The 137,337-nt window shown below is 42.7% G+C and overlaps 11 protein-coding genes and 2 pseudogenes across 17 annotated transcripts; 6 read left to right on the top strand and 7 right to left on the bottom strand.

Moving 5' to 3' along the window:
- LOC8063208 (uridine 5'-monophosphate synthase) lies at positions 3,822-5,601 on the bottom strand. Its single transcript, XM_002465032.2, has 3 exons — positions 4,852-5,601; positions 4,071-4,259; positions 3,822-3,977 (listed from the first exon to the last, which is right to left on the bottom strand). Exons 1-3 carry the CDS (start codon positions 5,599-5,601, stop codon positions 3,822-3,824), a joined length of 1,095 nt encoding a protein of 364 aa, XP_002465077.2.
- Positions 29,563-44,557, top strand: LOC8063206 (annotated as a pseudogene).
- LOC8063205 (F-box protein At5g07610) lies at positions 50,510-52,206 on the top strand. Of its 3 annotated transcripts, none has more exons than XM_021461390.1 (2): positions 50,510-50,646; positions 50,767-52,206. In XM_021461390.1, exons 1-2 carry the CDS (start codon positions 50,623-50,625, stop codon positions 51,931-51,933), a joined length of 1,191 nt encoding a protein of 396 aa, XP_021317065.1. In that variant the 5' UTR covers positions 50,510-50,622; the 3' UTR covers positions 51,934-52,206. The 3 variants fall into 3 exon arrangements, with proteins under 3 accessions (XP_021317065.1, XP_021317062.1, XP_021317070.1); XM_021461387.1 differs by having other exon boundaries at positions 50,760-52,206; XM_021461395.1 differs by having other exon boundaries at positions 50,537-50,643.
- On the top strand, positions 54,564-56,008 carry LOC8066245 (annotated as a pseudogene).
- LOC8063204 (pyruvate, phosphate dikinase 2) lies at positions 57,324-65,724 on the bottom strand. 3 transcript variants are annotated; one of them, XM_002465031.2, is made up of 18 exons: positions 65,499-65,724; positions 64,993-65,391; positions 63,488-63,650; positions 63,123-63,358; positions 62,873-63,001; positions 62,249-62,428; positions 61,388-61,525; positions 61,089-61,253; positions 60,760-60,921; positions 60,537-60,626; positions 60,316-60,454; positions 59,777-59,954; positions 59,469-59,598; positions 58,905-59,033; positions 58,610-58,747; positions 58,408-58,485; positions 58,203-58,294; positions 57,324-57,729 (listed from the first exon to the last, which is right to left on the bottom strand). In XM_002465031.2, the coding sequence occupies exons 1-18, from the start codon at positions 65,619-65,621 to the stop codon at positions 57,684-57,686; spliced, it is 2,715 nt and encodes a 904-aa protein (XP_002465076.2). In that variant the 5' UTR covers positions 65,622-65,724; the 3' UTR covers positions 57,324-57,683. The 3 variants fall into 3 exon arrangements, with proteins under 3 accessions (XP_002465076.2, XP_021306989.1, XP_021306988.1); XM_021451314.1 differs by lacking the exons at positions 64,993-65,391; positions 65,499-65,724 and adding an exon at positions 64,512-64,796; XM_021451313.1 differs by lacking the exons at positions 64,993-65,391; positions 65,499-65,724 and adding an exon at positions 64,560-64,796.
- Positions 72,242-73,505, top strand: LOC8066244 (F-box protein At5g07610). Its single transcript, XM_002467605.1, has 2 exons — positions 72,242-72,870; positions 72,995-73,505. The coding sequence occupies exons 1-2, from the start codon at positions 72,242-72,244 to the stop codon at positions 73,503-73,505; spliced, it is 1,140 nt and encodes a 379-aa protein (XP_002467650.1).
- LOC8066243 (F-box protein At5g07610) lies at positions 76,033-77,277 on the bottom strand. Its single transcript, XM_021452528.1, has one exon. The coding sequence runs from the start codon at positions 77,275-77,277 to the stop codon at positions 76,033-76,035; it is 1,245 nt and encodes a 414-aa protein (XP_021308203.1).
- Positions 79,209-80,441, bottom strand: LOC8063203. Its single transcript, XM_002465029.1, has one exon. The coding sequence runs from the start codon at positions 80,439-80,441 to the stop codon at positions 79,209-79,211; it is 1,233 nt and encodes a 410-aa protein (XP_002465074.1).
- LOC8066242 (F-box protein At5g07610) lies at positions 80,572-81,582 on the top strand. The gene has a single exon (XM_021459753.1). It carries the CDS (start codon positions 80,626-80,628, stop codon positions 81,253-81,255), a length of 630 nt encoding a protein of 209 aa, XP_021315428.1. The 5' UTR covers positions 80,572-80,625; the 3' UTR covers positions 81,256-81,582.
- LOC8063202 (premnaspirodiene oxygenase) lies at positions 83,279-85,368 on the bottom strand. The gene is made up of 2 exons (XM_002465028.2): positions 84,691-85,368; positions 83,279-84,586 (listed from the first exon to the last, which is right to left on the bottom strand). The coding sequence occupies exons 1-2, from the start codon at positions 85,147-85,149 to the stop codon at positions 83,444-83,446; spliced, it is 1,602 nt and encodes a 533-aa protein (XP_002465073.1). The 5' UTR covers positions 85,150-85,368; the 3' UTR covers positions 83,279-83,443.
- LOC8066241 (pentatricopeptide repeat-containing protein At5g67570, chloroplastic) lies at positions 92,916-99,578 on the top strand. The gene is made up of 9 exons (XM_002467603.2): positions 92,916-93,590; positions 93,740-93,931; positions 94,052-94,133; positions 94,241-94,432; positions 94,539-94,652; positions 94,955-95,048; positions 95,158-95,315; positions 96,600-97,034; positions 97,490-99,578. Exons 1-9 carry the CDS (start codon positions 92,920-92,922, stop codon positions 98,252-98,254), a joined length of 2,703 nt encoding a protein of 900 aa, XP_002467648.2. The 5' UTR covers positions 92,916-92,919; the 3' UTR covers positions 98,255-99,578.
- LOC8066240 lies at positions 101,458-102,742 on the bottom strand. Its single transcript, XM_002465027.2, has 2 exons — positions 101,733-102,742; positions 101,458-101,574 (listed from the first exon to the last, which is right to left on the bottom strand). Exon 1 carries the CDS (start codon positions 102,602-102,604, stop codon positions 101,807-101,809), a length of 798 nt encoding a protein of 265 aa, XP_002465072.1. The 5' UTR covers positions 102,605-102,742; the 3' UTR covers positions 101,458-101,574; positions 101,733-101,806.
- On the bottom strand, positions 104,988-126,035 carry LOC8066239 (myosin heavy chain, muscle). 3 transcript variants are annotated; one of them, XM_021448437.1, is made up of 20 exons: positions 125,876-126,035; positions 125,575-125,646; positions 124,418-124,480; positions 123,687-123,749; positions 122,935-123,028; positions 122,751-122,859; positions 122,628-122,666; positions 121,656-121,739; positions 121,478-121,539; positions 120,622-120,724; positions 119,818-119,967; positions 118,992-119,060; positions 118,849-118,905; positions 118,521-118,781; positions 110,487-110,561; positions 110,018-110,119; positions 109,432-109,502; positions 108,795-108,998; positions 108,062-108,155; positions 104,988-105,905 (listed from the first exon to the last, which is right to left on the bottom strand). In XM_021448437.1, the coding sequence occupies exons 2-20, from the start codon at positions 125,630-125,632 to the stop codon at positions 105,615-105,617; spliced, it is 2,049 nt and encodes a 682-aa protein (XP_021304112.1). In that variant the 5' UTR covers positions 125,633-125,646; positions 125,876-126,035; the 3' UTR covers positions 104,988-105,614. The 3 variants fall into 3 exon arrangements, with proteins under 3 accessions (XP_021304112.1, XP_021304115.1, XP_021304120.1); XM_021448440.1 differs by having other exon boundaries at positions 108,795-108,995; XM_021448445.1 differs by lacking the exon at positions 121,656-121,739.

Raw genomic sequence — 137,337 nt, 5'->3', positions numbered from 1 at the left:
CTGTGACCAAACAGCTCACAAAAATTGTGGCATAACCAATCTTTGGCATAGCAAGCTTTAGTCTCCAACTAAATACACCAATATTCTATAACCCGGAGTCTCGAAGCTTTTACCGGGATCAGAGGAATGGAATAGACTTGTTGCGTGAAAACAAAGTAATGAAAAATGTGAAAAGACTGTATCATTGATGCTGGTTGCCTGAATCGAGACTAAACGGTCTGCGAGGCCTTAAAAAAAATGGCACGAGCTTCTCACCCCTCATGAATCGTGGTACTCAAATCCAGGACCTTCCATCGCGCATATGTGACTTTAGATTCTTTTAAACTAACTCGGGGATAATTCTTTAATCACAGTTGGTGTTCCCAACCAAAATTAATGCCTCGAGACTTAGGATGTCCTAGAATTGACAAAGTCATCTATAACTCAGCAAATTTCATTGAGAGAAGTGCTGCACACCAAGGGGTTGGAAGAGCTTGGAGTAGAAGATAAAAAGTAATTGATGTGATTTTAATAGTTAGATGAATCTCTAAATTGGTGGTGATCCTCTCGTATAAATAGATAGGGGTAATCTTATCTTAGTAAAAAACTTAATTCACATGTAATTTATAAGTTTTCCATGAGATTAAATGAGTTTCCAAAAGAAAAACATGATTTTGGACTACCAAAACCGATTTCTAAAACCAGCCAAAGCTAGTTTCAATAGTGCCACACGGATTTAAAGCACCTCCGGTGTAATGTCGAACATTGTCCGAATTAAAAAACGAACACAAGAAAAGTTCAACTCCTGTAATGTCAACATGGCTTACGAACCCATGTATACAGTTCTATTTCTCTCACATGCATGAGCAGTTGGCTAGAGACAATAGCCATACGTATGAAATAGTATTATTCAATTGCCTTGGTTTGATGTTTCTGTAGGGTTCGATTTCTCTTTTCACAGCCATGGTTCGATGCTCCTAGTGTTTATGGTTCGACTCAATCTTCCTATAGTTCATTTTTTCCGTAACACTAGAGTTACTCTTAGGACAAAGTAGAGATGTCGCAGATATTGTCCAAATTCACTGAATTTTCATCCCACGTGTTTTTCTATTTATCCTCAACTCTCTGATCACATTTGGTCATCAATAATGCACACGGAGCTGGAGAGCCTATGCTTCGTGGTGCCGACGTCGGGCGACAAACATGGCATACGCCGGGTGTGTTTTACAATAAGGAAATCAAACCTTAGAACGTACCCTTTCTATCCTAAAATAATTATTGTTCTTATTTTTTAAGAAATAATTTTTATTAAATATATATTAAAAAATATTAATACTTATAATACATACTTAGTACTAGTATAGTGCCCGTGCTAACGCTACGGCAAATTTTAGAAATGGACATAAAATCAACCAAACTATTTTTCAATGGCCATATATGTTTTGTTCCCTACTTTCATAACCAATGCCGTACATGTTTTGTTTGGGGTTGCTGCTGGCAACAAAGTCCATCCACGAATGAAAGCCAGACATCAGATTATTTTGGTCAGTCACTATAAATAATTGAAGACATCCAAATGGCAGATGGTTCAGCTACAAGTCAATGAAAGCTGAAATATAGATGAGCACATGTGTATAAGACATGGTGCTTCCACATAATACATGCAACTCACGGCAGCAGTCTAACCCAGTATAGCTAGAAGCATATTTATATATTATAATTAGTAGAAGGAAGATGGTTCGATGCAAAAGACTTCATCCACTCCAATGCCCCAAATCAGGATGGGGACCTAATCCTGCAACTGAATGGATTTAGTTATTAGAACATTGAAACCACCATTGCAAAAAAAATGCATACTTATTGGTTTTCATAGTCGCAGTGCTAAGGCATAATTCATGGTCGTCGCCATGAATTGGGCAACCATTTCTTGAAGCAATAAAAAAGCTCACCTATGGACATGCTTTGTCCACGACCTTGATCCCACTGCTGGAGGAGTTCACTCTTGAGGTTTTTTTACCACTGTATTTTTAGGAGATATAATGGTATGTCCTATAAATGAGACAAGTTCAATTATATGGCCATGGTTCTGAAATTTCATGCAATTGCAAAATATAGCAAAAACAGGCATACTTTATGGAAATATGAGGATTGAGACTAACCACAGAGATTGAAGGACTTTCAGGATAGCCTATGGGCAGTATGATCTCCAGTAAATGAATCCATCCTAGTTCATCCATGGCAGATAGTTAGCCATAATTTCAAACAACATAATAGAATTGAAGAGAAGCCCAAACAAATTCAGCGAGATTTGAAAAACTCATAAGAAACTCATATCACCGAAATCATTATTTTCAGATATTTCTAGTTCTGAAATGATCCCAAGCATCTACAAGTGTTTAACGTGGTAGGAATGCTTTGCTGCAATCAAAACAAGTTGATCCTTTCTATCTATCGATCAAGTATACATCATCGTATACTAATTGCAGTGTGGGTACAAGTGTTCGATGTATACTAAGACTAATAAGGCAAAATAAAATATACATAATTTTTTTATTACGTGTAACTTGAAAATGTTTCATATTCTGAAATAAACACGAGAAGTTTAATCAAATTTGAGTTGTATGTATTTGGTGGCATAAATGCTCACTTGTTTCTCACTGTAGGTCGTCTTGTCTCATATATGACATGTACAGATTAGCATGAAAACTGCTAATTCAATTTTCAATTGGAAATATTTGTTGGCATCAATACTCATTTGTTTATTACTGCAGATCAGCTTGTCTTGTCCATTAACATATAGAGCAGGCAGTGGCCACATGGTTGTTCAAAATGATTCATATCTGAACTTGAGATTAAAGATCCATGATAACAACATGATGCGAAAAGTGTGACAGTACAGAATATCTTAGGACAGTCTTGTGGAGGCTTCGAACCTGGAATAAATTAAAACAACACAGGACCTGCCTGGTTCCTCCAATGTAGGAAAAACTAACTTTCTAAAATCTCAGCCAATCACCAATGTAGAATCAGTTCCTACAATCTGTGCACAAATTAGGCAGATAGTGTCAAAGTCAATACCTATATTCTAGATTTCTAGCTAGGAATATGCAGTGGGCTGTGAGCTAGTGGCCATAGAGCGTCAACAGGATCTTCGCATGGAGCTCTTACATTGTGAAGTCATAGCCGATGAGGAACAGATTGCAGGACTCCTTGAGATCAGACGTGATGACATCCCTGCATCCTTGAGTGGGCTGATATCGATGAGCTGCACATTAAGAACTTGCAAGGATGCAGCTAGCGGAGTAATAAAAATTAAATATGTCTTTAAGAACTTGCAAGGATGCAAACAAGTGACTAAAAACAATACCACCATTAGAACCAAAATTGGTGCTATATGAATGTCACAGAAGCTTGACGTGTGGAGTACTTCAATACTTGCAATCTCAATGGGAAGAGCAGCTAGCATCAGTTGGTAGCAGCAGTGAATTGCTTCATCAGAACACAGAAGAAGCATTAGCCATAACTATCTTGAAAAATATGTTTGCCGGTTAAAGACTTCGTCATATAAGCATCAGTCTTTGATAGAGGGATTTATTAGTAGATCATATAGGGATTAAAGATGGTTCTGTATTGCATGGACCGGAGAGAAAAAGCAAAAGAAAAAACTGGGCTCACAATTGGTAAAAGCTGCTCATAACTGACAGTCAATTGTCTGTTTCCAGAGTTTAAATATAATAAGTAAGCAACACATATATCCTCAAACCCACAATCAAATTATTGCAATGTTGAGAAACCAAACACACTACCAGCTACCTACCTCGGCACGCCCAGCCGGCCAGCTCTCAGCTGATCACGTTCGTACGCGTCATGGCAATGGCATCGTCTCTGCCGCCATTCACGGTGCGGCGCGGGGAGCCCGTGCTGGTGGCGCCGTCATCGCCGACGCCGCAGGAGACGAAGCCGCTGTCGGACATCGACGACTCCGAGGGCATGCGCTTCTACAGCTCCGGGAATCATCACAAAAATTACTGTGCTAGACATAAAAGAACCTACATCTGTTTTTAAATTAAAAAAAAAGGAAAAAAATGAACCCAACTTAAGATATGGATCGGAGCTATCATGTAGCATATGGTTGTAGAAGTAAAACACAAAAGCGACATGAGCAAAAACCAGTATAGTATCATGAGAGCACATACCGAGCGGAGCTTAGAGCCAAAATCTGGTGTAAAATCAGACAATATATCCACATGGGTTTTCAACATACAAATTTGAGGGCCGACCTGCAAAACAGTTTGATAATAGTGTAAGTAAATATACATATCAAATCCGGGGATTCATTCTTCCAAAAGACGTGAGAAATGAGAACAAGAACAAAACTCTTTTACTATTAAGTACTACTTTTACTATTTTTAGCAAATTTAAAATGCATGTAAGCAGACAGAACGGTATGCTGTGATATAATGACTGAATCTGGACACACTACTCACTGTGCCAAATGTTGAAGACATATGGCAGCACATCCACTTCTCAATATTTTCACATACCTAAACTTAACAACTTAAGTTAACAGATCAAGAGCTTATGCGAGTGCCTATTGCACAGTACTACACAAGGCCACACTGCCAAATTTGTGTTGCAGCTATAAATTGCATTCCTACTTAGTGCAGAGGACAGAAATTACCTCCATTATCCAAAAATTCTTGATTAACATATTGACAAGTTAGCTAATTATATGCATCCAAAAATTATATGCATCCAAGAGTATAAATCAAGTCATGATCTAATCGATCAAGTCCTTAACAAGTCTTGAGCCCTCTACCAACCAACATCAGAAGTCCAAAACTACTACTAAATAAAGCAATACGCTCCTACCTTGTCAGCCAGCTCAAGGAGTTCCTTTGCTGTCCCAACATCAGCAGCGACACACAGGTTGGTCTGCTTGGCCTCCATCAGCTCGAAGAGCTTCTTCCCCATAGGGTTGGCGGCCAGTTTCGCCCTCTCCGAAAATGTCTTCCTGAGCACCTTGGGTTTAACAGGCGCCGCCCCCGGCACTGCCACCTTCCTGTTGGCGTCGAGGAACTGCCTCACCTCCTGCGCCTTCTCCTCGGTCACCTTGCCGTGCTTGAGCAGCACGGCGAGCACCTCGGTGAGGGTCATGAGCGAGTGGAGCGTGATCCCGTTAGCGGCGAGGTTCTCCCTCCCGCCCTGCTCGCGGTCGACGACGACGACGGCGTCGGCGACGACGAGCCCCTCGGCGCGGAGCGGGGCGGCGGTCTCGAGCACGGAGGCGCCTCTGGTGACGAGGTCCTCGATGATGAGGACGGTGTCCCCGGGGCGGAAGGAGCCCTCGATGGACTTGGCGGTGCCGTGGGCCTTGACCTCCTTGCGGCGCATGAGCATGGGGATGGAGCGGTCGACGGAGAGAACGGCAGCGATGGGGAGCGCGGTGTAGGGGACGCCGCAGACGAGGCCGTAGGGGCGCGCTAGGGTTTCAAGCCTGGGAAGGCGCGCTGGGGAAGGGAGGGGAGAGGAGGAGATGAAGTTGCACCTGGGGGAGAAAGGTCGAGCTTGGACTACCAGCGGCCTGGCCTGGCCTGGTGGCCAGCGGCGGCGCCCTGCCATGGTCGTCCGTGGGGGAGAGGAGAGGAAGAGTCGCGCGAGTCCGATCTACGGGAGAGGCGTCGAGCATGCGTGGGGTGAGTTGCAGCAGCCGCGGGCGAGGGTGGGAGCGACGAGAGTTGGAAGCGGCTTCTCACCTTTTAATCTCAGACGTTGGACTCTTAGTTGGTATGTTGTGAGCCGTTGATTTTGAAGGAGGGAGGGGACTTCAACAAGATTTCAATTATAGTAGAGATAATTAGAAAGATCACTTAATTTAGTTTTTAATAAATTTATTTACAAATGTTACATGTATTTTCTATAAATCTAATTAAACTTATAATACGGAAGTTCAAAACAACAGTTATTTGGGACAGAGTGAATACAGTTTTAAACGCTAGATCACTATAGGCAAAATTTTAATTTAGGGTAGCCGGAGCGATTCATGTCGACTCTTTGGCTGAACTCAGGAACTCACAGAATGGTTTGGATTCGATGAGTGCCCTGCCTCAATCCGTTGCAAGAAAATTTATGGCTGCGATTTGGTGGAAGCACAATAGACATGTAGTCTGTTCGACACTTCAACTGCTTGACGGGCATGCAAGCCGTGAGAGGGGAATTGAAGATTTTGCTGATGGAGTCACAGAGATTACAGTAGATGTGCCTATGACATGGCCTATATCTATCTATTAAATGATCTATATCTATCTATTTATCTATATGTTTATATCTCTTATAAACCAAAACCCCATTAATAATATTTCTCTGCTTCCACGTTGTTCCATGTCATCAACATTGGTCCCGTCAGATCTTAAGTGACTGTTGATTGTTTGAGCCACCCCTTTAGCTTCGAAGCCATTGGTAAAAGGTAACTGATCATTGTTGCTGCAAATCTTATCCTATATGTTTATAAAATAAAACCTCAGCAAATTTTTCTTGACATACAAGGTGTCCACCTCAGTAGTCTACTATCACTTATAATTAAATTTTACTAGTACAAGCAATTATGATATCAACGTCAGTAAGACACATCATCCACTAACATACATTTAATTGTCCAATCAGCGTGCCATGCTATCCACTAATATTAGTTTATAATAGTTAATCTCTTCCTAAGAATCGTATGAATAGTTAAATTTCATTCCAAATCAGTAGTTATCCCGCAACAACGTGTGGGGGGTGTTCTTCTAGTATCTCTTATAAACTAAAAGTCTAAAACCACACTATTTCTCTGTTTTCACGTTGTGCCACGTCATCTGGCCTGCAGCCGGTCGTTCTCCTTATCGCTATCGCTTCCCACACGAGCTAATCCTTTGACATTTTTTATATTATCTATAGTGAAATTTTACAATGCTTGAGAATAATGACAGCCCTTCATTTTGTTAGATCTAATGGTTTAAAAATAAGAAGAACCAAATATAAAGAACTTAAGTTGTGAAAAGGAACTAAAGATATGTGGACCCGGAACTAGATTCTAATTAAATTTCGGAGAACATAACAGTATTTTTACATCCGCTTCTCATCTCAAAAGCGGAAGAAGCTACTTCTCATCTTTTATCTGTTGTTCTACCCCAGCTCCCTTCGGTCCTCCCTCTCTTCTCGATCAAAGGGGCATGGAGCTCCATGGCTGTCAGCTTATTCACACCGTGTGTACGCCGGTATGCAGCCGCACTCCTGGCCTGGGCATAATGAACCTGATCGTGGGGTGGATGTGTGTCATGACTTGGGATGGAGATTGGAGACTTGGAGTCACACATCGGCCATGAAACGGCAGCACAAACTGGTTCAACATGGATGAGGAAAAGAATAAAGTCCGGGAGAGGCCTGCATCAGGCCCTCGTGGGCAACGCTTCATGGTTGCCGGCAACGAACGGGAGCCTCCGCATTGGATCCCGCGCCCATCGAGCCGCACCTGCCGGGGCTGCCGCGACACCCGCGCTTGGAGAGGGAGGAAGAAGCTGCGGGAGACATGAGAGAAGGAGAGCAACTTCTGAAATATGAAAGTGTTAGTTTACTCTTTAAAATTAATCTAAAATTAGTTTCTGGCCCACATAATTTTAGTTCTGATTTACAACTTAAGTTTTTTCTACATTGATTTTGTTTTATAACCATTAGATCAACTCAACTCAAATGAATGGCTCTGGTTTTTTTCAAGCACGGTAAAGTTTCTCGTCTAGTTTACAACATTTTCGGACCACGATCGGCTCACAACATTTTTAGGCTAGTTGTTGTTTGGTTGAGCCGAATTGCAATAGTTCACAGTGCTATCAGTTATGAATCACTAGAACTTTATTAATGCTACTTAGAGCAACTCCAACAAAGACTACTTAAACCACAATATCTAAATATGTTTGCACGCGTAAAAAATCCAACTCCAGCAGGGAGTCCATTCTAGTTGGCTCAACATCCTGCCCCCAATTCTGCTATTGGCTCACATGGTCTGCCTGACTCCGTATCCCTCAACGCGGCTCCTCCGGTTCGCCGGCGAATCTTCCTTGGATTCTCTGGCACTCCTCCTTGTTGTGCCGGGAGTTGCCGTTATTAGGTGTCATCGGATGCCCGTAGCCAGTAATTCTCCTTATCACTATCACCTCCCATTGGAACATGGGATACGAAACATATAGGGATAGGAAAAATGTAGGAATTGAGTTGTCATGTTTTCATGATCCCGTGGGAATTGAACATATAGGAAATATAGATGAGAGAACCTTTGGTTGCAGCACAGGTAAAATAAAGGAACTAGATGCTTCTATTGAACAACTACCTGAGGACTTGTGGAGCATTCAAAGCAAAGGCTGCAGTTTACTGCCGAACAGAGTCAGCACAGAGAGAAGCGAGCGCGCAAACGATCTCATTTGGTGCCAGGAATCTTTCCAAGAAGTTTGAGCTCATATTTAGTTTCCTATGGAACTGAGCTATAAGAATGTATTCCTATGGAATATTTCCTTTGCAATTCCTGTGAACCAAAAGGAAAGATAGGAAAAAAAATCCTCTGGAAGTTGAATCCTATGAAATTCCTTGGACAATCCTCCAATCCAAAGGGGCCATAATAGTTCCATAACCTTCCCACTCAGGTACCTATACTATGCTTGGCCTTTTAGTTCCAGGATGTAAAATTTTGGGATGTTCATTACGTGTCACATAGGGGTGTTATATGAGATGTTCGGGTATTAATAAAAAAATAAATTATAGAATCTATCAGTAAACCGTAAGATGAATTTATTAAGCATAATTAATCCGTCATGAGCACATGTATTATTGTAACACTTTATTGTCAAATCATGGACTAATTAGGCTTAAAAGATTTGTCTTGCAAAGTAGTCACAATCTGTACAATAAGTTATTTTTTAGTCTATATTTAATACTTTAAACATTCAATAAGAGATAGGGTGTAAGACCTTGTTTGGTTTCCACCTAAAAACTTTTTATCTTATTCCTTTGAATTTTTAGACACATGTATAAAACATTAAATATAGATGAACAACATCTAAGACGTGTGGAGTAGTCGAATCAAGTTGCGTGCATATTTTTATATCTAGACTTCATGTAGACAGCGGAAGGATAAGAACCGGAGACTCCCAAAGCCTAAGGGCTTGTTTAGTTTCCACCAAAACCAAAAACTTTTCAAGATTTCTCATCACATCAAATCTTATGACACATGCATAGAGTATTAAATATAGATGAAAATAAAAATTAATTATACAGTTTGCCTGTAAATCGCGAGAGCAATCTTTTAAGTCTAGTTACTCCATGATTGGATAATGTTTGTTAAATAAAAACGAAAATACTACAGTGCAAAATCCAAAATATTTTCACAACTAAACAATATTTTCCTACCAGGCAAACCCAAAGATTGACACGTTATTTTCCTTTATGCACCATAATGGTTGTCGACATCACAGTTGACCTGCCATGATCTGGACATCACAGTTAAATTGTTAACCTGCCATGATCCGTCGAGCAATGGGACGACAGGACGAAGCTGCTGGCCTGCTGCCAACAGTACTCCGTTGGTCTCTTTTTATGATAATAATGAAAAATTATTCCCGCTTTAATTAGTTCTCTTCAAAAAGAAACATCAGTCCAAAGTTAAACAAATCACTCATTTCAAAGGCTTATAGCAGTTCCACGATATATTACTGTAAACAGAAAATAAAGGGCTATCCCATTAGATGCGAAGAACTTGATGACACAGGATTCTAAGACTGGACACGCCTCAAGCATCCTATGTTTTACAGCCTTCTTACAGTCCACTCATATAATGGTTAGCTCATCACTATTAATACATGGTCCATATGTCTGTCTCACAGACTTTTTTGTTTTTTGTGCCTGAGCTGGCTGTAAGATTATAGCCCGCTTTTACTCTCTCTCCTCTTCTCTCTCCTCCACCTCAGCATTTAGCTGGCTTACAGCCTGCTATAATACTTGCTCTAAGCTGCAATAGAGCCCAGAACAAATAGAACCTACAAAAACGTTTTCAGATAACATTCATTAAACATTGTATCCAACAATAAGACTACATTATGACTTTTGTTCCCGAGCTAACAGCCGAATAGAATTTAATTCCTAAAATTATCTTAAATCAAGCTTTTGAAATTATCTTATGTCATACTTTTAAGACATGTTTGGTTTCAAAAAAGGGATGATATGTCTCTTTTCACTTCTTAATTACTTTTCTATTTGGTTTGTAAAATGAAATGAGTTAATCTCATCACCTCATTTTTCACACACTAATAATTAGTATATGTACGAAGAGTGGATCGATTTCACCAAAATTTATGGAATGAACTAATGATGCACCACCTCATGAAGTATGAGATAATTTCATAAACGAAACACCATATTAAAGTTTTACCAAATTTATAGAAAAGTGTGTTAAGACTTATGATACTAAATTAGTATCATTAGATACATCATAAAATATGTTTTTATAATATACTTATTTAGTGTCATAAGTATTTATACTTTTTCATAAATTCATTAAATGTTTAAAAACTTTACTTAAACAACTCTATGGTGAGCCGACACATACTCCTTTTTATGTGAGTTAGCGTAGTCATATAGTCATAGCTCGCCTTGTCTTGTTGTGTAGCCAAATGATTGTTGCGAGCCTCTTTTTATAAGATAAGATGAAAAAACAAGTTCAGCGATCTTTATCAGGTGATGCTTGTGGTATGGTATGCAACCAATGTGTCAATGGTTGATAACGACCCCGGTTGACAAGAGGTGCCTACTGCTGGTGAACCCTAATAAAAATAGGATTACCACCGTACCTGAAACATGAAAAAGAACAAAAGCCACAAGTTCACGGGGGATGGGATGGGACATGGTGGTACAAGAACCCGAACAGGCAGGTACAAGCGAAGATGACCCAAAGTATGTCCTTTCAATTATTTCATGGGCGACGGTAGAGTTTGGCCGTGGCAAAGATAGCTTGTGTCAGAAACTATTGACCACAACCAAGGGATATGCAAGTGTAGTGTATCATATCAGTTCGCGGTCAAAGTTGGCACATATTGACAACGGGAAAAAAACGGGTTGTTCAATTTACCAAAATTGGGTTTTAAGATGACCTCCAAATAAGTGAGATGGTCAAATTGTTGCATATTAATTGGTTTGTATACCATTTAAAGTTTGGATAAGATAATTAAAACCTGCTTTAGAAATTTCCCCTTTCTTTCAAGGAATTCCTAAATCCTCGAAATCGATGAAGTCAATATATACGTCTTGATATCGCTGGCAATGTCGACTATCACAGAAAGCACAACGCCATTAAATTCTGAAAACACTCCCACAAAGAGTCAAACCCAAGACTTGAGGTGCTACTAAGCCTCTTGTAACCACTAGGCTACATGCCCTTTCACGGTGGTCCAACTATTGAGTAGAAAGATCATGATGGAGTCATTTTTAAACTATAAATCTCTTGAGGTATTCAGACACTACATGAGGAACAATCTCCCACTAAATCTGTATCATATATATCTTATATTTTCAATTCCTACTATTATTCTATCTCATCATGCAAGCACGACACATCATCCGTTAACATGTTTTTAGTTATTATGTATCAAGCAAATATTAGTAGTATAGTTTTATTCAAATATTAGTAGCATTTTCCGTACTCCCAGGAGTAATTACTCTCATCTTCAATAAACCACATTACGTATGTATTCATACTTGTTTATCGGTTTGAGTATGTTCATATACTTATATTAAGATACTCTAGATCTTACCATGCGAAAAATTTTCAAAGGAATTCATATTTTTTAATATATTACTAAAATGCCACTATTGTAGTATATATAATAAGTATAACCACATACTCTATGTATGCATGCATACTTAACATATAGAATACCTTAGATGGTTTAGTATGATCATATACTTCGTCTACATATATTTCATTGGGCCATATATACTCTAAATCTAGAGATACACACATAGGAGTAACTACTACCAGGAGTAAAAAGGAATTATCTTATATATATATATATATATATATCGCGTAGCAAAGCTCGGGTATCCTTCTAGTATAAACATAAAGTTATCATCGATGGATAAAATACTTATCTTTTTTACTTTTTACTTTTATGTCTTTGCCCTAGACTTTTCCATCCCTTATGTTTTCTTCTTGCATTTCCATGTCACTCTCACTGGCATTCTATTTTTTCATGTTGTCTACTTCAGCATCCACTAGCATATATTTGTATAAGTAAGCATATATTCTCTTCGTCCCTAAATAATTATAGTTCTCACTTCCCAAACTTTGACTAGTTCTATATAAAAATATTAATATTTATAGTGTGACTGCAGCGGCATTGTAAGTACATTCGCCCCCGATGTGGGTTTTGGATAATTAATGACAATCAAATTAGAGACTAACATGTTTATCAAGTGGAATCTACAGGTGTTAGTACATTGATGGAATTGAATAAACACATTTGGTGAATTATAGCACCCTAAATTTTGATGGACAAAAGGCGCTTCGACTCAAGGGCTTCAACACCTCTTACTTTTATTTGGGTCGTAGGAAACACCACACTATCAAGAGGGACACAAAACAAGTCAGCAAATTGGGGATAAAAAGTGCTCTTGTCGACCTAGTTTTTAGCTAAGAGAAGAGCACCGAAAGTTCCGGTGGGCAAGACCGGAAGTTCTCGCTACACAGTGCCACGAGCATGCATGCTTCAGAGAGTTGTTCCAGCCTTCATCCAGAAGTTCCGGTCCCGGACCAGAAGTTCCGGTTGGCTGAGTTTGCGCGAGCATGTGCGTTGCAGAGATTTGTTCCGGGCTCCGTCCGGAGGTTCTGGTACAGACCAAAAGTTCTGGTCATCCGACCAGAAGTTCCGATGGGCCCAAGTTGACCTATTAGCCCAATGATCAGATCTTGGTGGACCGGAAGTTCCGATTGATTCCATTGGAACTTTCGCTGCCACCCTATAAATACTTCTTACCTTCATTTCTAACAGTTGCCCGAGCTATTGACATTCATTCTCTGACTCCCAACTCTCTCCAAGCTATGACTCGCCCACTCTCTCTCTCTCTCTCTCTCCTTGTTTGCCTCCAAGCTTCAATCTTTGATTGTTTGAGCTAGGGACGTGAGATTTGAGAGTTGGAGCATCAATTTTTGACTTGAGCACTTGGGTTCCCCTATCTTGCTGACTTGGTTTGTGTTTGTTACTCTTGGGTTCTTGGAACCCTAGCCAGCTAGGCGTTCTTCGTGGTTGCCCGTGTTGATTCATTTGTGAGGGAACCCCGAAGTGTTTGTATCACCTCTTTGATCCTTAGTGGAAATCTCAAGCTAGCCTTCGTGGTTGCTTGAGGGAGGAGACCTTCATGGTCGGACCTTCGTGGTCACCTCAACAACAAGAATGTAGGAACTCCTTTGTGGGGATTGCTGAACCTCGGTAAAAATAGCTTATCTTGCTGTGGCGGTAGCTTCAACTACCCTTTTGTTCTTTGTGTTCTTGTTGTTTTTCCTCTCTACCCCTACCATAGGTGGGTGGTGTCGATCTATGACTTGGTGTGGTGCCAAGCCTTGAGGAGCTCGACATCTTCATCAACAACCTCTAGGAGGGTGTGGTAACACTTAGATCTGAAATCCCTACTTGATTCACTTTGATTTCGTAGCTCGTTTAGGGCACCAGAAGTGTTGTTGGTCTGCACCAGAAGTTCTGTATACCTGATCAGGACTTCTGATCTAGACCACTTGAACTTCCAGTATGGTATTTAACTTCTGCAAACTCGAATTTGTGAGTTTCAGATTTTGTAAAAAGGCCTATTTACCCTCCTCTAGGCTAATTAGGACCTTTTAGGCATCTAGGGTAGCATCTCTTGCGTGGAATTGAGCAAGATACGTCCTCCACTTCATTGATCTTGGCCTCTTGGGTAGTCCAGCACGACTCCACTCATCAATCTCATCAAGGGCTTCCTCATAGTGTTGCCTTACTTTTGCCAACTCCATTTGACTGTCTTCTAACTTTTGATGCATGACTTGGATGGTCAAGGCCATCTCCTTTATTTGTTCATTTGGCTCTAAGCGAGGGTAAGCTATCACACATTGCAAATTCTTCGATGGAGAACGAGGAAGATACTTTTGCTTGTCATCCTTCATCTCTTCATAGTGTTTTCCATGATATACCAAAATAGCTTGATGAGCAGCGTCAGATATGCTAGCATGCATGCTAAAGTGGTCAGTGAGAGATGGGTGAATGGATTCCACCATACACTGTCGACGAAAGCTGGTCGGCAGTCTACCTTGGGGTATACCCACGGTAGTAGTTTATCGGTAGACGGTGCGCAAACTACGAACTCGATGGTGACGCAAGACACGGACAAGCTTTTTATCCAGGTTCGGCCGCCGAGTTGGCGTAATACCTACGTCCTGCGTCTGGTTGTATTGATTTGTGTTGAGAGATAATCTGTCCTAGGGGGGTCCCTTGCCCCTCCTTATATAGTCTGGAGGGCAGGGTTACAGATCTGGAAACTAATCCTAGTCGGTTACAATTGCCATGGATAATTCGATATCAATTCCTATTCTAACCGACTAGAATCCTGCTTGATCTCCACATCTTGTTTCCTTGCGCGAAACTCCAGGTTGTCGGATCAAGCCTTGAACTCGTCTCGTAATGGGCCAAGCCTCCTGGCCGAAGTCTAGCCGTAAGGGTATAGGGGTTTATACCCCCACAGCTAGTCCCCGAGCACCATGTATTGTGATGTAACACGCCGTCTTGAGCTTCTTCGATCAGTGAGACTTGACGTCTTCAATAAGTGGGAAAGTCGCCCAAACAGTTGCAACGGTTCTTTGACCAACTCAAAAGACAGTTGATCAACATTGACATCGAAGAAGCGAGTTGTTCGAAGAATGCGTGGTGCTCTAAATTAAAAAAGATTTCTTTCCTGGTGAAGTGTGCCCACTTTACTTTTTTGAAAAGTATAAACATCAAAAAAGCAAGCATATTCACCGCAAGGTGAAGTGTGCCCACTTAGTCCCCGAGCCTGGTAGTATCTGACGTAGGCACGTGGTGCCAGGGTCAAAATAAAAGTCCTCAAAGAAATTCTGTAACTGAGATGCATCGCCAGATGCATCGTACCGATGTAGTCCCCGAGCTTGCTGGAAGGCGAAGTATGAGCCTTGTAGCAAGGTCAAAAGTGAATTTACCAGTCCCCGAGCATGTCATGCTCGTCTGCAAATAAAAAGACCAATCGACCAGTCCCCAAGCACTAAGTGTGCTCCTTGGAATTATATGTTGCTATACCGTACGACCAGTCCCCGAGCGTCGAGTGCTCGGTGGTCGGTGCATGCTTTAAAGCTTTGAGCTGATAGACTGGGCGACCAGTCCCCAAGCGTCGAGTGCTCGGTGGTCGGTGCAGTCCTTGAAGTTCCGAGCTAATAGACTGGGCGACCAGTCCCCGAGCGTCGAGTGCTCGGTGGTCGGTGCAGTCCTTGAAGTTCCGAGCTAATAGACTGGGCGACCAGTCCCCGAGCGTCGAGTGCTCGGTGGTCGGTGCAGTCCCCGGATTGTTGACTCACTGGCGTATGTGTCTTCTTATTTTTGAAAAGATCTTTCCAGTTAAAGTTGACGTGACGAGGCCTCCCGACGGGGTGTCAGACGGATGCATGAAAAGTTGCGCCTAACAACTGTACACCCGCCCTTTGCATGGTTTGAGAAAAGGAAACCATCAATTGGTACGAAAACTCCGCCGCATTAATTGTCTATAATCATTGTAAACCGAAACACCGCGTCCGCCGCATGGCCTGCCCACTTCCCGAGAATACAGGAAGTGGGAGAGGTGGAGTTGCGGGTTTATAAGAGCCTAATAGGTCCGCCTGTACCGCTTTTCCTGCCATTGCCTTCAAACCTTCCGCTCTCATCTTCTCCAATCTCCTGCATCTTCCTAACTCAAGCCCACATTCGCACCTCTAATGGCGAAGAGCGACTCCAGGAAGAGGGCCGAACTGATGGCGAAGGAGTGGAAGAAGTCTCGCAGCACCACAAAATCTCTTGGTGACCTCGTCGATATGGGGCTTCTGCACGGCCCGGAGCTCGGCGGCTGGAGGGCACCGGAGGGGGAGAGCTACCCCGACCCTCGCGCCGGTGAGATCGTCGTATTTGAAGATTTCATTAAGAGGGGTTTTGGTGTTCCTGTTCATCCTTTTCTTCAAGGTCTTCTTTTGTATTATGAGATCGGGATTTGCAATCTGCACCCGAACTCAATTCTCCTCATTTCCACCTTTATCCACCTGTGCGAGGCCTATGTTGGCATAGAGCCGCACTTCGATCTTTTTCGGTATCTTTTCTGCTTGAGGAAGAAGGGAGCAGTTGGAGGCTCCAAGGTTGCAGGTGGAGTATACCTCAACCTTCGTGATGGAATGAAGAATCGCTACCTGCACTGCCCATGGAACACTTCCTTGACCGAATGGTACAGGAAGTGGTTCTACATCAGGGAGGAACCGGGCAGCTCCACGTTCTGCGACGTGGGATACATTCCTGAGAAGAGGACGAGCTGGACCGACCGCCCGGAGTTCGACGGTCCAGTGGCGGATCTCATGAAGCTGATCGACTGGTCGCGCCTGGACGGGCTTGGCGTGGTCGGCAACTTCATTTGCCGCCGGGTGATGCCCTGCCAGAAGAGGGTGCACTCGGCGTACGAGTATGCCGGAAGCGCAGACCCGACCAGGATGCGGTCGGAGATCTTGGAGAAAGCGGAGGTACAACAGCTGTTGAACGAGCTGTTTAACTTCGCGGATGGGGGCTTCATCCGTGGCAGTGATCGGGTGCAAGCCTTCAAGTTAGGACGACCAGCACCAAAGGTATGTAGCAGATTCTGTTCTAGCATTCGTATATCGTCTGCAGTTAACTCATCTCTGTTGCTTTTGCAGATCGGCAATGTCGACCGGTGCACAGTGTATGTATCACTGGCACCGGGGATGGAAAATCCTGCGGGAGAAGACCCGCCAGAGGAGGACGCTGCTCGGTGTACTCATTACACCAGTAGTGAGGAAGACCAAGCCCGCCCCATCCCGACCTCCGAGGAGAGGGTAGCGGGGAAAAGGCCATTGCCGGCAGATCCCTTGCCGACACCGGGGCTGCCGGCAGATCTACCGGCGGAGAGCAGCCAAGCACCGAAGCGTCGTCGGCTCGTGCGGATCGTCGACGACGACGACGACGAGGAGGCTGCGCCGTCATTGGTCCGACGGCCTCGGAGCCGTCCAGACAATGCGCCGATCGCCACTGATCGAGCGGCCAGCGGCGCCGCTGCCACTCAAGCTGTCGAGATGGGGGCACAGGTGCCGACCGGCCGGGCGAGGAGGAGGTTCACCGCGACCCACCGTCAGTCAGACCTGTAAGTGTTCGACTTACGTATTTTGGACTCCTCTTTGACTTTTTTTTTGAAATTTAACTTTTGTTGCTGTAGTGCGGCATCGGATGTCGACCCCGGCCAAACTGCCAGTCAGGGAACGGGCGAGCCTGCCCGCGGTTCTGGGGATGCGGCCCCCCAGACCACAGAGCAGCCAACAGCTGCAGTCGCGCCTGGGAGCACCGAGGGGCTCCCGAGCGCGGCACCGACTACGACAAGCAGCCCGACCAGGGCTGGAGAGGCTCCCCCAACTGACTCCTCAGAGAAGGGAAGATCTCCGACCGCTCCTCCTGCCGGGGGGAGTGAAGTCCCCACGCCGCCCCGAGCAGGAGCCTCTTCGGCTGCGGGCTCCCCAGGTCTGGTCCAAGGGCCAGTAATACCTGGGACCACCACCGGGGATGACGCAGCACAGGAGGAGGAAACCCGGGCGGCCTCCGATGATGAGGTGGAAGAGATCGAGGGTCGTCGATGCCGAACCAGTTTTTCTGCGTCGCCGACCGCGGTTGGCCAATAAAAACCTGCTCGGAAAGCCTTTCCGACCAGCGTTCTAGATGCGGCGTGATTGCCGCAGGATCCAGCGTGTATGTCCTCCAAGAGCTTGATACCATCATCTTGGGGTATGCACTTGAGCAGTACTTCGGAGCTTGCGTTTTTCCGCATGAGTTTTCCGTCGACCAGGATGTAGTTCTTTGATCGTCGGATGAGGCGCTCGTTCTCTGTTTTGTCCTGAAAGCCTGTCCCGTCTGATATGTATTTGATGAACGGGGTACGCCAGTCACGCCCACCGGTTGTCGGAGTGGCGTCATCTATGAGCATTGCCTCGGTGGGTTGCTTGTCGACCAGGGGGGAGCTTACGCTCGGCTCATGGATGTCCTGGACGAAAATACCCCGCGGAATTTGGGCCCGAGATGAGCCTAACTTTGACAACGCATCTGCTGCTTGGTTCTTATCCCGGACCACGTGGATGTACTCTATGCCATAGAAGTTAGTTTCCCATTTGCGAATTTCTTTGCAGTAGAGATCCATCTTCTCGTGGGTTGCGTCCCACTCCTTGTTGAGCTGGTTGATGACCAAAGTGGAGTCGCCGTAGACATAGAGGCGCTTGACCCCCAGTTCGACGGCTAGTCGTATGCCATGTAAGCATGCTTCGTATTCGGCGACGTTGTTTGACGCCGGAAAAAGGATCCGAAGGACGTAACGGAGTTTGTCCTTGTTGGGTGATACGAACAATATCCCAGCGCCTGCACCGTTGATGTTCAAGGACCCATCAAAGAACATTGACCAGTGGTCTGAGACATCGGGAACGGAAGGCTCGTTGAGATCCGTCCATTCGGCAATGAAATCGACCAGGGCTTGAGACTTGACAGTGGTGTGACTCTGGAACTCCAGGGAAAATGGACATAATTCCATTGCCCATTTCACGATTCTGCCATTGGCGTCTTTATTGCGCAGGATGTCCCCGAGAGGAAAGCAGGTTGTCACCAGGACTCGATGGCCGTCGAAGTAGTGCTTCAGCTTTCTTGACGTTATCAGGATGGCGTATATAAGCTTCTGTATTTGTGGGTACCTGGCCTTGGACTCGTTTAAAACTTCGCTTATGAAGTAAACGGGTCTCTGGACCTTGAAGACGTGACCTGGTTCATCTCGCTCGACCACTATTGCCGTGGAAACAACCCTGTCGGTTGCAGCAATGTAAAGGAGTAGGTCTTCATTGGGCTGAGGCGCTGTGAGGACAGGTGGTGAAGTGAGGAAGGTCTTAAGCTGAGTGAACGCAGCGTCGGCTTCCTCTGTCCAAGAGAATTTTTCTGACGCTTTCAATAGTTTGAAGAAAGGGAGGCCTTTTTCTCCCAGCCTTGAGATGAAACGACTGAGGGCGGCCATGCATCCGGTTAGCTTCTGAATATCCTTGACGTTCTTCGGTGGTCGCATGTCGAGTACGGCTTTGACTTTTGAAGGGTTTGGTCGTATGCCGTCGCGACTGACGACGTTGCCGAGCAGTAGACCGGAAGGAACGCCGAAAATGCATTTCTTGGGGTTGAGCTTCCACTTGTACCTATTGAGTGCCTTGAAGGTTCGGTCTAAGTTGTCGATTAGGGTGCTCGCGTCCCTTGTTTTTACGACCACGTCGTCCACATAGGCCTCGACGAGGTCATCGCGAATCTCGTCGTGGAGGCATTGCTGGATGGCCCTTTGATAAGTGGCCCCGGCGTTTTTAAGTCCGAAAGACATGGTAGTGTAGCAGTATGCGCCGAAGGGTGTGATGAAGGATGTTTTGATCTGATCTTCTTCCTTTAACGAGATCTGGTGATAACCAGAGTAGCAATCTAGAAAGGAGAGGAGTTCGCATCCGGCCGTTGAGTCGACCACCTCGTCGATGCGAGGAAGACCAAAAGGATCTTTAGGACAGTGTTTGTTGAGATCGGTGTAATCAACGCACATTCTCCATTCATTATTCTTTTTGCGTACAAGAACCGGATTGGCGAGCCAATCGGGGTGATACACTTCTTTTATGAATCCGGCTGCTAGAAGCCATGTTATTTCTGTCCTAATAGCCTCCTTTTTGTCACGAGCGAACCGTCGCAGTTTTTGCTTGATTGGTCTTGCGGTCTTCGAGACGTTTAAGGAGTGCTCGATCAGGTTTCGTGGGACACCGGGCATGTCTGCGGGTTTCCATGCGAAAACGCTCACGTTGTCCCTTAGAAACCTGACGAGTGCGTCTTCCTATTTTGGATCCAGGTTAGCCCCGATGAGGGCTGTCTTCTCGGGGTTACCTTCGACCAGCTGCACGTCTTTGTACTCCTTGGATTTCGAGTTCTTTCTGGCTGTCTCCTGCTCAGGTAATCGGAGCTGGTCGGGAGGCAGCTGTGCGGCTTGGTTTGCTGTTTCCGCCATGCGGATTGAGAGGTCGATTGCCTCGGTGATCTTGAAGCTTTCTTCTTCGCAGGTGTACGCGGTGTAGACGTTGCCTCTGACGGTTAGGACACCCTTCTCCGTGGGCATCTTAAGGACTAGGTATGAGTAGTGCGGGACTGCCATGAACTTTGTCAGCGATGGGCGGCCCAGTATGGCGTGATAGGTCCCATCGAAATCCGCGACTACGAAGTTGATGAACTCCGTCCGGAAGTGATCGGGTGTGCCGAATTGGACAGGCAATGTTATCTGTCCGAGGGGCACCGAACTTTGACCTGGCAAAACCCCCCAGAATTGGGCGTCGTAAGGTTTTAGTTGTGCCGGTGATATCTTGAGGGCGGGCAGGCTGTTGCGGAAGAGGATGTCGATGGAGCTTCCCCCGTCCACGAGCACGCGCTCGAATCTGATGCTATTGATGCAGGGATCAAGAATCAGTGGGAAACGACCCGGCTCTGGGATAGCGGCCCACTGGTCCTTCCTGCTGAACGAGATCTCCCTGTGGGACCACGCGGGAAATTTCGGATCTGCGATCAGCCCGTCCGTGCTGTCTATGTTGAGGCAGGCTCTCTTTAACAGCTTTCTTTCTCGCTTGGACTCAGTGGAGACCTTGCCCCCGAAAATGGAGTGGACCACGTCGGTGGGGCTAACGTATTGGTGTCGGGGGTCCCTGTCTTGGTCCTCATCCTCATCTTCGTGGTCGTGCCCATCGCGCTTGTTATTTTTCTTGGCGGAGTCCTCTTGGGCGGCCCGCCGTGTATAGATACTCTTGAGGACGCGGCACTCTTCCATGGTATGGTTAGACTTTGGGTGTAGCTGGCACGGTCCCTTCAACGTTTTGTTGTAGTCGTCTTGGTAGTCCCGTCGTCCATTGGGACGTTTGACCGTATTTACTTCGTGGTCGTATTCGCGAGGGCGCTTTCCTCTGAAGTCGTCGCGGCTGTCGCGCCGCCGATCCCAACCCTCTCGGTGATCGCGGTTGTCGGAGCGGCGGTGATTTCTGTTGTCGTAGCGACCACGACCGTCATCTCGCCGGGAAGGCTGGTCGGGGCCTCTTGCATCGTCTCGGATTAGTTTTTCTGCGTCATCAGCATCGGCGTAATTTTTAGCCGTAGCGAGGAGCTCTGCTACCGTTGATGGGCGCTTACGCAACAACTTGTTCCTCAGCGCTTCATGGAAACGCAAGCCCTTGATAAAGGCTGATATGGCCTCGTCATGAGAAATCTTCGGGATTTTGAGGCGCATATCCGAGAATCGTCGGATGTAATCGCGTAGAGGTTCATTCTTCCTGTCTCTTATCCTTTCAAGGTCATACTTGTTTCCGGGCTGCTCGCATGTGGCGATGAAGTTGTCGATGAAAGCCTGGCGTAGCTCTTCCCAAGAGTCGAAGGAGTCCTCGGGCAAGCCGAGAAGCCACTGATGACCAGCCTGGTCGAGGACTACGGGGAAGTAGTTAGCCATGACGTGCTCATCTCCTGCCGCTGATCGGACGGCGATTTCATAGAGAGTGATCCAGTTCTCTGGATTTTCCTTGCCGTCGTATTTTTTAAGTTTTTCGAGCTTGAAATTGTGGGGCCACACGACCTGGCGGAGGTGTGAGGAGAACTGTCTTAGGCCCGGAGGACCGTGGGTCGCATCGTACTCGATGCGGCGCAGGTTTTCGTGGACTGCTCTCTCTGCGGCGCGCCTGTTGATGCGGTCCCGGGCATCTTTGGGAGGGATGTTGTGGCGGAGATCCCTGTGTTGATCTTCTTCTTGGCCGCGTACGCCATAAATTTGCTTGCGGCGGCCATCGGCGTCCCGACCACCATCGTCGCGCCGCGAGTCCCCTCGACGGTTGTCGGGGGAGCGGCTGCGGTGACGCCTGCTGGGTGAGACCTGGCTACGATTAGTCTGGTCGGAGGCGGCTTCCGTATAAGAGACGTCCTGGACTCTCTTGAGCAGAGTGGCTGTCTGTCCCATTGCGGCGATCAGGGTGTGCTCGGATGCTGGTCCGGACTCCCTGGCATTCGGGGGTGTCAGGAAGCCAATCCAGGTTGGCCATGGCGACAGCCACGTTGGCGCTTGGCGTTTTGTAGACCGGCTGGTCCCCGACCATGTCAAAGGCATCGTTGAGGTTACTTGGTGGCATCTGTTGTTGCTCGTCCGCACGCCGTCGGGCGCGATCGGCGTTACGCTGTTCGCGGAGTTGCCTCTGGTCATCTGTTTCTCCGTCAACAGCCGGTTCGTCGGCGCTGACATTGAACACAATATCCCCTCGCCGGGGGGGGGGGAATATCGGGAATCGGTCGAAACCCGGAGGGTGTGAAGGAAAATCCAGGTCGTAGCCCTCGTCTTCGGTGTTTATAACCTCGGTGGGGACGGAGCCGGTGCTTGAGTTGGTGCTGGAAACCTGGCCGTCCCGTAGCTCTCGGATTGTCACCATGTTGACATGGTGACGATTGTTCCTTGTCGGCGACCAACCCGCCTTGCTGAAAACGGATTGGACATGCTGTGAGTAAACAGAGGCCGAGTTGTTCAGGCCGCAAGGATAGTCTTCCTTTTTGAGCTCGACGGATCGTCCTGAGGGGGTTGAGGTTATCGTCCGGGACGTTCCCAGCCGTTCGTGTGTGGCGACACGAGTTGGCCGGCGGGATTTCGAAAAATCCGCTCGAGCAGCTTGGTCGAGCCGGCGCAGAACTCCATCTATTAGTTGGGAGACTTCGAGTAGCTTGGAGTCAGCGCGATCGAGCGCTTGGAGGAGGTCCGAGCAGTCGATCTCCTTTCCCTTGTAGAGTGGGAACGGTGGTCGGGAGCTTGGTGCCGTCATGCGTGTGGTCGGAGACGGCGTGATCTCAGATTGGATCTGGGTCTCTTTCGAAACCGTGGTCGCGAAGCCGCCGCTGCACGTCGTCCACGTGATCTGGCCGACGGTGAACGTGAGGCCTTCGGGCACGGTCGCGGAAGCTGGGATCGTGACCATCTTGTTCGCCGAAAAAGTTGCACGCACACCCCCTACCTGGCGCGCCACTGTCGACGAAAGCTGGTCGGCAGTCTACCTTGGGGTATACCCACGGTAGTAGTTTATCGGTAGACGGTGCGCAAACTACGAACTCGATGGTGACGCAAGACACGGACAAGCTTTTTATCCAGGTTCGGCCGCCGAGTTGGCGTAATACCTACGTCCTGCGTCTGGTTGTATTGATTTGTGTTGAGAGATAATCTGTCCTAGGGGGGTCCCTTGCCCCTCCTTATATAGTCTGGAGGGCAGGGTTACAGATCTGGAAACTAATCCTAGTCGGTTACAATTGCCATGGATAATTCGATATCAATTCCTATTCTAACCGACTAGAATCCTGCTTGATCTCCACATCTTGTTTCCTTGCGCGAAACTCCAGGTTGTCGGATCAAGCCTTGAACTCGTCTCGTAATGGGCCAAGCCTCCTGGCCGAAGTCTAGCCGTAAGGGTATAGGGGTTTATACCCCCATATACATGAAGTAAACTCATTCCACCTTGTTATACATGCTTCTCTGCTCCAGTGGCTCTCATACTTGGGATGACTCCGCTTAGTGCATTTATATTCTACCTTGGCTTGTTGTTCGGGGTAGTGGTCTTTCAATATACGCACAAGTCAAGGGTGGAAGAACTCTTCGCCACTAAAGGACATGGTAAGTACTCCTTCTGCCAACAAGTATGTCTTGATATGACAGGATAAGCTTCTCCATACTAAGCCATAGATACCTCTAGTCAAGCATGGTCTTCTAGAGTTGATGCGAGGATCTTCTCGTTATGAACCATCTATTTAGGATTTAGACAAAGAGAGAAGGGTTATAATAGCAACAAGGTTTTCAATATCAGAAAAGAGATGGAAGTAAGCATCACTTTTAACAAATATCAAGGTTGGAGAGAAAACAAGAATAAGCAAAGATAAAAGCATTGTAAAATGTCCAATTCTAACTAGGCTTGTGTGCTATAGTCAGTATTGCTCTGATACCACTTTGTAGCATCCGATTTTAAGGATAAAACTAGATACACACTATATGTGAGTCCAGGAAGTCAAATCTCACATATAGTCACAAATAAGGGTATTATCAAAAGACAAATGCTTATATACCGTACTTAGTATAGAAGATATAACCTTAGGTAGCAAACGACAAAAAGACACTTCGTTCTTCAAGCGAAGGCTCCAAATCCATAGGGAGAACTGACTGGTTGATCACAAGCCTAACTCCTCAGACTAGCAATCTGGTATCCATTTAGGATTTTCATCCAAATAAAATATAAAGACAAGTGTAAGTACATCTTGTACTCAACAAGAATAACAAAGGGTTCATGAGGCTCAAAAGGTTAACATTGGTTTACTATGGTTAGCTTTATTGAGTCACAACTCACAACTTTAAGTGATTGAGTAGCAGCAAGTTCTTATAGCCTATATAAACACATGATCAGGTAAACATAAATAATAAATACTATAAACAATTAACTATTAATGATCATCAGCTATTTTGTAAGAGTTCCAAGGCTACTCGCGACCATGAGTAGGGCTGATATATCAGTTTTACACTCTATACAGGTTTTACATCTTTACCCATGAGCCGTGATTTACCCTTTCGCCTGAGGCCACAAGCCTCTTGACCCACTACCAAGAAAGTCGATAGAGTTCACTATGAAGTCTTTCAAAGGTTCGTCTAACAAGTGTAGCCCACTAGGTTTCCCCATCAACAAGCATGAGCTCCCCTCCAAGGGGTGACTAACAAAAGACTAATAAACTAAAGTGCATCCTCTTGGTAGCTTGAGATCACACAAGTCGGAGCCCCTCTTGCGCCTTTTAGTAAGCTACTATGAGCTAGATAAGGTCCTTATACTTGACTAAAACCAGAACCATGTAGCACTCATGGTTGTACTATAAGTCCCGATGACCACTTACAGATAAGTCCTTAAAAAGAGGAATCTAGAGCATCACAAAAACTATGCTCTAGCCCCTTGTTCCTCGTTGCTAAAAAGCATCTTTTAGTGTTTATTGCATATAGCATTAGTCAAGTTACAAGATCATGGTATGTAAGTCAATGCTAGCATCATAGTACCCAATGCATAACCCAATAGGTGACAAGGTATACAAGTATAAGACTAGGAAATCCTTAATGATAATCAAAGTAGACACATGCAATATGAATTAAATGATTAAAGGTCAATAGGACAAGAAGGATGATCCGATACTATACTTACCTTAAACTTAGTTCCTTCTTTTGGTCTAAAACTTCAATGAATTGCTTCTGAATTCACCACGTATAGCTCGCTGACTGGACATGATCATATAACACTACACAAGCATCCATGCAATCATACACAAAGCAAACAATAGAACTAAATTATAATAATGCACCAATTCAATAAGAAGGTTTAAAAACTAGTCTACGCATTGCTACGAACACAATCACGGAAAACACTCTAATTAGATCTATAGTGAAAGAGAAACGTCTATAGAAAGAGTAGAAAAATATTTTAATTATACATAACATGTATATGACACTTCAGAGAAGGATCTGAATCTAAATTATATTTAATTTGAAAAACAAAGATGCATCCTATTTATTTTATTTATAAAGGACCGAGGTGGAGAGCTTAAGTTGCTTTTATTTGAAAACTAGTTGCAATTAGACTGATCATATTAATATTTATTTGATAGCATAAAATATGTTAGAGAACATTACTATAACGTAGATTATGTCACCATGAATCTAACGCTACTTGAATGGGTCAAAACGGAGCTAAAACGTAAAAGATATGAATTAAATAAGATTTCATTTAATAAAATAATAATTAAAACTAATCTCAAGATTTTAAAAGTTGCAAACAAGTGTAACAGTAGTACTAACACGTAAATTACATGATAATGAATCTAAAGCAATTTGAATCTATCAAATCGGAGTTAAAACAAATATTTTATGGCTAAATCAAAATCAATGGTAAAACTGTAAATAGTAAAAACATATTTTGAATCTAAATCAAAGGAAATACGCTTTTGAAAAAGGAAAATGTATTACAGGAATACGCTTTGGACTGCGGGTTCTATTAAGAAGAAAGACATGGGCTCTTTAACAAAATCTACATAAAGGGTTATCTTCTCGTCTGAGCCATGATCGCACAATGGATGGCTGAGCTTAGACAAGTGGGTGAAAGAGAGAGGGCCTACCGAAACAGTCCGGTGCGGTGGAGGCCATGGCCGGCAACGAGTAACTCGTTGGCGAGCACAGAAGATGGCCTATGGGCCTCAGTTTGACCCGGTGAAGACACGAGGTGAAAGACATGGCGACTGAGAGCTCACCTAGGTGTTTCATGGAGGCAGTGAAGGCTCGAATATGACATAGAGCTCGACGGGCGGCTCGGTAGGTCCTTGTAGGGGTCGACAACGGTTAGCATGGCACAGAAAGGAAAAGAGAACAAAGGGAGGGGCTCAAAAGCTTCGGAATCTCAACAAAGAGCTCGATGATGGATCGAAAACCGTAGAGAAGGTTCGAGTGGCGCCACTAAGGCGGTGGGCGAGCTTGGCACCTCGGTGAGATCCGAGCGGTGGTGGCGCCGTAGCCAGGGCGAACAACAGCGCGTAGATGGAGGAATGAGGCATAAAAGAGGGTTTGGGATAATTACAAGGCCCATAAGCGTGGAGATCACACCGAATCGAGGGCGAATCATAGCTCAGCGGCGCTAATTTGGTTTGGTGCCATCATGAGGTTGGTGATGAAGAGAGAGAAGCACCCGTAGGCTTCCATCGAGTGGGCCGACCTGCAGAGCGAGAGGGAGGAAAAGTGAAGTCCGTGCGTGGACTCACCCATACTGGGCCACACGGTGCGGTGCTGGGCTGGCGGAAGAGTGAGGGAGGCGACGGGCCAAGCTGAGCCTAGCCTGTGGGGAAGAGGGGCAGGCCGTGAGAGGGGAGTGGAGGGAGCTAGGCCCTCGGGCCTGAATAGACAAAGGGTGAGTTTTTCCTTTTAAATTCTTTTTCTTTTATTTCAAAGCTCTTTTCTAACTCATTAAAAAACATTTTGAATCATATGACTTAAAGTCAAAACCACATAGCATAAAAAATACAAATGCACCAGTATGTATACATAACAATGTTGCTGTACCCTATGATGAATTTTAATTTAATAAAAAATATTATTTTCCTATGTTTTCATGAACACAATAACTCATAATCAACTCAATTTAACTCTATTTCAAAAAGACTAAAATTTAGGGTGTTACACTTCCACCCTGGGACCCATGCGTCAGTTTCACGATAAGGATAGAAGGTATTGAGAAAAATTTGTGTCGCATCCCCTCCATTTAAGGGGTTAATGGATGTTTTGAGGCATTAAGAAAAATATAGAGAAAGTGGACTGAGAAAAAAGATGAGGAAAATACAGTTAGAAAATAATTTGCGAGATGAATCTTTTAAGCCTAATTAGACCATAATTAAACACTAATTGTCAAATAAAATGAAAATGGTACAGTACCTGTTAAACTTTAACACCTCCAATCAAACACCCCTTAGACCTTTAACACCTCCAATCAAACATCCCTTAGACCTTGTTTAGTTCAGGAAAGTTTTTGAGTTTGGCTACTGTAGCACTTTTGTTTGTATTTGATAATTATTGTTTAACTATGAACTGAGCATCTCTAACAGTTTGCTAAAACACTTGCCATCCCACAAAGTTTGGCAAATCAATAGAAAAACTCTCTCCAACAGTTTGCTAAATATGTTTGCCAAAAATCTGAAGTTGCCATCGACTTGATCCGCGCACGTACTTCTACACGCGCGTACTCCTTCGCGCATCGTCCTCCCGCGCCGTCACTCTTCGTTCCCGCGAGGTGTGTGAAACTTCCCCGTGCTATCCGATCCCCTCCCACCGTCCTTCATCGTCGGTACCTCCCACCGCCGTCCTGGAATAGATCCCGGCGCCGGCCATTGAGAAGTAGAAGCCGCGACTCTCTCTGCTGGAACTCGCGACTCCGACGGGACGGGAAATCTCAAAACACGTATTTTTGATCTCTGCTGTAGCAGAAGTCTAGGATATCCTTGTTCGTATTCCATCGTCTTGTTTGTATCTCGGCGAGGGCACGCAAACGCGACATCACGACGCGCCTCGCGTTCGCGCGTCGCTGGAAGACCGCTCTTGGCTTTTGTTTATGCAGTCAAATGACGATGGCAGCAGCCGTGGTGTGTTGTTTATCACGGTAGGTTCACACGTACTGCTGTGGCTTTTGTTTATGCAGTCGAATGACGATGGCAGCAGTCGTGGTGTGTTGTTTATCACTGTAGGTTCACACGTACTACTGCAGTCCAGTCAGCACACACCGATGGAGGCATCTCTCTCCGGCATTCTGCAAGTCTGCAAGTGTGCATCTCTCTCCGGCATTCTGTAGTCCAGTCATCCTGCTGCCGCTGAGTTTGATGCATCAAGAGACATAGAAAACTTCATGATGCTGTCGAGCGGAAGACAATGTTCTGCTAAGCTTCGTGGAGACGGCCAGGCGTCACGCACGGAGCTGCTACTGACGAGATCGCTGGGAGTTCCTACGACCGGCGGCCAAGCGTCACGTACGGAGCCGCGGCGGCGTCGAGACGTCGGGAGAACGCGGCGGCTTCACGCACGGGCCACGGGGATAGATGGATCGTTAGTAGTTGGCGTGTGGGTTTTTTTTTAATTTGGCAAGTCTAAATGGCAAACTATTGGAGATGGTCATTTTCTTTCAGTTGCCAAAACTCAAAATATGGCAAACAAATTTTAGCAAACTGTTGGAGATGCTCTAGGTTCAAAAGATTCAACTTACAAATTATATGTAAAATGTGCAATTAAAAAATTTTTATCTATATTTAATGCTCCATGCATAGATCCAAATATTTGATATTATGATGGAAAATCTTGAAAATTTACAAACCCTTGTACGACAGTTTTTAGAAAAATAGATTTTTTTTTTGTCAGAGATGGGAAACCATGTGACACCGTACTTCCCAACGTGAGCTGTTTAGTTGTGGGTCACAGTTCTCGGTTTTTTTTAGCGCGGATTCTCCATACTGTCCGGTAAACGCGGAAATGCAGGTGAGAAGCAGCCAAGTTAATCTCAGTCCCCGAAAAAAAAATGTTATCTAATCTCCATTTATTTATTAAACGGAATCACGTCTCTACTGGCCGGGCCGCCAGGACCTTTATTAAAGACAGGCTTTGAGCTCACTGCGCCAGCGTCCTGTGTGCTTGCTCAGATAGAGGAAGACAGGGAGAGACGATGAGGGTGGCGGTGGTAGGCGGCGGTGTTGCCGGGCTGGCGGCGGCGCATGAGCTGGCGAGGAGCGGCGGCGCACTGGTGACTCTGTACGAGAAGGAGGACCGTCTCGGCGGGTACGATGCCAGAACCATGGACATCGTCATCGACGACGGCAGCAGCACCGGCCCTGTCCACATCGACCTCAGCCTCATGGTCTTCAACCGGGTGCGAACATCCTACATCCATGCATGCGTTATTAAGTTACAAACTTATTCACCTGAGTCCTGACCCGCACTAGGCACCTCGCCTTGATTTCCTATTTATGTTTTTTTATTAGAAAACTATTTGCACTTGCTTTAGAACCTATCTCCACCAGATGTGCTCCTAATGTATCACTCCATCCGTTCTAATTTATAGTTTGTTTAATTATTTTTAAATACACAATTTTTATTACATATTTAAGCTCTGTTTGACATAATTTTTTAGGTGGAGCTGGAGCCGTTTTGGTAAATCGTTTGATAAAACAACTTCTTTCTTAAACTATGTCTCACAGAACGCCATGTAAGATGAGGTGAAGCCGAAAGAAACCACTATTTTTTTTGGCTCTTTCGCACTCTCAAAGCTCTGTGAGAGCATGTTTTTAGGAGCTTCAGCGGTGGAGCCATTTTATTTTATTCCATTTAGCAGAAAATGGCTCCAAACGACTCCTGAGGCCACTAAAGAATCCTTGCCAAACGGGCCTTGGACATTGTTTTAGCATAACAAAAACTATGTATCTAGAAAAACCAAAACAACAGAATAGCCGATGATAGCTACTACTTCTTAGTGGTGGACTTGCTCTAAAAAACACTTTACAGATACAACTTAAGGGTCTACTCTCTCCGTCCAAAAAAAAGTATCTTTTTTTACTTTTAGACATCTTATGTAATCATCCGTCTTATTCAATTTTTCATTTTTTGTCAAAATATCATCTATTTTGTTATGACTTATTTTATCATTAAGTATACTTTAAAAATTATTTATTTATTTTATAATTTTTAGAAATTTTTTAAATAAGACAAATGATCAAATATGATGTCTGAAAGAAAAAACATCACTTTTTTTGGATGGAGGGAGTACGTCTATATGTATGTGTCGCACAAAACAATCATAATTTTTCTATGAAGCTGGATCAAAATTACAGAGCTCGATGCAGGCTATAACTTTAGGCCTTGTTTAGTTCCAAAATTTTTTGCAAAATCGACACTGTAGCACTTTCGTTTGTATTTGACAAATATTGTCCAATCATGGACTAGTTAGACTCAAAAGATTCGTCTCGTCAATTTCGACCGAACTGTGTAATTAGTTTTTATTTTCGTCTATATTTAATACTCCATGCATGCGTCTAAAGATTCGATGTGACGGGAAATCTGAAAAATTTTGCAAAATTTTCTGAAAACTAAACAAGGCCTTACAGTTAATAACGTTTTTATTTAAGATTGTTTAGAGGACCTTATCATTTTAAGTTATCGGATTCTGAAGTCAATTTTTTTTTCAAACAATCTTAAATGCGACATAGTCCATACTAATAGGACCAAATATAACTTTAAAGTTCTCAGACTTTTAAATTCAAATCACCTCATATGTTGACATAGTCTATCTTAAAGTTATAGTTTTGGGCTCTATAACTTTATAGTTGACAACTCTTAAATTTATTATATGATCCAAATATTCATTTCAAACTTTCAAAACTATTTTTATTTTTTAGATTAGAATAACAACAAGAGGCGCCCCCTTATGAAGCCCTTAAAACAACAACAAAAATGGTTCTATTGTAATATGAAACAAGCCTGTGGAAACTATTTCTAGAGTGCGCTGAGTCACCGCCTCTAGAAATAGATCTCTAGAAATGGCTTATTTAGGCAGTTTCCGTTGAAGCTTTATGTAAGTTTCATTTGTATTAAATAAGTTGTCAAATAAGATATTTATGATGATATAGCAATGTATTTAAGAAAATAGAGAAAAAGATGAAAGTCATGAAACTCCCTTGACACGATTACCAATTATCTATGAGTTCTAGAATAAAATGTTTATAAAACTATTGAATGAAACTTTATATTGAAAACGAGTATTTCATTCAAGTTTTATTGTTTTGGAAACAATGCTAGGTACTAAGAGTGACCTAAAATCGTTTCATAAAGACGGTTGAGAATATTGTTTATAGAAATGATTTTTAACTGAGCTTGTTTTCACTGAACTACAATATATTACTATTGGGATAGGCGATTTATAATATATTATTGGGATAGACAATCTTCTCCATTCAAGCGGCCCAGTCAATAGGGCCACGTCATCCTTAACCCGTTAATCGTAGGATCCAACGAACTTGCAATATCAACTATTCAATCGGGTTCTTCTGGATCAACTCAGACAATTACGAAACCTCAAATCTGATTGGCTTGTGACCAAAATTAGAGCATCTCCAAGAGCTTGGCTAAAATGAGGAGCTAAATTTTAATGTTTAGCTATTTTATAAAATAGATAATTTCTTAAAAAAGAAGAGGTTTACAACAGCCTTGCTATCAGATAGCTAGTGCCAGTGGTTGGCTATATATGGCCAATGAAAATCAAGGGATAGCAAACTTTCTATTTTACAAAACCAAATAGCACATCTATTGGAGCCTATTTTTCTACTATAAAAATCTAAAAGGCCTCCATAATAAGAATAGCAAGACTGTTGGAGTTGCTTTTACCATGCCAAAGATTTGGCAAGCCATCTCCTGAAAAAAAAACATTTGGCAAGCTAAATTAAAAAAATATATTATCATAAATTTAGCAAAGCTAAATATAAGAGATTAACAAGTTTTGGATTTTAGTAGGCAATTAAATAATAGCTAAAATATGACCGTCAAATTTTTGGTTTGGCAAATTTCAGCCTCCTCAGACTGACTCCAACAGCAAAGACCTAAACCGAAGACCCATACACTTTGAGTCTCGCACAGCAAATCTATCGTGAACCCAAAAGTGCGATTCTCCAACAGCCAGTACCCAAAAGCAAAAACATGTTCCTCTCTCTCCCCCACGTTGCCTGTTCCCTTTCCTGTCTGCTCTGACACCGCCCGTCCCTCTTTGCTGTGGAGACGCTGGAGATTTGCGTACCATGGAGAGAGGCTAGGCATATTTAGGTTGCGTTCAGGCTAATACGCAAAATACATCCTGTGTTTGGGTCACTCGTTGGAGAGCATTTCTTGCTAGGCAAACCACTGTGAGCGAGGTATTTTGGGTTTAGGTCTCTTTACCCGCCGGGCGCTCGGGCGATGGCTCGTCCCATTGGCCTCGGGAACGCCCCTCCTCCGCCTGTGGCGCCGCCGCGTGTCCTCGCACCATGCGCCAACCAGCCGCGCCGCGTCCGCTCAGCCTCATCCTCGGCGCGAGCGGCCTCCTCTGCAAGGGCTGGCCGCGTCCGCGCCGTCGGATATGGCATGTGCAGTGCCGAGATGGTGGAGGCGCGATCGAGTCAGGCGGCGGGCACAGAAGCGCGGGGCCGCCACCAAGGCACGCGTGGCGAAGAAGGCAACCAGCGCCGACGCTTTGTAGCTCTCCGCGCCCCTGTGTGACCTGCCACCACGCAATAGCGGATGGGCCAGCGCTCCTGTTGCCGGAGCAGCCGCCGACATTGACGACACCCAACAGCTGTTTGACGAAATGTCTCCTAGGCAAGCCGCTCACCAAACCAGCACTAGGCACAGTTGTCCTCGACCCCAGAGGCCTTGAACAAGGTGGCAACTTTATCCTTAGCCATGTCTTACTTGCATCCTCAATTCGGAATCTTATATTTTACCAATCTAATTTGAAAACAATACAATACTCGGAGTCCATGCAAGCAGCAACAGCATTTTTTAGGTAAAGATATTTGCTTGTTTCTTCAGCGATTAGCTGACCTGGTGATTCTGGACGAAATAAGGCGTGAGGAGAGGAGTAACCTTGTGCAACTTGTAGTGTCTCCTAAGTTAGGGGCATGATTCACTCGCTCTTCTGAGAGTTGCATTTCTTTTAAAAACTAGCCCCACTAACTAACAGCCAAAACCATTCCTAAGGCAGTAAGGCTCCAAATCTCAGCAGTGCAGGAAATCTTGATGTCTTTATAAAAGCATTGAAAATATTACAACATAGATGTTTTCTTTCGCATAGAGACATAACCAATGATCCAATTAGAGGCTGTACTTCCTAGTAGCATCAATACGTATGCAAACTGTTTCTTATGGAGAGCTGGAGACCGAGAATATGACTCTGCATTTGTCAGTTTGGTCTACCAAAATTATTTCTTAGTCCTTACAGATGACTGGTATCACTTCTACATGAGAGAGGATAGTGCTAATATTTCATATGGGGTAGTTTCCCAGGCCTAGAAAGAGAGGTCCTACTACTTAACTATGTTGTATGCATAAGGATGTTCAATTACATTTGTCAAATATCTATCCCCACGAGAAACAAAAATATTTGATTAATACCTCCCTTTTCTTTTACTCAAGAGCTCTATGCCGGTTAATATTCAGGACTTTGTACGGTAGTAACCTGCAACCAAGTCTTAAAGATGTATAACTATGGTATTTTACTTAAGACATGAACACTTCATGGGTTGGCCATCCTAACAAAAATTGTGCTTGTTGCCATGGGCGGAGGCAGCAATGTGGCAAGGTTTGGCTGTTGCCATACCTAAAATTTATACAAAAGACTATATTATGTGTATTATACACACACATGAAAATACACCAAAACATGGCTGCTGTATGGCTGGATCTAGTGGCTAGGCTGGTGCCTGGTGATAAATTTGTGATCAGTCATCTAGGCCCTGTTTGGTTGGCGCTGGTAAAGTTTAACTCCCGTCACATCGAATGTTTGGACACATACATAGAGTACTAAATATAGACTATTTATGAAACTAAAAACACAGCTAGAGAGTAATTTGTAAGACGAATCTTTTAAGCCTAATTAGTCTATGATTGGACACTAATTGCCAAATAAGACAAACATGCTAACTTTAACACCCCCAACCAAACACCCCCTGAGGTATTCTAAGTGTTGATGCTGTACCTTTGGATTTCCGTTATATTTGCTGATCACACAGTAATATATATATTTATATAATGATCTCTCTCGCATAGTTACATTACACATGTTTAATCAATTGATTTTTATCATTCGCCACACCTAAAAATTATTTCCTGCCTCCGCCACTGCTTGTTGCATCCAGGCTGGGCTCATTGTAACTATCAGGCCATTGATGCTGTGCCACAAGTCCTGTTTATTTTCACGTAAACAAGCTTCTGATGCAAGTTCTGGAAGTGACCTGTTTTCAAGATTTTTTATAGGAATGGATTATATCTCATGTCGTGATTCTGAATTTCTCAGAGAATATATTGATGCAGTGCTACAAATACGTCAAGTAGGAAAAGATTTCAGATGAGTTTGCCTTTGATCAGTAGTTTTATTTTTGTAACTACTTGCAATGTTTGAGTTATCAAGTCTCAGGACTTAGTTATTCCTTCATGTTAGTATTCATGCTTTATGGCTTTGTCGCCATGGTTACTATTTTATTCTAATGTCAAATGCAAATTATAGTGAGGGCTGCCATATCCAGGCTCCCTTATGTGGCTACGGTGTTTTGTATATTTTTTTTTCTCGAACACGCAGGAGAGCTGCGTATCATTATATTAGTAGAAGAAAAAAGGAGTCATACATAGACCCAACACTCTCTCTCACACACACATCACCACCCCGTCCCTGATTTCTATTGCAACATCACCTAAAGCTGAGGTTACATCGACCAAGTGTATATTAACCTGCTCAATAGGCTACTCCACATTTTATTTTAATGTCAAATGCAAATTTTAGTGAGGGCTGCCATATCCAGCTCCCTTATGTGGCTACGGTGTTTAGGTTACTCCACATTCTTCTGTGTACTTCCCTACTATTTCTTTGTTTTTCTTGCACGAGACATCTTCCTCAGAAGATACTGTCCTCACTCTTTATTTACTGATATTTTATCTTTGATTCCTTTTTACAATTTCACCTTACCTTAACCTATGCCACACAACATTTTGAGATTCACAAAAAATGGATTTACAATGGTCAGCACTCCACACAGGTGTGCAGCAATGCCACGTGTTACTTTCTAGTTTATTATTAATCTAGTTTATCCGATGAGCTAGTAATTTATTTTTGTGGGAGTATTTCCAAACTAATAATTTTATTAGAGAAAAACTTGAGTATAGTTTTATGAGTTAAGTGATAGAAGCTTAAATGAACTATCCGTAAGAAGTGAAAAACTTATAGCAATTTATTATTTACAACCTTAAGCAATTTTAATTATTCATTCATTGATTGTGGTTTTGTAACACCTCTGTAAAAAATATGCTTACAGTCCAGCTTCACATGCGTATAGCATATGTCTTACAATTTTGTCCTCACTTCTTGTAAAATATTTAAGTTATATTTAGAGTGACCAAGATTATAAACTGTTCCCACCTGCCTAAACTTCTAATGTGGAACTAAACCAACCAACTATACGTGGGTCACCTAAACTAACTATCCCAGGCTACTGATGAGCTTATTGGAATGAAACATATGTTTTCTGTGGAAAGAAAGTTAATGAGTAACATGACGGGAAAAGCGGGGAACATGTCTTTCCCATTGGCTATAAAACGTCAAGAATCACCAGATGATCAGAAAAATGTCAGGAACTAACTGAGAGCTCTTCTTTTTTTTTTCTTTTTTTTTTGGGATGAAATGAGATCTCTTCTTGTAATGGAACTTATGCACTAACTACGGGCATGCATGCAGGTGACGAGCCCAAACATGGTGAAATGGTTTGAAGGGCTCGGGGTGGAGACCGAGATATCGGACATGTCCTTCTCAGTGAGCACGCTCCTGAACAATGACAGCAACGCCAGAGGCTTTGAGTGGGGCAGTCGCAACGGTATATCAGGCCTCTTGGCGCAGAAGCGGAGCTTGCTTAGCCCCAGCTTCTGGCGCATGATCGTCGAGATATTCAAGTTCAAGAACGATGCTATCAAGTGAGCTAGTAGCCTCTTTAATTTGATGATCCTTCCCTACTTTTATAGATAACACCTGCTTGTGCACTATTGTATCGTAGAAGACTTGTACATCTAACATGCATGTGCATGAAGCATTGAAGCTTGACTGATTATATAGTTTACTACCATCATTTTTCTTTTGAGAATTTACTACCATCATCTTTAATTTGAATAATCTCAAGGTACCTGGAAGATCACGAAAGAAATCCTGACCTTGACCACAGTGAAACCTTGGGTCAGTTTTTTAGTTCCCATGGCTATTCCAAGCTCTTCCAGGACGCTTATCTTGTACGGCTCCTAAGTGCCTTTTCTTTATTTCATGATCTGTCTGTACTCCTCGCGTCGTGCTTTTTCTGCCATAGTGATTGTTCGTTTGTTGCAGATTCCAATGTGTGCGTGCATCTGGTCCTGTCCGTCACAAGGGGTGTTGAGCTTCCCGGCTTTCTTTGTGCTCTCGTATTGCCGTGATAATCACCTTCTGGAGGTGCCTCCTTCACCATTTTTTGTTTCTTAATTCATCGGGCATAACAAAAACTCTGTAACCTCATTCACTTGCTGCTTAGTTATTTGGTCGCTCACACTGGCACACTGTCAAGGGCTGTTCGGAGTCCTACGTGAACAAGGTACTGAAACCTGTTTTGAAGAAAAGGGAACTGAACCTTTTACAAAATAGTTGTTTCCATCTAAATGCATCGTGAAATGATTGATCAATGCAACCATTATGCTCCTTGGCAGGTAAGAGGAGAGTTGGAGAGCATGGGCTGTCAAATTAAGATGAACTGTGAAGTCAAATCTGTTTCCAGTTTGGAGGGAGGAGGTACTGTCCATTGCTGTACTGTGCTATAAGCACTCTGTTAAGATCTTTTCTTTCTAGATGTTACTGAGGGGTCACAGTATTTGTGTTTTTCTTGTGATCCCAAATGTCCTTTCTAGATGTAAATCATGATATTTAACCACTAATGAAAACACGTACTGTTACATGTTTGTGGCAGTGGGTTATAAACTTTTGGAGGCTGATGGTTTAGAGGAGACCTACGACCAAATCATATTTGGTGTGCATGCATCTGAAGCTCTAAAGGTACTTGGTGCTGAAGCAAAACATGATGAATTGAGAATTCTAGGTGCATTCCAGTATAATAACAGGTAATGCTGCATGCTATTACATATTATATGATATATTGTTAGATGTGTAGTTTTTATCCAGTACACTTGTCTGATATGGTTTCTATTTCTCGTTTGCAGTGATGTATACCTCCATCAAGATGAAAGTTTCATGCCACGTAGCTCCTTAGCATGGAGTGCCAGGAACTTCCTAGAGACAACAAGCAGGGGTGTGTGTGTTACATACTGGCTAAATCTGCTTCAGGTAGCTAGCAGATACTTTGGGAGCTATCTATATTTATTACCAACTAGTATTACCAAGTTTAATACGGATCAATGATAACCGAGGTGTCTTTCTTTCTTTCTTTGAACTGCCAAGAACATTGCATCTGCCGGGCCTTTTCTTGTGACGCTTAATCCACATCGTGTTCCTGATCATGTATTGCATAAATGGCACACCAGACACCCAAATCCTTCTGTTGCCGCTGCAAAGGCTTCTCTTGAGCTCAATCACATCCAGGGAACGAGAGGATTATGGTTCTGTGGGTCATATCAAGGTAACTTCAGTTGTTACAGTACAACATGCCCTTGTGGTGTATTCCATTTTTTATTTCTGTAATGTATCTTTTGTATTGGATAACAGGCTACGGATTCCATGAGGATGGGGTAAAGGTATTCCCTGTAGAACCTGTACCTTTTTTTTTTGGGGGTGGGGGTGGGGGGGGGGAGGGGGTCAAACGCAACCGCCAAAATGTTTTACAAATATTAGTGTGAATACTATCAGTTTATAGTGTACTGAATAATTGATGCAGGCTGGGAAAGCAGCAGCTCAAGGTTTACTTGGAAACAAATGTAACCTTCTGGTGAACCCAAAAGTGATGGTCCCATCATGGACAGAAGCTGGGGCACGTTTTCTGGTGATAAGATTTCTCAACCAATATGTATCCATCGGTTACTTGAGGTTTGTTCTTGTATGAAATCGTATATACTGCACAATCTCTAGTAATGGTTCTCACTTCAGTTTGCTGATTAGCTTGATTGAGGAAGGAGGCACTACATTCAGTTTTGGTAAAGCATGTGAAAAATGCCATATAAAATCTGTCCTATAAGTTCATGACCCCCAGTTCTACTGGAAGGTTCTGTTCTCTCTTTCTCATCTGTGTGGAAGTTTACTTCCGAGTTTCGGTATGCAACTATGCTTGCTTGATTAGATCTCTTCTGATGCATATGTTACTCTTGGCTACGTTGCTGTTTCTTCAGGTTGCAACAGAAGCAGATCTCGGTTTCGCAGATGCCTATATTAATGGCTATTTCTCTTTTGCTGATCATAGAGAAGGCCTTCTAAACCTTTTACTGGTAAAAAACTAACTGTTCCTAATTGTTGATATATACTACCTTTGTCCTAAAATATAAGGCGTCATGGCTAAGGTAGTATATATCTAGATCATTTACATTGACAGATTGAACACAATTAGTTCTCGTTTATTGTGTAACTGAACTCATGAACTATCTCCATACAGATTCTTATTGCTAATAGAGATGCGCACAAGAGTTCAAGCAACATTGGTGGAAAAAGGTCTTGAACTGTCAATTTTCTACAAAATTAAACTGAACAGTTTTACTGAAGTGAAGCATCATACTTGAATACAATATAGTCAAACTCCTTGAAACCTCTCTTGCAGAAGCTATATAAGAAGGGGTTGGTGGACACCACTGATTTTAACTGCTGGGGTTGCATCAGCGAAATATATTCTGTCACATGTGTCAAGGAAGAACACTGTAACACAAACTCGTCGGAATATCTCTGAACACTATGATCTGGTCATTACTTATCTTTCTTCATTTTTGGTGTCCACATTATATATGTGCTTAAAATTTCTATGACAAGTTTATTTAAGCCAACAATGCAATATTATTTGTTCTTAGTGTGCTCCCTAGTTGTCTCCCAAATCATTTAAATGGTCATTCATTTCGATTCTATTCATCTAAAACAGTTGACAAAATGTTTTTTGTTTCCCTGTTTACATATATGTGCGTGCAGAGTAATGATTTCTTTGCCCTTTTTCTCGACCCAACAATGAATTATTCTTCTGGAATCTTCAAGGTTTGTCAATATTGTGATTTGCAGAATTGTAAATTGTGTAGTCTGTAGAATTGCATTATGAATACTAGTTTACTCTCAAACTAGCTTGGGTGTCGGCTGTGATGGTAGGTGGAGGATGAGAGCTTAGAAGCAGCCCAGCTACGTAAAGTTAGAGTTCTGATCGACAAGGTAATATATATTATGTAGACTATGTGGTGTTTAATTTCTTGCACTTGTCCACCAATACATATATCTCTGATCTTAAGATATCATGTATATGTATAATTTCATTACACATTGACTTAACTACTGCTTGTATATGACCTGATGGTGCCTCAATCTTGTGACACATCCATTTAAATGAAGGCTAATGTGGAGCAAGGACATCATGTTCTAGAGATTGGTAGTGGCTGGGGCACTTTAGCAATGGAGGTGGTGAAACGAACAAACTGTAAATACACGGGCATCACGTTGTCTGAGAAGCAACTTAAGTATGCCCAGAGAAAAGTGAAAGAAGCTGGATTAGAGGTCACTACTATACTTTTATAGTATTTTTTCAATAGAAGATTTTTTTATTGATTTTCATGGTACCTTTATAGTGTAATACTCCCTCCATTCCAAATGGTAAGTCATTCCAAGAATTTTGGAGAGTCAATGCACCTCAAGTTTGACCAAAATTTTAAAGAGAATTATAAATTTTTACATCAAATAGATATTACATTGAAAATATAATTGATGAAGAATCTAATGATACTTAATTGACATCTTAAATGTTATTATCCTATCACATAAATTTGGTCAAACTTAAAATGCTTTGACTCTCCAAGATTCTTGGAATGACTTATAATTTGGGATGGAGGGTGTATATATTATTATTTGTTACTCTTCAATATATCAACTCAACAATGGAAAAGATTCGAGAGGTAGCAAATTTTACTCTTTTTTTCAGGATCACATAACTTTCCTGCTGTGTGACTACCGTCAAATACCAATGGGCCATAAATACGATAGAATTATAAGTTGGTAAGTACTACATACACCAATTTTGATTGAAAGATTGATCCTGTACGGGCACGGCTGATAGATATATTCTCCTCACTCTACATTGTTCAGCGAGATGATTGAACATGTTGGCCATGAATACATGGACGACTTTTTTAGCTGCTGCGAGCAGCATTTGAAAGAACACGGTCTATTTGTCCTCCAGGTGCATGCCATTCCAGCACCCTATTGATTGCATGTCCATTTTAATTGTCAAATTGATTTGTATTCTCCATTTTAATAGACAAGTTTTCATCTGAAACTAACTAAATTTATACACACAGTTCATCTCAATCCCAGAGGAACGTTACGAAGAGTATAGGAGGAGCTCAGACTTCATAAAGGAATATATCTTCCCTGGTGGTTGCCTTCCTTCTTTAGCCCGGATAACGTCTGCCATGTCCAATGCATCAAGGCTCTGGTTTGTCGCACTCAACACCACTGTCTAAGCTAACTGTGTCATTTAACCTCAGTTTATGCTTATACACATAAATGAGTCTAATCATTTTCTAAATCAAACTTGCCTTATATATAATTGAGTAATCCAATTTGGCTATATACTACTCTCTCCGTTTCAAAAAGAATGAAAATCTCATTTTTTGAGGAGTCAATCAGTCTCAAATTTGAATGTGTAGATTTGTAGAATAGTATCAACATTTGTCTCTCTAATAAGGAAAGCAACAACCAAGAAATTATAGGATAGTTTCCATACTTACCATGTGTCTATCATGTAGACACTACATATATAAACTATATTCCCAAAATAATGGTTTCATGAAAATACTTTTTTCAGCCAATCCAATCCACTGTCTTCTTGTTATGTGGCTGCTGGGGATCGAGGGAGATGGATTGGGATCGAAGGAGCGGCGGCTGATGGCCTGAACAGTATCCGCGCTACAGTACCGCGGGTACTGTTCACAGGAAGGCGGCTGTGAGAGCGAGAGAGGAGGCTAGGGTTTTGGGCGCTAGGAACGCCAGCCGCGGACAGCACCCCGCGGCTGACAAGAGAGAAGGGATTTCCTTCTAATCTCTTGCTTGATTAGATTGATACATCTCTCTTTATATAGAGAGGTTTACTTGTCTTACAAGCAAGACTTACTTGACCCCCTAAGCAAGCGACTAATTAACCCTAATGGGCTAAGGCCCAATAGGTCATTGACTCTTCTAACATTACACCCCACCTAGACATGCAGCTCGTCCTCGAGCTGCAACCTGACCAATTTAGAACGACGAGAACTCGACACAAACCAAACACCTAAAAACAAGCATTTTTACATCTCGACTTATTTTATTATTCTAACCTGAAATGGAATGCAAATCTTTATTTATGACTCCTGAAGATACGTCGGGCACCCTCCGCGTGATGAACATGTATGTGTGAGGCCACCTGGATCCCATGGGCGCCATCTGGACAAAAGGGAAGCACATGGACGACCATCAGGAATTGGCCGCAACAACGACCAGCGGAGGTGCCCTCGTGGCGGCCGGCAACGAAAAACAGCGACGCTAGGCAAAGCGCTCCCGCTAATGACAAGATAGACAGGGAGGGGAGCGCCTTCCAAACCGCCACCAACGCAGAGGTTGAGTTCGTCGCCCGCGGAGAAAACAGCTTGCCCGCCACCCATGGGAGGAACCGAATGCAGAAGATCCCTGGCGTAGCGGACGGGATTGAACTCATCCACGCGACGAAGTGCAACTTGGAGGAGATGTGAAGGCCTGAAGGGGTATCGGGTTGAATCAACTGCAGATCACGCATCTCCCGCACCCGCCGACATGCAAGGAGACAGCGCGCAGCAACCTGCAGCCGCGCAACCGCCGACACCTGGCACCTAAGCATCTTGTCCGTCGGTTGCTCAATTTGTTGCGACTTCTCGCCCTCATCTTGGATCTGTTGGACGCCGGCGCCCCTATGGATGATCCCATCGGTGAATGGGTGCTGGAGGCTTGGCACACCAGGAACAACAACAGCGCCGGTGGTGGGCACTGGAGCGACCGTCGTTGTTACCGTCAGGGTGCTCGCCATCGTGTACACCAGCCCCATCGTTGATGCCATAGCATATGACAGGATCGGCGAAGGAGAGGGCAACATCCACGGCTGGTGGATGGAAACCGGGGCCGTCGGTTGCATGCCCAAACTGACGAGGTAGGACTGAATCGCGGCCACCATCTTGCCAAGGTCGAGAACCGCTGCTGTCAATTCTACATTCGACATGACGGAACCGGCGGATGAGGATGCCCCCGCGGTTAGCGGCAACGAGGTCCACATCGAATCGAACCTGAGATCTCCGATACCAGATGTTACGTGGCTGCTAGGATTGAGGGAGATTGATTGGGATAGCGGCGGCTGAAGGCGTGAACAGTACCCGCAGAGAGAGGAGGCTAGGGTTTTAGGCGCTAGGAACGCCAGCCGCGGGGCGCTGCCCGCGGCTGACAAGAGAGAAGGGATTTCCTTCTAATCTCTTGCTTGATTAGATTGATATATCTCCTCTCTTTATATAGAGAGGTTTACTTGTCTTACAAGTAAGACTTACTTGACCCCCTAAGCAAGCGACTAATTAACCCTAATGGGCTAAGGCCCAATAGGTCTTTGACTCTTCTAACACTTCTCTCTCCGATCATCTATCTTCTACCGATCACACATACATCTTCTTATCTTGGTTCCCGTATACACATAATTTTTTATAAGAAACTATTTTCTTCTCTCCCCCTTAATCCCAATGCCATATTACCATTTTGCTTGCTTAGCACCCTAATTAATGCCTAGAAACCATCCTAGTTATCCCATTAGTACTCTTATAAAGAGGTTTATTATGAAACATATTCTATGATTAATCTAATAATATTTATTACACATTATGAATATTGTTACTTTTTTATATATTTGGTCAAACTTGAAGTGGATCCATCACTTTTCAAAAAGAGAAATTTACATTTTCTTGGAACAGAGGGAGTAACATTGAGTATTTGTCTCCAGCATAGAACACGTTGAGAATATTGGCTACCATTACTACACAACTCTAATGTGCTGGAGAGACAATTTCATGACCCATAGAGAGTAAGTATACGTAGGAGCTCCTTATTTCAAGCTATAAGTGGATTTACCATTTCTACATAACACAGTTAACCGTATTAATATTTTCTGCACAGTAAAGTTTTGGCCATCGGATTTGATGAAAAGTTCATCCGTACATGGGAGTACTATTTCATTTACTGTGCAGCTGGTTTTAAGTCGCGCACACTTGGAGACTACCAGGTATATATGCACATTGTATTATTAAAGGGGAGAAAACATGTTTTAGTGTCCGTGTTCATGGTAACTGGGTTGCCTGACAGAGTGCCTCTTCTTTGTATGGAATGCAGATCGTATTTTCTCGCCCTGGCAACGTCAAGCTGCCAAACTATATGACTATCACATAATAATATTTCAGGAGTCAGGAAATCGTTTTTTCTCGTCAAAGTTATTTACCAGCTCAAAAATCCGCTCAGGGGGTTTGTACTTTATCTTCTGAAGAAGTTGTCCTTGTTCTTGTGATGGCCGTGGCCCAAGAGACAAGCAAGCTTAATCACTTAGGCCTTGTTGGTTGACGCTGGTAAATAACTTCGAATGTTTGAACAAATGCATGGAGTACTAAATATAGACTTTATGAAACTAAAAACATAGCTGAGAGTAATTTGCGAGACAAATTTTTTAAGCCTAATTAGTTTATGATTGGACACTAAAAATGCTACAGTTAAACTCCTAACCAACACCCCCTTAGTATATGAGTGTATGTATTGATAAACTACATCTGGCTTGCTAGCTCGTGTAGGGTGTAAGAAGAGGGTGACAGTGACCGATTTTATCTCTTTCAGGGGAGGGTAGTGGAGGTCGCGTGTTGTGTGCCTAATTAACAGAGGGGGTCATCTAAACCCCTAGATTAGCACCATGACAGTACAACTAATCCCCAGACTAGTTTCCTTAATCAATCAGGGGCTTGAGGGCTGCACCTAGCATGTGCGCTCATGGGCACGGACCGCATACCAGAGATGGGCCATAAGATGGCCCACCTAATAAGTTGTTGAAGGCCTTAGTGGGAGGTTGCTAAGCAAGGCCACACTTGTACCTCCGCGCCCGGGGACTTGAGAATGTTCATGGTCTTGGGTAGCCTTCATCGACTAAGGAAGGCTGGGAATGGTGTGCTCCTAAAGCGCCCACTTGATCAACCGTTTTCTTGAGGCACATGGGAGGAATCTAGACCTAGGTTCTGACATGTGCCGAAAGCCTGACGCGTCGATAGAATTAGAGGGCTCTCGGCCTGCCAAAGCTCTATCTCGCCTCACTCTTGCAAGGCCATGTCAACCACTCCTGGCTCAAGGTCACACTCGAAGCATGAGGTAACACGACAAGAGTGAACCCATAGCTCCTCCATGAGGAAAGAAGAGGGCGTGCGGGCCCACTGACCAGTATCTCCCAAGCATGCACTTGCTCCCTTTGGCGTACAACGGACGCCATAAGGAGGACAAGCACATATGAGGCACAATGACAACTTCGATCCTTGGCGGTCAACACTAGGCTCTTGGAGGCGGTGTTAGAAGTGGTTCGACGCTATCGGCCATGACTAGCAAGAAGGAATGGCGTTCGGCGCGGCCACCAACTCGAAGATTAGCACATGAAACCCTAGCACTCCCTTGCCTGCAAAAGGAGCTTCTTGAACTTGTTTCCTTGTACTCCTCTAGCCCTCAGGCATATAAGATAGGGCATATGCATCCTTAGAGGAGGGACAAATCCTAGAAAACCCTAGTTCACTGCAAGCTAAGCGCTCTCCTACCATCTTTCTTCCTCTTTCATTGTAAGAACTCGATTAAGCATTCTAACACGAAGAACTAGTTGCTGGACTTAGGGCTTAGATGCTCAAACTAGGACAAACCTTTTCTCTTGAGTACTAAACCATTAGAGTCCCACACATGACAAATCGACCCATTGATCGAGTCACTAATCACTGTCACACTTACGAACCCATGACACAGTGATCGAAGTTGAAATTGTTAGAAGAGCTAGGGCAGAGAGCGATGGCGGCAAAGAGTTGGCGCCAGATGAAATGAAATATTAGGAGAAGCAGACGAACCCACTCTAGGCTGACACCGATACAGAGAGAGTCCTTGGATTCGCGTATCTTTCCACACTCCTCTCATTTTTCACAGCATGGATCAACGCGACAGTTTAGGAGACCTTTTTTTAATGTTATAGGAGTCCATTTTGAGAATTAGTGGGTTCCTATTTTCCTTGGTCATGCCTAAACTAAGTTTTGGGAAGAGATTTAGGGAACCGCTGGAGATGCTCTCATGTCACCTCAAATTTGGGCTACTGCTCCCCAAAGAACCATTTTGGGCGTCTTTGGGTGTGGGTGGGCGGGGCGCCCTTCCAACACCAGCCTAAATCGCCAACCTATTTTAGTTTTAGCGAGAGGTACGGTGGCTAGAGGTGACTAGAGAGGTTTGATGCAATGATGTGGTAGATAGGTTTAGTTTTAGACACAAAAATAGGGTAGCCTTGGAGGAAGAACTACTTTTTTGTGCACCTAATATATGTTTGAAACCACCTAAAACTATATAATTTTTGTTTTTTTTTTAAAAAAAAAACTATACGAGTTGCTCTAAACGTTCTTACTAGCTTGCCAACCCCCACCTGACCGTTTTGTTAGTGATTCTTGATCGATGCCCTTGAATCAAATATAATTGTCACTGAACACGAGTGGCAGGTAGGTATGACAGTTTGACCTCGATGAGTTAACCTCCCGCATGTGCACGGTACATGTAGGCCGGTGTTAGGGCTTAATAGCTGCTGTCCCGGTGCATGAGCATGATACTCTACTCCACATTAACGTAGGACAATTAACAAACCCTAACACACAGCGCGTAATTTGCGACCCTCGTGCTCGGAGCCGGCTGCCGGCCGGGCTGAAAACAATCAGTCGTTCAATGTCTAGAGGCATGCATTGGCCAGAGTAATAAACTATTACCCCAGTGATGCGCGTCCTGGTCGAAGTCCGTCGACTAAGGCGTTGTTTAGGCTAGTTTCAATGGACAGTCACTGTACAGTTTCACATACCAACACGTCATCAAGTTTAAAATAAAATCATCTATGAAATAACCCCAGCAATGAAGCATTTCACTTTATTGTTTCCAAGGCTAAGCAAAGCATTTAATTGCTGCAAAATGATTGGATCACATGTAAGATGGTGAAACGAGCTGGCCCTCAGTGGGAACTTCATCCCATTTCATCGCGTGGGAAACAACGCCCGCGGAGTTTCACCGTGGTGAAACTACTTCCTTCTCTCTCCTCTTCGTTTCATGCAAAAAATACAGTTTTGCTGACATAGCGCTCTAATAAATATATATGACATCCTGGTGAAACACCCACTGAGACTGGCCTTAGTTCACCCAAAAAACCAAAAAAAAAATAAGATTCTTTGTCACATCGAATCTTACAGTACATATATGGAACACTAAATATAGACGAAAATAAAAACTAATTGCATTGTGAGATGAATCTTTTAAGTCTAGTTACTCCATAATTGGACAATGTTTGTCAAATAAAAACGAAAGCGCTACTGTCCCGAAAACCAAAAAAATTTCGAAACTAAACAAGGCCTAAATCTGCCATCAGAGTCGCACGGGCTTCCTTCGAGCTCCGTGCTGTAGCTCACATGCATAGCATGCTTGTGGAGACAAGCTGATCGATTTGTGCACGGACGACGGATCCACTCTCTAATTTAGCGTACAAGAGTACTTGTTGGTTGTCGTTTCGTTTCCTCTGCTATGTTGAAGTTAGATTATTGTTCATATATCGGGAAAAAAGCAATTCCAAATTGTTAGGTCGATCCGACGACATTGACTCTATACTACTTTGTTCGCTAGTGGCTGCAAGTGACAGTTTTTTTTTTGGTTGGAAATCAAGTGACAGAGGTTGATGACAATGTTACTCACCATGTGCCATGTTCTAAGCCATTGTCCACGCATCAAAAGATGAGTTATGTAGGCTAATACTCCTACTAGTAGTTTAGTCCTGTGTGTTCCACGCTTCATTTGAGGAAAATCTCACGGACCAAAGAACCGTTGTGAACGGACAAAACTGTACAGTATTTTAGCCACTCTAGCTAGCTAGAAACGAACTGAATCTCTAGAGTATTGAGCTTTATATATGCCGACACACAGTTAACCACCATCAACGATGTTCACCATGAAGACCACCACTACTTCGCCGACCGTCCTTCTCACCATTGCACTCCTTTGCGGTGCTCTCCTCTTCTCCGCTGCAGATGCTGCGAGGCAGCTACCAGCAACAGAAGGCAGCGTCGTCGAGAACCAAGAAGCGCCGGCAACGGCGACGACGGCATACACGACCATGCCGGAGAGAGCATGGTCGAAGACGACGGCCATGGCGTGGACGCAGCAGCTCCCGTCAGGACCGAGCCCCAGGGGTCCTGGCCACTAGCTGGCGATCGATCGAGCTTGCCGAGAGATAGTACATTTTGGAGCGTCATTCCGCCGGATAAGAGCTCTCATTGTACGACAGTTTTTTTCCCCCATGGTTCGTACATTTTGGAAGAAGCTCGTTAGGTCAATTTTAATTTCTCTTTTGGTTCCATGCATTCCCTGAGTTGCCAATTTTCACCTGTGCTAGCTCTCAGTGCTACTGCTACTTCTGTGTATTTTGTTTTCCAGTATAAAAGAGGATGGGACTTGTTGACATTACTTTTTCCAAATTGATCAGTTTTTTTTTCTGCGAATTCAAATTGTTTTTAGTCATCGCTCCAGCAGCCTACAAATTTCGTGCGTATATTCGTTTAATTTTGGCATTGTTATTCGCACGTCATGACTTCATGAGTTATAACTTGCTATACGAGAACAATGGCATTTGTTACAATCGTGATGAGCTTGGCCGTTTCGCTTGTCCAGAAAAATCAAGTTTAATTTGCTAGTAACACCTAGCAGGTGGCTGAAATTTGCTAAAGTTTTTCTCAATCAATAGTAAAAACCATATATATTCATAACCGGTGCGGCAAAGTTTAGTCCTTGGGTGTTAGTGGACAATGGTTTCAATCGTTTCTCACCGAAACTATTCTTACGAACCACGCTTTCCACTGAAAGCTCCATCCATTTTCATTATTTGTTATCTTATACTCTTATAAAGCTAAACCCCACTAGAGAATTCTCTCAACATGCAAGCTATCCACATCATCAATCCACTAGAACTTGCAATTATAGCCATCTAACACATATAATTGATAGTTATCTCTTCATCCACTAACATGTATTTAGATGGCCAGCCAAACCATTCACCAAAATTAATTTAAGATAATTTCATCCATATAACTATAAATATAAATAGTTTAATTTCTTTTTAAATTATCTGGAATCCCCACAGCAACGCGCGGAGTATTCCCCTAGTTCTAGTTAATATAGCATACAAAATAAGAAACATTAAAAAAGACAGCTGTTTTCACATTGAGTACGTCACAATTCTGATTACATCCTATTGACCGTACTGGTGCATTTGACTAGGGGATATGGATATTATTAGCTACTGCGCTACACTGATAAAAGAGACAAGTAATTTGAGAGAATGTTCAGATCCTAAAATAATAAGTAATGTGAAACATTGTGAGTACTTGATTGTGTGCTAAAAATTGCTACATCTAAGCATAATGGGGTTCGCGATATAAACCGCCACGAACCACAATTCACAACAAAGGTGGGTTCATAAACTTTGTGACTTGCAATCAAATGGGCCCATGTCTCACTAGAAAAAGAGAGAGAGACAATCTACTTCTCTAATGGTCATAATCTTATTTTCTCCTCAAACTTCAAAAGCAGATCTCCTGAACTCTCAAAACTATTTAAATTACCTTCTAATCCTGGTTTGAAGCAATTTTGAAGACGGTTGTAAATTTTTATTTAACAAAAAAGTAAAAATACTTGATAAGATCTTTAAACCATAGAAAATGTCCGAACATTAAAGGTTCTAAAAAATCTAGAGGTAGATTGGGATATGACAAATCGAAATAAAAAATTTAGAGATTATGAAAGTATCTCAAGAAAATTTAAAAAAAATAGTTAAAGGAAAATTTAAAAAATCTCAGATAGAAACTTACCCAAAAATTCTAATATAAACATGCTTTCAAAACTTTGTGCGGAAAATATGAGATTCAACCTAAATGAATGCAACATACACTAATGTTGAATACATTCATGCTAAGTATTTGTGCTGGTTACGTATTATATATTTTTTTTGTTGCAAAAAGTTTTCAAAACACGTGTACATATCAATTAGAATGTTTTGAGAATTTTTTTATTAATTCTTTTTTGTTTTTCTAGAGTCAAATCCATTTTTTTGAAGCATCTAGTGATATTTTTATGAGCTCTTAAAATTTTAGTTGGATTTATCATATCCTAATCTATCCTAGAACTTTAAAAAGTTACAGTCATTTTCTATGATTTAAAAACTATCAAATATTTAAAAAGATCTTTTTAAAAGTCACTTAAAATCAGAACAATAAAATAGTTTGAACAGTTTTAAAAGTTAAGATATCTGATTTGGGAGGTCAAGGAAAAATAAATCATAATACTCACAATCACACTTTCGGAACAGAAAGCTTTAGGAGGAGAGCGGGCCGCAATTTCTCACATATCCTTGCCACAGTGCCACGAGCCGCCAGCCACCAAAGTCGAAAACATCGCCGCCCCTCGCCTTCCACCATGGTTGTGCGATGCGCCTCTCCGGCAGACTGGTGGTACTACTCTCTTGCGCCATCTTCATCTTTCTTGTTTACTTCCGCCCTGCGCTGATCTCTAATCTGAATCGTTCTTTTTTTTTTCCATTTTCCCCATTTCCCCGATTGACAAGCGCACAGATGGATCCTTCCAAGAAGAGTGCCTGCGCCGCCGCCGACCTCACGGATGATATCATCGTCGAGATCCTGTCGCGGCTGCCGGTCAAATCGATCTGCCGTTTCAAGTGCGTTTCCTGGCATTGGTACGGCCTAATCACCCACTCCGAGCACCGCAAGAAGATCCCCCAGACGCTATCCGGCTTCTTCTACGGCTTCGTCCACCACAGAGGCAGGTTCAACCGCGAGGAGAACGACATAATAATATTTTCAGATTTCATGGACATCACAGTACGCGAAGAGCTGCTGTTTTTGGACCCCTCGTTGCCCTTCCTGACCGGCTACAGGCAGATTATTCCAAAGACCTGCTGCAACGGCCTCCTGTTCTGCCTCTGTAGGAAGGTCTTCCCCCGTGATGAAGCTAATTATGTTGTGTGCAATCCTGCAACAGAGAAATGGTTTGTCCTGCCGGAGTCTGACTATGATAGTGGTGCTTGCGCATACCGATTCCGCTTTGACCCGGCTATCTCATCCCACTTCCATGTGTTCCAGATTCTAGAAGAAGACCAGGGTTATGGATTTATTGCTGTTGCTGGTGTGAATATCTACTCGTCAGAGACAGGTGCCTGGAGCCGCAAGGCAAATGGTTGGGGCAATAACCTTCAGTTAGTTGATTCCATAGAGTTTTTTTTCAAAGGAATGTTGCATCTGATGACCAATTGTTTCAAGCTACTTGCAGTGGACACACAAGGTAAGATATGTAGGACCATTCCTTTGCTGGAAACTATGTGTGCTGAAAACTTCTGTACAGACATTTTTTCCAGTAATCTTACTCTTATTGGTCAATCACGGGGGCAATTGTATTACTTCAATACGAGGGAAAGGGATCTCTCTGTATTGTCAGTCTGGATTCTTGAGGACTATGACAGTGATGAATGGATATTTAAGTACAACATTAGTACTTCACAGCTTTTTGGAGAGAAGGGTCTTGGGTTTGCTTTGATCGCTATCCATCCAGAATGCAGCTTGATTTACTTTGTTTGGAAGTGTGAGGGAATACTGATGTCATATGACATGGAACGTGGGAAAGTTTGTGTTGTATGCAATGCCATGGAGCATTTGTATGACCCAGTTCTTTATTATCTTCCATACGTTCCATTTCTCTCGGGCTCAGCAAGGCTAGAAGCATAATTTCAGCAGTGTGAAGACCAGCAATTGTTACCCTGAAATCATATGGATGTCTTCTGTTGTGACAAACTTCAACAATGTAGCTGAAGCTTGGGTACCTCTACCTGTCTTTTCACCCCCTGTTATTGTGTTAATGTTTTAGTGTAATATTTGTGATCCTTTTTAATTTGGAAGAAATATTGTGTCATGTAGAACCTGTATCTTATCTTTGCTGAGATAGCGTATTAAATTATTTTTTCCTTGTTTTTTACTAGATATTTTTGTTGACATTTATCACTTGTTAGCTGTGCCATTTTGTTGAACATTAACCAACATGCATTTCTTCCTCCATTGTTCACAAATATTGTTGAACATACAATATGATGGTTTTTATGCAAACAAGAAAGGGTAATATAAATGATATATAATGCCCTAGCTAGGAATTATGAAAATCACGTGGCTTGCAATCAAATCGGTCCATGTCTCACTTGTTTGTATTTTTGGAAAAAGTCCATCCAAAACATAAATATAAATATAAATATAAATATTTCTTAGACCATAGGCTCTCCAGGCAATTTAAATTACTTTTGTGTGCTCGTCAGAAGTGGTTTTCATGTTGGTTTCAACATTTTTTAGTTGAAAACTTTATTAAATATCTAATAAGGTTTGTAAACCACAAAAATGTCTTTAAGCTGCTAAAAAAATCTAAAAATATTTTAGCAATAGAAGGACACCAAAAACTTAAATAAAACATTTAGAGCTTGTGAAAATATATTTATAAGATCCAAAATCATATTTAGTTCTGGAAAATGGTAAAAGATCTAGAAAATTCCCAAAAATTCTAATCAATATCTAAATAATTTTTTGTGAAAGAATATCCAAATACTTTATGATAACTTTATACAAAAAAAAGAGATGCATCCAACATGAATGAATAACGTGAATACATTAAACATTAATTTATGTTGGATTCAAACTTTGTTTTGTCTCATATTTTTCGTCATGAAAAGTTTTTAAAACTCATTTAGACATCAATTATAATGTTTTTGAGATTTTTCTAGAGTTTTCTTAATATATGTAGAGCTCAATCTAGTTTTCAAAAGTTTCTAGAGATATTTTAGTGATATCCAAATATTCATTCGGTTTCTCATGTACTAGTATATATCTAGGTTTTTATTAGAATTTTGGAATCCTAGAATTTTTTTTGTGATTTAAAACTTTATCAAATATTTATCAAATTTTAGAAATTTTAGAATCTTAACCACCGCTCGCCAACTCGTCTTCTCAGGCACTCCTAATGCAGAATATCATGGTTTCTATTGATATTTATTGTAGTATTATCTAAGCATTTTGCTGATGTGGCAATATAGTTATTGATGAGAGAGAGCAAAAATCATAGAAACTGAGTCTACGATAGAAACCATGTCTACATGAGATCCAAGACATGAAGTGATATAATTTGTTGAGAATAAAGAGAGAATAAATGTGATTGGATAAAAAGTTATTCTGTAGAAACTATCCATTTAGACCATTGGTTCTATATATAATGTCTAGAAATTAATAGGTATAGAAACTATATGTAGTTTTTAGCATTGAGACTGCCCCGGTGGGCGATGACACTGGACTTGGCGGCAGCTGCGCTGAGGAAGTGAAAAAGAGGCTGAGCTGCGTTTTGGATCACGTTAGTTGATTGTCCACATGAAGGTACCACATGCAGGATGGCTCAAATGCAATGTTGATGGAGCCTTCTATCATCAGCAGTGGAGAGGAGCTACTGGCCTAGTCTTACGTGATGATGCAGGTGCCTTCGGCAGAGGTGACGCTAAGTGGTATGATAGGTGCTTGGATGCTTTATCTATGGAGGCCATGGTGTGCAGAGATGGTTAGAGATGGTTTACTGATGGCGAGCTAGGTTGGTGCCCAACGAGTATGGCTGGAGTCTGACTGTGGTAAGTTTTGGCAAGCTGGGGATAGCCAACAAGTATGGCTGGAGTCTCACCACTGTGATTTAAGTTTTCTTTCATCATCAGTAGAAAATGTAACATGGTAGCTCATACGCTAGTAAAATAGGTTTCAAGCCATACACAAGTCGGATGGTGACATTTAGTCCCGGCATGTATACCGTCATTCCTAACCTCCGATTGTAATCCAAGTATTTGATATTGAATGAATCCCTCTTGTTGAAAAAAAAAGGGGGGACAACTATTGGGCCAGACTCGTCTTGAAGGCGTCGCGTGGTTGTGACCGAGCGCGACCGGTAACCAATTAAACTTTGTGGAATTTAAAGGGCTAAAATTTCTGATTTTACAGTTTAATGAGAAAACGTAGTTTTTTTTTTTTTGCTGTTAATTCAGTCAGAGAGATAAAAGAACTAGACAGGCAGGACGTTTGGACCAGAATGTTCAATGAGCCCACGGCCCAATGGGCTGCAGATTCTCACACATACCCTCCCCTCCCCTCCCCCCTTCCCAGTTCCCACGAACTGCCACTGAGCCACATCGCATCGCGCAGCCGCCAGCCGCGGAACCGCCATCTCTCTCGCCTTCCAGTTCCAGTCTTCCACCATCGTTGTGCCATGCGCCTCTCCGGGCTCCGGCAGACTGGTAACACCTTGTGCCATCTTCATCTTCTTCTTTACCTCCGTCCCTGCACTGATGTCTGATCTGAATCTTTCCTCCGTTCTTCATTTATATGTAATCCTATTCGTCAGATTGACTAGCGCACAAATGGATGGTTGCAAGAAGAGCGCCACCAGCGCCGGCGCCGACCTCACCGACGACCTCATCGTCGAGATCCTGTCACGGCTGCCGGCCAAATCGATCTGCCGCTTCAAGTGCGTTTCCCGGCACTGGTACGGCCTAATCACCCACCCCGAGCGCCGTAAGAAGATCCCCCAGACGCTGTCCGGCTTCTTCCACCCCAGCTACAGGTTATGGCTCGACAACGAGGACCTAAAAGTATTGCCAGGTTTCGTTGGCATAATGGAGAGCGAAGAACTGCCGTTTTTAGACTCCTCTTTACCCTTCGTGACCGGCTACAGGTCGATTATTCCAAAGGTCTGCAGCAATGGCCTTCTCTTCTGCCTCTGCTGGAAGGTAGCCCCCCGTGATGAAGCCGATTTTGTTGTATGCAATCCTGCAACAGAGAAATGGGTTGTTCTGCCAGAGCCAGACACAGGCAGCATTCCTTTGTATTACCTTTTCGGCTTTGACCCGGCCATCTCCCCCCCATTTCCATGTGTTTGAAGTGATACACGGGGATGAGGATTATGGATACATAGATGGTGTAAATATCTACTCGTCAGAGACAGGTACCTGGAGTTACAAGGGGAATGGCTGGGGCGATGAGCTTCAGCTAGTCAAATCAAGAGACGTTTTTCTCAACGGAGTGATGCACTTGTTGACTTATGATTTCAAGATACTGACAGTGGACACACAAGGGAAGAAATGGAGGACCATTCCTTTGCTGGAAACTATGTGCGTCTCATGCATGTGGAGAGGTCCTGTTGCATTTATTGGTCAATCTCATGGGCTACTGCATTGTATAAATATGAGGTACCCTGATTTCTCTAAGTTGTCTGTCTGGATTCTTGAGGACTATGACAGCGGTGAATGGATATTGAAGTACAGCATTAGCACTTCACATATTTTCGGAGAGAAGAATCTCAGGTTTGAAGAGGACTATGCTTTGATTGCGATCCATCCAGAATGCAATTTGGTTTACTTCGCTTGGCAGTACGAGGATAAGCTGATGTCATACGACATGGAACGAGGTGAAATTTGTGTTATATGCGATATCAAAGAGCACTTGTATGACCCGTTTGTTCCATACCTTCCATATATTCCGTTTCTCTCAGATTCACTAGCTGATCAAGGCTAGAGGTTAGAAGCATAGTTGCAGGAAGACAAATAGTTATTACCCCACCTATTTTCTGTTTATGCTTTAATGTATACTTGATTTTGTTTTCAAAGAAATGATGGCAGTCATCAAGATCATCCTGTAGCTTATATTACAGAGATTGTGTATCAAGTTAACTTTGCTTGTTGACATTTGTTAGTTGTGTGCATTGCAATATTGCTGGCAGGCATTTTTTTCTCCATTGCTCGTTTTGTTCAATAAATATACGTGGGGTGATGTTTAATTACCCAAAACAGCTAGAGAGGCGTGATCAGGCTGAGGAGACCATCCGGCACCTTTTAACTTCATGTGTCTTTAGTTCCATCTTCTTTTCAGAAGCTTTGGCTGCAAACTTTGATCCCCCAGTCACATTCATCCTCTTCCTCCTGCTGGTGGTGTAAGGTGATGAAAGCAGTGGACAAGCAGAAGGACTAAACACACTTATCATTCCCATTCCTTGGGAGCTTTGGAAGCATAATAATGTTTGCATTTTCAACAATGTTACTCCTGTCCATGAGTTGGTCAGGACGGTGATCGTTGAAGGAATTACATGGTGTGCTTCTGGGGCCAAGGATCTTAGGAACTGTCATGGCTTTAGTTTAGGTCCCCCTCCTGTTAGCTTTGTATTGATGTCGTCCTATCTGTCTGTGGCGTGTCAATTCTTTTTTGCTTTCTTCGTGTGGTGTTCTGGTGTCCGGTCCTTTATTTCTTCTTTAATGGTATGACATGCACCCTCTTGTGTGTTCAAGAAGAAAAAATAATATGCCTGCACTAAGGGCTATAAAAATCACTTATGTGCATTGTCAGGGGTCATGATTTTAGATTACTTCATCTCGCAGCGAGCCAGCCCAAATATCTGCAGCGAGCCAGGCCAATTGTCTAAACTTCATCTCGCACTTGCCCCATCCTGTCTAAAATTGTCCACTGCTTGCCATCAGCAGAACCTGTTTCCTATCCTAGCCAAGCTGAATTTGTTTCCCTTACAAGGTGCCAGAAGGCCATGTCTATTAAGGATCGAAGGATCAACTGAGGCCTTGTTTAGTTTTCAAAAAAATTTGGTTCGGAACACTGTAGCACTTTCGTTTAGGTTCAAAAGATTCATCTCGCGATTTACAGGCAAATTATGTAGTTAGTTTTTGTTTTTGACTATATTTAATGCTTCATTGTGCCGTAAGATTCGATGTGACGGAGAACGCTGAAAAATTTTTGGCTTTTGGGGTGAACTAAACCAGGCCTGTACATGTTTTAACTCACTTTACTTTTGCTAACATGATAGGTCAAAGGATCCTTTAACAAAAAATGGGGAAAAAAAAAGTCGTACTCGTCCACACTTCCAAGTCCCAACAGTTCTTATTTGCTTAAACGAAGTGTGCTCCTATCTTTCTTTCTTTTAAAAAAAAAATTATGTTTGCTACTACCAATGCATGTGTTCATGATAACGTGCATACAGAACTGATGAATTTAGAGCATCTGACATGAAGCTACAAGCTACCAACTGCTGCGTAGACACCACCATAGACAACATTTTACTTTTCCGGCCGTGAATTTCTTGGATGTTTAAATTATATACAAGCAAGTAAATGGCCTCAGTAGAAGTAACATACTCCAATACTGTTATACAACCTTTGTACAAACTTTCATTATAGAACCATTGTACAGCGCTGAACGCAAACGAGCTATTATACAACTTTTGAACGTTGGGTCCAGCGCTTCACATTTGCCTTACTCCAAAGGTTAATAATTTACATACGCATGCAAACTTTCATTTAGAAGTGATCGTACATCTCAAACAAGCATTCAACAGGTGCCCTTCTGTGCATTATTTATTTGCAAGACGCGTTACCGGTTGCTTGCTGAGAAGCTACAAACACCCGTGCTCATTCAAGGGCTGCCTGTGCTGCAGCTAACCTTGCAATTGGGACCCTGCATCCAAATATATATACACCAAGTTGTGGAGTGGGTTGAGTCAAACCACAGTCCAATTAGAAGAGTAGGAAAAAAAATCTGAGAGACGCAAGTTGTTCTAATGTGGAAGTCACTCTGCATAACATCCTTTTCTATATTTTTTGGACGTCAAAGTGTATAATAGACAAAGGCTACCAAACTTCTCAAGAAAACAGCCAACACATATGAACATGAAAAGCCTTGATTTTGCTAAAGAATAAGATTGTACTATGGGAAAAAAAAAAGGGTCCAGTTTTTAGGCTAAGAAACTTTAACATGTGCTACATCTGCACATTTTGATTAGTTAGTACCATACTGCACATATTGCAATACCAACAATCTGATACATGTGCACATGAGAATATCAATTCTAACTAAGTTCTAACAGGACCGATTTGATTAAGTAGAACGTTCCTATGAATTATTCATGAAAAAATATAATAGTGCCTGACCTGAAAGGCGAACAAGAAACATAGTCCAGTCCAGCCTTAGCAAAAAATGCTACTGAAGACGGCTCTCCACCATGTTCCCCACAAATGCCCACCTGTTATTACTATTTTGTTAGCCGAAGACACCAACTTAATAAACAAGAGACAGATTTACGCTTAAATATATGCAAATTTAAAAGGGAGTACAGATTATGCATCTTCTCTTTACCTCCAAATCAGGCCTTGACCTTCGGCCCCTCGCAGTTGCAATCTTAACCAGCTCCCCAACTCCCTTCTGGTCAAACACCTGACGATCCAGACACGACTTTATCGGCTCATAGAAACATGCTTCATTTTAACGATGCAGAGCAAACAGAAAATAGAACATCGGGACTCTGACAACCTTAGCTTGACCAGGGAGTAAAGCTTACCTCGAATGGGTCGTGCTGGAGAATACCCTGGGATATGTAGGTTGGGAGAAACTTGCTAACGTCATCCCTGCTGTAACCAAATGTCATCTGTGTGAGGTCATTTGTCCCAAATGAGAAGAACTCTGCCAGTTCTGCTATCTGTCAACCATGGTAATCACATTCACAGAAAATATAAATCAGTATTTATGATAGCCAAATGGCGGAAGATCATATTTTCGTTATAACATAACTGTATGTTTTTTCTTGCTCATATTGAGAATAGTACATCATATGGACTACAAGGTTTATCATTTACCTCATCAGCTATGAGGGCCGCCCTAGGAACCTCAATCATGGACCCAATTTTGTATCTAATAGTTGCTTCTGAATTGGCAAAAACCTTGTGAGCGACCTGATGAATCACACTCATTTGCTGCTCAAGTTCCTGAAAAACATCACTCTAGTAATAGTTACATTGAGAAAAATAAAAGCAACTAAGGGATGCCAATCCATGTTATACTACAAAAATTCTGAATCTAACCAGAAGTATGACATATAATGAAGTATAAAACAAGCAAGAATCGGTTTGAACCAGAAATACTAGTGCAAACAAGGAAAAACCATCTCCTGTGCATATACCCAAAAAAAAGACATGAAACTAGGTAGCATTTTATTAAGAAGATAATAGGCGCAAAAAATCATCTTCATCTCGACAAGGACTTGGACTTAGGTGATCTGGGCATATATCCACACCCTCGACCAACTGAGCTAGTGCAGGAGAAAACAATACGTCCTAACTTTGAATTAGCACTCCAAAGTAATAATCCAAATCCCCAATACATGTCAAACACCAAAAAATATTGAGAACAAACTTCCATACCTGAGGTGTACCAACAAGAGGCACCATTATCTCTGGAAAAACTTGGAAACCTTGATCATTCACAGCAATAGCAGCTTCAAAGATAGCACGGGCTTGCATTGCTGTTAGTTCTGGGTACGATATACCAAGCCTGAAAATATTTAACAGATTCTACATCAGAAGTGCTGCTGTGGAACATAAAATAAAGACTAACAATGACTAGTAAAAATCATGTGCTCTCCTGCCAGTGAACTAGTGCTGCCCTTTCATATTGGAAAGGGCTGGTAAGCAAATGCATGGTGCAAGTGAGCACAACATGAAAAACTGACCTACACCCACGGAAACCAAGCATAGGATTCACTTCAGAAATTTTTTCTATTCTTGCAAGGATTTCCTCATGAGTAGAATCGGTGTGACAAGATAACATGTGAACAATGTCCTCAATGTTGCCCTCTGGAAGAAACTCATGGAGTGGAGGATCCAAGAGCCGGATAGTTACTGGAAGACCTGAAGAACAAGCATGAATGCGATAGTCCATAGTCAGATAAGCAAGTTCACTTTTACGCTTCAAATTCATTTTAATTTGAGAAATAATTAGCATGAGTACTGAATATAGAGATCAATGTTCATCCCCTAAGAAAAGGACATCAATGTTCACCCCTTAAGAGAAGGGGATCAATGTTCATCCCATAAGAAAAGGAGATCAGTGTTCATTTATGATGTCACAATCATGAGGTTACAGATGCATTGAGCAGTCAACATTACTTGAACTGAAATAATAGCTCTGCAGCTGTAGCCTTATCAAAGCCATTAATGACATTTGAACAACTGTGAAGTCAAACAAAAATGCATGTCTGTGAGCACATACCATCCATTGCACGAAAAATCCCTTCAAAGTCTACCCTCTGATATGGCAAGAGAAGGTCTAATGCTTTCTGCCTCTGTTCAGCAGTATCCGCCATTATCATCTGCCTCATGGCCTTAATCCTCTCATCAGAAGAGAAGAACTGAAGCACAAAAAAAAAATTTGATGCATATCGTTAATCATATATATGTTCATACAACTAAAACATAAAGCATTGTACCAACCATGTGTTCAGTTCTGCACAATCCAATCCCTTGAGCACCATTTTTTCTTCCAGTCAGTGCATCCGCAGGAGTGTCTGCATTGACCATGACCTAGAACAACCATATTGGAAACAAGTATTATGATGGAAGGTTTATTTATTTACTGTGCTTGATTTGAATGTGCTGAGAATCAGTAAAGGCCAATCATGGTCAATAACAAACTTATATCAATGCAGATTTTTACCTTTATCTGTTTAACTTCATCCACCCAAGACAAGAATATCTCTAGATCAGCACTAAGTGATGGTGGGGAGAGAGGTAGCTTGCCCAAAATAACATCTCCGGTTGATCCATTCAGTGACAACCAGTCACCTTCACAAAGCACCTGGTCTCCAACCACTACCACCTGCATAAAAACAGTTAAAAATGTAAACAAACCTTATTTGAAAGGCAAAATGGTAAAATAAGATGAGCTTTGTTTGTCTTCCTCATTACACAACGCAACTGCCAACATGGCAGTAACCAAGGTTCTACCCTAAAACTAGGGCAGGCAATGATTTATATGTTAATCACCTTCTCTGCATCATTGACATGGATACTTGAGCATCCTGCCACACAACATTTTCCCCAGCCACGGGCTACAACTGCTGCATGAGAAGTCATACCACCTCTGGCTGTGAGAATTCCAGCAGCTGCATGCATGCCACCAACATCCTCCGGGCTGGTCTCAGTCCTCACCTTATAAAATTACGCAAGTCAAAAAGAAATGTTATTATAATATGAACATAAGAAAAGAAAGCATGCCTAACAGCTTTTTGTAAATTGAAATATAAAGACTAGCGAGTGTATTAAAATATTAACAAGATTCTTACCAAAACGACAGATTTTCCTTGTGAATGCCATGTTTCAGCATCAACGGCTGTGAAGACAATCTGACCCACAGCAGCGCCTGGTGATGCAGGTAAGCCTGTAGCGATGACTTTATCTTCATATGACAATGTGTCCTCAAACTAGTTTAATAAAAGGCCAAAGAAAGAGTGTAAGAAATAGGTATGTTAACATCATTTTTAAGTAGAACACTGGTTGAAATCTATAACTCTTATAAAGTAAAACCCCACTAGCTACTTCTCTTGACATGCAAGGCGTCCACCTCAGCAGACCACTATCATTTGCTACTAGCAATTTGTCTTGACATGCAAGGTGTCCACCTCAGTAGTTCACTATCATTTGCAATTAGAGTTCACTAGCACAAAAATTATGATATCCACGTCAGCGAGACACATCATCCACTATAGATACAATCTCCACGATTATGCTAATAAATCTATACATATATTATATTCATATTCTTGCATTACCAACACCATACATATAGATTCCTCCTTCGTACCCGCAGCAATACGCGGGGAATCCTTCTAGTTAACTAGCAAAGTGCATTCTAGTGACACAGAAAAACAGATACCAAAGTACCAGTGACTACAGGTCACATGTGAAAAAGATTAAAAAGTGACTCTTATTTCTACAAAACCAGGTCCTGCATTTATACATAATTCTGTAGCCTGACAAGTTTAAAATGCAGTATTTGACATAGCTATATCCTAGTTTATATTCAGATGCAATTTATTGGTTTAATTTAGTAGAAATGCTTTTTGCTACCTTTTATTCTTTAAACGTAAAATTGTCAACAAAGTATATAATGCAACAGACTTGTGATACTCATTACTTAAATATACCTGCGGATGAAGAAGCTGGTCCAAGTGTCGTGGTTCCACCATCTTAATTGCTGAGTGATGGTCAATCAGGCCCTCATTGACCATGTCTACAGCAATCTTCACTGCACCTTTGCCAGTACGTTTCCCTGTTCTGCACTGAAGCATCCAAAGTCTGTTTTCTTGAACAGTGAACTCAATGTCCTGCATTGCATGTGAACTAGGTGGTCAAGGCTAAAGCCCCAAACTGTCACTGTAGTCACACTACATGACAGTTGATTTGAGGATCAGCACAAAACAATAATGTTTCATAATGCTTGTAGTTATGTCTTTTGGCATTAGTGTTCAACAAGTCAAAGAGTCAATACCAAATGTCTATACTATATGCATAGATTTCATTGTGTTTAAAAACATGATGTCAGCCACAGACCATCCCATCAGTTGGAAATGAAGGCAGTAACTTGGCCCAGCAACAAGTCAAATTTGCAAAACTGACTTCCAATTTATTTAGTCCAGCACAAAGAAAGAAAAGTCCTTTTGGACATGAAATTTAGATTGTGCTTAATGTGTAGCATGTAGCACACACAAAAACCAAAATATTAAGTTACTTAGAGAGGGAATTCTCAATAATTGGACAGTATACTGCACCATCATCTCTTTATAATGGCTTTCCAAGATTTTGCAGTTCGCAACAAGTTCCGCATAAGGCTCTGGCATGCACTCCTTCATCGCATCAAGCTCTTGTGGAGTTCTAATTCCAGCAACCACATCCTCACCCTAAGAAAGAAACATGTTAGTTGTTCAAAAAATCAGTATAGGTTGAATCCAGGCAAAAAGTATGACACTTCAACAAAGCTATGCCTTATGGAACATTAGATACTAAATGCCAAATAACTACCTGAGCATTGACAAGGAATTCTCCATAAAGTTTTTTCTCTCCAGTACTAGGGTTCCTAGTAAAGAGAACACCGGTGCCTGATCTGATACCCATGTTGCCAAATACCATGCACTGAACATTTACAGCAGTGCCCTTCAATCCAGTAATCCGATTAATGCTTCTGTACTTTTTTGCCCTAGCACTATCCCATGAATCAAAAACAGCCAAGATAGCCAAATGCAACTGCTTCTTTGGATCTACAGATATGCACAAAAAAGATGAAAAGCAAGAACTCTATGAATCTATTTTCATGCTATGACATTGCCACACATAACAGAAAATGATTTAATATTATGTTATAAATTTGGCTACACGCCTATACGTACCTGAGGGACAATTTTCACCTTTGGCCACCAAATAGACATTCTTATATTGAGCTACAAGTTCTTCCAGATCCTTGACATCCAGCTCAGTGTCATTCCGCAAACCTTTGTCAACTTTCATGGCTTCAAGTTTTTCTTCAAATAGTGCATGAGGTATGCCCATAACCTGACAGAATCAACATACGGGTAAACTTTGAGGAAGGGCATGAGTCAACTATTTCAGCAACCATATGAATCAGACAGAAGATGTACCGAGCTGTAAACATAATTTTGTCAAAGGGAACCAAATTCCATGTCAAGATAAAATGCTACTATTTTCATACAAATAAGATTCCATGGAACCCATGCAACATCAAGAGTCACTTGGCCATGGTCACTGGATCATTTTCGCTATACAGCTTGTAATACCAAGAAACTTTTAGAGCATTCACATAGCATTTTGGACACTGGAAAGAAACAGTATTGCATTTCTTAAAATGAACTTATTAAGAAAAGGAAAATAAAATACGCAGAATTCAGTTTGTTAGAAAAAGTAAAAGATTTAAGTAATGGAAAATGACAAAAAGGGGGGGGGGCATATGAAAGTATTACCACAAACAAAAAAAATTCAATCAAAATGAAATTTGAATTGTCTGTGCTAGATGTTCCAACATGTTGAAATTTTGGATCTGAATTAAAACTTAGATTTGCTAGATGGCAACAATAATCCAACTCAGATTGATAGTTTTAATGTTTGATACAATAGACGCGAAATTCCAAACCAACTTTCCCTTCTATTGCAGGAATGGGACCTCAATTAGAAAAATGAGATTGAACTTGGAGCCTGACCTCATGTTTAAGATGAACAAATCATTTAGCACACACTCAAATCCCAAACGTGAAATCGAATAATCCATATGCAGAAGATCCAGGCAACAATACATTTATTTACATTTGAACATGATGTTTGTAGACTTTACATGTCAAGTAGGCTCTAATTCGGAGTTTGATTCTAAACCAATATTCGAGCTTATATAAGGAATAATACCTGTGACCCAAAACCGAACCGGCGCAAAGAGAAAGGAGAGAGAATGACCTAGCAGCCCTAGAGGGCTCGCTTGTGCCCCCCAATTCACGATTCGGCCCACGGCGCGGCGCGGCGCGCCGCCGCCCGCGCCACCCTGAAGATCCGCAGCCATGGACGACCGCTCTTCTCCGATCCAGCCGTGTGGCAGCCGGCGGCTCGGTGCCAAGACCACGACGGCCGCCCACGGCGCGAGCGCCTAGCGGAAGGCGGAAATGGCAGAGAAGCGCAGGGGCAACAACATGGAAGCGGCGGCAACGGAGACTAGAGTAGCACTATGCACCCAAGGCCCAAGGCCCATAACGGGAACAAAGCTATACTTCATTTTATTTTTTTTTATAAAAGAATACCAGCGACAGCGTACTCGTATATATACGGATATACTCCATAAGCAGTAATGTGGATTTGGTGTAGACTGTAGAGTAGAGTATGTAGGAGTAGTTACCACGTTGCCGAACATGTCGAGGAAGCGGCGATAGGAGTCGTAGGCGAAGCGGCAGCCGCAGCGTTGGGCGAGGCCGGCGACGACTTGGTCGTTGAGGCCGAGGTTGAGCACGGTGTCCATCATGCCGGGCATGGAGACGGCGGCGCCGGAGCGCACGGACAGCAGCAGCGGCCGCCGCGGGTCGCCCAGGCCCGAGTCCATGGCGCGCTCCAGGAGCCGCAGCGCCGCGACGACCTCGTCCCACAGCCCCGCCGGCATGGCCCGCCGCCGCCCGCCGCCGCCGCCGCCAAGCTCCTGCAGCTGGTACTGCCGGCACGCCTCCGTGGACACGGTGAACCCCGGCGGCACCGACAGCCCGATGCTCGCCATCTCCGCCAGGTTCGCACCCTTCCCGCCAAGCTGCATGCATGCATGCAGCATCATAATGAATTTATCGATCCATCGGCGTGACGACCAAGCTGGAATTAATTTGTAAACCGGTAGCACGCACGCACGCACGCACGTACCAAGTCTTTCATCGCCTTGTTGCCGTCGCTCCGGCCCTTGCCGAAGTGGAAGACCCTCTGCGTCGTCTCCGGCGCGGCCCCGTCGTCGTCCTTGCGGCGGCGAGTCGACGCCGCCGGCGCCATTATTGATCGATCGGCGCGGATTCAAGTAATATAATACCACCGTACGTACGATGAATTCTTTGGCTGGAAATCACGTGCCAAATAAAGCTAGAGTTTTGAAGTTTGAAACTCTGTTCGTTTTTATTGGTGTGACGAGTGGCACGCTATATGCTATATATACACCCCATATGCCGGCTGCATGCGTGGCGGCCAGGGAGGCGCCTGATGGGCTTGCATGCATGCACGCATCGGGTAAGCCAAAAGAAACTGCGCATGTATATCCTGATCGATCTGGTGCAAGTGCGGCGGTCTCAGGTGAAGTGGCACGCACTGGGACAGGCAGAGACTACGTACGGTGTAACCAGATAGTCACGCCCGGCGGCCACGTCGGCGTGCATGTGGCCCTCCGATCCCTCGGATCGCATTTAGGGTGTTTGGTACGAGCTCACAACAGCTGTGAGCGTTTTTTTGCCAAACACTTATTTCCAAAACAGCTTTATGGGTGAAGCTGTTTTTCCTCTCCTCTTACAAAGACATAAGTTGGATGAAGCTGGAAAAAAGTAGCTTATTGCAGCTTCTCCTTTATTTCTCTCTCTCAACTATGTATGAAGTAGTTGGTGAAACTATTTTGCCAAACACTTTCTTCAAAATAGCTCAGCTTCATCTAAAAAGTCACTCATAAAGCTATTTTTTAAAAAAAACAGCTTTACTAGTGAAGTTGAGCTGTGACAAACAAACCCTTATTATATCACCACTAGTGTGGCTGCATGTCTGCATGGATGGTTTTGCTACTCCTGAAACTGAAACGGTGAAACCATGTGCTGCTGGACTGCTGGTTGCCGGCGGACGCTCATCACTGCAGTCGTTTGTTGCCACCACAGTCCACGCAGTCACAGAAAGCAGCCGCTGACCGCCGAAGATTGTTGTCGTCGTCCCACTGACCAATTGATGCTCAAGGCCCGGGTCCCGGGCCGGATAAACTCGGACGACCGCGACCACGACCACGAGACCGGATAGACATCACCGTAACCGACATGTTGTCATGTTTTTAAAACTATTAGTACTGACGGACCTGACTTTTCTGATTTAATTAACGTTTTCGTTACTAAAAAAGTGTCGGTACTTTTGCAATATGTGGTGGGTCTTGGAGTGTTTCAATTATACTTCGGCGAGTTACACAATTAAACGGGACTCTAATGGGACTGTACTCTAAGAGCACTTTCAATGCAAAGACCAGTGTAATTGTTATGCTATCACCTAAACATTTGTTGATATGACAAAATGTTATTGAAGAGAAAGAGCAAAAACCATAGAAATTGGGTCTAAATTATAAATCATGTCTACATGAGAACCAAGACATGAGAGAATGCATGCAAATAGATAAAACATTATTCCGTAAAAACTATTTATTGGGATCATGATTTCTATATATAATGTCTATGAAAATTAATAAATATAGAAATTGCGTGTAGTTTCTACTTTCTATATTGGGACTGCCCTAGAGCCAACACATCTATATTTTGAAAAACAGTATTGAAGAGTTTTATCCCTATAAAACTCTCTTTACTCCCATAAAACTCTGTCAAATCAACATATTTAATGTTCATGAAACTCTAACGAAACTCCATTAAAACTAGCCTAGGTTTTACATGTATCGGATTTTATATGTATCGCATGGACCGCTCCTAATTGCTACTTCCTCGCCTTCCATGTTGTCATATTATATACTCTTCGCGGTTAGAGTAAGTACAACAATTGACTTATAGCTAAGCTAATTAATATTTTTGTTGATGTAGAAAAGAGAAGAGAGCTTAACTCTTATGTGCACGACAAGTAGGCACACAAGCATAGGTATTAGTGGGTTCCAATAGAGATGTATGTGAGAAAAAATAGCAAAGAGAATGAAAATATATAACAATAAAAAAATTGTAGATAAATAGAAGACTAGTTATTGTATAACTTAGCTCTTATTCTAATACCAAACTGAGCACGGAAGTATAAACATTTGTGGGTCTAACTAATAGTGTATGTAAGGAGGAGTGGAAAAGAGAAAAGAAAGACATGGTACTGTATAATAATAAAAAACTTCTTTGTAGATAAATATGAAACAATTATTGTATGATTTAGCTCTTATAATTTGTCTTATAATCAAGCACTTGTATTTATTTTTGACCTTGCTTCTCAGATGAGGGACAGCTGAGGCGAGAGGACAAAGCAATCAGCAAGCGGAGAACCTCCCTTTTGTCATTGATCCAAGGTATCACGCGCTATGACTTGCTATAATTGTGGGGAACTAGGGCACATTGTTGGCAACTGTACTCGCCTAGAAATTTGTTCATTTGTGAGATTGTTGGGCACCATATGAATACTTGTCCTCACTAGAAGTTGGATCACCCAATTGCTGCTTACCTGCAAGTGCTAGCCAAGGTTTAGGTTTCTACCATGTTGAGGTCCCTAGTGCAGAGTCGACACAGTGGCCGAATCTGACTAATTGTGGAGTTGTTAGAGTGAAGACGACTGACCATATATCCTTGACTGAGCTGGAAGGAGCAAGAAGAGTTGTCTAAAATTTATTGTAAAGAAAGAAAAAGAGAATTAGAGGTTTGCAAATTAATTCCTACTGAGATTTCCACCACACAATAAGAAAGTGACTGACATTAAAAAACCTATCATTCATTTAATCTGAGGAATAGGGAGTACAGGTGGAAGTGCTTGAATGGCTTGGGGACATTGAAGCCTACGATGAATTGCATGAGGCTTTGGGGTGCAGATGAGAGATATCCCACCAAAATGGTGTCATTGAAAGTAGATATCCCACCAAAATGGTGTCATTGAAAGTATTTGCTCAGATAGCTTCTAGTTTTGGATTAATTACAGAAAGTTGATTGGTAATATACCTTATTCAAAACTTCCTATGAGAGGTGGTGAGAGTTAAAGTGGTCGACAACAAATGACACCAGTAAGATACCTCATGAGAGACTTTCTATTGAACTCGATCTGGTCGTTTTTATTGGCCTGGTGAGTGGCAGGCTATATTGCTTATGGGTGTTTGAGACTGTTCTGTTCTATGTTTTTCAGCTCTGTTCTATGTTTTTTAACCAAACAATTTTAACTCATGTATTCAGTTCGAGGAAAAAAAGGTAGAGTTGTAAGAGTACTACTCAACAAACTTTAGTTTTTTATAGAGCTGCTCCACGGTAGAGTTTGTGGAGCAGTCCCAAACACTCTAGACATACACGTACACGTATGATCATGCGCCGGCCGGTACGTGGCGGCCAGGGAGGCGCCTGATGGGCTTTGCATGCATGCAACGCATCGGATAAGCCAAAAAGAAACTGCGTGCGCATGTATATCCTGCTGATCGATCTGGTGCAAGTGCGGTGGACTCCGGTCAGGTACGGTCAAGCGGCACGCACTGAGGCCTTGTTTAGTTTCCAAAAAATTTCAAAATTCTCCGTCACATCAAATCTTGTGGCACATACATGGAGTATTAAATGTAGACAAAACCAAATACTGATTACACAGTTTACCTGTAATTCGCGAGCTGAATCTTTTGAGTTTAGTTATTCTATGATTGAACAATATTTGTCATAAACAAACAAAAGTGTTACAGTAGCCAAAACCAAAATTTTTCCTCAACTGAGACAGACAGACTACGTACTACGGTGTAACCAGATAGTCACGCCGCCCGCTGGCTACGTCGGCGTGCATGTGGCCCTCCGATCGATCCCTCTCATTTTATTATGGCCTTCTACTGTTTAGTTTTCTTTGAAAATTTTTAGATTATTGTAGCTTTTGTTTGTATATTTCAGTTATTATCTAATTTATAAACTAACTAGATTTAAAAGATTTGTCTCGTAAATTATAAACAAACTGTATAATTAGTTATTTTTTATTTATATTTAATATTATATGTATATGCCGCAAAATTCGATATAAGAAAAATTTTAAAATGTTTTTAGTTTTAGAAGGAACTAAACAAGACCTATATCACCACTGGCTGCATACCTGCATTCAACGCTTTAGTTTTAGGAGTAGCAAAACCATACCGTTAGGTTGGGTGTGACAGTTATTTTTGTTTGTCGAGTATTAAATGGTGCTCGACAAAGATTTTATGTGCGAGAAAAGATACTCGGCAAAGCTTAATTTATCGTCAATTTTTTTACCGTTTTGACTTTACCGAGCGTGGCACTCAATAAATAGTTTACTGAGTGTTTTTTTGTCATTTGTCGAGTGCGCTGGATACCAGGCAAAACGCTCGATTCCAGTAGTACATGCTCCTCATGATTCCTGAAACTGAAACGGTGAAACCATGTGCTGGACTGCTGGTTGCCGGCCGGACGCTCACTGCAGTCGTTTTTTTGTTGCCACCACAGTCCGCGCAGAGTCACAGACACAGCAGCGGCTCTGCGGCTGGCCGCCGAGGATTGTACACGTACTACTATACGTCCTAGGGTATGATCAGTTGATCTTGAAGGCCCGGCCGGGATAAACTCGGACGAGCACAAGACCAGATAGACATCACCGTGACCATATATGTTGGTGTAGACTGTGGTGGAATTTAGTTCAAGTTCCACTCCAATCCACCTCAATACATGTGGATTGATGTGAATCCGACTACATCCAAACAAGGATTGAACGAGTATATCCTAGCTCACGGACTGACGGGCCTGAGTTTTCTATCTAATTAATTTTCGTTACTGAAAAATTGTTCGTGCTGTGCAATATGTACGTACTTGTCCTCTTTGACTGTCTTTGTGTGGCGCCAAGGCTCCTGTCGCTCCATTATTTATGCCAATGTAAAATTGGAAGGCGCGGAACAGGTCAAGGAGACGATGCGTTCAAGACTTATCTATTTTCCTTGTTTTCCCTAAGTTCGATTTCTGTACATATTGGAACTGATAAAGCGACTGATATATAATCCTAAACACAAGGTATTCATGATATATAATATAAGGTGCGGCACGCTCTATTTGTAATGCACAAGCATATTTATTTGGTTTATGTTTAAAAATGTATGATGTCTCAGAACCAGCCTAGAACAAATTAAGATAGAATACAGAGATTACAGAAGGGGGGGAAATCCACAAGTAGCCTAAAGGGATAAAAAGTCACTACTAGTAGTCTTTAAACGGCTAAAGAAACCACACGTCACTCCATTTTGTTAACAAAATATATAGAGAGAGAAAGAAGAGCAGAGTAACATGTGCTCGCTCCATTAGTGAACTCCGAAGGCCCTCCAACGAATGAGGAAAAAAATCCTCTTGGCCCAAAAGAATATCAACATGGATATCTGCATATGGCTGCATGACCAAATGCACAAAATTTCTTTATATTTTCTCAGTGCTGGTTATCTCAAGCCTTGTTTAGTTCACCTAAAAATCAAAAACTTTTTAAGATTTCACGTCACATTGAATTTTATAACACATCATGGAGTATTAAATATAGACGAAAACAAAAAACTAATTGCATAATTTGCCTGTAAATTGTAAGATGAATCTTTTAAGCTTAGTTAGTGTATAATTGGACAATATTTACTAAATAAAAACGAAAGTACTATAGTACCTGAAACCAAAAATTTCTGAGAAATTGAACAAGGCCTTAATTATATTGCACTGGTGTGGACACAGTTGAGGCCTTGTTTAGTTGATGAAAATTTTTAGCTTTGGCTACTGTAGTATTTTCGTTTGTATTTAACAATTATTGTCTGACTAACTAGATTTAAAAAATTTGTCTCGCAAATTACAGATAAATTGTATAATTAATTATTTTTTATGTATATTTAATGCTCCATACATACGTCCAAAGATTAAATATAGCAAAGAATCTTAAAAAACTTTAGGAAATTTTGCGAACTAAACAGGCTTGAGGAGAAAGCATATGTGGAGTTTTAGCATTTGAGTGATCAAACTTCCTTATCCTTGAATAGAGACAAAACATAGTTGGAATATACATGCAATACTGATGAAATATTAAAGCAAGAATGGACAAAAATGATCCAAAAAGAAACTGCCTGCCACACACCGAACCATCTGATCAATACAAGAATGGACAAACAATATTAAAGCAAGTGTGTTAATTGAAGGAACTGGACGTGCTTTTCTTACTTTTGTTGAGTTTGGAAATATAAAAACTATATGAATAGATTTGTTTTGAAAAATACTTTTATAAAATATACATATATCACTTTTTTTAATAAATATTTTTATAAAAACAAAGAGTTAAAGTTAAACTCTGGAGACCGTGTCGTCCTCCTAAACGACTTATTTTTATAGATATAGAGGTAGTATATATTAAAAATATTAATATTTATGATACATAATTAGTATTATTAGAAATATTTTTTAATCTAGTTTTTTTAATAAATTTATTTAGAGATATAAATATTGTATATTTTTTCCTCAAATCAGAGAAACTTATGGCATATATATATCAACGCGCTGACTATTATTTAGGAACGGATGAAGTATAGGTCATATAGAAAAGAGAAATTCCAATCACACCGCCGCCGCCCCTGCCCCGGCCGTTCAACTCCTACAAATACAAATCCTCTCCCTCCTATGATTCTCCCGAATCTCAGGTTACATTAGTTGGCAGATTGATCCTCCCGGCCGTTCAAGAGGACAGTTTTGTCCAGCCATATGGAGGCGGCGGCCCGCGACACCGAGAAGAAGCGGAGTCTCGCCGTCACTAGCTCCACAGCAGGCGGCGGCGTTGGCCTCACCGACGACCTCGTCGTCGAGATCCTCTCACGCGTCCCCGTGAAGTCGATCTGCCGCTTCAAGTGCGTCTCCCCGTCGTGGCGCAGCCTCATCTCCCACCCCGACAACCGCAAGAAGCTGCCCCACACCGTCACGGGCTTCCTCTACCTTGTCGAGTTCGATACATGCAGCTTCGTCAGCCTGCTCGCCGAGCCGCCGAGGAGGACGACAGGAAGAGGACGGGTGGTGCGGCCCCGCTCGCCATGCGATTTCCTGCCCGCCAACACAGCAGGCGGTGGGGTGGTGGCCGACTGCTGCAACGGGCTCGTCCTCTTGAAAAACTCCGGCGACGGCTCCGTCTCCGTCTCCGGCTCCGGCTCCGGGCCCCGCGCATCGTACGTCGTCTGCAACCCTGCCACCGAGAAGTGGGCTAGCGTGCCGGGATCAACCCATGCCGGCAAGATCTGCTCCGCTAGCATCCTGTGCTTCGAACCGGCCATCTCCCTGCGGCATTTCCATGTCGTTGAGCTGTTGTGGTGGGTGGCCAACGAGGAAGACGAGAACCACTGGTATACGGAGCCAAGCCTGTTTGAGGGGTTCAACATCTACTCCTCTGAAACAGGAGCCTGGGTTTTCCATGCTCACAGCCACAGCCATTGGTCTCCTGATACTCGCCGGACAACCTGTTTCAAGTTTCAACGGCCTGCTGCATTTTATCACTGCCATCGACGGCGCGGTCGCCGCACTGGACATGGACGGGCAGACACGTAGTGTGATTCCTGTCCCGCGAAGGGGAGGCGGCGGGTTCATTGGCCATTCTCAGGGGCGCCTGTTGTATGCGAGCAGAGATGTTGGTAACACCTCCAAGCTGCCGATCTATGTGCTGCTGGGGGAGGAGGGAGAGAGTAATGGCAGCAGGTGGACTTTGAAGCACTGCGTCGACACTTCAGGCCTGGTGTTTACTGATGCGGACGAGTATTTGTTGCAGTCTGGGCTGTTGGTGGGACTGGGAGTGGCTGCCATTCATCCGCACGGCGATTCCATCTTCTTGTTTGATTCATTGCAGGGAAAATTGATGTCATACAGTATGGATAGCCAGAGAGCTCATGTCATCCGCAGTGTCACAAAATCCCCATACTTCTGGTCATTTCTACCGTATGTACCACACTACCTAGAGACGGCAGCACTGCAAAACTCGAACTAGCTAGGTATTCATTTATATATGCTCTGTCTCTGATATCCACAAGTGTGACATGGACAGCTTTGTATTTGTACTACTTGAACAGCAACCGATGCTATTACAGTTTAGAAGGGGGTATGCTTTTGTACTGTAATAATTATGGATCCATGTAATAAACTGATGTTCAGAGTGGTTACTTAAGTATTTCATCAGTAAGTGCAGCTTGTGATTGAAGGTGCTTTTCTTGTATTGATCTCATGGTTGTGCGGGCCATCAATTCCCCCGGTTTCCAATTATACTCCCTCAATACCCATAAAACAAGTCGTTTTGGACAAGGTTTGGGTCAAACATTGAGAATATAAATCATAAATAACTTTTAAGTTGTTGAGTTTGAAAATATAAAAACCATATGAATAGATTTGTCTTGAAAAATACTTTCATAAAAATATATCTATACCACTTTTTGATAAATATTTTTATAAAAACAAGAAGTCAAAGTGGAGACCGTGCCATTATCCATGTAGTTGTTTTATGGGTATAGATCAATAGATGGAGTATCTACTTAAACTTGCTTACTTCACGTCATTTTTTTTTATATGGAGGGAGTATATATTTAGGTGGGGGCCTGGGGCAAAACTCTAGTCACGAGCTCAATCAAAACAAAAGGAACTCATTGGCACATTGTAATCGCACAAAGTATCGCAACAAATAGTTTTCAGATGATAACTTTAATTTAAAGAAAAATATTGTCCTTCGATCAGACAGACCATTCAAACTAAAAGATATAAAATAAAATCGATCAATCTGAAAATTTATGTAAAGACCAATTAGTCTGCGATAATTAATAAGCTACTATCACTTGGTTTGGGCATTGACGAATAGAACAAAAATAGACGAATGTGGTAGGTGCTTCATCGCCACAAACAGCCAGGCCCTTTTGCATCACCCTCCGAACGAAATATGCAACAAAAGTTCAGTAATTTCTTCCTTCTTCAAACTCGTCCACACACACGCGCACCTTGAAACATTGCACTCAAGCACCAAGTGCTTTCATGAATCTGGTTCTCCGCACAAAGACCAACCACTATTTGGTATTTTGCGATGTGTCTGTGCGCTCGCTTTCAAGCATCGCCTGCTCTTCACACAAGCAAGCTTTGAAGAGGATTATGAGGTACTGCCGCTTTACACTGAGTATGGCGCCAATTCAGGCTCCTGGCCTCCTGTCGCTCATTATGCCAATGAAATTGAAAGGCAGAACGGCTTAGGTCAAGGATCTCTATGATGCGTTCAAGACAAATTAAACTTCGATCTCTAGTTTCCTTGCTTTCCCAGAGTTCGATTCCTATACATATTGGAACCGGTAAAGCGACCACTACATAAATATCTTAACAAAAAGATATTCATATGGTAAGGTGTACTCTCTATTTGTAACACATGGGAATATTTGTTAGTCTATGCTTAAAAATGTTCGATGTCTCGGAACCAGCCTAATAAAGCAAAGATATAGTATATAGAGATTAGAGAAGGGAAAAAAAATTCAAGTAGCCCAAAAGGAAAAAAAGTTACTACTAGTAGTCTTTAAACGGCTAAAGAAACCACAAGTCACTCGATTTTGTTAACAAAATAAAGATAGAGAAAGAAGAGCAGAGTAACATGTGCTCGCTCCATTAGTGAACTCTGAAGGCCCTCCAACGAACAAGCAAAAAAAATATCCTCTTGGCCCAAAAGAATATCAACATGGATATCTACATGTCGCTGCATGACCAAATGCACAAACATTCTTTTTATTTTCTCAGTGCTGGTTATCAATTGCACTGGTGTGGACACAGTTGGAGGAGAAAGCAATGAGTCCGCATATAGAAATATATGCGTAGTTTTAGCATTTGAGTGATCAAACTTCCTCACCCTTGAATAGAGACAAAACATAGTTGGAACCTGTGGAATTGATGGCCACACACATCTAACCATCTGATCAATACAAGAATGGACAAACAATATTAAAGCAAGAAAAGCACGCCCAGTTCCTTCAATCAATAACAAGCTGCACTTACTGATGAAATACTTAAGTAACCACTCTGAACATCAGTTTACATGGATCCATAACCAAAATTATTATAGAAAGCATACCAAATTCAGTTGTGATAGCATAAACTCACTGCATAATAGCTAGTAATAGATTGATAACACAAGAGACAAGACCCTTCTAATTAAACTGTAATAATAGCATCGGCTACCGTTCAAGCTGTAGACAAATACGAAGCTGCCCATGTCACACTTCTGGACACCACAGACAATGTAAGGCCTTGTTTAGTTCCTGAAAAATTTTGCAAAATTTTTCAGATTCCCCGTCACATCGAATCTTTAGACGTACGCATAAAGTATTTAATATAAATGAAAATTAAAACTAATTACACAGTCTGATCGGAATTGACGAGACGAATCTTTTGAATCTAGTTAGTCTATAATTGGACAATATTTGTCAAATACAAACGAAAGTGCTACTATTCCTATTTTGCAAAATTTTTTGGAAGTAAACAAGGCCTAAAGGCATCTACTTGGAGTTTTCCAGTGCTGCCATCTCCAAGTAGAGTGGAACATACGGTACAAATGACCACAGCGGCGATTCTTCGACATTGCCGACGACATGACCTCGCCGGCTCCCCATACCATATGACATCAACCTTCCCTGCAACGAATCAAACAAGAAGACAGAATCGCCGTGCGGATGAATGGCGGCCACTCCCACCAACAGCCCAGACTGCAAATACTCTTCACCAGCAAACAGGCCTGATGAAGTCTCAACGCAGTGCTTCAGAGTCCACCTGCCATTGCCATTCCCACCCTCCCCGAGCACATAGATCGACAGCTTGGAGGCGTTACGAGCATCTCTGTTCGCGTAGAGCAGGCGCCCCTGAGAATGGCCAATGAGCTGGACCTCTCCGCTTCGCGGGACAGGAATCACCCTGCGTTTCTGCTGCCCTTTCATGTCCAGTGCAGCGACCGCGCCGTCGTCGCCGGTGACGAAATGCAGCTGGCCGTTGAAGAAGATCCTCCTGCTCCGGTGGGCAACGGGAGACCAATGGCTGTCATGAGGATGGAAAACCCAGGCCCCTGTTTCAGAGGAGTAGATGTTGAACCCCTCGAACTGGCTGCTTTCCTCGGCAAACCAGTCTTCCTCCTCCTCGTCGTCGGCCTCGTCGGCCTCCGGGTCCCGGTCCAGCAACTGAACGACATGGAAATGCGGGGAGATGGCCGGGTCGAAGCACAGGATGCTAGCGGAGCAGATCTTGCCGGCACGGGTTGATGCCGGCACGGTAGTCCACTTCTCGGTGGCAGGGTTGCAGACGACGTACGATGCGCGGGGCTCGGAGCCGCCGCCGCCGCCGCCGCCGCGGGAGTTGTTCAAGAGGACGAGCCCGTTGCAGCAGTCCACCACCCCGCCGCCTGTGTTGGCGGGCAGGAAATCGCACGGCGAGCGGGGCCGCACCCATCCTCTTCCTGTCGTCCTCCTCGGCGGCTCGGCGAGCAGGCTGACGAAGGTGCACGAATCGAACTCGTCGAAGTAGAAGAAGCCCGTGACCGTCTGGGGCAGCTTCTTGCGGTTGTCGGGGTGGGAGATGAGGCTGCGCCACGACGGGGAGACGCACTTGAAGCGGCAGATCGACTTCACGGGCACGCGCGAGAGGATGTCGACGATGTGGTCGTCGGTGAGGCCAACGCCGGTGGCGGCTGCGGTGGAGGCGGAACTAGTGACGGCGAGGCTCCGCTTCTTCTTCGTGTCGCGGGCCTCCTCCATGGCTGGGGACCCTCTAGGAAATCAATCAATCTGCTAATCGAACCCCGAAACTCTGGAGAAACATGGGAGGGAGAGAATTTGTATTTGTGGGGTTGAACGGGAGGAACAGGCGGGGCGGTGATTGGAATTTCCTTTTTTTTTTTTGTATGACCTACTAGATTGAGTTATTTGGGACCCGGACTGGGCGGCAAGCCCGCAATCGAATCGAAATCGAAAGGGATAAAAAAGGCAGATAAACCATGCCTTCTGTTTGTAACGATAGCGAGATATAAACGGAGAGCGACAAGTTTGATTTTCATGGAGACTTTCTATTTGCTATATCTGAGGTGCCTAAAATTTACTTTGTAAGCATCTCCAGCAGTTTTGTATAATTTATTACTTGCTAAACTGATGAATATATCAAGTTAATAAAAGAAATATTAACTTTAAATTTCGTTTCTCGCTAACAGTAACCAATACTAGCTTTGTAAAATTTTAAATTTGGTTGTAGGGTCCACATCTAATTGTTTTTTTACTAGAGCCGATTATGTTATTCATGGTGGCAGTTGTATATCACGTCAGGCGTTCTTGCTTGGCGGGGTGTTGTTCAATGGCACCATGGAGAGGCATGTGTTCTTGCTTGGCCGGGTGTTGTTCAATAGCACCATGGAGAGACATTGGTCCTCTGCTCTGCAAGACAAAGGCTAGACAAAGGCATGTCTGTACCGGCGACAGCTAGACCAAAGGCCGGTGAGGAAACATATCATACTAATAATATATCTCATGGCAATAAAACTCTTTCGCACGAGAAGTTTAGTGAAAAAAGGTGCACAAAGGAGGGATATGGAGTTCTCTTGACTTTGGAAACTTATAAGCTGACGAGAATATTTGACAACTTTTTATGTTTAAGTACCACTTTTATCAAAATGTTGAAGGAGATTTTTTTTCTCTTTTTACTAAAAACTCAACATAGAAAGTTATTTTACCAAACTTCCGAAGATGCTAACAGCCATCGGATACCCAACAAGGCCTTAGGTGGCGCATAGATCTTGAAGGAACATCAAATCACACGTCGCCTGAACCTTGGGCACAATTCAAGCAACTGATCGTATAGGAACTGTGATATTCAATTTAGTTGTTTATAAACTTCAATCAGCAGTAACAATAATTTTAGGAAAACAAAATTCTACAATGAGAGATTTGAATATAAATATACTACACTTTCTCCATATAACAATAAAAGTATATTACGCCTTCATCTTAAAAATATAAGGACTTCCCCAATGCAAGGACGTGGCGTACTATCTCAGACTCCACGTAGAGCTACTATCAGAGATGTGTTGAGAGTGCGGCTTATGGAGAAAAAAAAATAGAGCAGTGAAAAGGAATAAAACAGATGGAAAATGGACGTGATGAGATGGTACAGTAAAAAGCAAGGATGCGTGCCCATGGAAGTACGTCTGTGTGAAAAATTCACCTTAGGCATACAAGTATCACCAGTTATATATATATATATATATATATATATATATATATATATATATATATATATATATATATATATATATATATATATATATATAAAACGGTTGCACATTTTGTTTACATATCATGTTGCCTCAAGGGGATGAATATCACTTCTTATTCGAGACTAGCAAATTCGATACATGCTAAAAGCCTAAAACTAGTAATAGCAGGATTCATAAGCAGAATATTTACAAAATTCACAGACAAACTGATATTAGGCGAGTCATGATTCCCAGAGATGAGCGCCGAACTGATCAGATAAATTCCTTCACTCGGACACTTGCACATCAGGATTTGGTAAATCCATAACCGATTAAAACAATTCCTTCACTTGTACATAATGATTTTTTGGTAAAGAAAAAAGATCAGCTGCTTCTGGTTCCAACACATAAACCGATCAGCTGCTTCGTGTATTAACAGTTCAATTAACACATGCCTAGAAAAGCTGCAGCGGCAACATCAGGGTTTGGTAAATCCACAAAGGAGGGCACATAAACCAGGAACCTGGGCCTTGTTTCTGGTTCCAGCATGCATATCTCCTTCACTTCAGCACTGATCAAATTATAGGAGAGCAACCTGTATCCTTCCACAGGGAGGAAAACAAGATCCCTCTCGGGATGAAACACAACCACATAGAAAATTTCAGACCAGAATTCATTGCCAGCATAATCAAACAGTATCTTCGTCTGCGGAGCCACTTCAATCTCGAAGCGGCGCTTCAGAATCCAATCCCCTTCCTCGAAATCCTTCAGAAACCAAACCTGCATCATGGTGTTGCCGCAGCCTTCGTGCACAGCATAATGCAGGAATCCCTGAGACTGTCCGAGGCACCCCACCAACCCAAACCAGTTGGATGCAGGCAATGGAATCAGGCGCCACGCCTGGCCCTCTGGATCGACAGCAAGAACCTTCTTCTCGTGGGTGAGCAAATTGACAAAGCCATTGATGAACACACTGCCCATTCCTTCCACCAGCCTGACACGGGAGTCACGGCAAGCATGGCTCTGCACCCATTTCCCGGTCACCGACGAGAATACCTCAAGGCCCTGCACACAGAAGTTGGTTGCCTCACACAAATCCAACAATTCACCACCGTCGGTGTCAGACGGATCGTCATCACCATCGGATTCTTCAAAGTCTGAATCAAAGAAGACCCTTTGCACAGGCTCGGTTCTTGCAAAGTTGAGTACATGGAATCGAGGCGAGGCGCCGTGAGGCTCGAAGGCAGCCAGGGCCAGCGCCTGGAACCCAGACGACGGCTTCGGGAGAACGGTGAATTTGCCAGTGGCCGGGTTGCAGACATAGTGACATCCACCGGACCCGCCGCCGTCCCGGCAGAGGAGGAGGCCGTTGCAGCAGTCGAGGGGCAGGGCGCGGGCGCTACATGGAAGGAAGCCAAGGCCAGGGAACGGCGACGAGCCGGCCGGCGCGAACCGGACAGCGAAGTCGCAGTGGAGGGGGCTAGGGGCGTGGTTGGTGTAGAGAAGGCCGGCGAGGTCCTGGGGCAGCGTGTTGCGGTGGTCGGGGTGGTAGGAGAGGTCGTGCCAGGACCTGGAGACGCACCTGAAGCGGCAGAGCGACCGGTACGGGAGGCGGCGGAGGATCTCCACGACGAGCTCCCAGGGGAGACGGCAGCCGCCGCCCTCACCGGACTCCATAGGTTTCCGCCGGCCGCCCGTTCCCGCAGTGAAATCACAGATGGGCTAGTTCCCCTTGGGCTTCCTCTGGTCGAGTAATGGGCCGGAATGGGCCGCGTTTTACAGAGCAGATGGCGAAACCCTTCCTCCTTGCTTTTCCCCTCCGCCCTCCGCAGCCGCCACTCAGCGCCTCACACAGACAGCCATGGCGGCGGGCTCCAAGGAGAGGAGGAACCCGGCGACCTGCCTCACCGACGACCTCATCGTGGAGATACTCTCACGACTGCCTGTCAAGTCGGTCTGCCGCTTCAAGTGCGTGTCCAAACACTGGCTTGGCCTCATCTCCCACCCCGACCACCGCAAGAAGCTGCCCCAGACCCTCGCCGGCATCTTCTACCACACCACCAGCAGCGAGCTCTTCCCCGAGTTGGTACGCCACTTCACCAATGTCACGGGGAAGGGCGCGCCCCTGATCAGCCCCTCCCTGTCCTTCCTCCCGGGCCACGCCGACATCACCCTCTTGGACTGCTACAACGGCCTCCTCCTCTGCCGTAGCCGGACGACCGCGGGCGCCAACCGCTACGTCGTCTGCAACCCGGCGACCGAGGAATGGGTAGCGTTGCCTGAGTCCAGTGAGGCTGGTAACATCTGTGATGCGCGGCTAGGGTTCGATCCGGTCGTTTGCCCCAACGTCCATGTGTTTGAGTTCGTGGAGAGGCATGAACCTGTATATGGCTACTTTCCAGCAGAATATATCAGTGGGCTTGAGATCTACTCGTCGGAGACCGGGCATTGGGCTCACAGGGACAGCGGATGGAGTGACGATGTGGCCTAGCTTGTGGCATGGGATGAGCAATGTATTTCTCAATAGGTTTCTTCATGTTTTGGCATATGGGCATGGGAATGTTGATGTTGTACTGGTGGTTGACACCGAGGGGAACTCATGGAGGACCATCCCCGTGCCGCAAGGCTATGACGACGGTTTCATTGGACACTCTTAAGGGCACTTGTACTATCTCACTATGGTTGAAGAACATGACTTGAAACTGGAGAACATGACTTGAAACTGTCACTGTATGTTCTTGAGGACTATGCTAGTGATGAGTGGATCTTCAAGCATAGTGTCATGATTTCGAATTTATTCAAAATGAGCCGTTTTGCTCTTGTGAAGCTCAATAATCTGATCACGATTCATCCAGAGTGCCACTTGATATTCTTTGTTTCGGATTTCGACCATACAATAAGGTGCTATGATATGGATAGTAGAAATGTGTGTGTGATTTGCAGCATGGAGTGTGAGGTTTACTACAATTCGAGACGTTGTTTGTCCTATGTTCCTCTTTTCTCAGAGCATTGTCTGCCTGGAACTAGTAACCAGAGTGCAGGTTCTCATCTAGCATACTAGAGGAAGTCAAATCATGTTGATATCGATCACCAACATGAACAAGAAGGCAAGAAATACTTCAATTTTTTCATGTAATCAATCTTGTTAGAAGAGTTGTTGAGAGATGGAAATTATGTTTCTTTTGTAGAAGGTGAATGTCTGAATGAATTATATTTTGCTTCTTGTGCTAGACATATGTATCATGTATTACGAAAAAAAATTTCAAGACAGGGGGGGTGTTTAGGCCTTGTTTAGTTCCAAAAAATTTGGCAAAATGGACACTGTAGCATTTTCGTTTGTATTTGACAAATATTGTTCAATTATGGACTAACTAGGCTCAAAAGATTCGTCTCGTAAATTACAGTTAAAATATGTAATTAGTTATTTCTTTTATTTGTATTTAATGCTCCATGCATGCACTGCAAGATTTGATGTGACGGGGAATCTGAAAAATTTTGTAATTTTTTTAGAACTAAACAAGCCCTTAGTTCCCCTTTTTTCCCAAAAAATTTTGAGTTTTGGCCCATCATTTTACAAAATGCAACTAAACACCATGCAAACTTTTTTGCAAAAAGGTGGTTATTCTCCATTTTGGATTTTGGCCTCAAGAGGCTCTCATAAGTGCAATAAATTCTGCATTTTGGATGGAACTAAACATGACCCTGAAAATTTTGGTATTTTGTATTTCATCATTCCAAAGTAGTTGGGGAACTAAATACCCCCTCATATAATTTTCACATTATTAAACTTAACAACTTAAAAGTTATTCATAATTTATATTCCCAATGTCTAACCCATACATTATCCAAAACGACTTTCTTTATAGGTATGGGGGAGGGAGTATACAACATAAATAAAAGCAAAATAGATGGACTACAGTCAATGTCCTATTCATCTTTTAGCCAACTCTAATGGGAAAGAAAAAGAAAAACTTCAAAAAATCAAGGTCTTTCAGTTCTATTTCCCCTACTTCCTCTTCTTTTATCCTCTGCAACAGAAACCCGACCAATGGTAAATCTGCAAACAGTACTTTCAGCAGTGTTTTTCTCTCTTAACATATCAATAAATATTACTTTCAGCCATGACTTTTTCAGCCAAGCAAACAGGGTGTCTTCTTTTAATAGTTATTTCCGGGACATGTCAAAATAAATAGTACAAAAACAAAACTACTGCATGATTTAAAAAAAATGAAAGCTATGGACCCACAATTACAAAAGGGGCATTTACTCATAAATATATTAGTTGAAAAGGTCAGTGACAAAACTAAGCACCATGCGGTGTCAGGAGCATGTTGCAACATATATTTCTTTCAGAGTTTTGTGGCTCTTGTCCTTTCAATAGGGACACAAAGATAATTAATAATTTACAATTATTTTCGTAGTCAGGCAAGAACAAAAGTTTAATATATTATGACACAAAGACAAATAACATATAAGAAAAGTAACAATTTATTACTTGTACTAGTTGGTGTGAGTGTTATCTGAAATCATTTTAACATGAAATATATACATGTCTTTTTTATTTTCTTTCTCGCATATATATATCGTGAGAACTAGTACTACTACTTAACATGGTGGTGGCTATGTGATGTACTAAAAATAGTGGAAGACACATTTTAACCAACCTATACAGTTAATTTCTAGCTTGGCACCCTGCTGGTTTCGCGGGAAACGACCGGGGTAGCACAGAGCATCAGAGGCGACTTGCGGCGGACACCAAGGCCAGGTGCCTCTGTCATGTCAACCTCATCGACACCCTCCTGCAGGGACCAATCAAAGTGGTAGAGGAGCTGCACGATCGCCATCTCCAAGACCGGCAGCCCATAGGAAATCCCCGGGCACATCCTCCGTCCAGCACCGAACGGTATGTACTCGTAGCTACCCCCCATGAAATCAGCAGCGACGTCGCCGTCGAACCTCTCGGGCTTGAACTCGTCGGCGTCCTCCCAGTACTTGGGGTCTCTTCCGACAGCCCACGCGTTGACGATCACCCGGGACCTCGCCGGAATCGTGTAGCCCTCGATCTCGCACTCGTCGATGCTCTCCCGCGGCACCAGCAGCGGCACCGGCGGGTGCAGCCGGAGCGTCTCCTTGATCACGAGCTTCAGGTACGGCAGGTCGGCCGCCTGGATGTCGGCCTCCGAGACGGCCGCCTGTCCCCGGAACGCCTCCCGGACCTCGCGCTGCAGCTTGCCCATCACCCTCTGGTTCCTCATCAGCTCCGACATGCCCCAGTCCAGCGACGACGCCAGCGTGCCCGTCCCGGCGGTGAACATGTCGAATATGATCGCCTTGATGCTGTTCCGGTTGAGGTGGAACGACGACGACCCTGAGGAAGAAGAAGCTCGCTCCTGCAGGCCGATGAGGAGGTCGACGAGGTTCTCGTCGTCGTCGTCGGCGGCGGCGGCGGTGTCTGTTGGGCTTCGGCCAGACAACGATGACCTTATCGTTGCCTGCAGCTTCTCGTCCCGGGCACGCGTCCTCTCCTCTATGACCTCCTCCAGGGTGGAGTCCACCGTCCTGTGGATGTCCTCCAGCGTGCGCCGCATGCCGGTCACCGCGGCGAGCACGGGCCGCCAGGTGGGGAAGAGGTCGGGGAGCTTGAAGCCGCTGGACAGCGCGACGCCGGCTTTCATCGCCGTCAGGAACCCGCCGGCGTTCCTCTGCTTGTTGCCGAAGGATGCGCGGGAGACGATGCTGATCGCCAGGTTGTAGAATGTCTCGCTGAGGTCCACGGCCGTCGATGGCCCGGCTGCTCGTATCCTTTCCACATGACTCGCCATCTATATATACATGCATGCATGCATCCATGCATGAGTAAACAACGTTGCTAGCTAGCTAGTGATCGATCGAGAAGCTAGCTAGTGAGCTAGAGGTCGTCGTGTACCTCCTGTTCCCTGATGTGTCGGAAGGTGAGGACACGTTTTGGGCTGAGGACCTCGGCGGCGCAGAGCTGGCGGAGCTTGCGCCAGTACTCGCCGGACAGCGAGAAGAGGATGTCGGCCCAGCGGTAGAGGACGATCTCGCCGCTGAGGAGCTTGGGGCGGGTGGCGAAGTTGGCGTCGTGCGTCTTGAGCACCTGGCGCGCCATCTCCCTGGACGACGCGACCACCAGCGGGGTCTCGCCCAGCTGCAGCATCATGAGCGGGCCGTGGACGCCGGCGAGGTCCCGGAGCGCGCGGTGCGGGAGCACGTTCACCAGGTGGTGCATGCTGCCGATCACCGGAAGCTTCCACGGCCCCGGCGGGTGCCTGCTGCTAGTAGGCCTCACCATCAGGTGCCTGAGGAGGTGCACTAGGGCCACGGCAATGGCGGAGACGACGAGGAGGGGTTGGAACACTTCCATTGTTGGTGACTTAATTGTGTGTGTACGTGTACACCTGCTCGCAGCTAGCTAGCACGATTGAGCTGCTGCTGTGTGTGGCCCGTATTGGGGGCACTATACATATGTATATATATAGCCAGGTATGTATTCATGTGGGTATTGTACATCACAGATTAATTACTGACTGCGTGCATGCGTTGCCATATGGCTATTGGCTAGTCGAAATTCAGAAAAAGACGACCGTCGACGTCGCTCTCCTCTCTCCATCCCGCTGGTCAGCTATATGTACTGTGTCTGTATGGCTGAAATGGTCCACCGTACGTGTCCGGCCTGTTGATATTGTATTGCCCGAGCGTCGAATAAGCTCTTGCAAAAACCTAAAGGTCAACCACGGGTGCCTGACCTTGGGCCTCAGCAGCAGCTGTTGTTTGAGGACGTGCACTAGCTATATAGGGCCTCAGCATGTACGTAGCTGTACATTACTACGTACTGTTACAGACTGCACGTTCCAGGTCCAGGCTGCTAAGGTCATATGTGGGTACGGTATTGCATGCATGCGTCACAGCCAGAATTTTTATATTCTCCTAGTGATATAAGTTTCTTTGTTTTAGCATTCAAAATTAATTTAGTATAATTTTTTTTCTACTAAATGTCTATTAGTAAGAATTTTCTAGTTCTACGATCGAGTATTTGGTAGTTTTTTACTACTAATTTAGGAGAACTCTACCATTTTAGTAGTGTGTTGCCTTGGCTAGCTATAGTCGAAATTCTGAAACAGACCGTGTCGTCGGCTCGTCGCTTTTCAAATCGTTTTCCCAATTTTCTCCTCTCTCCCTGCGTGAAACGGTCAAGCTATCATTTGTATGATGATATGGTTCAATGGTCAACCGTGTTCCGTTGATGTTATATTATTGCCCGATGGTCGAATAAGCTCTCGCAAAACTCCAAGAGGTCAGCCCTGTTGCTTGACGATCTGGCAAGACTGAACTGCATGCAGCGACGACGTAGTGATACAGATACCTTAGCCCTCATGAGACCTTGACCTTGAGCGATGGACAGCTCAGGAAGCTGACTAGTGACCTGTCGTCTAATATTACCTGGTAATACTGACCTTTCTCATCTACGTAAGTATTTTTCTCATGCATGTTGTTATTCAAAGGATCAAGCTTCGTCCAACTAGCTCCTTTCTTCAGCGAAACATGAATCATATATTTGTAGTCAGTACAACTTGAATTGTTCGTGTTCCACGCAGATGTGTATATAAGATGACTTAACAACCAGAACACCATGTGGAATTCCAAACGTTCCTATCTGCTTAGCTAGCACAGCGGTTTCTCCGGAACAGATAGTATTGGAGATTAATTAAACTACGAGGATTCCCTCGCGTTGCCGTGTGGATATAAAGAAGAAATATAAATAGTAGGTTAGAATATATATTATCTAGTTGAATAGTTTGTATATATGTTTTTAAAAAATAGGTAGCTTATGACTTGCATATTACAATTGCATGAGGTAGTGAATTTTAGATAGCTTACATGTTGAGAGAAATAATTAGTGAGGTGTGATAGTAGATTGTCTAGTTAGATAGCTTACATATTAAGAGAAATAGGTAATGAGGTTTTGTTTTATAAAAATATAAGATTATAGTTTGCGTTGTTTTTATCCTAAGTCAAACTTCTGCAGCCAGCTTAGCACCGCACTACTGCAAAACAATCAATCTCTATAATCGGTCAATCACTACCGGTGCTTGATGTGTACGGTGGCGGCGCACGAGCTGAGACTTAAGAGCTACGGTGACGGTGTGCATCTTTCTCTATTTTTTCATTTTTCTTTAGTTTTTGAAATATATATGCTTCATATCTACTTTCTCCATTCTAAATTGTAAGTCATTCCAAGAATCTTGAAGAGTCAAAGCATTTTCACGTTTGACCAAAATTATAGAGAAAAATACTAAGATTTGTGACGTAAAGTGAGTATAATATGAAAATATAATTAAGGAAGAATCTAATGATATTTAGTTGGTATTATAATAATAATTATTTTATCATATAAATTTGGTCAAACTTAGAAAAGTTTGACTCTCCAAGATTTTTAGAATGACTTACAATTTAGGATGGAGGGAGTAGTTTAGAGTCTGGCGGTGCTTGCTCGACCTTCACCACCCAATGCTGGTTCCAAATCTGCTAGTGATGACCGGCTTGGAACCGGCAGTTAAAGGTGAATATGTAGTAGTGCTAGTCAAGTTAGCCTATATATCTATATGTAACTAGAGGTTCAAGACAATAGCGGATCCAGAAACAGGGTAAGAGAGAGGCTGAATAAATGAAAGTTAAAAATATTACTTGCCCTAATATAAACCAAATGATAGGATATAATTAAAGTACAATGAATGCATATGACATTACCAACTCCAAATGCTAATTAAAGAAACATCTAAAACAAGTTTGTGAGTAAAAAAGATACCAGAAGAAAAGATATGGCCAAACGATCATACTCCCTCCGTCCCCAAATACTGCTATTTCTAGCAGATTTCAGACAGATTAGTGTGACAAACAAAAGACTATTCTAGCCTCAATTAATTTGGGTTCCACCATTTAATCATGCACGTTAAGCCATGGTTCTCTAGTTTCAACGAGCCGCATTTAATACCAACTAAACAGACTCAACCAATTACCATGCGCCAAAGTACTGCTCCCTAGAAGAAATTAAATGGGCTGGTGGACCATGGAAGTTCCGAGGAGAATAAAATGGGCTGGTGGACTGAGTATACTAGTAGAAATAGTAATATTTGTGGACAAAATTTTCTCCTAGAAATAGCAGTATTTAGGGACGGAGGGAGTATTATACATCTGCATAATTTAAAGCGTCTCACTCATCATCTTCAAATTATATTAAAACCTTAAGTGTTATATCACTCAAAAAAAACTTGAAATGTTATAATAATTCACATAACAAACAAGATTCAAATAAAAAATTTCCATCCTAGGTTCTAGTGACATGCAATGCAATTGGGATTAATAATTATTATAACTAGAAAGTAACAATTGGCAATCACAACAGGATGAAATCAGTTACCGGCTTGTTGGCATCTACAGCCATGGAGGGAGGGAAGGTAGAGGCCGAGGCCTGAGGGGCACTGACGTACTACCTATTCTCGTGCTATGTTGCGGTACAACGGATTACCCTTGGCTAGTTTGTTCGCTTGTCTAAAAAATCATAGTTGAAAGTATTTTTTACTAATTTGTTGTGAGAGAAAAACACTGCTAATGGCTGGTAGATCGGTAGATAAGCTCAAGCGAAAAGGCTGGATGCGCCTTGCAAGGAGCATCCTATCACGACTTGAGGGAGAGGAACTGAGGAAGGAAGCAGAGGAAGTTTAGCAGGAAACGGGAAGAAAAATAGGGCAAGAACAGATTAATTCAGTTGGAGGTTGTTTCTCATTTCAGGCATGAATCCTTCGTCAGACCAGATACAACGGCTTATAAATGTCGTCACCGCCTCTCTCTTACTGGGCCAAGCCTTTACAGCTTAACAAACCAAGCCCATTTACTAAGGCTTATTTGGAACACAGGAATCTGAAATAGAGGAATAGAAAAAAACACAGAATTTGGGTGGTTAAAAGTGAAAGACTATAGGATTATAAAACACAAGAATATGAACTACAACCTACAAATTTATAAAACATGGGAATGTGAACTACAGGCTCTTTGGATTGCAGGAATCTTTAAATAGCAATTATGAGGCATACAGGTTAATGAAAACTTATTACATTCAAATTAACGAGAACAAAAGTCCTATTCTTGAATTAGCTCAGAAATTTTGGTTGGTGCTTGTTTAAGTAAAAGTTGGATTTTTTTCCTGTCTATATTTTTTTCATTTTCCTATTCTTACTCAACTTAAACTTGTGACGTAGAACAACGTAAGCTTGATTACCACATGCATCTGGGAGCAAGTGTTGGAGGAAAAATTCCCATGGCTTGGAGTGGATTTTTCCTTTCCTCCTAAAGTATAACTCCTATTGTCTTTCCTTTAGGTTTGTTCGTTTGTCTGAAAAATCATGACTGAAAGTATTGTTCGCTAATTTGTAGGAGACAAAAACAATGCTGAGTAGTTGGCAGATTTGTTAGATAAATCTGAAGCGAACAGGCTTTTTCTTTTCAAATCACTGCTGAATAGCCGACAGATTTGTCAGATAAATCAGATAATCCGATTCCTTTGTTCCAAATGCGTTGGTTGCATGCCTTTTCTTTTCTTTTGGAATGAAAATTTTTCCTCTAATTCCAAACGACCCCTAAGCTTATGGGAATCCCACGCTTTGCTTGAACAACTAGTCGCCTTTGACCCACACTCCTTCCTCCTCAGCCACTTTTCAGGTGCTGCCTCACTTGGTAACATGTTCTTACATTGCTGCCTTCTTTTGCAGCAGCTTGTCCCCAAGCTATCAGATAACGGCGTTGCATGTCATATTGTCATGCACATCCTCTCATGAAGCCATGGACGCAAGTTGTTGACCCACTGAACCAAGACTTGGTCTGCAGGAGAACCACCTCGCCATATGAGGCCTTGTTTAGTTCACTCCGAAAACCAAAAAGTTTTCAAGATTCCCCGTCACATCGAATCTTTCGTCTCATGCATGAAACATTAAATATAGACGAAAATAAAACTAATTGCACAGTTTACCTGTAAATCACGATACGAATCTTTTGATCCTATTTAGGCCATAATTGGACAATATTTACCACAAACAAACGAAAGTGCTACAGTAGCGAAATCCAAAATCTTTTCGCATCTAAACAAGGCTGAGATTCAAGGAGCTGCACTAGATTCAACTGCACTAATGGATCAGTAGCTACTGAATGTAGTTTCTAGTACCCTAGTTTGTGGAGGAACATGCTTCTTCAACTGAATACATGGATGACAGGATAGATTGCTGCTGAAGGAGGCAAATCCAATTTGTAAGCCACTCATCCCACTTTATCAGTGATTTTGAATGGCCCAAAATACTGAAATGACATTTTATGATTACCGCAAAAGGCCACTGAAGATTAGACATGTGGTTGTAGCTTGAGATACATCATCTTTACATGTCGCTGAATTCCCTTTCAAAATGGTTCTTATCAGTTCGATGCTTCATTCGCTTAAAGCTGACTGATAAGAGGTGTTATACCAAAATTCTACCAATAGAAGTCACTTATGTCGCCAGCCCCTAGGACAAGAATGCACAGAACAATAGCATGTTCGCTTGAGCTTATCTGCCGAATCAGTATTTTTCTCTCATAACAAATCAGCGAACAATATTTTCAGTCATGACTTTTCAGATAAACGAACAAGCTTAAAATTAATGTAGAAAAGACTCTCAACATTGATTTACTCTCTCAATTTGCCATCGGTTTGTGGATGATACAACGAACTCATGAGCAATTGAGTATCTAACAAGGCAAAGAGTTGCTGCCAGAGTGTGCTTGTAAAAACTCTATATATTATAACAATGGATAGTCCATGTAGCTTGTAAATGTGGCTAAAGTAAGTCTAAGCTACCTGTGGGACAGTGCAAGGCCGAGAGTTTGTTTTAACTTTGCCAAGAAAATAGAGTCCCACAGTGCAAGGCCGAGAGTTTGTTTTAACTTTGCCAAGAAAATAGAGTTTTGATCCTTGGTAAGTGGCATGAAAAGAGTCCACTCAAAATGAACACTCTTTTTGAGCAACTGAGTCAATGGTTTGCTAATAAGATCATAGTGTTTGATGAGTGTTATAAAGTAACCAGTTTGCCCAAGGAGACCTCTCCCACCCCTCCATCTTATCTTATACTCCTATAAAACTAAACCCCACTACCTATTTCTCTTAACATGCAAGCTATCCAACTAAGCAATCCACTATCACTCATAATTAAAAATCCACTAGCCCATGCAATTGTAGTGTCCACATTAACGAGTCACTATATTTCTCTCAATATGCAAGCGGTCCAACTAAACAATGCACTATCACATACAACTAAAATCCACTAGTCGTACAATTGTAATGTCCACTCAGCAAGTTACGTAAGTATTTTATTTGTCCACATCATCATGTCATGTAATCCATCACATTCCCGCAGCAACGCGCGGGGTATTCTCCTAGTTACTACAATCTTAGATAACTGTTTGTCTTGTTCGCTTAAATGAGCACTACTTGTCTTGTGGTCTCTCTAGATGACAAGGAACAAGAGAAGACATGGTGAGCTGAAAATTTCAATGCGCAAAGCTATTGAATGGACCAAAGATACAACGTTCGATTTGTGGCAACTCTCACATCTAATTAAAGACAGACAGGAGCTGAGGGTGTTGCCACAATGGTGGCGTCCACCACCAAGCTGGATCAAGTGCAATGTCGATACCTCGTTCATCATGGAGAAAGGCTAGGGGGCGACTGGCATTGTTCTTAGAGACGAAGGTGGCCGAGTTTGTGGAGGGCGAGCATTGTGGTATGATCATTGCCTTAATGCTCTGACCTTGGAAGTGATGGTCTGTCGTGATGGAGTCCAGTACGCCATAGATCGAAGGGCGCAGCGGCTTCAGCTGGAGACGGATTGCCAAGTGCTTGTCAACCTGTGGCAAAATAGGCGGCACCAGAACCCTGAAGTCGGCCCTCTTCTTCAGCACATCGATGTGTTAAGCCGGAGCTTAGATGAATTTTCCTTCTTTTTCTCTAATAGATCTTGTAATAGATTAGCTCATGAATGTGCAAAGCTAGTATCCCGTACACACCAAGTGGAGGAGTGACTTATACCACCACGAGGTTTACAAGATATAGCTGAAACTGATTGTAATCAGGTTCGTGATTTTTGAATGAAGCCCCCGACAGTTCTAAAAAATAATATTTTTCTCTCATAATAAATCAATATCATTATCGGCAGAAGCCCATATTTTTAGCTAGACGTGGGAACAATATGAATAATGATATTAATTTAGTGTCATAAATTTTGTTGCTCTTTTTTTTAAAATTTGATTAAACTAAAAAAATAACTTAATACTATATTTTAGAAATTAATTTATTTTAAGACTTTACCAAATTGTTTATTGGCAATATGGACATGTTTGCTAGTATTTGAAACAATAATGGGATCATGTTAAAAAAAATAATGGGAGGGCACCCATATCCGGACATACTACCTGTGAACACAGTTATTTGGATCGGACTGAACCGACAGTTAAACTAGTAAAAGACCGAACTAGAGTCTTGGCCGGTCCGGTCCACCTTAAAGGACCGGTAACAACTAAATCGGTATTAAACAAGTGAACTAACAATTTTTTCTTCAAAACCGACCGACCGGTCTTGAGAAAATGATGGAAAATTGTGTAAAAAGAGGGGACGGGGGAGTCAAACTCTGCTCTGCAGGTGCAGGGTGAGGAAGCAATTTCTCCCTCATTGAGCTATGAATTTGATTATGTTCTTGTATCATTCTTCATCCTAGGCCTTGTTTAGTTCTAAAATATTTTGCAAAATCGACACTGTAGCTTTTTCATTTGTATTTGACAAATATTGTCTAATCATGGACTAACTAGGCTCAAAAGATTCCTCTCGTCAATTTCGACCAAATTGTGCAATTAGTTTTTATTTTTGTTTATATTTAATACTTCATGTATGTGTTTAAAGATTCGATGTGACGGAGAATCTGAAAAATTTTGCAAAATTTTTTGGGACTAAATAAGGCCTGGTTAAACCGACGGTTCAACTGGGTTGGACCAATCAGCGTTTGAGTCCGGTCCGAATAACTATGCGTGTGAAAAAGAAGAAAACCGATGTGGCGATGTGATGAAAACCGTCGGTCGCTGCCTCTCCCTGTCGAGTGTCAAGCGCAATCCTCACTCCCGCAGTCCCGCGCAATCCCATCCCGCCATGGCTGTCTCCTCCCCACCGCCTCCTCGCTTCCACCTCTCCCTCCACCTTCAAGACCCTACCGGCCGGAACCCCCCGCCTAGTAGCGGCAAAAAGTCACGCCCCGCCCCGACAACCGAGACGCTCCGCCGCCGCCTCCTCCGCCGGGGCGTCTCGCCGACCCCCAAGGTCCTCCACACCATCCGCAAGAAGGAGGCGCTCAAGGCCCTCCGCCGCGCAAGGAAGGACACCGCCGCCGCGGCCGCTGCCGCTGCGTCACTCAATCCGTGCGGCGAGGAGATTGGGGCGGAGGACGAGGAGGAGGCCCGCTTCCGTGCGGCAGCCGCGGAGTACCGCGCGCTCGTGGGCCGGCCATGGGACGCCGGCGCCCGCGGCGTGGCGCCCCCGCGCGGTTGGGACGCGGAGGAGGGCGGGCTCGAGGGCCTGAGGGAGATGCTCGTGGCGAGGAGGGGCGACGTGTTCCGTTGGCTACTGGACGATGACATCGAGGCGGATGCAGCGGAGAGGAAGCAGCAGAAGCGTCCGGGCACTGGCTGGGATGTGGATGCCGAGGAAGAGGAGAGGAGGATTCAATTGCTCGTCAGCAGGTATTTCTGCTCTTGCCATTTCAGGCTTTCTCCGAGAAAGCCTTGTCTAGTTTCAGTTGAGTAAATTGTTCTGTTGTGTGCATAATTCTATACAATCAGAAATAATAACAATGTTGATACATTATTGAATACACAAATTTTCCCATTAGGTTAAACGGAGATTACCTAAGTTTTCGTGATTGGAGGCTTACTAGAATGATGAAAAAGGCTGACATCATATATAGTGAAGATAATCTACTAAGAATACTAGATGGGCTTGAGGCACGAGGAAACTGGAGGCAGGCTTTAGCTGTTATTGAGTGGGTCTACAATGAAAACAGCTACAGGCATCGGAAAAGCAGGTAGGTTTTTTCTTCTCATTTTTCACTGCTTGCTTCTCTGCTACTGTGAGTAGCATATTTTGACAAAAAAAGATCCGGTACATTGATACTTCCCATAAGTAATAGACTTTTCCTATCTAGGTTTGTGTATACAAAATTACTCTCAGTCCTTGGGAAATCATTAAGGGCAAATGAAGCACTTCGAGTTTTCACCATCATGCGGGTAATAGTCCTTTTTCTGTACAATTAAAATAAACAGTCAACTTGTTTGTACAGAAAATAGAAAGCTAATGGCTTAACATTTTATTTTCGGTCCATAATTTACATCAGAGAGATCCTCAAATATACCCTGATATGCCTGCATACCATAGTATTGCTGTTACGCTTGGTCGAGCTGGTCTTCTGAAGGAGTTAATCAAGATTATCGAGTATATGAGACAGAAGCCCTCAAAGCGAGTAATGAATATGCGGCGCAAGGGTTGGGATCCTTCATTGGAGCCTGATGTACTTGTTTATAACTCAGTGAGGATTCCCTCTTGCCCTTTTTGTTTTCTTTCTTTTTACCTAATTCCCTCTTTTCAGTTATATTTTTCTTAAAATACGTTTGTCTTGCCCCTTGATGTTGTAGGTGCTTAATGCCTGTGTTCTATCGCAGCAATGGAAAGGGGTATTTTGGGTGTTCCAGCAAATGAGAATTAGTGGTTTACCACCTACAGGAGCAACCTTTGGGTTGGCCATGGAAGTAAGTTTTATTTTTTATATAATTGGGAAACATTGTACCATTGCTTATTATCTCATATGCTGGTACATTCAGAACAGTTTTCCTCAATATTCCTAACGCTATATCTTGCCCAGTAAAGTCTACTCTCTAGCCAAACAGCTAACCAAGACGAACTAATTCACTTTCTCAAAAAAAAAGAAGACAAACTAATCCAAGGGGGTTTACTCTTAGAGCTTAGCTAATATGGTCAATTGTTTCCCTCGCAAAAAGGAGGGTCATGTGTTGTGGTGACTTACCATACTAATTAAAGCTACTGTTTGAAGGTCATGCTGAAAGCCAAGAAGTATGACTTTGTCCAGAAGTTCTATGAGAAGATGCAGAAAAATGGCGTACCTCCAAGGGCAATAACTTACAAAGGTAATACTCCCTCCATCCTGCAATGTAGGTTGTTTTAGTTTTGTCCTAAATCAAAATTCTCTAACATTGACATTGAAACTGATACAAAGAATAATTGTTTTCCATGCAGTGCTTGTAAGAGCTTTCTGGGAGCAGGGTAAAATTAATGAAGCTGTTGAAGCAGTCAATGACATGGAACAAAGAGGAGTTGTTGGAGCAGCAAGTGTTTACTATGAATTGGCTTGCTGTCTCTGTAATAATAGAAGGTGGAGAGATGCTATGTTACAGGTTTGTAGCTGCTATATGCAACACATACTGCACCTTCATTTGTCAGACTATGCATTGTGCATCTCTGTTTTTCAAGAGCTATATAATTTTATTAGTCAATATTTTTTTCATGAACCATTATTTTGTCCATATTCTGGCAAGGGCAAATTTAATTATTAGTAATTTCATTGTGAAAAGGAAGTCCAGTTTGGTCCTTCAACTTATATCCAAATCTATTGACATTAAAGTCATTAAGTTTTTAAATTATTTTTCTGCAATGTAAATACCATATTAAATAGCCCATGTGTGCAACTTAATTCTTTTTTCTGTACCTTCCTACATGGCTGCTTAGTTGGTTTTCTGGCAGTACAAGCTAAGATGGATTCACCTTTGGTCTCCTCCTCCCTCTTTGTTTTCTTCGTCCCCATCTTTCAAGCAGTTAGCAGGGTAGAGATGTGTGTTGGTTACTTGGCATCAATGCTAAGATCCTCCCAGTTTCACCATCTTTCTTCTGTGCATGTTCTCTATGCATGCTGTGGGTGTGTGCATTTGTGGTGTGGATATGCATAGAACTTCTGGTATTAGATGTGTGCATCGTACTGATGCCCTCCTTGGCAGGAGTATAGACACTCCTTGGTGCAAATATGGTCACACACAGTTCCTGTACAATCATATCCTCCCACCAATGTCAGGAAGAGAGGAAACTTAGGAACAGTGCTGATAGATGGGTTCATCATTTCAAATAATTTATTGCAAGCTTTAGGATACTGGTCAGTAGCTGTACACAATAAATTTTAATGTTATGTTTAGGCACAGGAGTTTATCTGCACTCATTTGGACACTTGTCATGTATCAAGGTCACTAATCTTCTACCTTAATGAAATGACGTGCAGTCCTCCTGCGTGGTTCAAGAAAAAAAAGTCACTAATCTTATGGAAAATAGTTAACATGGTTCTTTGCCACTTACCAAGTTCAATGTTTAGCTTTAAAGAAACAATGCAGTATGACTTCGCACCACTCGTGCTACATGTTACTTAGTAATGTCAAACTTATCTTGTAGCCTTTAATTATTCTTATTATGGTTTCACAATTTGCCTCCATAGATTATCTTAAAAGCTTTTTGTCACGGAGTTGTCAAGTTGCCCAATATTGTACCCTTTTATTTGCACAATCAACATAACAATATTTTCCTATGGCAATGTCCACATCACACTTTTATGACCAGGTAAAGTCCCCTTTATAGGAAAGCAATAAGGAACCTAAACATACAAAGCGTGTTTATTAAGATATGTTTTTTTCGTTCAGGTTGAGAAGCTGAAACAGCTTCCCCTCACGAAACCACTGGAGTACACATTTACTGGAATGATCTTAGCCTCATTTAATGGTGGGTATATCTACGATTGTATCTCAATATTTGAGTCAATGAAGGACCACTGCACACCAAATATTGGGACTGTGAATGTCATGTTAAAAGTTTATGGACGTTGTGATATGTTCGGGAAGGCAAAGGACTTGTTTGAAACCACCAAGGCTTGTTTCTCAAATTCTCAGACATATATCCATGAACATTCATCACTTAAAGCAGACACATATACATACAGCTCTATGCTTGAAGCATCTGCCTCTGCCCAACAGTGGGAGTACTTCGAATATGTGTATAGAGAGATGGTTCTGTCTCATCACTGCCTAGATCAAAGCAAATATTCATGGTTGCTCATCAAGGCATGTAGAGCTGGAAAGGTAATAGCTGTAACTTACAGTCTACAAATGAATACATGATTTATTTCAACTCTTATTGAAGTATACCATTTTAGAACCCAATAATTGTCATTTCAATTATCTCTTTATCGTCCCTTTTATTTGGTTTTTGTGGCCTGCAAGCGCAAGCTGTGTAAGTGTATGGTGGTGGTGGTTTGGGTGTGTGTGTGTGTGGGGGGGGGGGGGGGGGGTAATCTATACGTTTGTTCTTAATGCAATGATACACAGTCTCCTGCATATTTGAGAAACAAAAAGTTTTCTTATTCATCTGTTTTACGTGCACTGAAAACTTGTCATGTTTACACTTTTATGTACTTCAATTGAAAGCACCATGCTAAATACCTACAATTTAATGCCAGATGTAGCTGTGGAATTTTTATTCCAACAGTGGCCTAAACAAGAATTATTTATTCTCTTTATGATTTATTTATGTGCAGTCAAATTTGCTGGAGCATGCGCTCGACTCAATACTTGAAAGAGGAGAGATCCCTGATGTACAGCTGATTACTGAATTGATATGCCAGTCTATTGCTCATAGAGATTATAGAAGGACGCTGCAGCTCTTGAATATTATGACTGAGGCTTCAATAAAAATGAAAGAAGTCGAGTGGGTTTACCTACTACAGAAAAATGTGTATCAATTCAACATTGATGCCCTTGAGGGCTTTATAAAGTACCTCAGTACTAGTGGTACTATCAATGCTGATCCTGCACTTGGTTTAGTAAGAGCACTGGAGTCCCAGTGTGGGATAACTTTAGTGAAAGGCCCATATTTGCTAACAGATGATACCACTACTCAACAGTGTGGACTCTCTTTGCTTGAGAGTGAAGACAAATATGCAAGTAGCAGTTTGGCCAAACAAGATCAGCTCACTTGCGAGAACTTGTGTACTGATATAATTCTTGACGTCCCTGATTCTGATAGAGAGATCCCTCAGTTTGGTGTCAGTGTTGTCATGAGCAGGGACATCTCATTAAGCGGTCAACGATTGGAAGACAAACATGAGCATTCTGATCTTGGGCAGCAGCGTCCACAGGTATCTGCAATTGACGAAGTACTTGATTCCATGAATCCTTATGGTGTCAATTCATATGAAGAGATGCCATCAGCTTCAGAAATTCTTGAGTTATGGGAGCAGGAGAGGATAAATGGCATGTTTGCTCAAAAAACAGAAAGCAGAACCACTCTTCTTAGAGGATAAATGAAATTCTGGCAGATATTATTTGCTACTATGGGGCTATGGGCAGTGCAATTCTGGCATAAATTACCGACAGCTGCTGGAAATTTGAAGGCCCCTAAGTTGGTTCATGGGATTCTTGCTGCAATAATTGCCTAAATCATCAACAGGAGTACAGGAGGCTCTTATTTGTGATCACATCATATCTCGTTTTGGATGGTCCATACTATACAAAAGCAGGGAATGTATAGAATATAGTGTGAATTCACCCAACCAATGTTGCACACTAACTTATGCTCAGGGACAGCAATTTAAAGCTGGGTTCGTCCACTGGAGCAGTTAGCTCAGGTTAATAATCAAACTTTCTATGCCACTTTTCTTTTTTACTGCCCTGGTATGGATCTTATCCTTTTCTCAAAAGAGGGATTTAATCTAAGACAAGAATCCAAGACCATATACTAAGACTAAGCAATAAAGATTCCTGCAGAATTTGACACTGGAACATAGGTCAAAATTTATTCAGTACAGAGCCCTGATACTGGGGACCTCATGGTGGCGACAGAATGTGGGTCCTGTCTAAATTTGATGTGTCTGTGGATTTGTTCAATAGTCAGAGATCAAAGGAGATTGCACTAATGCTCAATGGTGACGATGAAGATTCCTGCAGCGTACCAGATCTCCATGAGTTAATGGGCTCTTGGCTCAGTACCTTGTGTAATCATCTGAAAAATGTGAAAGTTGCAGTTTGAGTTGGAAGAGCTGAATAGCTTTGAGGTTTCTCTAGCCAAGTTCTTTGCAGAAAATCGCAAGGTCCTTGAAGTGCTCCAAATCAAAGATGGAGTCATGGAGACCAGAACTTTATAAGTCATATTTTAACCACAAGGTCGAGAGATGGAGGCTTGGCCTTGTTTACTTGCAAAAATTTTTGCAAAATGTGAACAGTAGCAATTTCGTTTTTTATTTGGCAAATATTGTCCAATCATAGCCTAATAACTAGGCTTAAAAGATTCTACTCGCAAATTACATGCAAACTGTATAATTAGTTATCTTTTTTACTTATATTTAATGTTCCATACATGCGCCGCAAGATTCGATGTGATGGAAAATCTGAAAAAATTTGCAAAATATTTTGGGAACTAAACAAACGCCTTTGGGTAAGGCATCCTCCCTATGTCTAAAGGAAAAGTAGCTCTGTGTGTGGTCTGTGTGCCATGCTTTTGCATCCTCGTTGCTGTAATAATGAGGTAAACATGGAAGATGTAACTAGTGTGCTACTAAACGTTAATGCATTTCATTTCTGGAACTGGCCTTGTATTGCCCTGGCCTTCTTCCTTGTCCCCTTGGGCTTTGTTGTTGTCTTGAGCTTGTCGCCGTCTTATGTCTGATAAGGGTCATCAGTGACGTGTTTTTACACATTATTGATGTGTTGACATAAGAGACAACGTAATATAATTGACGTATTTTTGCAGCGTCTCTCTGATGACTGTTTAACCATGTCTCTAATCTGCAGTTCTGAGAACTGAGATAGTGTGTCTACAAATGTTGAATTGTAATAAAATTCCACACTATATACGACAGAAACGAATGACACAGCTAGCAAGCTAGTTGTAGAGAAATCTATTGGCCGGGGCTTTACTGCTCCGATCCCGGCGATGCCAAGCCTTCGATCCTACGCTTGTGGTTATGTATGAACAACTTTCAAACTAAGTCCCAACAAAATTTATATATTCTTCCTCTAATGAATTTTCATTTTTTTAATATTATTATTATTTGCGGAGAATGTTGTTTCTTGACTAGCATGAAACAAAATTGATCGTTCTTCTGAGACATGCATCCATTCTCTTGTCTTGCACAACACATTTGCTGAAGTCCTCTTGGTTCAAATTCAAAAGTCTACAATTCAGCGAACAGTTCTGTGGCGGAATACGGACGAAGCAGGAGTAACCTCGTCAACATTATTGCTATCAATCTAGATATAGGACTGTCATGCACACAGTCACAGCATGACTGGGACGGAACGAAGGAATTCCACCGTTCCTCGCATGTTTTATAAATATCATGTTTTCCAACCACGCATACGGATATCCCATTTCAACTTCTAGAAGCACATGTGCAGCGACGTATCAAACATTTTTTTTACACAGCATATGATGTACACGTAAGAACTAGGATGTGTCTTTTGGATAGACACTAGATTGTTTTCCTTTTTTTGCGAGATATTAGTATAGTATAAATTCATTAGTATATATACACATACATATATATTCAATATTCTAAAAGACTACAATTGCTTCCATATTCAATATAATACACCACTTCGAGAGTCTTTCTTAAACTCGTTCTCTAAATTATCAATTATTAGGAAACTTTTTGAATAAAAATCATCTATATTTCTTCACCCTCTATCAACTTTGCTATATCTTGTATCACTATACCACAGCTAATCTGTACCGTCTCCAAAATGGTCGCTATAAGCCGTTATAGCGACAGATCATCGGTCGCTATAACGTTATAGCCACCGATTTATAAGTCGTTGTAAGTGGCGTCGCTATAAGTATATAGCGACCAACAGTGTTTATAGCGACCGATAGCTAGACACAAATATTTGTACCGACCGATTATCTGTTACATGTTTTACCGACAAAAGGTTTGACGATATCGGGCTTTTTAGCAACCAATAGTCAGTCGCCATGAACTGGGATTTCATAATAACCAGATTTTAAACCCAGATTTTAAACCCAACAAACATCCATAACATGTCTCATTATTCATCAAGCACATACATCCATTGCTGCCCATATCACTCATCAAACACATCATTAGATAACAATATCTCATGTTTCATTAAAGCCAACATTTAGCAATACACATCAAGTTCAATCATCTAAGATTTTTATCGATGACAGTTCTATCATACGACACACACAACCTAGCTAGGTTAAATGGTAGGCACAAGCCATATATGTTACAGAGTCGTCATACCCTTCTACATCTTTAGTTAGCAAAAATCCGGATATAAGATGAATATATTTAAAAAACTTATTTAGAAAAACTATTGAAGGATATTTTTTATCAAAATATTTATTCCTATAAATTAGGAATGATATAAATAATCTTTTTGAGTTGCAAAATGCCCTCCGTAGCCCTCAAAGCTAAAATTGTAGGCGCGGGAGAATACCTGTTTCCCAAGCATCTATCATTGTTCCTAAGCAGACAGTTGACAGCAATTGCATCAAGACAAAATGAAAGGTTTATCGACTCATATTCAGTTCTTCAATCGGATAGCCACGCAGGAAAAGGGGCTGATGACGAAGTATAACTTACAGCATGATTGATGGAATGAACTGTACAAGAGAAGAGAACCATGCAAGGCATCAAAATTACCCACAAAAAAAGTTTCAAGAAAAATAATTAAACTTGCGATCGTAAACTTCGCTAACTTTTTCCAGCTACCAAACTAGCTATATAAGTGTGTATGCATTATTCACATGATGAAGCCTACCTAGCAGCACGCACTCCAGTCAGCCTCGCTTCCCTTTGGGCGACCTAACCACCTCGTACACGCCGGCGCTGATGCTACCTTTCTTGGCGTGTGGCAGCGGCGACCGGCGAGACGACCTTCTTTTTCTCCATGGACATCCTCATGCCGGCCGGGCTCCGACGCACGCCCTCGCCGGCGCCGTCGCCATAGCAGCCGCCACTGCGTAAGATGGGAAGCACATACCACCATATGGACGCGAGGCAGATGGCGAACACCCGCCCGAACACGGCCAGGCTCACCAGCGTCAGCACGATGACAGACGGCCAGTAGCACGACGGCCGCCGCATCCTCCTCCCCCACGAGAACGACGCCTTCCTCGCCGGCACCTTGCTCTTGCTGGTGCCGACGACCTTGGCGGTGGCGCCCTCCCTCTCCCTCGGGCTGCCGGGTCCGGGTGAATTAACAGCAGCCGGTGGTCGTCGCAATAAAGGCGCGGCGGTCGACGCTGCCGCCGCCGCCGCCGCCCTCGTCGGTTTCTTGGTGGCGGCGCCGCCGGCCTTCTTGGACGGCGGCGGCTGCTCGGGGAGCTTGACGACGACGGGCGTCCAGTCGCCGTTGGACGACTGGACGAAGCGGACCAAGACGAGGCCGCCGGCGGTGTCGGAGGAGCCGACGCGGCGCAGGATCTTGGCCCGCCGTGTCTCGAGCTCGGAGAGCACGACGGAGAACCTGTCCAGCCCGCGCTCCGCGTAGGGGTTGGCCTTGCCGCCGCCGTGCTGCTTCCTCCTCTCCCTGTCCCTGTCCTTGGGCGATCGTCCGCCATTGCGGCCGAGATCCTCCGGGTCGTCGTCGTCGACGTGCTTGAAACTGCCCGTGCCGCACTCGCAGAACATGGTGGTTCGTGGTTGGCTGCTGCTGGTCGATATGATTAGCGTGCCGATGACTTTTTGAGTTGGGCGCCAGCGGGCACAGGGGTCCTCCGCTTTATACCGGGGCTGTTCCCAAAAATCTTGTAAATTTTTTTAAGATTTTCTATAACATCTGGATCATTAAATATAGATAAAAAATAATTAATTGCACAGTTTATATGTAAATTTTTGAGATGAATCTTTTAAATCTAGTTAGTTTATGATTAGATAATAATTATCAAATACAAATAAAATTACTGCAATAGCTATTTTGCAAAATTTTCTGTGGGCGGGAACGGTGATGGTGCTGTGGGAAGAGTGGGGTGTTGGTTAACTTAAACTCCTTTGGCGTCGCAGGTCAGGCAGAAGCTTCCACTGTTCACGACCTTGTAATAATCATGCCTAAAAGCTACTAGAAGAAGACCACTGGAGCATGAGTGGAGTGCATGACTGCTCTTGGATGTAGATAGTGACTGCCTCTATCCGGGATCAGAGATAAGCGAATGATTCAGCATCTTCTTCCATAGGAATTAGATAAGATGAATAAAAAGGGGAGAACAACATATAAAGCTCTAATTTCCTTAATAAATTTGCAATTTTCTTAGTTGACCAATCGTCAACAGTTCAATCCTGCATTTAACGAATATCATGTGTCTTACTTACTTCAAGTGGTAAGAGCAACTCCATCGCATATCTTATACTAAGTTGTTTCAGCATATAGGCAGAAGAGCACTGTTGGACCTAAAATTTATCAGCTATATTTCTTTAGGAATAGGGGAAGTGGGCTCTCTCCTTTCTTTATAGGGGAATCACGGCTGCTTTTAGGAGATTGATCTGTCGTATCGCCTTTATATCCTAAAATACATATGGAACTCCAGTTTCTATGATTTTTGCTCTCTCTCTTCAATAACTGTCTTGCCACATCAGCAAAATGCTTAGGTGGCAACATAATTAATGTTTATAAAAACTATGATAGTTTCTGCGTTGGGAGTGCTCTATGAATTTGAGTGCATTCATGTGTGTTAGGGTGTTTGGATCCAGAGACTAAAGTTTAGGAGATGTCACATCAGGTATCATATTGATTGTCACATCAGATGTTCAGATACTAATAATAAAACTAATTACAAAAGCCGTAACTAATTCACGAGATGAATTTATTAAACCCAATTTAATCCATCATTAGCATATGTTTACTATAGCACCACATTGTCAAAACATAAACTAATTAGACTTAATAGATTCGTCTTATAAATTAGTCTCAATCTACGTAATTATTTTTATAATTAATTTATATTTAATACTCTAAATTAGTGTCAAATATTTGATATGACATGGACTAAAATTTAGGAGGCAGGAATTGGCGGTGTTCTTCTCCAGGGTCTCTCGCTCAAGGAATCGACCATTCGGCTCGTCGTCACTCATCATTACGCGCTGCACACCGCACCACAGCGTCTGCAAACCCGCATTAATTAACTTTCCCTTTCTGTGTTCAACTCGTGCTGCCGTTTAATTTCCACGGCTCACTGCTCATCAGCGCTTCTGACTTCCATGGTAGTAGGAGTACGTACGTAGCAGGACCACCAACGATTGATACTGTTCAACGCCCTCAGTCCCTAACCTTAACGCAACGTTCTTGTCATTATTCAGATAGACTTCATTCAGGTCGTGAGGTGAGGGCCGCGAGTCTAGAACTCTAGACTGTCAGAAAAAATAAAAAGAGGGCGAAACACAAAGATGTAGATAGTCAGGAAAATATCGGATGCAAACTACTCTCTTGGTGTAATTGTGAAAAATCCTTCTAAAGACCGTATTTAGGCCTTGTTTAGATGTAAAAAGTTTTTGGATTTCGACACTGTAGCATTTTCGTTTTTATTTGACAAACGTTGTCTAATTATGATGTAACTATGCTTAAAAAATTCGTCTCGTGATTTACAGATAAATTGTGCAATTAGTTATTTTTTTTATCTATATTTAATACTTAATGCATGTGCCGCAAGATTCGATGTGACAGGAAATCTTGTAAAGTTTTGGGTTTTTAGGTGTATCTAAACAAGGCCTTAGATATTTCTAAAGATTATAAAACAATGCATATCTGTAGTTCATCCATACATGTATATTGTAGTGAAAGTCAAAGCTTCTAGAAGGTACCTTATCAGCCATGACGTGTATATGATTGGATTTCTTGGTGGCAGTTGCTCACATGATATGTTCGTCTAACCACGTGATTATTACCTCGATCAAAATGACTTAAAAAAACAGCTCCATTTTTTTAATTACACTATAAAACGTAAGCACTCATAAACACACATGTACACTTGTCTATATAAAGTACACAAATACACGTATCCCTATATAAACACCGTCGAAAAACTAAGAAATCTCAAGGCCATAAAATTATCATAGGCATCTCCATCAACAGACATATCACCTGTCGTTCAATCCTAAAATAAATCTAGAAAAATACAATCACCCGTGCCTGTGATTGAGGCTAAACAGTATGCAAATTCCACAAGAAACCAACCCATTGAATTACGCCCAATTCACAACCTACCTATGTTTGTTATTTCAAATGATGACGATACCCATATTGATGTCTGTACAACGAAGATTTTGGATGCATACCATAATATCAAACATCCATCTACTTAATCTTTGCTTGTAAACTGAATTTTGTACACTTGGTTATTAACCCTTTATTAGTCTACCAACACAATCCTCTGTGTGTTTGCTTCAGTGACCTGATTGCCTCTGACCTTCTTTCCTTGTACAAAAACTTTTTTTCCCAACTTAATTGAAAGGCTTTAAAAAAAAAAGTCTACCAACACAAGACACAGCAATAGCAGCGAACCCTAAATTACAGTACACATTTGCCTTTTTCTCTACATTCAAAATAGTCTAGTAGCTAACTTTTAGCAATCAGTTTAAGTATATACACCCAAAAATTAACTTCAAGGATTAAATTGCATGCTGACAGACTCGTTCTTACATGGAGGCCTTATTTCTTCACCAGAAAGCTCTCCTTGAGAATCTCAGCAGCCAATATTAGTAGCTCCACCATCTCCATGCCTGCAGAAGAGAGCGGGTCTACTTTACCAGACTTTGATTTAGGTGAATCAGATGGTTCGCACAGAGCTTCATATGTAATTGCATCTGATGAATCCCCAGACCAGCTTACTGGAAGAACCACATTAAGAGCTGTCTTCATAACGTTTGCTTCAGTTATAAGACTGTTGAGCGCTTCGAAGGTACTCTCCAAAGAATCAGCTGACTTGATATCATCATAAGCCTGATAAGTTTGTTAGTATGAAAGTTAGTTATGTATCACAAATTACTTAATAAGCTAGAAATGCAACCCCCACAGAAATCCTGCCAAATGGCTGCCTCGGTGCCATACCATCCAAAAGTTAATAAAGTTAATTGTTTGAATAAAATATGGATTGAGGTTGCCACCCGATAAATGTATGGGAAGGTGTGATGCTGCCCTGTAAAGTGCTTAGAGTATTTTAAAATAGATCGAAGTTTCTGTACTGCCTTCAGAAGAATATTTAGTAACAGTATGGCAACACACATCAGACGAGTGTAGGTGTAGCTTGATCATACTACCTCCATTCTCTTTCATAAGGCGCACACGCATATGAAAACTCAAACTTCAAAATCTTTGACCAATAATTTGACTAACAATTTTAAATTGTTATTATTAGGATATGTATATATCAGGATCAATTAGAGATTGATTGGCAATCCCCTAGATAGGCTAGCTGCCATGTATAGCCTAGGATTGTTTTTGTTTCCTTGTACAGGGAATAGCTTCCCATGTATGTAACTTCCATGCATGCCTATTGGCTATATATATGAAAGGCTCCCCACCCACAATGGGTGTGTGGTGATTCGGATTCCCTCCATTCTATTCCCTTCTACAGTTATAGCATAAACTTGATATGATTAGATTTGTAATAAAATCTACTATCTAATTATCATAAGTTTATAAGTATAAATAATATAAAATAAAATAAATACATGGTCAAAGTGCAATTTGGGAGACCGTGTCATATCAAACTGTGCCTTATAAAAGAGAATGGAAGTAGTAATTGCTAAAATATTGGGCACATCATCTGCAGCTAACTTGCATCTCCATATTGCAACTATCTCAATAATCTATATATATATATATATATATATATATATATATATATATGGTGCATGCACGTGATTAACTAGGAAATCAACTTAAATGGCTTAGAATGTTGCATTTGCATGCATTATTCCTGTGCATCAGTTTATCTCTGAATACAATCATCTGAGCTTAACACACCTTTCATCTAGAGGGGAAAATTAATCACAGAAACCCATTGAGAACGCTAGACCAATGTACCCTTCAGTTTATCTCTGCATACAATAGTACACTCGACCAATGTACCCTTCAGTTTGACGTGAACACATGTGGCTGTCTCACTCTCCTAGATAGTGCCAAACTGCCAATGACAGATGATGAAGCAGCTTTGGTGACGCAGCAGTTACAGTGGTTTAGTGAGACATGATCGATTTCCTTTTGCCAGCCAGTGTGCACATCATGACAAATACTGCTCAGCATGAAGCTTGGGCACAATGACTTCAAAAGTGAGCAAATGGTCTCTGTAGAGGAACAATTGGGCTCTAAGCAAGGTAGGTTAAGAGGGTGTTTGGTTTGAGAAAACACCCCATCCTATATGAGGTGGGGTCATAATTCATCCCATGAATTTCGATGGAATAATTCCATCCTCATTCTTATACTAATTGTTAGCTTGTGAGAGATGAGATGGTGGATTGAGATCAACCCATTCTATTCCATAAACCAAACACAAAAGTGAGGAGTGAATTTTGCAGTCACATTCCGCAAACCAAACACAACCTAAGTTCAGCTGACAGTAAAATAGTGTTGGCTGGCATAGGGGAGGCAGAAAGGAACAATGACCTCTCTCTTCTAAGATTTGGGAGTAAGGACCCCGTCTGTTTTTTCGGTACTTGAAAGCAGAGCAGACACTTTGGGGAACTTTACGACATACCAACTGGATTTGACAGCAAACTACTAAACTGCATGGTGACCCCAAGTTTCACTAATGAGGGATAAAGTGCAATGAGGGTGGTGCGAGGGTGTGAAGGTGGGTGGAGTGAGTGTATCTTAAAAATCACCTAGCATGTGGAAACAACCAGTTTAGATTGTTCTCAGCTAAATGCAATTTCTCAATTCCAGTCAACACCTCTTAAGTCTTAACCACAGTTAATAGAAGGATAGAATATTCCAACACGACACTCACCATTCCAAAAATAAGAAGCAGATAGGCCCATTGTGCAGTGAGGTAGCTAAGCTTTAATGTAGCAAATATTATGCATCATTCATGCATTGCTTTCAAAAAAAAATCTTCCCATGATAAGAAGCTGCATCTGTTAGTTCAAATAGCATACCTTCAAAAGCACAATATGCAGTCTATGCACTGAAGAAGTGAGACGCTCAACAGTACCAACACCTTCAAGAAGCGTAGAATTTTCAACTCTTAACCTGCAACGCAGTAGCATGAAACAGGAAAATTAATGTGGAAATGCATGCGCTTGAAAAAAGAAGTTTGTGTTACTAGTTTAATATGCCATCACATCTTAATAGTCAGGAAAAAACCAAAAAGAGTTATATTTGCCAATGTTTATTCCAGCAAGTTTCTCGTAACATTTTTCTATGCATGTACATGTTCAATAATTTCAGTCAGATGCTTTTAACATGGAGAGAAAAGGCAACAGGAAAATAAAGCTAAACACCTTTAGTTAGGGGACACTGGGATCAATAATGAATTGATTCCTCGAAGTTTCAGGCAATCAGCAATCCCCCTCTTCCAAACAGGTATTTAGGGCAAAAAAAGAAGTCTAGAATCCTTGTCTGAATACGAAGCAACATCATGCAATCATTTTTTTAAAAAAAAACTTTGACTAACACAATGCCAGCTGTCTGAATTCTTCATCAGATTTTGCAAAACATATTACAAAAAATTCTTTGGAGATCTGTTATGGTGTCCAAATAAGTGACAGTTCTGTGTGACTTACAATTGTCTCCAATGTAGCATTTTGAAATCATTATTAGTGAATGATAGACCAAAAACAAAATGTAGGGAACAATGTGCAAGTAGAACAATATATCTATGTCACAAACCTTGCAACATCCACTGAATGCTCTTTGCAAACTGTATGATCATTTCCATCAGAGCTCCCATGTCCAATAGTACTACTTTCTTTTCTCATCCAGTGTCTTAAAGATGTCCTCTTCAGCATAGTCTTCAGCATCCCTTGTTGGTCATGCCCAGGAATGACTTTAGATGAATCACCAGTATCATGACCTTCCTTCACAGCAGAACTGCTGAGCAAAAAAGATAATACAGTTACAATAATAACATGTGTATTTTGGACCCCACAAAAAAATATGCTAAATATTTGCATGTTTGCTTCTAATGCAAACAATTGGAGGTGTTATGCCTGTACAAGACACCAAGTTGGACACCGGAATGGTCCTGACATGCTCAATGATCAAACTCAAAGGAACAAATCTACAGATCAACCAAATTTAATTCAATATGATTAAGGTTTATTACATTTCTGTTTAGCATGTGGCTTTCTATGAAGCCCTTCACAAAAACCAAGCTTTGTTATAGTGATAAGATAATGCTGTGACCAATGTTACAAAAACCCATTTTTAAAAAATTTAAAACCTATCCCTTTATTCCCTTAAAAATATTACTCCATTAACAAATAAATTTGGTTTATCATGATTACTTACTGAAGAAAATACTTACCCCTTCAATAGCAAATATTGTTCTTTCAGTTTTGCTAATTCCATCAGGACCTTCACCTTTTCATCTTTAACCTGTACAAAAAAGATGAAGCTAGTCAAGCGACACACCCATCCAGTGCTGATGTGCAACAGAAACTCACACCTAAAAATAGGTGATATACCAAAGGAGTAGGACACGACTAATTACTGTCAATCAAGGATGATACTACTGGCAGACCACCAGTGTTAGCAGTGTAGATAGTCAAGTTCACAATATATTGACAAATTTCCCAAGAAAAATCCAAGTTCAAAACTAAGTGTAGTCATTTAGTGCATACTTTCGAAAAGAATCATATGATGTAGAACACTCCTTTTCTAACAGCTAGGAGCAAAATGCACAAGATAGTAATGGTACAAAGTATCAACTTCATGACAATGAAAAATGAGATTTCACCATACTTGCACTATTTAGAACACTCATCATATCATTCAAATATGTACGTTGTGATTGAAAAGTAATGACAAGTAGAAAGTGTAGAGGTAATACTTGAGAAATATGTACGTTGTGATTGAAAAGTAATGACAAGTAGAAAGTGTAGAGGTAATACTTGAGATAAGTTCTTCTGGAGTTCTTCAATAACAATCAGGTCTCTCTGTTTTTCTAATAGGTATCTTTCTTGTTCCTGTGAGAAGAGCATAAGTGCTTCCATCTGTAACGGACACCATTGTAATGTGAGATTATTCAATTCCAGTGAAAAAAATTCATCAATATCATCTCACAAATTTTGAAATTAAAACTCAACTTGTACATGGAGAAACAAAAAGGAAAAATCTTGTTAAGGAGTAAACTAGACCAACTTAAATAGTTGGGGGGAGTAAATCGAACCAAACGTTAGTTTATGGGGTTATCTGGACACTGGCCAAACTTGGAGGTAATAATTTGAACTTTTTACACCCCGAAAGAGAAATCTCAATATAACTTTTGAACAAAATTGGGAAAAACAAAGTTAAGTAGGGCTATCTAAAATTGATTCATGAGGATCAAAAACAAAAAGAATCACTGGAGTGAAATGGTACCTTCTCCTGTAAGGCTTGTGCAAGTGCTTTAGATTCATCAAACGACATGGAGTTAGGATCAGCAGGAGAATCACTCTGCAGCATATGCAACCACAATGAGCTGTGATTATCTATCAGAAGTGTTTCTTCAGGAAAAAAAAGAAGGTAAATAGATTTGTAAGGTACATATCAGACCCTGATCCCTGAATAGGAAAAGAAAATCCATTTTCAATTCAGCACTCGAAAAACTACTGAAATTCCCCAGCAAAGAGCTAAGAAGTTCACATCATCCACTATCACTTTCTTCATTCATGTGCCCATCATGTTAAGTTAGCTTATAACATTGCTGTAAACTATGATTTCATTAATTGGGCTGACCCTAGAAGTGTAGCAATATGGTCACATACATGGGCCTAATCCTTATACTCCAACAGCCCCCGCAGTCTGGACTACCGGCACAGCGGAGTTCAAGACTGGACAAGAAGGAAAACACATAACACACAATACCCCCCGCAGCCACAACTAGCCACCGGTGACGTTGAGGCTGGAGCGAAACTCGGCAAAAGTCGAGGAAGGGAGGCCATTGGTGAAGATGTCCGCAAACTGTGAGGTGGTCGGGACGTGGAGGACCCAGACGTCGCCGATGGCCACATGGTCGCGGACAAAGTGCAGGTCGATCTCCACATGCTTGGTCCGCTGGTGCTGCACAGGGTTGGTGGAGAGATAGACGGCGCTGACGTTGTCACAGTAGACAAGTGAGCTCCTGGCGAGGGGGCGGTGAAGCTCAGCCAGGAGCTGGCGGAGCCAAGCAGCCTCGGCCACACCATTGGCAACGGCGCGGTACTCCGCCTCGGCACTGGAGCGTGAGACCACCGGCTGTCGCTTGGACGACCACGAGACAAGGTTGCCGCCCGGGAAGACAGCGTAGCCGGAGGTGGACCTGCGGGTGTCCGGGCAGCCCGCCCAATCAGTGTCGGTGTAGACAACCAGCTCGGCAGAGGAGGACCGGCTGAGGAGCAGCCCATAGCCGAGAGTGCCACGGAGGTACCGGAGGAGCCGCTTCATAGCAGCAAGGTGGGGCTCCCGCGAAGCATGCATGTAGAGGCAGAGCTGCTGCACGGCGTAGGTGATGTCAGGCCGTGTGAAGGTGAGGTACTGGAGCGCGCCAGCAAGACTCCGGTAGGCGGTAGAGTCCTCTGGCCCAAGCATCGGACCCTCTGCCTCTGACAGCTTGCCCTGGGTATCGACCGGAGTAGAACAGGACTTGCAGCCAGTCATCCCTGCTCGCTCTAGAATGTCACAAGTGAACTGCCGCTGGTGGAGGAACAAGCCTGAAGGTCGGGGCTCAACAGTGACACCGAGGAAGTGATGGAGCAGACCAAGATCCTTCATAGCAAATTCCTTCTGGAGAGTGGTAATGATGCGCTGGAGCAGTGACTCGCTGCAGGCAGTGAGAACAATGTCATCCACATAGAGGAGCAGGTAAGCAGTCTCACCCCCATGGTGGTATATGAACAGTGAGGTGTCGGACTTGGCCTCCGTGAACCCAAGAGTCTGCAGGAAGGTAGAGAACCGAGAATACCACGCCCGAGGCGCCTGCTTGAGACCGTAGAGAGACTTGTTGAGCCGGCAGACCAAGTCAGGGCGAGAAGAATCCACGAAACCGGCCGGCTGACTGCAGTAGACTGTCTCAGTCAGAATGCCATGGAGGAAGGCATTCTTGACACATCCAGCTGATGCACAGGCCACGAGCGCTCGAGAGCCACGGATAGTACGGTGCGGACGGTAGCTGGCTTCACCACTGGACTGAAGGTCTCATCATAGTCAATGCCGGGCCGCTGACTGAAACCCCGGAGGACCCAGCGAGCCTTGTAGCGCTCCAAGGAACCATCAGCACGCCGCTTGTGCGTCCAGATCCACTTGCCGGCTAAGCTGCACGGATACTTCAGGGTAGGCGCATATCCCGTATCGGATACGTCGCGGATACATGGCCAGTACGTACTGGAGGAGTATCGGGTTTTTGTTTTTTTTTACATAATTGGATACGGTTGGCTGATACGTATCCAGCACCGGACACACGTATCAGCCAATTGGGATACGGCCCAGCCCATTACGAAGCCGTTTCTGTCGCCCTAACTGGCACGGACGCGCGGACGCCCCGACCCCGACTCCGCAGTCGCCCGACCGGTGAAGCGCAGCCGCGACGCTGCTCGACGCCCGCTCGACGCCTGCCGGCCGCTGGCGCCGTTCCTGCTCGCCGGCGACGAGCACGGCCCCTGCTCAGCCGCGAAGCCACCTGTGGAGCCTGTGCGGGCACGCCTGCTCTTCCGCGACGGCTGAAGCCGCGAGGCTAGACGCCCGGCCGCCCGCTCGACGCCTGCCCAACGCCCGCCGGCCGCTGGCACTGTCCCTGCTCGCCGGCGACGAGCACGGCCCTGCTCAGCCGTGGAACCACTCTGGTCAGCCGCGAAGCCGCCCTGCTCAGCCTGCTCCTCTTCTTCAGCCCGATCCAGATCCCGTGAGTAAATCCCATCGATCTCTCCTTCTTCAGTAGTTCAGTTCGTAGGATGCTCAAGAGGTTGATGTTGCGGATGACAATGAGCCAGATGAGGAATAGCAAGTTGCTGCTGCATGAATTGCGCCTGAATGCCTTTTAGTACTTTCCTAAATTTGAGAGTGTCTTGAGATTACTTTATTTGAATCTGAGACCTTTGGACCTGTTGTTATGTAATAAGTAGTTAAGTACACTTAAGTAGTTATTTGTGATGTTTTTATTGTTATCAGATTTAAATATAGACTTCCATAATTTTATTATTTTATTTTAGTTTTAATATTAAACGTATCTGCGTATCTGGTTTTTTGGGAAATCGGCGTATCCGCGTATCTGTATCCTTCCGATACCGATACGCGTATCCGTATCCGTGCAACTTAGCTTGCCGGTGACGACGTTGGAGGCCGGCGGACGGGGCACCAGATCCCACGTCTGGTTAGCGAGGAGGGCCGCGTACTCCTCTTCCATCGCGCGGCGCCAGTGAGGATCTGACAAGGCCTCGCGGATGGAAGAGGGTACCGGAGAGATCCCTGTCTCGCAGGTAGCAGCGGTGAGGGCCCGTGGCTGGGATGCCTGCCTCGTCACCATTGGGTGAGCGTGACGAGGATCCCGGTGAAGTAGAGGCGGGTGGTACACCGGCGGCTCGGCGCGAGAGCGCCTCGGGGCCGGAGGCGGCATGGACGGGTGCTCCGCCGGAGGTGGCGGGGTCGACGGCGGAGCCCGTACCGGCGACGACAACACTGGTGGCGAGGGTGGCGACGGAGCCAGCGACACCGGCTGCAGATGCGGAGCCGGCTCTCGCCGCCGCTGGTAGACGAGGCCGAAGCGCCGAGGAGGTGAGGTCGGGGCGTGCGGTCCCGCGATCGGGACGACGACTTCGTGCACAACGGGAGGCAGCGCAACCACTGGTAGCGGTGGAGGAAGCTCTGGGGCTGCCTCTGCCGTGCCGGGTACAGGAGGAGGGTCCTGGCTCGAAGGACCACCAGGAGAGCGTGTCGGAGCAAGACCTGCAGGGTATAGTGGAAACGGTGGTGGAACCACCGGGTCGGTGGGAAAAAAAGAAGCCTCCGCAGGGTCAGCAGGAGGTGTGGAGGTGGGGTGGTGGAGAAAGGGAATGCCGACTCGTCAAACACGACGTGGCGAGAGATGAGGACACGGCGAGAAGAGAGGTCCAAGCAACGGTACCCCTTATGCTCAGGGGAGTAACCCAGGAAGATACAGAGAGTAGAACAGGGGGCAAGCTTATGAGGAGAAGTGGCAGCTGTGTTGGGGTAGCAAGCGCACCCAAACACACGAAGGTGATCGTAGCGGGGAGGGGTACCGAAAAGAGCGTGGTGTGGAGTGGGGGCAGGGGAAGCCGTGGAGGGCAAGCGGTTAAGGAGATAGGTGGCGGTGTGGAGGCTCTCAGCCCAGAAGCGAGCGGGAAGCGAGGCCTGTAACAGAAGGGTGCACATGACATCGTTTGTGGTGCGAATCATGCGCTCAGCCTTGCCGTTCTGAGGGGAGGTGTAGGGGCAAGACATGCGCAACTAGACACCACAGGAGAGGAAGAAGGAGCGAGCGGTGGTGTTATCAAACTCACGCCCGTTGTCACACTGCACGGCCTTGATGGTGAGGCCGAACTGGGTGGACACCCATGCAAAGAAGTGGCGAAGAGTGGTGAATGTATCGGACTTGGCACGCAAGGGAAAAGTCCAGGAGTAATGGGAGAAGCTATCAACCACCACCAAGTAGTACTGGTAGCCAGACATACTAAGAACAGGAGATGTCCACAGGTCGCAATGGATAAGATCAAAGATGTGAGCCGCATGTGAGGAGGTAGGGAAAGGAAGTCTAACATGACGGCCCAACTGGCATGCATGACACAAATGCTCATTAGGAGTGCGGGGGCAAGGCACAGCGGAACTGGGTCAAAGCAGTGCTGCCAGGATGGCCAAGGCGACGGTGCCACGTAGTGGAGGTGGTGGTGAAGGCAGATGCCGAAGGGGGTGAATAAGAAGGCAAAGGAGGTGCAGCGGAAACCAGGAAACGAAGGGTGTAGAGAGGCCCAGTGTTGTCACAACGGAGAAGAGGACGCCGGGAAGCCAACTCCCGCACGGTGAGGCCAGAGGGGTCGAACTCAACCGAACAAGAGTTGTCAGTCGTGAAGCGGCGAATAGAGAGGAGATTGTGAACCATACCGGGAGCCACAAGAACATCGGGGATATGAAAAGAGCCATGGGAATTGACAGTGCCTACGGAGGAGACAGGAATGCAGGTGCCATTAGCGACCATGATGGAAGGACAAGGGTGGGGAGGACTGATAGAAGAGAGGAGACTCGCATCGGGCGTGGTATGGAAGGTGGCGCCCAAGTCAGCGATCCAGTCAGGACTGACTGGTCGCAGCCCTGCGGCAGGAGCCGCGGGCAGAGGTTTGGCGGTGGAGAGGAATGAGGAAGCCGGTGTGGAAGGAGACGCAGCTCCTCTAGGCACAGCGGCCATGGCCCGCGCACGTAGAGCCGCTGTGTCCGACAACAGATACGCCGATGACGTCGCGGTGAAGGGGGCCGGCCTGCCGTCGCCCCACATGGTCGACCACGGGTGGCGGAAAGATGCCCAGGCCGCCGGGTCCCATCCGACAGGCCCGGGCAAGGCACTCGGAGGTGGAGGCCACAGAGGCGCTGAGAGACTCCCACCACCTCCACCGCGGCGGCGACGGTGGCTGCCACGGCCCCCCCAACCCCTGCTTGGCTCGGAGGGAGGAGGAGCAAGAAGAGACGAGGCCCTGTCCGCCGCCGCAGCGGCCCGGTCAGCGGCGAGGGTGGCGACCGCCGCGGCTGCGTCAGCACGCGGCAAGCCCAGTCCGGCTGCGTCAGCCCGGGCTGGCACTGCAGCAGGCATGGCGGCGACGGCCGCATCCCCAGAGCCGGAGGAGGTCACCCCGACATTGTGCGAGGCAGGGAGGATGAGCAGTTGCTCCGCCTCGGCGATCTTGCGAGCCAGGGCATCGGCTGCATGGCGCTCGCGCTCCCAAGCGAGGGCAGCAGCCCGCATGCGCGCATGGCCGTCCGCAGCAGCAGCGCGGGCAGCGGTGAGGGTAGTGGCGAGGGCGGAGTGTGGTGGAGGTGGTGGGGGAAGGGCAGCAGCTGCCATGGCGTTCTCGGCGGCCCGGACGTCATCTGTAGGAGGAGCCGGGCCCGCCGCTGCCATGAGAAGGCGAGCAGCAGCGACGGCACCGGCTGGAGGATTGGCGGCGCCGGCGTCCGTCACCCTGGCCAGCGCCTCGGCGTTCCGCGCCGCCTGCTTGGCCAGCGCTCCCGCGGCCAGGGCCCCGACAGTGTGCGCGCATGCGCTGGCATCCAGGAGAGCCGCACCCGCGCCCAGGGGCGGCGTGCCCGCAGCTGCGCTCAGGGGCGGCGCGCCCGCGCCTCGGGGGGGCGCGCCCAGGGGCGGCGCGCCCGCGCCGGCTGGTGGTGGAGGAGGGGCAGCCATGGCCGCGGCTGCGGCGGCGCGCCGGCCGACGGCGGCTGCTGCCTGGCGGCTGGCTGGGAAGGGAGGGAGAAGACAAACCCTAGCTTGATACCATGCTGTTAACTATGATTTCATTAATTGGGCTGACCCTAGAAGGGTAGCAATATGGTCACATACATGGGCCTCATGGGCCTAATCCTTATACTCCAACAAACATGCTTCCAAAGATGCACAACATGTGACTTTGTGCCAGGGTTACAAAACATGCTAGGCGCTGACCCTCCGCCTAGAGCTTTGGCGTGCCTAGGCATTTATATCAGTCTGTACTATGTATAATGTAATTGACTCACTATGAATTAAACACCAACATGAGTGTAATTGTTGTTGCTACAGTACCAAAGAGGAGGTTATGAGAAGAGCAATAACAAATAAAAGTATATATAATAGTATCTTGTCAGAAAATAGAACTTCTAGGGAGCAGAATATAAGGAACCAGTACGGGCTTGTTTGGTTATTCAGGAATGAATGCCTAGAACAATTCCCAGTTGGAATGTTTCACTAATTTCTACAATGTTGATAAGCTGGTATTCCTTGCTCCATTGTCCATTCCATTACAACCGAACAGACCCTAAAGGGAATCATAATAAGGAAGTTTCCAGGAATTCTTAGAGAAGGGGCCAAATCACAAAATTGCCCTCCCTCTCTCCCTCAATGCTGCCTGGTGTGCTCCCCACACCACCACGAGCGGCGGCGCTCTCTAGACGCTGACCCTCGCCTAGAGCCTAGGCGTTTATATCAGTCTGAAGGCGAATGATACCATGATGAAGGAGAATAGAATTGGTGGAATTGGATGTATTGCATTGGGCCTCATGGGCTAATTATATAGGGTACATAGGACTAACACCCCACGTGGGTAGACAATGTGGTACTATTCCTATTTACTCTAACAGTTTGTACTATGTATATGTGGTACTATGTATTTAACTATGAATCATTAAACAGCAACATGCCTGTGTAATTGTTGTTGCTACAGTACCAAAGAGGAGGTTATGAGAAGAGAAATAACAAATAAAAGTATATTTAATAGTATCTTGTGGGAAAATAGAACTTCTAAGGAGCAGAATGTAAGGAATCAGTAAAGGGAATCATAATAAAGAAGTTTTAGAAAAGTAAGGAGCTGCAGGCCAGTCGCAACACTCCCCACACCACCACGAGCCACAGCGCAGTCACGCATGCTCCCCACGCCGCCATGACCCTAAAGCCTTCCCCTGCTGCAGTTCTGCTCCCTTCCCCTCCTCTTCAAACAGATGTGCATCATCGATGCATGACCAAATGTGGACAAGAGGAGACGGTGCGGCTCCCTCCCTCAGCAGTGTGTCTCTGGATCTGGGGGCACGTTGCCTATCCCCCCACCCACCCACCCCCTAGGCGAGGTGGTGCCCCTCCGCCCAGCACTTAAACATGCCTTGGTTGATTCAACACTAATTGCAGTGAAGGACATTCAGATTATGCTACTTTCACGATTAGGTCCAAAACATTAAAATATTTAACATAAGCCATAAAACATGTGTTAGGTCCATCAAATTTGAATATTCTTCACACATTAATCCATCCATCAATTATCGGCTTGACATATAGATCCCACTGCTAAAGAGGTGTTTAATGTCAACACAGTTTTTAGTTAATTTGATTTGACAGGAAAGCTTGCCCTAAAAGAAAATGTCATCACTTGTCAGTTTCTTACAGAGCTAGCATCTTATGATCCTAAGACATGCTATTGCCATATATTTGCTCCAGTTTATGCTATGTTCTAGCGGCTGCAAATGTCGAGCACATTTGAAGTGTCACATTCAGATTTTTAACTTAGTAACCTAAAGGCTGAAGTTCAGGAGTAAGAGCATTCAATTATGTTTTATAGAGTAATTTGTCAATATCCTCAAAGCATATGTTTCTGTAGTCAGTAAACATAGAAAGAGGCTCAGCATAAATAGTTCGAGAAAAAGGCTCAGCATAAATGTAGAGGGAAAAGAAGTTTGCTGTCAACTTGTACAAACCTTTGGGCATGTGCTAGGACTGATATCTGTAGTAACATGCACATCTTTACAACTGCTGTCGCAACATTGAGTCTCATCGGCAGGGTGTTCATTAACTTCAGTGTTGATGCACATTTCAGTTAGCTTATCCTGAATCTCCGCAACAACTTTGCTCAACTGCAACGATTCTTCTTCCAATATTTTCATAATTTCAGCCTTTTGATATGTGTAGAACTTTTGAAGTTCTGACAATCCGTTTCTCAGAAATCCATCATACAGTGCCTGCACTTCAAAGTATACAAATTAAAGAGATCAAGAGAAAGAACAATATAATACTTCAGAATTGTACCTGTCTTTTCTCTAATATTCGTGCATTTCTTTGCAAATGCTGTTCAATCTCAAGTCCCTACACAACCAAAAGCAGTAGTTCTCAACGAACCAAAAAGATTTGTTATACCCAAACTTCACTTGGCATTTCCAAGCTTATCTTACCATCCTTAAGTTGTTTTGCAGCTTTGATATTTTAGCTTTAAGTGACTCTTTCTCCTCTTCTAAAGACGCCTACAAAAATGTCAAATACGTTTTAGGAAAAATCTCTGATGCAAAACAATCAGTAGCAAGATGCCATTATTCAAAGCATTTTGGTTTAGGTCCAGATCAACTGGAAAAAATTTCAATAAACAGTAACTCGTGGACACTTTAAATGCACCATTAAAGCAGTTCTTGAGAACAAATTAGGGTCCGCAAGTCATGTTGTATTACTCAAGTACATGGCACAATTAGGTCAAATAGGACATGACAGTCACAATGAACTATAACTTAGCTGAATAGGACAAATGAGGAGAGATTAGCACTAAATTTATGAGTTCCATCAATAACACGGATGTTTTTTATCCATGTATGGAGAAGTATGTTGTGAGAAATTGGGAATCAAAGCATAACTGCATAAGCCCTGAAACAGATGCCAGCAAAGTTTCATCATTTCCTATCTTCCGCATTCCTTTAGTTCCCAGAATAAAACTGAGAAACAAGCCGACAATGCATTACGATGTTCAGGGGCAGAAGGAGGGAGGGGCAAGCACCTCCTTATGATAGATGAATTCCTCTTATGCACATAAAATTCAATGAAAAATGTTGATTTTGCCTTCTAATAATTTATCTTTTAGCATTTGTTCCCCATATCTATAATTTTCTGGCTCTGTCCCAAATGATGTTTAGTGCAACAAATAATTTGTATCTTGCAAGACAAATGAAAGAAACTAAATAACATAATTAAATATGAATTATTCTTTATAATGGATAAGGGCTTAAGGTTTACAATGTACTTCAAAGTTGCGGTTCCGCCATCAGAGCAAAAACTCCAATTGTCAGCAGAATCATCTAGAAGGATTGAACACTTCTCTTCAAAAGTAACACTTGAAGAACATTCAGAGTCTCTGCAACGAAGGTCATAGAATTTTAGAATAACCTGAAAGAGAATCAAATATCAGCTTCTGATTGGAAAAAGGTCGAAAATAGGTACAAGTCAGAAAATTATTACAACAGGCTGTAAGGAATATAACAGACAATAAACAACTACTGTATGTAGATGAAATACATAGATAAAGGACATTCTTATATACTTGGGAGTTCATTAAGATCACTATTGCATAGGCACATAGTAGGGTAGTCCTTCTAGGTCCAGCCCGTTCACAACCTAGAGTGCTGGGGAGAAAAAAAACTACTTGAATCCTAGGTTCAACCAAGACGTGTCAAACACATACAAGGGCTGTTTAGTTCCCCAAAAATTTTGCAAAGTTTTCAAGATTCCCCGTCACATCGAATCTTGCGGCACATGCATGGAGCATTAAATATAGATAAAAAAATAACTAAGTGCATAGTTCGCCTGTATTGCGAGATGAATCTTTTGAGCCTAGTTAGCCCATGATTGGACAATAATTATCAAATACAAATGAAAGTGCTACAGTAGCCAAAACCAAAAATTTTCACCAACTAAACAGCCCGTGTGGATACAGAAATGTAGCAGTTTTCATAAAGATACCAAATTGTCCTGGGGGTGCGGGCATCCTCTTATTACACAAATTCCAACTTTTCATATTGGCAATCAACAAAAGTTACTTACTTTCAAGGACAATTCTGTATGCGCCTTCAGTTCTGTCAGTTCCCTCTGCAAGTCATCATTTATGTATTTCTGTTCATCAATCGCTGATTGATACTCTCTCATCCTGCCAATCACTAAGCATCATAATATTTTGTGCTCTTATATAAAAGAACTGTAAGTGGCAAGTACAAGATAAACACGAATGGAATTTAAAAACATCATGTATTCATGTTACAATTCCATCATCATTTTCTGAATGCTAAATGGTCATAAAAGAGAGACGAGATAAAACATCATGTTTTGGTTTAAAAAAAAATCAAAACACCACGTTATATGTTTTTTTCAATAGAGTTTCGAGTGGATTGTGCGTAGCAACAATTAAGACCATAAAATCAAGATATATGTACTCATATATAGCCACTAAAACCTCACTGATACATTCATCCACCAGAGAACTCATTGAAATAAAATCACATATAGAAACTGTCATGGGCAGCCAACAGGCTGCCAGGGCCGACGGGCTGATAGTTCGGCCCAGTTATCTTTATAAGTTTAATTATCTTTGTATTTGCAATTTATATTAGTACCAGATAGGTTATTTAGCTAAAGAGGTGAAGTAGAAGGGACATAAATATCTGTAGACTCTATTGATATAAGCAAGCAATGAATTATGAAGAACCAATTCTAGTCTCCCTCAATCTCTCAAGCTCTTGGCAAAGCATAAGGCCTAGTTATCTCCCAAATATCCATCTACTTAACAGAAACATTGTCACCTTATAAGTTCACTAATACAGTATGTAATGTCCTTTAGACCATGTCACAGTTATAGAAACAAATCACATATATATAAGTAATAATTAACAGTTATGCAACATACCTTTCCTCAAAATCAGCAAATTTTCTTGACACTGCTTCCTCCCGCTCTTTTGCTTTCTCACACTAGAAAATTAAACAGAATAATATGTGATTCCCAAATTCCAGATGAAAAACAAAGTCATGCTCACAGCATTTGTATTTAGGTACAGAATTAACTTATTAAGTAAACTAAAAAGAACCTCCATTAATGAACTGTCCCGTTCAGCAAACGCTTGAGCAACACTGCTCTGGAAAAATCTTACTTGCTTTTCTAGATCCTTATTCTGCATTGTTATTACAGGAAAGGCCATATCAATAACAAGCTAGAATATACATCTCAAGCAAATGCACAACCCTTTTTAGTTGCTGGTTTGCTACTCGCCTACTCCACAACAAAGTATCAATTTCTACCCAAGAAAACAATGATTTTGCTATCTTTCACTACAGTTCATGTCACACTTGTGCCGACTTGTAGACAAGACATGCCTCAAAGGTTTCCTTCACAAAATAAGACCAGTGAGCATGACTACACTGCTGAAATTTGAAATTTGATTTCAATTTCCAATCAGTAGATTTTGGACAAGGACAAGCATTTCATGTACATTCTTTGTATTTCCACATCACCTTCTGCTCTAACAAATATCTCCCCTACTCAAATTCTTTATATAACAGTATTTACTCTTAGTGAGTAGTGACTGCATTAGGCACCACTGATATAGTGATATTCAAAACCTTCCCATTTATATTTTACCAATGACCTCAAATTAATGATTTGATAATGATAATTACCGTCTTCTATCAAAACATTTTCCAAGATTTTTGCACTCTAGATGTTTGGAGAAATTATTTTCTCAAGCTAATAGGGAACTGCCCATCATTTGCCTCATCAGCGATGAAGAAATTGAGTCTGCGCTCAGCAAGAAATGTCCAGTAAGGAGTACTGCCCAAGATCAAGATGGAAAATGGCACTCTGCTAGTCTGCTGGGATGACTTACTCACTAAACCAAATTTCATCTAATAACCACATGTTCATGCCTATTACTCTTTCCTATATATATAAAGATAGAGGAGAAGAACAAAATCAGCACACATCCCTTAGCAATGTTCATTGCTGCTAAAAGCTACAGTTTATTAAATAAAATAGCCACATATTTTAAGTCAAAGTAAGAAACCTTAGATAGTGCAGCACCATGTAACTCAGCAAGTTGGCTCTGAAATTTAAATAAATGAAAGAATGAGAAAACAGAAAAAATAAAGCTGCTATAAATAACCGTAGGGAGAAATAAGCAGCACACCTTAATTCGATAAGCTTCAGCAAGCTCCTCTTGCAAATTTTGATTCTCTCTTAAGCAACCGCCTAATTTTTTCTGGAGGTTCTCAATATCCTGTTCCAAAGCTGTTGTCCTGAATTACAACAAAAATATTGCTTGGTTTTGCACAGTGAATAAAAATGAAAGATTAAATTAGATATGGAAGCACCTCTGAGTAAGCATTCGAGTTGCAACAGAAACATAACCAGGCCCGGCTTGTTGCATACATAATTGCTCAATATCTTTTCTGAGGGCATCACGCTCTACAAACAAAGTATCTATCAGCACACCCTGTGCCACAAGAACATATACATATACGATGATAAAATCATTAAACAAAAAAACTCTTAAACAACTACTGCCTCCAGAAATAAATGTAAGTACATCCAGGAAAAATGAGAGAACATGCTATCCAAAAGATCAGCAGTTTTCTCAAAACGTCATACTTATATGTGTTGGAATTTGGAAACAAATATAACGGAATGAACCAAGGAATTCGGCAGCTCCTTCAGGCTTTCTCAGAAATTACATCATACTGGCATACATAACCAAGTAACTCTTGAATTTCTCAGTAGTAAAATAAGTTAAGTGATTAGTCTCAGTGTGCGCTCCTAAGACATAATTTCTCGTTTTATAAAGCAAAGGAATTCTAGTGGACTGTCTGCATTTTTTCATATTTAATAGGTTGCATAGTTATACTATGTCTTCTTATATATTAAATGAGGCAGCTGAAACGAACTGCTTCAAAAAAACCGACGGTACTGAAACTAATCTACAGGATGAAGAGTTGATCCACAGAGAACTGCACTAATGAACATCGCAAAAAGCAGTATGATATATGATGATATTGATTAGCGAAATAAGTACAGATGACAATCTTGTGTTGTGTGGCACAGTGCATAGATGTGATGTGAGTCATACCTCGCTGGAGGTCTTCAACTTGACGAGTTAACACTTCAACAAGATCTACTTTTTCATCCATCTCTACAGAACAGAGAAAAGGGGGGCAATTTTTCTTGAATGGCCAAAAGCATTTTGATATCATAATTATTGAAAAACTTAATAGCAAATTTATGGGAAATAGAAGCATGTTGAGGTCATTACACAATTATTTGATTCAACAACATAACTAGTCTTCCTTAAAAAAATCAAACTAGCCCACAAAGCACAAACATACTAGACTAGCAAGGGCACTTAGATTTATAGCATATCCTGAGAAGGTATGGTAGAAAAATATTTGGTTCCTGTGAGAAATGGCTTCTGAGGGCATGATCCCATGACGAGAAACGGTACTAAAAGCATATGACTAGGAAAGAGGAGCTTCAGACCATATGTTATTCTAGCAGGGAAAAGGCCAGACAATGCAAATGAAAAATAAAACAGAATAGCTAAGCCCCAAGAACAACTTCAATGAGCAATCATAATGACCAAGACTCAGAAGTAAGGACATTAGGTTTAAGAAAAATGAGTCATAGAACATGTTCTATCCTACTCCCTCCATTCTAAATTATAGTTCACTTTAGCTTTGTCTTAAGTCAAACTTCTCTAACTTTGACCAAGTTTTCAGAAAAATATATATTAACATCTAATTGATTTAGTATTTCAGACAATGTTGATCAAAATCAGTAATCTGAAGTGGAATTTGGGATTACCATATTGTAGCCCTTCAACCCGTCGTAACAATACTTCCAAAGAATTCTGTTTTTCATCCTTTTCTGTTTAGAATCATAAAGATAATTTAATTACATGGGTCTCATTGTGCAAGTAATCAAATAAATGTACTCAAAATTGAAGCAAAATCACATGCTATGTGATATTTTTTCTGTAAAATGGATCAGATATGTTAGGTTAGGTGATGCAAGAGGCAACTAACAATTGGACAGTAGGGAACATTGGAAATCAAAGAAAATTTGCTAGTTCAATTCGCTCAACAATTTGTTCCCTGACAAAAGGCACAGCAGAAGCAGAATTTAAGGCAGGGTCCTAACGAAGTACCTCATGGTGATATGTGACATGGGAATATATTTGTTGTAATCTTTCTATAATGAGTTAATGACTATTTAAATTGTGGGAGGGAGGAATTGAGTCTAAACCACAAATGTTAACACTCATTCAGGAATCAAATTTATAAACAGTTGCATGCAAGAGTCATGCCGAATAAGATCTTAAATAATATCCTGACATGGATTTTGGTAAGCCTCGATATTTTCATCATTTATTTTGTAGTCCAACTCCAACTTGTGATTTCAGTTCTCACATAAAAACAGAGCTCCCCAACCATAATAGCAACAAACACACAGTAAATGTCCTTAACCTACATGCAGCAAGGTGGCACACAAAGTCCTCAATAAATTTGATATTTAGCATGATAACCTTTCGGCCTTGTTCGGTTATTCCCCATTCCATGGGGGTTGAAGGAGATTAGGAGGGATTAGAGGGGATTTTGACTTGCTAGGGATTAAAACCCCCTCAGTCCCCATGGATTGATTTGCAACCGAACGAGGCCGCATGTGCCCATTTGCACTACTGCTTCAGTACGCCTACTGTCTGTGCTATGGAAATGCAATTCCTTTTCGATGGGATCAATTTAGTTGGAAGCTATCCACAAATTCCCACAATGACCTCCCGTATATATAACATATAATGACCTGTGATCTACATGGAAAGAATTTTAGATTAATCTCATGAGACAGAGGGGTCCAGTCTTAGGATAAACACCCACCACGAGGTAAGAACGAAGAACAGATAACACCATAGCACAAAGGGAAGCTAGAACAGACAAATAATAACACCGAAGGCTGGAGATTACCGCGCTGGAGCTCCTCGACGCGACGAAGCAGTTCGGAGGAATCTGCAGCTTCGTCCATGCCCACCCGAGGCACTGCTTGCAGGGGCAGAGACCCAGTAAAGGACACGGGTGTATGTTATCAACAAAAAAAGGACGGGTACATCCGATAAATTTTTTGTAAAAAAAAACGAAGTTTGTAGACATAATACATGTATACTACACATGTAATTGGATCAGATCAGATCGGAATACAAATAGCTTAAGCTAGGGTTTGGATGCTCGGTTTCGCACAGCAGGAACGGAAGAGATGGGGTGGACGTACCTGGTGAGTGCTCGTCGTCGGCAAGGGCCCGGAAATGGCGACCTGGGCGTACGGTGGCGGCGGCGAGTCGTCGCCACTAGAGACAGAGAGCATGCGAGGGACACGGAGAGCACCAACGCGGGGGCAACTGGAGAAAAAAAATTGCATCGGTCCAATTTTCACCTCTACCTTTAGGCCTTGTTTAGTTTCTACTCCCTCCGTCCACGAAAGAGTCAATTTCTAGAGTTGTCCTAAGTCAAACTTTTTAAACTTTGACCAAATTTTTAGAAAAAATGCTAAGATTTATAGTATCAAATTAGTATTATTAGATTCATCATAGAATATATTTTCATATAATGTGCATTTTATATTATAGATGTTGTTACTCTTTTCTATAAAGTTAGTCAAACTTTAAAAAGTTTGACTGGCACGGATCCTAGGAATTGATTCTTTCGTAGACGAAGGGAGTACAATTTTTGAAGATTTCCGTCAAATCAAATCTTTAAACACATAAATAAAGTATTAAATATAGATAAAAAATAAAAAATTATATAGTTTATTTATAATTTGTGTGATGAATTTTTTAAGCCTAATTAGTCTATGATTAGACAATAATTATCAAATACAAACGAAAATGTTACTTACTCGCTCTCATATCCATATCTCGTTTATTACATCTCCACTTGTTTTAGTAGATTGGTTTAGCAAAACAGCATTACATATAGTAGAATTCTATTTTGGTAGATCGTTCGACAAAATCACTCCACATATAGAGTTTATTAAAAATATGTTCTCCCAGAACACCGTTCATGATGACATGAAGTTGGGTGAAGGCACTATTTTTGGCTTCATCCGACCTCAAATCTTTATGAGAGCATAATTTAAGGGCCCTTCTGAGTAAAGTTGTTTTATTTTACACCATTTAACACAAAACGGCTCCAAACAGCTCCTAAAGCTGGTGGAGAAGCTCTGTCATACAAGGCCCGTTATAACTCTACTTCACCAGTGAAGTTATTTTTTGGGGCTTCAGCTCCATGAACAGCTCTATCAGTGGAGCTGCAGCCATTTTGATAAATCGTTTAACAAAACAGCTCTACATGTAAAAAATCATAAAATATGCTCTCATAAAACGTGATGCAGGATAAAGTAAAACCAGGTGAAGCCACTGTTTTTGGCTCCTTTCCACCTTAAACTTTTTTGAGAGCACAATTTAAGAGGCTTTCACGATAAAGTCGTTTTGCACAAAATGGCTCTAAACGGCTCCTGAAGTCGGTGGAGAAGCCTTGCCAAATAGAGCCTAAATATCTCTTATAATCTTAAATCCCAATAGAAATGTATCTCAACATATAAGCTTTCCGTCACAACAACGCACTATTATATGCAACTAAAATTCACTATCACAAACATTGGGATATTGAGATATCCACATCAGCAAGACAAATAAATATTTTATTATCGCTTACCACACAATTCATTAGCATTAATTTATAATAATTTATTTCTTCATATAAGTATTGTATATAGTTAGTTTCATTCTAAATCATTTACAATGCAAACAGTCCTTGTTGCAATCCTCCTCAGGAACCTATGAGGAGGCCTCCAGCTCCAGCTGGAGCAATAGCGGCTTTTGCTGCAGCCGAGCGCACCTAATTCTCACAGCAACACAAGGGTATGCTTTTAGTAACGTAGATAAAGCAATGTTTTGTGGAACTATAATTTTGCATCAATGTAAATTTGATAAATTTGTTAACCACATGATTTTTTTTGTAAGATGCCACATATATTAGAATAATTGAACTCCATGCCCATATAATTGCATTCCTTAGCAATAAAAGATTGCAGTCCTATTTGCAGATATTATCCCGATGGATATAGGTAGGGATATAAGATTTCACATATGATCGAAGAAGAAATGTGCTTGTGCTCTTGCTGAATGAAAGGTTAATATTCAAAAGTTAGAGTCTATTCTTTTTTCTGCACTTTTTTTGCCTAGCAGACTGAAGAAGAGATGTACTATTGTTCTTGTTGAAATTTCTCCTCCTCATCAAGAAAATAATAAGAAAGTTGCTATAGAAGAAAAAGAAACGGGACCAAAAGACTGTTCAGTTGTGCAAAGCAAATATGTAAATATGTGTGTTGAAAGTTTTTCGACGCCTGAGCCTAGGTTATGGACTCTTTCTATGATTCTCCTACGGAGCCATGGATTGATGCTTGTGATGATACTTCAAATCGGTTATCAATGTTGGCTCAAAACATACAAAGTGATTGTGATGCTAATGTCCAAGGGCAGCGGTCCAATATATTACAGTCAGCATGCAAACTTCAAGATAAGGCACACAAACTAATTATTGATAGTGCTACCTTTACCAATGCAAAACAGATATCTAGTCGTACTAGATTTGAACTAACTTTGCATATGCATTTGACCTAGTGATATTTATGAGGAAGCAAATGAAAATGCCTTGAAATATTTTTGAAAAGCTAGCTCTATGCCTAAGGTGAAAGATGTTCATATTGAAACGCAATAGGAGTTAGCACAAATTTGAAAAAGATTTAAGATGAGTGCATGGTGGAGGAGTTTCTATTTTCTACATGATAGGTCCGGTGCCCCTAGGTGCAAGCACCAGAACAAGTATATGTGTAGAGACAGTTTAAAATAGCCTAGGTTTGGCACCAGAATTATCTGGTGGTAGACACCAAAACAAGAACTTTCGTATTTTCTTGGTTTTTAAATGAGATATTCATGTCATATTTTGTTATATTTTCCCATGTGATTTTTGAGAAGGTATCACATACATATTATTCCTCCTAATATTAATCATATAAGCTTTTTTGTGGGGTTATACCAATTATGATCACAAAAATATTAATATTGATGACATCCAAATTAATCAACTTTAGCGCCACTAGCAAACTACTCCCTTTGCCTCTAAAAGCTTCAACTAAACTTTTTTAGGTTTGACCAACTTTATAGAAAAGAGCATCAATATCTATGACATAAAATGAGTATCTTATAAAAAATATACTATGATAAACCTAATGGTATTAATTTGGTATTACAAATCTTAGTATTTTTTCTAAAAATTCGGTCAAAGTTTTAAAAGTTTGACTTAGAACAACTCTAGAAGTTGAAGCTTTTAGGGACAGAGGGAGTAATAATGATCCCCTGCCTACACATCTACAATGCAAACTTCAATCGACTGGCATATACCGTACATAACAACCATACGATGGAAACATCATTGCTGTATATAACGGGTCCAGTTTGTCGCGTGACGCAGTAGATGATGGATTCTATGTTGAAGTCAAAGCTCTAGATGAAGCAATAGTCACTAGATTTGCAGGAAAGGTTCTCAATGGATGAAAACCCTAGTTTGATTTTGATTAATTGATGAAACCTTGTGTACTAATCATTTGGTCTAGGTGACATGAGATAGGATTGGTGCACATTCAAAGTGGTGAGCTTCTTGAATGATGATCAAGATGATGATGATGGCCATGGTGATCAAATTGCACAGGCTTGGAAAAGAAGAAATATAAAAACAAAACGCTCAATGCAAAGGTATATTTGATAGGAGCCTTTTGTTTTGCTAGTCAAGACACTTAGGGAGTGTGACCATATTTGGAATCGATAGTTGTACTATTAAGAGGGGTGAAACTCGTATTGAAATATGATTATCAAAGTGTCACTAGATGTTCTAACTCATTGCGTATGCATTCAGATCTAGTGGAGAGCTAACACCCTTCAAAATATTTATGAAAATATGCTAACACACGTGCACAAAGGTGATACATTTGTTGGTTGGCACATTTAAGCAAGGGTGGCAAACTTGGCGAAGTGGAGGCACTATTTTTTCTATGACTGGACGCTGCTTGCACAGCGACCAGACTCTATGTTGTGTCCAATGAGTGTTATCTAAGCAGCGGGGCTTAGGGTTTTGCACTGAACTGTGAAGAAGAAAGTGACCAAACACGCAGGTGAATGGTCCTAATATGGCTAGAGGAGAGGGTGAATAGCCTATTTAAAAAATCTACAAACTCACTAGAGCAAGTGGTTAGTAAATAACAAAGCGAAGCTTTTTGCTCTAGCTCTAAAAGGGGTGTTTGCAAGCCACCTACCCAACAATTCTAGTTGCTACAAACACTAAGCACACAAGAACTAAGTCATTACTTACACTAGAGAGCTATCTAAAGTTTCTATACAAGTAAGTAAGCTACTCTAGTTTGCAGGAAAGTAAGAGATGGTTTGATCTTTATACCGTCGCGTAGAGGGGATGAACCAATCAATAAAATGAAGTCCAATCACCGGGAGAAATCCAATGAACAATCACAATGGAGACACACAATTTTCTCCCGAGGTTCACGTGCTAGCCGACACGCTACGTCCCCGTTGTGTCGACCAACACTTGGTGGTTCAGTGGCTAAGAGGTGTAGCACGAACCTCGTCCTCACTAGGACACCACAAGAACCTACCCACAAGTGAGGTAGCTCAATGACACGAGCAATCCACTAGAGTTACCTTTTGGCTCTCCACAGTTGATATTTGGGAACGCAATAAGGAATTGATCCGCAAGCGCACGGATATCGGTGAGCATTTCACCCAGGAAATTATCCAGAGTATCGTATTTATTTTTTTACCACTAGGAGAAAGAGTGCATCTGACTAACCGGTCTATTACTACTAACCTTTAGGCACAAAGAATGTCTTTCGATGTGAGTGATAAACAGAGAAGACTGCAACCGTAATCTCCTTCTAACCTTGGTAAGGATGATCTACTGTTCTAATGGGGAGGCTAACGGAATCTAGACACCACAAAGGATGTTCAACCCGCACCTATAAACCCTATCCTTCCTGCTAACGAGATGTGATCTACAAAGGTAGCTCGGAATTGTCACGTTCCTCACTACTACCACGGTCCAGCTAGTCAGGGAATATCTATGAGTACCCCATCCTAAACACCACGTTTACGCCAGCAATGATTACTCTAAACTCTACGCGAAGAGATTAAAGTAAACTCATAAACCATAAGAACAATAAAACAAGAACTTACTAGAATTTAGAAGTCGAATTACTGAAGAATCCTAGGAGCAAGCTTCGGGTTAGGAGAACTTGATCCCGCAGGTACAAGCTTGGAGTAGACACCGACAGGCCGGGCTTCCTCCACTCTACACCTCCACTCTATCTCTCTCAATCTAGTAGAAACTAGAAGATCTATTTCTACCTTACATGGATTGCTAAGCCTAAAAAGAAATATTAATTAGAGAAGAGGTTTTTCTTCGAGGGCACCCCTCAGTCTCTATGATAATTTCTTCATGTCTTCTCCAGGGGCCAGGGGGCCTTGCTTATATAGTCCTCCCCTTCTATGCGTTTTTGGGTCGATAGGCGAGGTGGTACTATGTTTTTCTTGATCCAATAGGTCGGTGGAATATCCCGAGCGAAAGAGTCCTGATTTGGCTCCAACAGGGGGCGGGCGCCCAGGCTACCAGGGCGGGCGCCCTGGGCCTGGCCCAGTTTTGCCTCCGCTTCGGTCTCGTGGCTTCTGGAGTCTTCTAGATGATGTAAAATTACGCGATGCGTTGATATCTCTATGTAATCCCGACATGTGGGCCTTTCTTCCTTATTTCCTGATAACCCCCTGCAGAAACAGATAAACAACAAAACTCGTGGAATTCTGTCAGATCAAACCCTAATTCTAGGTGATGGTTGCATATTGGTCCTTTCTCTTGTTTATTTAATAATTAAAATTGATACTTAAGAACCGTCAACAAATACCCCCATACTTAGGCTTTTACTCGTCCTCGAGAAAAGGATGGTTAAGAAAAATATCTGGGGTAAACATTTTAAAACATTCTATATAATTGCAGGGTGTTAAAAATTCACTGTGTACCATAGTCAGGGATGTATATGGTTAAGAGTAAAGATCCTTTCTTCTCAATCCTGCCACTTGGAGCTTTTGTATATTTTTGAAAGAAAGTTAGCCTACCTTTTTATCCTCATAGGTTCTCTCACATCACTCATTATCTTTTATATATATCTCACTGAGGCTGTTTTATTTTGCAAAAAATTCTCAAGCATACTTACTTTGCATTTATTGCTTGATCAAAACGGGATCCGAGGAGGGGAATGTCATACTCTTAGATCAAAGACTTTGGAAATTAAAAACTTTGTCAACTCTTGCTGGCATATTGCTTATTAGAGGGACCATGGGCTATCATTTTTCTCTTTTCTCTTTTTTTTAAGTGGATACCGAGGTACCCCTAATTCTACTGCCGGACACTTGTCCATTTTTTCTGCGAGGTTATCGAGCACTTGCTCCTTTTTATTTCCTCGAAATATCTCTATTTTTGCATAGCCCATGCCTCTAATGCAATAATACTTCGGAAGAGTGAATCTTACTGAAATAATGTCTTAATCTTGGGAGCATGATAAATCTCTCAACAAGGGTCTAACTCATTTTGAACAAACTCAATACAGAGCGATAACTTTTATAATCATAATTAATATTTTCAGTCTTATCAGGCATATAAAACACTGAGGATGGTAGCTATAATTTTGAATATTTTGAAATAAATTCTCCAAGCAACAATGATATCAAGAATAAGAAACTCATACTCTACCATCACATATTCCATATTGACTTAAGTACACAGGGTTTTAAAATGATTTTATAATAATTGCAAGTTTTCAGGAAATATCATAAATTGAGATTAATCATGATTAGAAATATTTTAATCCTTTTATTTTATCATGTCGGAAACAGTAATCTGCATAATCCAGAATAAATGTATGTGTAAAGTAAAGTGTGCAAAGTGTGTACCTGAATTGAGGAGTGGTGTAGTCGGAGTGTGTTTGCCATGTCGAGGGATCTCCCCCATACTTGTTTTCTGCTTTCTTGCACAAAAATAAAGTAGAGACACACAAGACATAACAATAATAATAATAATAATACTCTTTATTAATCTTGAGGCATTTATTACAAAAGACTGATGGCAAACTGATGATAATAGCAAACTGATGATAATTGCAAACCTAAACCGAATTTAAAGATAAATGACTAAGATGCATTGCCTCAAGGTCTAATCTAGATAACTTAGCGGCGCTCTAATTCCTTGATCTTCTTGTTGGCACTGGCAAGATCCTGCCTAAGGCCTAGTATAATAGTGTTGTGGTTAGAGAGCTGCCTAGTGAGGGAATTAATCGAGGACTGGAGGTCTATGATAACTCTATCTAGCCTGCGAACTTCCTCATCAATATCCATTATAGTCTTGCGACGCTTGGGAGGTGTCTCAAAAGCATTGAGAGAGTGCTTCGGGGCTGCCTTTGGAGGGATGAAACGGACTTTGGCTGCTCTAATCCCTTCAAAGTAAGGCCTTTCCTCCTCTGTAGTGTAGCGAATACTGCTGATCTCGCCGCTCCGGTTGGTCTTGACTCCAACGACCCTCTCATTGGGTCTAGGTGGAAGGATCCTTGTGCCGATTGGCACCTTGATGGTGGTCTTCGTCTTGGATGATGATCCTGTGAGGAGTAGGGGTTGTGGTGGTGCGGTGAGAACTGGTTGAGCATGGTAAGATTGGGCGGAGCTACGTTGGCGTAATGGCATGGCTTCTAGCTGACGCTCTGTGTTGGCCGGGACGAGAGCACGGGCATCGGGGTCTTCCACAGGCTCCATGTTGAGGTTGAAGGGGACGACTTCCCAATCATCGTGGTACTTCTCGGCCATTGGAGTAGCAAGAAACTAATAAAATTTTAATTGAAGGAGAGCTAATCAAGCTCTAATTGAAGGAGAGAAAGCTTGGTGGCTTGGTGTTTGAAAACTGAGGTCAGGGGTCTGTTTATATAGGGGTCAAAAGGATGCCTCTATGGGTTGTTCGGGTTGCTCCCGTCGATGTGCGTGCGAAACTTTCCATCCGAGGGATTATTCGGATCACCCTAAGTGCATTTTCCATAACAGAGAAAGTCGGGACCGAGAGGGAACAGGGGCTGGGCGCCCGCCCTCTCTCTGGCCCCTCTGTGGGCCACTTTTTCGAGCGCGTTTCTAGATGCGAAATTATTTAGAAAAATATATATATGACCCAAAACTATCAGACCAAAAGTATCGGGCTCTAATTCTCCATGGGAAGGTAAAAATGGACTACGTCTATTTCTTCAATTTCCTCATTGGGCTCTAAAAATAATTTAAGACGTTGACCATTTACCTTGAATAACGTACCTTCGCTATTTTGAAGTGTGATAGCTCCGTGGGATGATGAATTGATTACCTTGAATGGTCCTTCCCATTTGCTCCGGAGTTTTCCATGCCCGAAAAGCTTCACCCTGGAATTAAAAAGTAATACCTTATCTCCGGGTGTGAACTCCTTCTTCTTGATTCTCTTGTCATGCCACCTTTTGACTCTTTCTTTGTAGATCTTTGAATTGTGATATGCTTTCTCTCGCCATTCTTCCAATTCTAATAGTTGCATTCTTCTATAATCTCCAGCAACATCCAGGTCCATATTCCATCTCTTTATGGCCCAGTGTGCTTTGAACTCTAGTTCAACAGGTAGATGGCAAGTCTTCCCGTACACCAATTGGTATGGAGACATTCCAATTGGGGTCTTGTATGCTGTCCGGTATGCCCAGAGTGCATCAGGTAACTTGTCTTTCCACGCCGTTCCCATTTCATTTACTGTCTTCTGAAGAATATTCTTGATTTGTTTGTTGGAAGTCTCTGCTTGGCCACTTGTCTGAGGATGATAGGGGGTAGCGACGTTGTGACGGATTCCATGTCTTGATAGATATTGCTTGAAGCGTTTGTCGATGAAGTGTGCTCCTCCATCACTTATCACTACTCTGGGGACTCCAAATCTTGGAAATATAATTTCTTCGAACATCCTCTTTGAACTGACGTTGTCGGCATGCTTGCAAGGTAATGCTTCTACCCACTTGGAGACATAGTCAACTGCCACCAAGATGTACTCACACTTCTTTGATGGAGGAAATGGACTCATGTAGTCTATTCCCCAGACATCAAAGAGCTCAATCTGAAGGTTGTTGGTGAGTGGCATTGCATCCCTTGTATTTATGTTTCCGTGCCTTTGACATGGCCCACATCTCCTGATATATTGCTTCGTGTCTTCATACATTGTAGGCCAATAGAATCCACACTGCCAGATCTTTGAATGTGTACGGAATGCTCCATAATGACCTCCATATGGTGATGAATGACATCTGTCGATGATCTTCCATCCTTCCTCAGTGGTCACACATCTCCTGAGTAAGCCATCTGAGCATACTCGGAAGAGGTATGGCTCATCCCATATATGTGAACGACTTTCTTGAATAAGCTTCTTCTTGTTTGCTCCTGGTGGTACATACCCTGAAACCATAAAATTAACAATATCTGCATACCAGGGGTCAGACCTGTTAATCCCGTAGAGCATGTCGTCCCGGAGTGAATCATTGATTGGGGTTTCCTGTGGACTCTTAAAATACATTCTAGACAAGTGATCAGCAACAGAATTTTCTACTCCCTTTTTATCTTTTATTTCTAAGTCAAATTCTTGGAGTAATAAGATCCATCTAATCAGGCGAGGTTTAGCATCTTTTTTAGTGAGCAAATATTTTAATGCAGCATGATCAGTGTAAACAATTATTTTAGCTCCAACTAAATAAGATCTAAATTTATCTATGGCAAAGACAACAGCCAGAAGCTCTTTTTCAGTAGTTGCATAATTAAGTTGAGCTTCTGTCAAAGTTTTACTGGCATAAGCAATTGCATGATGCTTTTTATTTTTAGTTTGTCCCAATACTGCCCCCACAGCATAATCACTAGCATCACACATAATTTCAAAAGGCAACGACCAATCAGGGGGTTGAATGATTGGTGCAGAGATGAGTGCTTTCTTTAATAAATTGAAAGATGTTAAACATGCATCATCAAATTCGAAAGGAGCATCCTTGGCTAGCAAAAGAGTAAGTGGTCTAGCAATAAATGAAAAATCTTTTATGAATCTACGATAAAAACCAGCATGGCCAAGAAAGCTTCGAATTCCTTTTATATTCACAGGTGGAGATAGTTGTTCAATTACTTCAATTTTAGCTTTGTCTACCTCAATCCCTCTTTCAGACACTAAGTGTCCTAGCACTATTCCTTCTCTAACCATAAAATGACATTTTTCCCAATTAAGGATTAAGTGCTTTTCTTCACATCTTTGCAAAACCTTGTCTAAGTTTTCAAGACAACTATCAAAAGTTTTTCCATAAACAGAGAAATCATCCATGAAAACTTCCATAATCTCTTCAATCATATCAGAAAATATAGACATCATGCATCTTTGAAAAGAAGCTGGTGCATTACATAACCCAAAAGACATTCTACGGTAAGCATAAGTTCCATAAGGGCATGTAAAAGTGGTTTTGCTTTGATCATCGGGATGGATCGGGATTTTGTGATATCCTGAGTATCCATCTAAGAAACAGAAGAACGAATGGTTTGCTAACCGCTCTAGCATCTCATCTATAAAAGGTAAAGGAAAGTGATCCTTTCTCGTGGCTTTATTTAGTTTTCTATAGTCTATGCACATCCGCCATCCTGTGACGGTGCGTTGCGGAATTAGCTCATTCTTTTCATTCATAATAATTGTCATGCCTCCCTTTTTGGGCACAACTTGTACTGGGCTCACCCACTCACTGTGCGGCACAGGATATATAATCCCTGCATGCAACAACTTTATAACTTCCTTTTTAACTACCTCTCTCATAGTGTTGTTAAGTCTACGTTGGGGTTCTCGAGAGGGTGTAACAGAAGGATCTGTTGGAATACGATGTGTACAAATCATAGGACTGATTCCTGTAAGATCTTGAAGTGAATAGCCAAAAACTGAGTGATATTTCTCAAGAATGGTCATTAATCGCAAAGTTTGATCCTAAGTGAGTTTATCGCTAAAGATCACAGGAAACTCTGGATTATTGTTTAGGAAAGCATAGGTAAGACCGGGTGGTAAAGTTTTAAGTTCTATGAGGGGTCTAGGTGTTTCTGCAAACTCATCTAAGGGTTCAGGCTCGGAAGGTTCGTCTTCTTCTTCAGTGAAGAAAGGAGTTTCGTCTTCTAAGTCTGGTTCATCTAAAAGCTCTAGGGATGCAGCCTTTACTTCCTCCATAGGATCAGGCAAAAGATATGACTCGGCCTTATTGTTTAAGGAGTGTGAAATTATTATTGGGAATTTAAAAGTTTTTCCAAAAGAAATGTGTAGCTTTCCAGTATGACCTTCATAAAGGAGTCTTCTAAAAGGTTGTCCTATCAATAGGTCGAAGTCCCATGTATCAAAGATATAGAAGTTCAAATGAACCATGGAGCCTTCTACCGTAAGAGGTAGGACATTAATAATTCCAAGACTGGGGACCAATCGTCCTGAAGATTCCTTTATGACCTTCGTTGTGGGGGTTAAGACAAGATTTTTAAATAGTTTAAGTGCAAAGGATTCAGACATGATGTTGATCCCCAC

The sequence above is a fragment of the Sorghum bicolor genome, chromosome 1, assembly GCF_000003195.3.
Source record: "Sorghum bicolor cultivar BTx623 chromosome 1, Sorghum_bicolor_NCBIv3, whole genome shotgun sequence".
NCBI classification, from domain to species: Eukaryota; Viridiplantae; Streptophyta; class Magnoliopsida; order Poales; family Poaceae; genus Sorghum; species Sorghum bicolor.
This window is presented reverse-complemented; position numbering and strand designations above follow the sequence as displayed.

Coding starts and splice junctions, on each gene's coding strand:
- LOC8063208 (XM_002465032.2), bottom strand. CDS start 5,601: ATGGCAGGGCGCCGCCGCTGGCCACCAGGCCAGGCCAGGCCGCTGGTA. Junction 4,260..4,851: donor TCCTTGAGCTGGCTGACAAG/GTAGGAGCGTAT, acceptor ACTGTTTTGCAG/GTCGGCCCTCAAATTTGTAT. Junction 3,978..4,070: donor CGATCCATATCTTAAGTTGG/GTTCATTTTTTT, acceptor CCGGAGCTGTAG/AAGCGCATGCCCTCGGAGTC.
- LOC8063205 (XM_021461387.1), top strand. CDS start 50,612: ATGGTTGTGCGATGCGCCTCTCCGGCAGACTGGTG. Junction 50,647..50,759: donor GCCTCTCCGGCAGACTGGTG/GTACTACTCTCT, acceptor CCGATTGACAAG/CGCACAGATGGATCCTTCCA.
- LOC8063204 (XM_002465031.2), bottom strand. CDS start 65,621: ATGGCGCCGGCGGCGTCGACTCGCCGCCGCAAGGACGACGACGGGGCC. Junction 65,392..65,498: donor ACAAGGCGATGAAAGACTTG/GTACGTGCGTGC, acceptor GCATGCATGCAG/CTTGGCGGGAAGGGTGCGAA. Junction 57,730..58,202: donor GTTTCTTGTTCGCCTTTCAG/GTCAGGCACTAT, acceptor ATTTGGATGCAG/GGTCCCAATTGCAAGGTTAG.
- LOC8066244 (XM_002467605.1), top strand. CDS start 72,242: ATGGAGGCGGCGGCCCGCGACACCGAGAAGAAGCGGAGTCTCGCCGTC. Junction 72,871..72,994: donor GAGGAAGACGAGAACCACTG/GTATACGGAGCC, acceptor ACCTGTTTCAAG/TTTCAACGGCCTGCTGCATT.
- LOC8066243 (XM_021452528.1), bottom strand. CDS start 77,277: ATGGAGGAGGCCCGCGACACGAAGAAGAAGCGGAGCCTCGCCGTCACT.
- LOC8063203 (XM_002465029.1), bottom strand. CDS start 80,441: ATGGAGTCCGGTGAGGGCGGCGGCTGCCGTCTCCCCTGGGAGCTCGTC.
- LOC8066242 (XM_021459753.1), top strand. CDS start 80,626: ATGGCGGCGGGCTCCAAGGAGAGGAGGAACCCGGCGACCTGCCTCACC.
- LOC8063202 (XM_002465028.2), bottom strand. CDS start 85,149: ATGGAAGTGTTCCAACCCCTCCTCGTCGTCTCCGCCATTGCCGTGGCC. Junction 84,587..84,690: donor GACACATCAGGGAACAGGAG/GTACACGACGAC, acceptor ATGTATATATAG/ATGGCGAGTCATGTGGAAAG.
- LOC8066241 (XM_002467603.2), top strand. CDS start 92,920: ATGAAAACCGTCGGTCGCTGCCTCTCCCTGTCGAGTGTCAAGCGCAAT. Junction 93,932..94,051: donor TACAGGCATCGGAAAAGCAG/GTAGGTTTTTTC, acceptor TTTCCTATCTAG/GTTTGTGTATACAAAATTAC. Junction 94,433..94,538: donor ATGTACTTGTTTATAACTCA/GTGAGGATTCCC, acceptor TTGATGTTGTAG/GTGCTTAATGCCTGTGTTCT.
- LOC8066240 (XM_002465027.2), bottom strand. CDS start 102,604: ATGTTCTGCGAGTGCGGCACGGGCAGTTTCAAGCACGTCGACGACGAC.
- LOC8066239 (XM_021448437.1), bottom strand. CDS start 125,632: ATGGACGAAGCTGCAGATTCCTCCGAACTGCTTCGTCGCGTCGAGGAG. Junction 123,029..123,686: donor AGTTGAAGACCTCCAGCGAG/GTATGACTCACA, acceptor CTTTGTTTGTAG/AGCGTGATGCCCTCAGAAAA. Junction 110,120..110,486: donor CACAAGCCTTACAGGAGAAG/GTACCATTTCAC, acceptor TGTCCGTTACAG/ATGGAAGCACTTATGCTCTT.